At 40.5% G+C, this 144179-nt stretch overlaps 4 protein-coding genes and 1 long non-coding RNA gene across 8 annotated transcripts; 3 read left to right on the forward strand and 2 right to left on the reverse strand.

Moving 5' to 3' along the window:
* Nucleotides 1-1045: 1045 nt before the first annotated feature.
* fzd5 (frizzled class receptor 5) lies at nucleotides 1046-4115 on the reverse strand. Its single transcript, XM_047371622.1, has one exon. It carries the CDS (start codon nucleotides 3428-3430, stop codon nucleotides 1697-1699), a length of 1734 nt encoding a protein of 577 aa, XP_047227578.1. The 5' UTR covers nucleotides 3431-4115; the 3' UTR covers nucleotides 1046-1696.
* Nucleotides 4116-14402: 10287 nt separating this feature from the next.
* Nucleotides 14403-75611, reverse strand: plekhm3 (pleckstrin homology domain containing, family M, member 3). Of its 2 annotated transcripts, none has more exons than XM_047370580.1 (8): nucleotides 75574-75611; nucleotides 69208-70187; nucleotides 61341-62438; nucleotides 50338-50483; nucleotides 49887-50080; nucleotides 38015-38078; nucleotides 22050-22207; nucleotides 14403-19259 (listed from the first exon to the last, which is right to left on the reverse strand). In XM_047370580.1, exons 2-8 carry the CDS (start codon nucleotides 69836-69838, stop codon nucleotides 19097-19099), a joined length of 2454 nt encoding a protein of 817 aa, XP_047226536.1. In that variant the 5' UTR covers nucleotides 69839-70187; nucleotides 75574-75611; the 3' UTR covers nucleotides 14403-19096. The 2 variants fall into 2 exon arrangements, with proteins under 2 accessions (XP_047226536.1, XP_047226535.1); XM_047370579.1 differs by lacking the exon at nucleotides 75574-75611 and adding an exon at nucleotides 70402-71555.
* Nucleotides 42729-49984, forward strand: LOC124871330. 2 transcript variants are annotated; one of them, XR_007038999.1, is made up of 4 exons: nucleotides 42729-42975; nucleotides 46003-46196; nucleotides 46298-46480; nucleotides 49862-49984. It is a non-coding gene; the product is annotated as an uncharacterized LOC124871330 (long non-coding RNA). The 2 variants fall into 2 exon arrangements; XR_007039000.1 differs by having other exon boundaries at nucleotides 46008-46196.
* Nucleotides 75612-85051: 9440 nt separating the features above from the next.
* On the forward strand, nucleotides 85052-91476 carry LOC124871599 (C-type lectin domain family 4 member E-like). Its single transcript, XM_047371038.1, has 6 exons — nucleotides 85052-85239; nucleotides 85333-85434; nucleotides 85914-86066; nucleotides 86371-86510; nucleotides 90359-90462; nucleotides 91182-91476. Exons 1-6 carry the CDS (start codon nucleotides 85170-85172, stop codon nucleotides 91342-91344), a joined length of 732 nt encoding a protein of 243 aa, XP_047226994.1. The 5' UTR covers nucleotides 85052-85169; the 3' UTR covers nucleotides 91345-91476.
* Nucleotides 91477-131844: 40368 nt separating this feature from the next.
* On the forward strand, nucleotides 131845-134003 carry LOC124871811 (C-type lectin domain family 4 member E-like). 2 transcript variants are annotated; one of them, XR_007039120.1, is made up of 6 exons: nucleotides 131845-132005; nucleotides 132094-132195; nucleotides 132286-132466; nucleotides 132640-132782; nucleotides 133212-133315; nucleotides 133572-134003. XR_007039120.1 is itself a non-coding variant. In XM_047371381.1 (6 exons), the coding sequence occupies exons 1-6, from the start codon at nucleotides 131936-131938 to the stop codon at nucleotides 133729-133731; spliced, it is 756 nt and encodes a 251-aa protein (XP_047227337.1). In that variant the 5' UTR covers nucleotides 131859-131935; the 3' UTR covers nucleotides 133732-134003. The 2 variants fall into 2 exon arrangements, 1 of the variants encoding a protein (XP_047227337.1); XM_047371381.1 differs by having other exon boundaries at nucleotides 131859-132005; nucleotides 132286-132462.
* The last annotated feature ends 10176 nt before the right edge of the window (nucleotides 134004-144179 follow it).

The following is a 144179-nucleotide window of genomic DNA, read 5'->3' on the forward strand; positions in this document are numbered from 1 at the left end:
ATTCCGAACAAAATAACATACAAATATTGTTTTAACTGCCAAAGATTCAGTCAATGTTACAACCCTGTGACATTTTTTTACGAATTTTACATTTTCATATAGCATTTTTTCAGTCAGGATTGAATCTCATTTATATATCTTGACCTTGTAAACTGAGCAGTTTTCTCATTTTTTCCTCTATTTCTAAAGTTTTGTATGATATTATCATATTGAAAAGAATTCTCAATGTTAAAGGTTACTGATTTGACAGAATAAAGTCCAAAGACTTCAAATATTCAGGAAAGCCCAAAATTATTCATAGCTCTGTTAGAGTTTACCTACATGTTTCTTGTGACCGGAAGTTATATTAATGTTTTGAAGCAGCCCAGAAATAGTCCTGACTTTAATCTGATAGAGAATCAGTGGAAGGTGTGACAGATTAAGGTGATGATAAGGAGGCCTTCCAACCTCAAAGACTTTGAGTTCATCACCTCAAAAAGACTTGTCAGTGGTGGTGACAGTGGATACTTGCAAAAAAAACTGTTCAAAAGTTATAGAAAGGTTCTCATTGCTAAAGATTTTTCCATTGTTTATTTAAAATGGTGCAAATAACCTTTGACATAAAATATAAGTAAAATATATTTTTCTAAATTGATACACCTGTTACATTCCTTTACTATCTTTTGGGAGATCTCCGTCGTTTTTCCCCTTTAGAAACAAACTTCTTGAATTAAAATAAAGCAAAAACTACATCTAGCAGGTGTATGAATACTTTAGGGCTTCATTTTAAATTGTACATTTTATGCTCAAATTATGAGATAAAAATCTTTAAAATTTACAATGTCTGTTAAATCATTGCAAGCTTTTCCAGGAACAGTAAATGCGGCAGCTTGTGGCTGCTCTGAGGTCTGATGTTGATCTGTTAAGAGTATTCTTCCCCTTGAGAAAACAAAGTGAGCAGTTCTTTTGTGAACCAGTAGGTGGGGCTAAAGACCAAGTTCCTTTTTATCTTGTTGCTTTGATTGTTGTGCGTTTGTTTACACAACAAAGACGAAACTGGCTCTCCTTTCACAAAGTTCACAAAGACACTTTAATGACTTCACATAACTAAAGAGGTCTTGTTAGAACGCACTATACAGACAAAACAAATGAAGTTCCTAGTCACAGTAATGAATTTCCAAGAACACATTCAGTTTAGATTCACACAGAGCACCACAACGCAAACACACAGCTATAACGTCACATTTATAGACCGTTTCTCCAGATCACAAATATTTGTTTCTGTGGTCTCTTAAACATTTTTAATAGAAACTAAACACATTACGTTCTTTTTCTTTACCACAAATATTTGCAATATGTACACAATAAATATATATTGTTATTTTTCCAGTGCTCAGGAATATCAGATTGTTTTTTTTTATTAGGTGAGTCAGATTTGGTCAAGTGTCTCAGCTTGAGTGCAAAAAAAAAAAAAAAAAGAATCACTTATAGGGATTTTCTCAAGATTCAGAGCCTCAAACATATGTTACTTTTTTTAACCAGTATCACCCTAACTGTATGCTTTTTTTTTTTAACGCTCTAAATCTTTTCGTTCTGTACATTTACCGTTTATAGTTTATATTTAAGGTCAAATGACACCAACAAATGGTTCTGATTTTTGTGAACAATCACATCACAAGTGTTCGGTTCTTGAAAATGTTTCGCGGTGACACACGGTTCATAAATGGGACGGAGGGCCTTTTTGATACATCCCTGATGTCAACCCAGTTCGAGTGTGCCCAGTTAAGGCTGTGCTGGCCTCGCTGTACATGGAAGGCGGTGCAGTGGCCTTGTGCGGCCAGCAGGGGCAGCATCTAGCCACAAATCTCCTCCAGGACTCCAGAGTTTTTCCCGACCAAATCCAGACTCCAGATGTGATGCCCACCACCAAGCACATGAAGTACTTGAGCATAAAGACAGCATAGTCTGGGCCCAAGCCCGAGAGCTGGCGCTCCGACAGACAGGAGCAGGCCAAGGCTCGCTCCCAGCCAGGTCGGTAGTACTGCTCATAGACCAGGCAGGCTACCACAATGGTGGCAGGGACCGTGTACAGCACTGTGAACAGCCCAATGCGGATCATCAGTCGCTCCAGTTTATCCGTCTTAGTGCCACCTTGCTTGATGATGCTCCTGATGCGGAACAGAGAGACAAACCCAGCCAGTAAGAAAAGCGAGCCTGTGAAGAGGTAGACCACAAGAGGGGCCAGCACAAATCCCCTCAGATTCTCCAGACTTTGGTTCCCAACGTAGCAGATCCCAGCCACAGGGTCCCCATCCACAGAACTGAGAGCGAGGACCACGATGGACTTGACACTGGGGATGAGCCATGCAGCCAGGTGGAAATACTGTGAGTATCCAGCAATGGCCTCACTGCCCCACTTCATCCCTGCTGCAAGAAACCATGTGAAAGATAACACCACCCACCAGATGGAGCTGGCCATCCCAAAGAAGTACACCAGCAGGAAGACGAGGGTGCAGAGAGCAGGGCCAGAAGCATCATAGAGGATGTGCAGCTGGTTTCCACCAAGGCTGCTTGACCCACAAGCCACTCGCTCATGCCCTGCAACCAGACGTATGATGTAACCCAAGGAGACGAAGAGGTAGCAGGCAGCCAGGAAGATGATGGGCCTCTCCGGGTACTTGAACCGCTCCATGTCAATGAGGAAAGTGGCCACGGTGGTCAAGGTGGAGATGAAGCATAGCACGGACCAGAGTCCTACCCAGAAGCTGGTAAAGGCTCGTTCATCTGCTGAGAAGTAGGGCTGGTGACAGGGCTGGGCGCAGTTGGGCAAAGGCCCTGTCTGGACTCTGCCATGAAGAGCATGGGACTCCCGCTTGATGGCAATCAGGGGGTCTCTGCAGCGGCACTCCCTGTCACACTGTGATGGGCTGGGAGGTCTGGTTCTGACTTTCGGGGTGGACTTTGGGAACGGAGGAGCCAGAGTGGTAGTCTCACTGCTGTTCTGGTCCATGCACAGGGTCTCATCGCCGAGCTGTGGCAGCTGCTCGCAGCTCATCCGTTCAGGCCACTCAAAGCCATACTGGCTCATGAGGGGGGAGCAGCCCCGCTTGGCCCGCTCGCACACAGAGCGACAGGGGGGGAGCGGCTTCCTGTAGTCAGGCAGGCAGATTGGAGTGTACATGCTGCACAGGAAGAACAGCAGGTCCGGGGAGCAGCGGATGCGGACCAGGGGCCAGAACTGGTGCACTTCTAGCCCCACCTCCTCCTGGGTGTCGTGATTGAACTGATTGGGCATGTAGGTCAGGTTGTAGCCGATGCTCTTACACATGGGCACCGTAATAGGCTCACAAGACAGGTCCTTGGAGGCTCCTAATGTTAAATCAGGAGACCAGATAAAAAGATACAGGAACAACATCAGCCTGTACGGTGCGAGTCTCTCTGCTGATGCCATGCTGAAATAAGTCTCAGTTATCAGGGAAAATCTAAAGTCTTTACATCAATTTAAAAAAATCAGGGCTTATTTTACCAAAGTTCATGACTGAAACTTTATCTTCTGGATGAGTCAATAAAAGAATGTTCTGCTCCACCAATCAGCTTGTTGAAGGTTATAATTGATATCTGATGGCACAGCCAGTTGGAAAGAGTCTTCACGCTGTCAATCATTCACCAGCGCTCCTGCAATCATTACGGAGAAAGTTCATATCCGGCAGTCACGTCCCAATAAATCTAACGACCATGGAACATGCATGTCCTCCAAACACGTCTTGTATGCCTGAAAGAGTCGCATCATCAGCTCTGTACAGAGTTTACCACAAAAAGGTGCTCACATGAAATAAAGATACTTTGAACATTTGCTTAATGTGAGCAAAAAATATCCAGAAGCGTCCTCTTTCTGCGCCACAGGGAGCCAGGTGCGTAAAAACCACTTGATGCGTTTTCTCGGTGGGTTTAATCCGCCTGCGACTTGAACAACTTCTTAAAAGTGACTTCTGTGACGTTTCTGCGTGAAAACAGACAGAGTAGAAACGAACAGGAGAAGAAGAAGAGTCCCTCAAGGTAAAAACTCGTGCAGTAAGTTGTGGCCACGCGCGGCTTGCTGCGCTCCCTGCGCCGGAGGACGAACTGGAGCCCGTCTGAAGCTGCGGCACCTTCTCATTAAACACAAACTCTGCTGCGTTCATGGCTATCGGAAATGTCACCACTCAGCCAGGAGCGCGCTCCTGTGTTGGAGTTAGTTGAGCATATATGCGATGCCAGTGTCTGCATGATTGTTACCTTTTTAACTTGCATAGCACTCTGTTGCATTCAAATGTATGAAAAGTGTTGTATAGAACTGAATGACTGACATAAAATGACTTTTTGTCATCATGTCAGATAAGTCAACACTATTCAGACGGCTTATTTGCTTCAAATGAAAAGTAATCAGCATTCTTTGCGGAATTTCCATAGAAATATGTGAATCAGAGCAGAAATATAAAAAACTGTTGGTGTTTTTATGATTTGATCAGTTCCGTGGGATCAGGAGGTGATAGGTTTCCCTTATTTGCAAAACAACATAAATAAATAAGAATTTTAAACTAAATAACCTTATTAAGGATCTACAGACAGTAAGAAAAATATTTTAATTAATACAACTTGGTTAATGACAGAATCAGCTAGATCAACAATAAAGTCTAGAATACTTTATATATAATATATTTTGACAGAAGTATTTCTATATTTAGTGTTTTGTGCTTTTTCTCCTTTAAAAACTCTGGATGGTTGTTTCATTAATGTTAGAACCTGTTGATTTCCGTAACCACTTGCTTTAAGACTCCAGTCTACTATCTAATATCCTGCAGTACATGAACACATCAGTGAGTGATTTTATTTTATATGACTTCCTGCATTAGGAGGTGGGAGTTTCCAGGAGAGCTTAGAAGTACTTGATGAGGGTCTCTGACACTTTCATTAAAGACCACACACACACACACACACACACACACACACACAGGCAAATATATATATATATACACACACACATATATATATATATATATATATATATATATATATATATATATAGACAGAGAGAGAGAGAGAGAGAGATTTGATCGTGACTGACAAAATGCAATATGAAAATGTAAGATTTGTAAAGAAAATGTCACAGGGTTGTAACATTGACAGAATCTGCTCTTTTCTCTCAAAGTCTTATTGTTAAAAAAATCTTATTTGTAGTTTGGTACTGCAGCTTTAATACCATTATACCACTTTTGTACCATTATTTTCAAAGTTTGGAGTTGAGCATTTACAATTTAAACATTTGTAACGATTGTTTAAAGGTAAGCTAAGGTAAGTTTATTTATATAGCGCTTTTCAGCAACGAGAGACTCAAAGTGCTGTACATACAATTACAATACAATCACAAAGCAAATAAACACAGATACCGACACAGAAAAACAAATCAAATGATAAAATCAAACAACAGAGGTAATTTAAAAAAGTAAAATAAAATAAAGGGAATAGAAGAAAGTTGTTTAAAGAAAGTTGTTTCTCTCTGCTCTTCCAAATTTACAAAGTATTCGCTCTGAGACATTTTTGAAATCAAGAAAATGTTCTTAGTTGCAGAATAGGGAAATGTTACCACCCAGTTCACCCCTGTCAATCATTGTTTTGCTAGCTGCATTTGCATGGTGTTTTGAAGTTAGCAAAAGGGAGATGCACTATGTTAGTAAATGTGGTGTATTTTTAAAACCACATTTAATGCATTGTTAGAGCACCATCATGCTCACCATCCTTCATTTGCTCTTTGTAAACTCTGCTTCATTTTTATCCTTCAAATAAAAAAAGGCTTCAAATGACTTTTTAAACTCTACAAATACAATAAATACTTTCTGCAGTTCCTAAATAAGGCCAAACCCGTTTCTTTATAACTTGAAACAAATAAAGTAAAGTAGCCGTACTTGAATTTATTGGTCCTTCAAGGATATTGAACAGTTTATGAGGCGTTATAAAGTTGCATTGATTTAAGATAAGACATAGAACCCAGATTCCTTCTCAGTCAATTAAAACTGGATTATGATTGAAATCTGTAAACTTGTCATTTTTGTTAGAAATAAACAATGACAAATGTACAAAAATCTGTGGAAAAACAAAAAGGAGACAGATGCTCATATAATCCTACATATTTTGACATGGATTACAGGGGATTTAGCTGTAATGTTTTACAAGTCAAAGTAAGAGAAAACCAAATATGTGGTGCTCAGTAACTAAACCTCTCCTCTCTACGTCTCACACAGTCACATGGGACAAAGGTCACAATGCTCTCTTGGGAACAAAGGTCTCCAAAGGTGTGTTTGTAAGTGTGTTTGAGCAGCGAGGGTGTGTGTGCTCACCATATCAGCCTGGATGAAACTCTCTGGTCACTCTGACAGATAAAAGTAAACATTGGAGAGTTTGTGTTTAAAATCCAAATGGAATGATTCGTTTTGTGCAAATACATACGCACAAATGTACATACATACATACATGTAATTATGTGTACTGATTTTCTCAGGGCTTGTTTGACTAAAACTTCAGAGGGAACACAAGGAGATGTGACCTGCATTAACATTTGGTCAGGTAAACAGAGGACACACACACACACACACACACACACACACACACACACACACACACACACACACACACACAGCCAAATACTTGGTATACCTATGAGAAACCCTTCTTTAAATACCCAGCATATTCCTTCACATTTAATTCAAAACATTTAAGCTATACAACAACACGCATCAACACCACATTTGAGCAGGTGGAGGTAGGCTTGGGGTTTTTTCCATCCCTCGTTTGCTGTTTGCTGTCTGGGGTCGGAGACGGCAAACAGCAAACGACCAGAAGGCCCGTTTATCAGCGTTTATCTTTGGCCCCCTCAGGATCGTTTGGATTGCCTTGGATCTCGGCCCCTGACTTCGGAGCCCGGTCCCTCGTTGGGGGAGGCATCGGGCTCCGACAAGGGGGTCTTGGCTGGGCGGTGTGCAGTGTTGATTGAGACGTGGCTTTGCTTTGATGGAGGGGCTGGCCAGCTTGCTTGGTGTAGTGGGGTGTGCCTTACGGGAGGGTGGGTGGCCGGCATCCTGGGGTTCCTCCGGGGTTTGGGTGTGGGGTTAGCGGGGTGCCTGGTCCTTGGCGTGCTGTGGTGGCCTTCCTCCAATGTTTCCTTCTGTGGCTCTTGCCCCTGGCCGGGCGCAGGACTACGGTTGGTGGTCAGGTGGGTGGGGCAGCAGAGCATGTCTTGTGCCAGCACTGGGGAGGCTGATGAGATGTGCTTGGCCTGGAGCGGTTGGCCTGACCGGCCCGGTTACCCGGCCTCGAGTGCTTGCCGTTGGCCAGGGACCTCTTGTCAGGTGAGTTTGTCCCGTCTTGGTGTGGGGTCGGGGGCTCCATTGTGAGCTCGGTGCTCGACGGTGTCTGCCCTGTTGCACCTGTGGGCAGGGGCTGGGACAGCATTGCGTGGGGCCCTTGCCCTGCTGTCGCGGCGCGCTGTGTGGTGGGACGCGGCAGGGGTGCTTGGCTGTGTGTGGCGCTTGCGCTGTGTGGGTGTTGCTTCATTGGCCTTTCGGGGATGAAGCTCTCCTGTGGGAGTGTGCCCATGTGCTGTGGAGGGGTGATTCATGGCATTTTGGGTTCGGGGACTAGCCCAGACCAGGTTCAGGTGCTGGGGCGGTCTGCCTGTCTCCACCCCCCTCGGAGGGACCTGGGAGTATAGCGTATGTATGGGGAGTGTGAGTGAGTGTATGACGTCCATTGTTGTTTGTCTTTACATTGGGTGTGTGGGTGTGAGTGTTTTTATGTGTACGCATGAGGGTGGGAATGTGTGATTGTGATTGTGTGTGTCTGTTTTTTATGTCAGGTTGGGTCTTGGGCTGATCCCTCTTCTGGATCAATTTAGGCCCCCATCGAATGTGGGGCCTATTCCCTCCCCGCCACACTACCTGCCGGTGGTTGGTATCTCTGCCCGCCGGTGTACTTGTGGTTCTCGGTATCCGGCGCTGGGTGCTTTGGTGTGTGCTGGCTCACTCCTGGTGGCTGCTTGCCAGGGCCTGGACCCCTGGGCTCGGTCAGGCCCCTGCTTGGGGAGTGATATGTCCCGGGGTCTCGGGTATCTGGGTCCATGGCTGGATCTGCTCGGGCGTAGACGGCTGCTGGCGGGGCCTGTGGGCTGGTCGCTGCAGCTACCTGGGGCATTTGCACTGTGGCTGCTGGGTGGTTCCCCTGGGATTCTCCCCTGCTCCTCTCTGGGAGGGTTACGGTAGTCCCGGCGGTGGTTATCCTGGGGTTCCTGTGCTCTGAGGGGCTTTTGAATGTCTATGGCTTGGATCTCCTCCGTATCTGTCCCGGGTCCAGGGGTGCAGGTCTGTGGCTCCTCACACTCACTATTGCATATTTTTATGGAGAAACCTTGTATGCACATGCGCGCTCACACGCAGACCCACAGGTGTTTAGATTCAGGTGTTAAGAGATACACAAATGTTCTATATTGAGCCGCATTTACCACTAAATACATCTTGCATTCATAACTAGAGTGCACCTTTTGGTAAAAAGGCTGGTAATACAAAAAGTTCTGCAGGTGTAGAAGCAAGCGGTGTTATCTTGTATTCTCTTCATCCTTCTTTCTTTCCTCCATTCTATTCTCCTTCTCTCTCCTTTTCATTTTTGCCGCCCTTTCTCTCTTTTGTACTTCTTTTTTGTCCTTTCCATTTCTGTCTCCGCATCTGTAACAATTGGAATAATCCCAATGCAGTTTCAAATAAAGTTTCTTTTTATGAATATTAAGCAGAGCTTTAAAGTGTTAGCTGTAATGCTCCACTTGTGAATGTAAATCTGTTGGGCTTTTTCCTGGCACTCAGACAACAATTCTTAGTGCTTCTCTGCCAGAGAGGACATGGTAAAAAACAAAGAGAACTCCTTAATCTATCATCTGAAAATGGAAAGAGTATGGTAAAAGTACAAACCTTCCAGGACATGAACCGACAGGCAAATAGAACACTAATCCTAGAAGCAGCCAAGAGGCCCACAGTAATTCTGGACGACCTGCAGAGATGGACTGCTCAGGTGGGGGAATCTATCGATGGGACAACTACTAGAACCATAAGAAATCACACTTAATGTTGGCCAGAAGCAAAGCAATGGAGGGGACACAGTAAACATGTTGATGAAGGTGCTTTGGCCAGATGGGACCAAAACTGAATGTTTTGGCCAACATGCAAAAAGTGTGACACATGGTGGTGGCCACATCATGATGTGGGGGTGCTGTTCTTTAGCAGGGACAGGAAAGTTTGTCAGAGTTCATGTGAAGAAGGATGGAGTTTAACACAAGATAATCCTGGAAGAAAACCTGTTGGAAGCTGAAAAAGACATGGGAGTGGAGCAGAGATTTACCTTCCAGTAGGACAACAACCCTAAACACACAGCCAGAGCTACAATGCTATGGTTTAAATTAAAACATATTCATTTGTGAGTGGCTCAGTCCAAATCCAGATCTAAATCCTACAGAAAATCTGCGGGAAGACTTTAAATGGATGGGTAAATATGCTCTCTGTTATGTTTACTATTTTGCAAAGAAAGATGGGCCAAAAATATCAGAATTACAAATGTAAAGCTGGTAGCGACTGTCCACCAATAGGCTTGCTGCTTCACCGCAAAGGTGGTTCAACAAAGTCTCAGACTTTGTCTTGGACAAAGCTTTAAATACTCAGGGTGGCTGAATACAAATAAATGACACACTTTTCAGATTGTAATACTGTGTCCTAGCTTGGTTTCATCTTTAATCTGAACAAGTCTTTAGGCGTTTGTTTTTGCCAGTGATCTTAATGTCAGAGCTGAGCTCCGATGTGCCGGTTGTGTTTTCCCCTCCCACATGCAGAGAGCTGGAGCTTGTTTGAAGGAAGCACACAAAACAAACTTCAGGTCTTATTTGTTGATAGCCTAAGACACCCTTCATAAGCAGATTTGCTTTCTTTTTTCAGTTTTTCAAAGTAAATGTAGTTTAAAAAGAGTGGATCTAAACTTTAGTAGTAATAAAATTTTAACACCAGACTGCTCAGCTGCAACTGCACCATGTGCAATGTGGCCAGTCAAGCCTCTGAATAACCAGGTCACTGCGAACTCTGGGGCCCTGGCAGCTTTTGTGTAGAACCTTACTAAATATTGTGGGGGGCGGGGTGCACATGTTGGCCCGGTTCTTACCTTCTCTGTAACCGCTCTCCACATACTACCCCTTCACACCTCCTCTCCCCTGCTTTAATTTTTCTCCATTCGTTTCCCTTTTCCTCCTTAAATTGTCTTTTGTTTTCATTTATGGTGGCATTTCTGGTCCATCGTCATCCGGGCCCCTACAAATGAGTCTTGACTAGCTCGCAGGCCACTGGAGAAGCACAAAGGACTTCGTTCTGCTCACTACAGTTGATCCATTGTGGCCATCCAACAATGCACTAATTGGCAATGACAATTAAGCGCGGTCAACACTCAGCTTCAATTTGGGCTGCTGCTCGACATAGATAAAAGGCGAACAGATCAGACTCTGAGCCCCACACTTTCTCAGAAAATGTCCAGACTCTCTTAGGAAGGTTTACACACATCTCTTATACACACACACATATATCTATATATTTATGTGTGTGTGTGTATATATATATATTCCTCTTAGTTAAGCTGCATGAGTTCATGAGATGACAAGCATGCACTGATGTGTACAAACAGTGAGGTCATGTCCTAATTTTCCATGACCTTGGAGTCTGAATTTATAACACATCCCTTCTTTTATTTTATAGGTGTTGGACTTTTCCCTGAAGTCTTTTCATTCAAGGAAATAACATTTCAACATGAGTAAATGATAAAAAAAAAGAAGCGTAACATTATGACCACCTGTCTAGTAGTATGTTTGTCCCTCATTTGCTGCCAAATCAGTCTTCACTCATTAAGACATGAACTTTTCTAGACCCCTGGAGTTGTGAAGTGGCATCTAGCATCAAGACATTAGCAGCAGATCCTTTAAGTCCTGGATGTAACGATGTAGGGTCTCAATGGATTGGATTTGTTGGTCCTATACATTCCTCAGATGTTTGATTGGATTAAGTTCTGAGACTGATAGGGAAAGTCAACACCTTAAATTTGTTGATCAGCTCCTTACACCATTCCTGAACCATTGTTGCTATGGTGGTAGAATACCTTATTATGCTGAAAAAGGATACAGTTAACAGGCAATAGTGTTCATATGAAAGGGTGTTCGTGATCTGCAGCAATGCTTCGGTAGTTGTCAAAGTAACATGATGGCAGGACTTGGTGCTTTCCAGCAGAAAATTGCCCAAAGCACCACACTGCTTCCACATTCTTTCCCTTCTTCCTATGGTGCATCCTGGTGCTGTGTTCCTCAGGTAAAAGAGACAGACATGCGACCATCCACGTAATGTTAAAGAAAAGCTTATTCATCAGACGAGAACACCTTCTGTTACTCAGTGGTTCAGTCCTGGTGCTCATATGCCCATTTTTGTTCCTTTTGGAAGTTGACAGCGTCACCAAGGACACCCTTACTGTTCTGAAGCTCCAAATGCAACCAACCTCTTCAGCAGTTTGAGCTACAGTTTCTCATCTATTGGATCGGACCATGCAGGTCAGTCCCCACTTGCATCAAAGAGCTTTTGCCATCCATGAACCTGTCACTGGTTCACAAATGTTCTTTCCTTGGACCACCTTTGGTAGATAATACTGACCACTGAAGACTGGGAATGCTTCTAAACAGCTTCAATTTTGGGGATGCTGTGATCTAATCATTCAGCCATCACAATTTGGCTCTTGTCAAGCTGGCCTCAATCCTTACAATTGCATATTTTTTCTACTTCTAAAATCATTTTAAGGAAAAAATGTTCACTTGCTGCCTAATATTCCCCTACTAATAGGTGCAGCAATAAAAAGATAGGCAATCAGTGTAATTCTCCTTGTAGCAGCCATAATGTGATGCCTATTTGGTGTATGCAAGTTCTAAGTTTAGTGTTGACAAACTAAGAGTCAGGTCCCTACAAAGAGTAAGAGTCTTAGTTTTGCTTCACTAGTAAATGAAGCCAAATAAAACATTGTCACTGAAACTTTTTCAGGCAGCATTTGACAGTTTTTCCTAAACTGATGTATTATTCTGGGTAACTATTTCTATGTATATGAGAGATGGCCTCTGTGGCATCCTTCTCCATCTGTTACTTTACACAAATCCCCACCTATTGGCTCCTATTCTAAGTCACAAGGGTAGTTGTTAAAATGGTTCTATATGAAATAGAGTCCTCCTTGCTATCAGTTCTTTTTCTGTTTTGTCTGTGTAAGACACCCTGCCATGTATTTATTTTATGATTTTTTTTCCTCCCTTGCCTTCCTGCTCTGTGTGAAGTGAAAAGATGAACTTGGGTCCTCGTCCAGCCTGGCATGTAACGGTTACAGTTGTTTTAAACTTTTTTAGGATTGCCCTGTGCCCTGAATATATATATGAGTAGCTATTATCTTGGAGGTGTTATTCTGACTCACATCTGCCTTGCTTGAATGACATGTTCTCTTGTCTTATCCACTACAGAACAACTGCTGGGGGGAAACTCGCCACTGTCATATTATATTTACTCCAGATAAACTAAAATATTCTGGGTTAACAATTAAAAATTCCCACACACTGATCAGATGAAAAAAGCAAAGTGTTCATTAAACAAGGCTCAGTTGCTTTTAATCTTTTGCAGGGTGTTTCAGAGGTGCAGCTGAGTTTATTACAATTATTTCTTAACCCTGAATTGTTTTCCCACTGAACAAATGAACACAAAATAAAGGCAATTTTTTTTCATTGTAAGATGATGGAAAAGCTATAAAAGAGGAATTTATTTTAAGGATTTTTACACATCTATATTAAGGGTGCCTAAGATTGTGGACAGCAGGACAATGGACATGGGCATTTCTTTTCATCTGAAGATTTGGGCAATGATGCTAAATATTGGCAGACATCAAAACAGCCATTATGAATATACATATTATTTAGATTTGAAGCTGAATAGTCAATAAGCACTGATCGTTCAGGCCTAATGTATAAGTATTGACTGAACTGATATAAAGACGTTAATTAGGAGCCAGCACCTAGTGGCCACAAGTGGCATTACGTGTTTCAGGACCACAACCCGAAAGCGAGCCGCTGACTCGACTGTCCAAACAAAACACAAAAGGCTGAATTAATATGCATTATGTACTTATTCTTTGTGGTTTAATGTAAACATTATTTGTATGATACATCATAATGCTGTTGATGTCAACGTAACTGGTAAAACATGATCATTTTAGCTGCACCAAGCTTCTTTTGTATTCAAGACTACCTGAGAGAGGCTTCCCCGTCTGCTTTAGGTTTTCAGGAAACAGATTTCATAAGGGGAGAAGCAAACTGGACAAGATGAGAATAAACTGCCTTGTATACAGGTACATCTCAGAAAATTGAAATATCTTGAAAAGGGTCAATATTTTTCTTGCTCACTTTAGAAATTTAAAGTCATGTATTATATAGATTCATTACGAATTGAGTGAAATATTTTCAGCTTTTATTTCTTGCAATTTTGATGATTATAGCCTACAGAAAATGAAAATTCAGTGTTGTACAAGAACTGGAACTCTTGGTGTCAGACCATAATAGGTTAATTAAGTCAAACACCTGCAAAGGTTTCCTGAGCCTCTAAATTGTCTCTTAGTCTGGGTCAGTATCCCACATCATCATGGGGAAGACTGCTGACAGATCATTGACCCTTTCCACAAGGAGGGTAAGCCATAAATGGTAATTGCTAAAGAAACTGATTGTTTACAGAGTGCTGTATCCAAGCATATTTATAGAAAGTTGAGTGGAAGGAACAAAGTCAGGTAGGTAAAGACGCACCAGCAACAGGGATAACGGTTATCCTTGTTGCTGGTGCACCAGGCTGAACCACAGCCTTGAGAGGGTTGTCAAGTAAAAAGTCTGCCAATACCTGAGTGGATGTAGGTTTTCAATTAGAAAAACAAAGTCTGAGAAAGAGAAGTAACAAATCCATTGTTTCGTTTGGTGGTTCTTTTCCTTCTGTGACATTTTAAGATGTACATCGTCATGCAGGTGTTCTCCAAGGATGTACGAAACTCTCCCAAGCAAGATGAAAATCAAAGATATTCTCTCTACACAGAACCTTGGGATCTAAACAATTATTAGTATATAAAATGGGACATTCAGGAATATTTTTGGGGAAAATCCTTAAATATCTGTGGCGTACATGAATACAGTCAGAATATTTGCCTGGTTGTACTGTTAGCTCACTTATTTTCATCTTCTCAGTCGTTTAAAACGAACCAACAAAGACGTGTACTGAAACCGCAGATGCTAAACTGACCAATCAGCATTTCAACATCAATTACTATTAATAAGTTTGTTTTTATTGGCATCAGTGGGTCAATTCCAACAACCAGACATGAGGACGAGTAGACAACTCCATGGGCTTGCATAAGAGTTAGGCTGAAAGAATCAAACAAAACCAAAACAGTGACAGCAAAATCATTTTAAAAGTGCACAGAGCTTCATCCCATTTCCTCTCCTTAAACAGTTTATAATGTATTTGTAAGTAACAACGTGCCTGAAACATCAAGAGCCTCTGCAGCTGCAAACTGAAAACAAAACCAATGCTTATTATTAGCCATGATATGACCAGGATCTCAGGTTCATTTCAGAATTATAACTGAAATAAAACTCAATACAATTGAACAGAACATTAAACAAACACAACATGACATGTTCAAGAACCCTCAAAGTAAATAGTGCAACAACAACAAAAGTTCAACAAATTTGTAAAAAAAATTATAAACAAAAACAAATAATTGAAAGAACTTGTAAAGTGATCTGATGCATCTTTAGTTGCGGAGAGGCAAAGTGTGGAGCCCAGCAGGTATTTCAGGATTATCTGCAAGTACTGGAACTCATGTTCTCCAATACTGGGAAATATACAGTAGTTTTCTATAAAGTGCTACAAAAAACTCTGTCCATGTGAGGTTCCACTAAAATTTATAACCTGGAAAAAATGTATCCTGGTCATTTAAAAAAAGCCTGTCTATCTTGGTTGTAACTGAAATATGGAGTCAAATTATTCCCTCTAAATGTAAAATTTGAAAAAGGAATAATCACTTTAAATAAGTTTAAATAAAATAAGCGCTTTGAGGTCCTCGGATTAACATTCAATTATTTCAAACACACACAAAATCTCCTTAAAACCTGCCAGGCTCCCCAGCACGAATAAATAAAACACTTTAAAAAAACAATGCAGTCAAAAACATTTTCCTTTTTGCAGCATGAACATTCAGCAAGGATCAATGAAACACTTTTTTTTTCAACATCAACTAACGCTGCTTCAAATGGGAAAAACATAAAGCAAAACAATTGCATCAACCTTGAGGAAAAACAAATATTTGTGCCATTTTGCAGCGTTGCTTTGATATTTTGTACCTGGAAACACACCATATCGTACCAATGTCCCAAACCCATGTGGTAGCAGTTCATTGATCTTCGTAGGTAATTCTTGTCATGGATTGCAGTAATAAATCGTCAATAAATCCTTAAATCTGATGTTTACTTTAACTATGTTTAACTTTCATAAAACCTTGCGTTACCCACTATTCCTAGTTTTTTTGGCCCCCGATTCCCATTCAGGCCAACTGACTAATAAAATAAGACTGATTATGACCCCTGATCAAACCAAAATAACTAAGCAAATTCCTGCTGGTAGATGTTTTTTTTTAAATTAGTCATGTAACCACATTTCCTTCCAGCGGATTGCAGAAAATAACTTAACATTGGTTGTTGAAGCGTACACAAATAGAGACTTAGTCGGAACAAAGCAAGTTGGATAAGAAATAAGAAAAAACGTCAAAGGAATGAAGTAACAAAATACACAGCAACCCAAAGAACCCACCATGTGGTTTTCACGTTGTGAGCTTCAAGCTGACAAATTTCAATAACAGGATCAATAGTAAAGTTTCAGTTTATGGGAAAAAAACAAAAACAGTGGAGCCAGCAGCTAACTTTCTATTTGTTCAATAAATTATCCGATTTCAGCTCCAAAGCAGCATCAGTCCATGAACCTCTCTCTCCAGGTTCTTGTGGATTTTTAGGACTTTTTCCAGCCTTCTGAATGGAGGTGTGTTGTATTTAGCATTTAAAATTACCTTTGTTTATTTTATCATCAAGGATTTGATTAACAAAAAAAAAGTGACGAGAAAAGTAAATCTGGACAAAAACTATTCAAGATTTCACCAAAATCTGGGTGAAAACAAGACAGCGTTGCTGTGTTTGTGTACACATAACAGCGAGGGGAGGTGGGGGGTATAGAAGGCCGTCTAGGTTGCATAGCGATACTAAAAGCTAAAGCTGCTATCATATCTGATAGATTATACATGAGTAAAGCACAACAGGAAGCAGAATCACAGGGGAGGTGAAGGAAGCAATGAGAGGAGTATCCATTATTGTCCCTTTTATCTTCCAGTTTGGTCATTTTTGGCCAGTCAGTAAATTTTAGATTAAAGTCTGATTGCACTTCTACATTTACATGAGGAAATTGAGTAAGAAACATGTTTCATTACAAAGTTACATGATAAATCAGTTAGTTTCAAGAAAGGTTGGTTGAAACAAAAGGAATGATTTATGTTTTGCAATCATGGCTATCATTTTTATTATTTATTAATATTGTTTTTTACCATTAAACATCCAAATAAAGTGGCTTCAAATTATTGTCACCTGAAAATTGAAGTAAAGACTCGAATGTGCGTGATTATGACCTTTAAGAGTAGTATATTGAAATTTATAAAAAACACAAAAGTTGAACATTATGGTAGACTTCCCCAACATCACTTTCTCATTTTGACTTCTATGCTCCAAAAATTCCTGTTTTAATAACCCTTAGATTTTAAAATTTAAATATCTAGACTTTTGCCTAGGAAATCTGTCAATTCACCTTTAATGGTTTGAGGATTCTTCAAATTTTGTTTTCCAGGCGATGTCCTGATATCTTTTGGCAGTAAGTGTGCTTTGGAACCTTTTTAGATTTACTTTGGAGAGGGCTATGGTGTGCATTGGTTGCTTTTTTATTGTCCTTTGATTTATCAACAAGTGTAGACATACACCAACAAATTGGCTGGGGAATGGAATTGGACAATATTCAGATCAGTTTGCCTGTTGACAAGCTGAGTAGAAGCAGCTAAAAATCAGATTTTCCCTTTTTTCTAATGACTGGGCCCACCATAGTTAGCAGGTTGCACCTACTCTCAGGGGTGGAAGCTGATAATGTGGATAGAAGACTCACAATCAGCTATTTTCAGTGTCAATGAGTGTTTAAAAACAAAGTCAGAGAAAGCACAGAGATGCAGGAAGCTATTGAAAAGCAAACTGTACTTTCTACAACATTGATACACATCTGCTACGTATTCAGACTGTGACAGAGAGCAAGACTTTTAGCAGATAACAGGAAGGTTGAATATCTTATCACAATGTTTTTCTATCTGTTATAAAACATGAAATTAAAAATATCTTCAGCCTTTTGGCATTCCCAGAGTTAATGTAAGCATCTACATTTACTACGTTATACATACATACATTTTATTGTAAAGCTAGTTGAGCTAACCACGCTAATCAATGGCATATTGATTGAAGGAATATTTTGAATGGCAGGTCAAAGTTTCACGACAACCAGAGGTTGGAAATCAGCCAAAACAGTCTGATCAGTGTACATCTGGATAGGGTAAAATGTTACGTCGAAACAAACTAATAATCAAAGTACCCTCTAACATCTGTGAAGATAAAATATAGACTGTGATCTTATTCTAAATAATTTCCGTAAAAACAAGTTTCGTAAAAATGTTCCAATTTTAAACGTCCATTCTTGTCAAAAGGGACATATTCTACATTTTTATCTGCATTTTTTAGAACACTGTGGACATCTGTGGACAATGCACATATGTTTTCTTATTTAGCATTGGGCTGAAGGCTACTTCACAAATTTTTGGCATCTTGACCAGCTTAAATTAGCTCCATTACAAAATGTACAGGACTTAGACTTGTTAAAGCTGGACTATATTTTCCTACATGATTGACGTGGTTCCTGAACCCGACCTAATTAAAGAACCACAGCACCAGTTTTAAACTTTGATCAGAGTCTAGAGGCCATAAAGACAAATTTTACATTTGTAAACGAGTTGACGTTTATCTGTGGGCTTCTGTTAGTAATAAAAAAAAAAAAAACATTTTAAATTAAAATAAATGTAAAATTTGAAAAAACACCCAGGTTGTGATGTGGCAAATCAAATCTAAATTTAATTTAACTAGAAATCAAGGTAAAAAACCTCGACTTTTCCACACCTGGAGAATGATCCAATCAGTTTCCATATTTCAGATTTCCGGGCGGCCTATGCCAACCTTCATTATTACTAAGAGTACCCGAGTATTGCTTCAAGACAAACACACAACATAACTCACCCAGTATTTGATTTCAAATTGCTTATTCTCTGCGCTACAGTGTGCAAGAATGTTCGTGGAAGGCTTATAAGAGCAGATATATTTAAGATATGTTTTTATTCAATAGATTAACCCATTTTTCTCTGTTGTTTTGCAATTTAGTATGGAAAAAGGTTCACAAAGCTTTTGCAGTGTGCTTTGTTCCAACTTCTTGTTTGCTGAGAAATAATTTAATCTAAGAGGTTACAACAAGCAAGCCAAGGTTGTGCAGTTTGACTTCCTGGTGTTATTAGCTGTGATTTGATGTGTTTAACCTGGAGTAGGAGGTAAGTGACAGTGGGAGAGGATTCATTAAAGGATAAGACGTGACTAAACAGTAACGAGTACTTGGGCCTATACAGCCTTATGCTGCAGTTGGTTCTTTTCTCCTTCCTTACAGTATGACAAAGGAGGCTCAGCTCAGGTGTGGGTTCTGCAGCTGCATCTGTCCTGTGGTCAAAGCTGCAGCGGCTTTCAACCTGCAGATATATAAATAACTAACACAGGCACTTTGTCCTGGTGGTGGCCATATGACGGCCCGTTTGCTCCTGGCCAGTGTGCACATGGAGGACCTCAGGTGTCTTGGTAAGGTAGATGAAAGCATCCAGGGCTGTCATCGTCGGGTGACCAGAAGGACGATGGCCTTTTGTGGTGGAGTTCTCTGCGGACACAGCGGGGACACGGCTGAGCTTTCTGTCGACACTCCGCGTGAAAAACGGCACCGCAGCCGTCACACCTGTCAGTCAGCAAATACTGAAGTTAATACTCAAACATCACATCAACACCAGCCAACTTCCTTCATCGTAACGTCTTGGTACTACTAATATGACGTTCAACAACCAAATACAAACCCTTGCAATAACAGTACTTTGTTACACTTTCTCTAGCCTTACTGAACTTTTTGAGGCATGGCTAAGCACCTGATTGGTCAGTCACTGACAGACTCTGTGTAAGTGGAGGTCCATGATTGATCATGCCACAAGCCGCTCCGCATGGAGATACACCGAGGTTTGCAACATGCCTGTACGGTGTGTTGGAAATTGGGCATACTTCAACTTTTTTAAAGTATGTGGTATTTTAAATGTTTTTTTTGTGGAACTAGTTTTTGACAGTAAGCAGTGGAAAGAATGGGAGAAGGGTGTGTGAAAAACATTGTAGAGGCCGGGATTCGATCCTGCGACAGCCTGTGTCGAGGACGAAGGCCTCCGTACATAGATCGCATGCATAAACCCCGACACCACCAGTGCTGCCACACAACCACAAACATTTATACTGTTTATTGAGATTTTATATGATAGGCCAACACGAAGTGGTGCAATGATTTTATAACTAAGAAACTAAAGCCTGAAAATTGTGCCTTTGCATTTCTTTTCAGTCCCACTGAATAAGTGCTTTGTAGAACCACCTTTAGCTGCAGCTACAGCTGCAAGTCTTTTTGGGGGTATGACTGTCAACTTTTTACCTCTTGAAATTGAAACTTTTTCAATGCTTCGTCAGATTGGATAGGGAGTGTCTGTAAACATCAATTTCCAAGTCTTGCCATAGATTCTCAATTGGATTTAGGGTTTTGAGTTGGACTGAACCATTCTTATACATGATCATGTTTTGATCCATTGTATGTTTGGGGTCGTCCTGCTTGGAGGTGATCCTCAGCTCCACTCCCAAGTCTTTTGCAGTTTCTAACAGGTTTTCAGCCAGAATCACCGTGTATTAAGCTCCATTCATCTTCCCATCAACCCTAATCACCTTCACTATCCCACCTGAAGAAAAGCCTCCTCACAGCATGGTGCTGCCACCACCACGCTTCACAATGAAAATGGGATGTTCGGGGTGATGTGTCTTGCATGTTGGCAAAAAATGTTTAACTCCTTCTTTTACATGTTTGTGTCCCCTAAAGTAGGACTATTAATGGCTTTCTTTTAGCAGCTACTTTTTAGTTGCCACTCTTCCGTATAAGCCAGATTTGTGAAGTACACGACTAAAAGTTTCAATTGACAGCTTCTCCCGCCTAAGCTGTAAATCTCTGCAGCTCCTCCAGAGTCACCATGGGCCCTTTGGCTATCTCTAGTTAAGGCTCTCCTTGCTTGGCTAGTCAGTTTAGATGAACGGCCATGCCTTCTCAGTTGCACCCTCTTTTTTTCAGACGATGGATGATGTATAATTTTTCCTTGAGATTAAAATGGAATAAATTGAGGCAAATGTTCAAGATGTATGAGTACTTTTGCAAGGCGCGATCGAGACCCAAACTGATCAGGTTACGACAAAGCTTTAAGCACAGCTGACTGGGAACAACAAACATCTTTCACCACATTATAAGCTTACCTGTTTGAAGCCTTTTTTTATTCTATCGATTCAACTTACAGCTCTGTTGGCTGGTGTCATGTTTCCTGTCAATCAGCTAGGGCAATTGCTTCGTTAGGTCTGTAAGCGTTCCCTTTTAACTCCAGGCTTATTTGCATAATCAGACTTGTGGATCCACAGCTTCCTGTCAGGTCACAGCCAGAGGGTCAGACTGGGTCAACAAACATCTTTGGCCCTCAGCCTCAGCAGCAGATCTCCATGGTGTTGTGTTTTGAGTCCCCATCTCAACATCCTCTACACCTACGACTGTAGCCCTGCTCACCACAACAACACCATTGTTAAGTTTGCAGATGACACCACTGTGGTGGTGCTCATCTCTAGGGGGTCCACCTATAGGGACGAGGTGGAGCAGCTACAGTGTGGTGCACTTCTCAACAGAAGGTTCAGGAGTTTAAAAAATAGCTGACTGAACACGATGGTAACATTATTATCTGATGTAGATTTGTAGTTTTGTCAGAGGTAGTCAAAACTACCAATGAACTACAAATATTGCTTCCTATTTAAATATGACTGAAGTAAATGGATTAAGTTAGAGTAATTGCATCTAGTTGTTGCTCAGTTCTCTACTGTCTGCAGGACAACAGATCCAGCTGTTATCAGTTCACACTTTAACACTCAGCTCAACAGCTGCGTGTGCCTGTGAATGTGTGAATTCCACGCTACGACTCAGCGTCTTTCAGGAATCGCTTCTGTTTAGCTCTTATCTCTTTGCTGTCTGTCTCTCTGACTCTCGGTGATGAAGATGAGGCTCTGGACTGTGTCGAGGAAAATCCCCTCTCCCTCTGACTCAGCTGGTGTTACAAACAAAAAGCAGGGGCGAAAGCTTAAAGTGACACATCCATATTATCTACTTACTTCGAAGCTGCAAATCATCAGGCCATTAAACTAAACGACCATAGAAAATGTCTTGTTTTAGATTTTTTTTAAATATACAATAGTGGAATCCTAGCTTCATGATGATAAATAATCAGATCTGAGGTCCCTGTTTTTAGCTGACAGTAATGGTGAATGCTAAATGAAACTGTTTATCTGGGATCTATCAAACTGCAGGCATAACGTCTTGCATCTGAATCAAGTTTTATCAGATTGAAGAAAATGTTAATCAGGTCTACAACCAACTTTCTCGGTGAGTTACGGTTTCTAGAGCTTGTGTGAGGATGTCTACCTTCGGGTGACGTTCTCCTGAAAGGGGTAGATGACCTGTCTGTTTTGGCAGAGCTCACAGATGAAGCCCTTTTCTCGACACAAGCTGCAGCTGAACACGTGGGAGCTGGCAAACTTGATCACCTTGGACAGGAAGGGAGCCAGTTTCCCATCAATCACCTTGAGGAGGAGGAAGACGGAGCAAAAATTGAGAGAAGTTAAGACGAAGGTAAGGTGGATATGTACAACTGATGAAATGTCAGAAGTTCCCCTGTCCCTGTCCTCCTACTCATACATCAACTCTATATCATCTATATCATATATCTATATCTTCATGACAACAGCTCTGGGCTTCAAGTCAACAAGCTTGGTTTGAGAAAATCCTTTGAAGAACAACAGCAGAGAGAACAATGGAGTGTAATGGTGGTTTCTTTATAAAAATCTATGACTGTTCTTGTACAATGAGGCAGACAAAACATTGAGATAAGAAGCTGGTGAAAAGGTCTGGAGTACAGAACCAAACCGTATCACTGATCAGACTTAAAAAGACCTGCAGGGTCTATAATTCATACTCTGTATGACTAGCCAGAGAGCAGCTTTGGATTTTAAATCAGTTTTGTGCTGAAAATCCGCTCCAAGTTACATGCTGTAAGTTACCAACTTACAGCATGTTTCATCAGGGCAAACACTTCAAATAGTAAATAAAAAGAGTTGTACTCAAAGGCAGCAAAGCAACAGAATAGTGCTAAATAAGGGTGTAACAAAAACATAAAACCGAATCAGAAGAAATCTGAAAAGTGAACTTTTTCATGGACCTGTACGTCAGCAGCATTTGTCAGGAGACCAAGGCAGTGCATGACATTTAAAGTTTAAAAATAAAAGCAGCTAGAATATGTTTAATACATATATATTTAAATTGAAAATGGTTAAATAAACTAGGACTGAAGCAATTCATTGGATTAATCAATTTTTGAATTAACCCCCAACTAATTTAGTAATTGAATAACAGTTAACTGGAGTATACAGACTCTAAAACATGCCATTTGGTGAAAGAACAACCCACTCAAAGCAGTAATTAGACCAAAATTGTACAAAGTTTGCATTTAAAATTAAAAACTTTTTTTGTCTGTAAATATGCATTATCCAGAACTCCTCAAGTAGCACATAAAAAAAAATAAAAAATAAATATATATATATATATATACAGTACAGACCAAAAGTTTGAACACACCTTCTCATTCAAAGATTTTTCTTTATTTTCATGACTATGAATATTGTAGCTTCACACTGAAGGCATCAAAACTATGAATTAACACGTGTGGAATTATATACTGAACAGAAAAGTGTGAAACAACTGAAAATATGTCTTATATTCTAGGTTCTTCACCTTTTGCTTTGATTCCTGCTCCACACACTCTTGGCATTCTGTTGATGAGCTTCAAGAGGTAGTCACCTGAAATGGTTTTCCAACAGTCTTGAAGGAGTTCCCAGAGATGTTTAGCACTTGTTGGCCCTTTTGCCTTCACTCTGTGGTCCAGCTCACCCCAAACCATCTCGATTGGGTTCAGGTCCTGTGACTGTGGAGGCCAGGTCATCTGGCGCAGCACCCCATCACTCTCCTTCTTGGTCAAATAGCCCTTACACAGCCTGGAGGTGGGTTTGGGGTCATTGTCCTGTTGAAAAATAAATGATGGTCCAACTAAATGCAAACCGGATGGAATAGCATGCCGCTGCAAGATGCTGTGGTAGCCATGCTGGTTCAGTATGCCTTCAATTTTGAATAAATCCCCAACAGTGTCACCAGCAAAGCACCCCCACACCATCACACCTCCTCCTCCATGCTTCACGGTGGGAACCAGGCATGTAGAGTCCATCCGTTCACCTCTTCTGCTCCGCACAAAGACACGGTGGTTGGAACCAAAGATCTCAAACTTGGACTCATCAGACCAAAGCACAGATTTCCACTGGTCTAATGTCCATTCCTCGTGTTCTTTAGCCCAAACAAGTCTCTTCTGCTTGTTGCCTGTCCTCAGCAGTGGTTTCCTAGCAGCTATTTTACCATGAAGGCCTGAGTCACACAGTCTCCTCTTAACATCTAGAGATGTGTCTGCTGCTAGAACTCTGTGTGGCAATGACCTGTTCTCTAATCTGAGCTGCTGTTAACCTGCGATTTCTGAGGCTGGTGACTCGGATGAACTTATCGTCCGCAGCAGAGGTGACTCTTGGTCTTCCTTTCCTGGGGCAGTCCTCATGAGAGCCAGTTTCTTTGTAGCGCTTGATGGTTTATGCAGCTCCACTTGGGAACACTTTCAAAGTTTTCCCAATTGTTCGGACTGACTGACCTTCATTTCGTTTTTCTTTACTTAGCTGCTTTTTTCTTGCCATAATACAAATTCTAACAGTCTATTCAGTAGGATTATCAGCTGTGTACTGTATCCACCTCCTGCACAACACAACTGATGGTCCCAACCCCATTTACAGGTCCTTCTCAAAATATTAGCATATTGTGATAAAGTTAATTATTTTCCATAATGTCATGATGAAAATTTAACATTCATATATTTTAGATTCATTGCACACTAACTGAAATATTTCAGGTCTTTTATTGTCTTAATACGGATGATTTTGGCATACAGCTCATGAAAACCCAAAATTCCTATATCACAAAATTAGCATATTTCATCCGACCAATAAAAGAAAAGTGTTTTTAATACAAAAAACGTCAACCTTCAAATAATCATGTACAGTTATGCACTCAATACTTGGTCGGGAATCCTTTTGCAGAAATTACTGCTTCAATGCGGCGTGGCATGGAGGCAATCAGCCTGTGGCACTGCTGAGGTCCTATGGAGGCCCAGGATGCTTCAATAGCGGCCTTTAGCTCATCCAGAGTGTTGGGTCTTGAGTCTCTCAACGTTCTCTTCACAATATCCCACAGATTCTCTATGGGGTTCAGGTCAGGAGAGTTGGCAGGCCAATTGAGCACAGTGATACCATGGTCAGTAAACCATTTACCAGTGGTTTTGGCACTGTGAGCAGGTGCCAGGTCGTGCTGAAAAATGAAATCTTCATCTCCATAAAGCTTTTCAGCAGATGGAAGCATGAAGTGCTCCAAAATCTCCTGATAGCTAGCTGCATTGACCCTGCCCTTGATAAAACACAGTGGACCAACACCAGCAGCTGACACGGCACCCCGGACCATCACTGACTGTGGGTACTTGACACTGGACTTCTGGCATTTTGGCATTTCCTTCTCCCCAGTCTTCCTCCAGACTCTGGCACCTTGATTTCTGAATGACATGCAGAATTTGCTTTCATCCGAAAAAAGTACTTTGGACCACTGAGCAACAGTCCAGTGCTGCTTCTCTGTAGCCCAGGTCTGGGGAATGCGGCACCTGTAGCCCATTTCCTGCACACGCCTGTGCACGGTGGCTCTGGATGTTTCTACTCCAGACTCAGTCCACTGCTTCCGCAGGTCCCCCAAGGTCTGGAATCGGCCCTTCTCCACAATCTTCCTCAGGGTCCGGTCACCTCTTCTCGTTGTGCAGCGTTTTCTGCCACACTTTTTCCTTCCCGCTAGACTTCCCACTGAGGTGCCTTGATACAGCACTCTGGGAACAGCCTATTCGTTCAGAAATTTCTTTCTGTGTCTTACCCTCTTGCTTGAGGGTGTCAATAGTGGCCTTCTGGACAGCAGTCAGGTCGGCAGTCTTACCCATGATTGGGGTTTTGAGTGATGAACCAGGCTGGGAGTTTTAAAGGCCCCAGGAATCTTTTGCAGGTGTTTAGAGTTAACTCGTTGATTCAGATGATTAGGTTCATAGCTCGTTTAGAGACCCTTTTAATGATATGCTAATTTTGTGAGATAGGAATTTTGGGTTTTCATGAGCTGTATGCCAAAATCATCCGTATTAAGACAATAAAAGACCTGAAATATTTCAGTTAGTGTGCAATGTATCTAAAATATATGAATGTTAAATTTTCATCATGACATTATGGAAAATAATTAACTTTATCACAATATGCTAATATTTTGAGAAGGACCAGTATAAGGCTTGAAATCCCACTTATTAAACCTGACAGGGCACACCTGTGAAGTGAAAACCATTTCAGGTGACTACCTCTTGAAGCTCATCAACAGAATGCTAAGAGTGTGCGGAGCAGTAATCAAAGCAAAAGGTGGCTACTTTGAAGAACCTAGAATATAAGACATATTTTCAGTTGTTTCACACTTTTGTGTTCAGTATATAATTCCATATGTGTTAATTCATAGTTTTGATGCCTTCAGTGTGAAGCTACAATATTCATAGTCATGAAAACAAAGAAAACTCTTTGAATGAGAAGATGTGTCCAAACATTTGGTATATATATATATATATATATATATATATATATATATATGAAAGTAGACATAGAGAACCAAGTAAACACTAAGAGGCTATTGTTGGCTTAGATAAAGGACAAAAACAAGAGGAAAGGAAGCAGAAGGAACAGAGGACGACAGTTAACAGGATGACCATCTTATGTTCGGGACTGTCTTTTAACGGCAACGCTTGGCGAGTTCCTAAAAGGAGCAGGGGGTGGTGGACTGGTAGAGGGGGGAGGAGTTGTATGTTGCGTATCGTCTGTGGATGACTGAGCACAGAGCACAAAAACTCAACATGTTTCCAAAGCTTCAGTGTCGGGCTAGTAAGTCAGACAGATTTATGAGCATAATAAGACCTGCATACGTCCAACAGAGATGGAGGAAGTAGCAGAAAAACAGAGGAGAAAGTAAAAGAGTGGCAGAGGTATAATAAACAAGAGATCTTGAGAGAAAAGCGAGAGCCTGTATTCAGATACAAGTGGCTCCACCTGGCAGAGCTCTGGACCTCCCAATTATAACCTCCTTCATGCTGTTTTTCAGACAACAAGAGGACAATAGGAGGACCTGAGGTAGGGAGTGGAGGAAGAAACCACACGCACACAGATGAAACATAAAACACTAAGATATACTCCATTTGCTCTGAATCAGATAAAACATGGCAAAACAGCTTTTCACATACAGCTTATAACATAACACTTATACTACAGACTAACATGCCAAAAATATGACCTAAATAATAGACAGAAAAACTAGAGGAAAGGAACTTGATCTCCCTAACAATTTCTCCAAACTAAATGTAAATGAAGCACTTTTTCAGAATTCATACTTTTGTTCATACTTTTGTTTTTGAGTTATTTGGAACCATAAATAAGTAAATCAAGAATACCCGTTTTGACTGAAGTATAAATATGATGTTAAAGACAGGTCATTTTTTTCTTAACTGCTCTTTAAAACTGGAAAAAGAAGAGAACATACTATTCAATGTAGACTTATGTTCATTCAAGAAATCGCCATCTGAAAATAGCTGCTTACCTAAAGATGCCTACATCTACCGTGGGAGTAACATTCAAATGAACCAGAACTGTGGCTGACACACAAGGCTGGAAAAGAACTCATACTTACCTCGGACGGTGAGCTAGATGATAAAACAGGTTAAAGAAAAACTCCCTAAAGCTCAATGCGCATCTTGGGGCCACCAAGTCCCCATAACAACCATTAGATGCTATCTACATGTCAGCCGTTTGTTTGGGACTGATGTCTGAACAAAGCCTTTTCTGGTCCAGCATTACAACAACAAGCTTGTGAAGTCTACTGGGACTTCAACTGGAACAGTCTGCTTTGTTCAGATGAGACAATATGATAAAACAAACTAAATCTGACAGCACTATATTATAACTAGGTTCATATTAAACTATATGAAATTGTTTTTGAATCTGTCCATATGACTGAATTAATTTGAGTATATATTTCTGTATAAATACTGGACCGGTTTGTCTTGTAAAGTACCTTGAGGTAACATTTGCTGTAAACTGAATTGACTTAGATATCAAACGGTCCTGCTGGGAGGTTTGAACTTTAAATGAAACATAGAAGTTTCTGAAGATAGGAAATGTTTTTGGCATTTACCCCCAAACAGAAATGTTCAGGACGAACTCAACTTTGCTCTTTTTTTAAAATAAAGGAACGTGCTCAGTTGAGTCCAGACAATAAAGTTCTGATGGCAGCCAGACGAATCTGACAGATACTGCAGGAGGCAGACATACGTGTCCCCCTCCACCCACACCAAACCAAAGTAAAGCAGGCCTGCACTGTCCGGTCCAGCCCAGTCCACATGACGAATGACTCTCCTGATGGAGGCCGACAGGCTCAGTAATTAAGGGCCCCTATAATTGGACTGGGCAGAGTCAAGCGAAAGGCAGCAGTGCTCTGGTAACTGACTGGCTCTCTGAGGGGAGGAGGAGGAAGGCACACAAAGGTAGCGGGGCTGATGGAGAGTGATGGAAGTAAATATGTGAAAGAGGGAAAAGGTGATAAACAGAAAACAAGTAAATCAAATCAAGCTTCCTTCATGTGGCTAAAGCCTGGATGCAAGTCTTTTCATTGAAGTATTCAATTCCAGAACCTATTACTGGCTCGTTTTTTTCACAGCAAGTTCACTAAGGTCAAAACTGGCTTTCATTTTCTTTGAATGCCTATATGTCAGCTGTTACTGCTGCCATAAATAATCACTGACCATTTTATTAGCGATATCAAACTGCCACTGGCCAGTGTGATCACACTGGCCAGTGTGATCACACTGGAATAATAATTCAAACTATGACATTAAATATGAACATATCAAAAACATGTAGTAGCTGTCCTCAGAGATAACAGTAAATCAGTCTGTGCTCCAGTTGCTGATCAGAGTCAACCAGTTCAGACGGTGGACTCTCAAATTTGGGTACATACATTTAAAAAAATATTAGAGATGCATTGATCAGACATTTGTGGCCAATATCGGATCTCCAATTCTTTAAAGTTTTAACCTGCAGATGCAGATTTTAAGCGAATCTTATTTCTCTTCAAGATCAATAATATAACAAACTAAAAAAAAGAGCATTCACTATAAACTAAACTAAGATTTTTAGAAGGCTGCCAAATTAAAAAGATAAAACAGAACAACTGCACTGAACTCCCTATGCCCTTCCTGTTATCTCCTAAAAGTCTTGCTCTCTCTCAGCCTAAAAGCCCTTCAGACATATAATAGCTTCTTACATCTCTGTGCATACAACTTTTTAGTTTTTATCAACTTACTGACACTGAAAATATCCAAATCTTTCCATGTCAACAACTTACAAAGCATACACTGAAGTCGGCATAACCTGGCAGCATTTACCGACTGGAAAAGATTGGATTTTTGAGTTTCTTATTAGACGGCCACTAGCTACGACTGATCAAGCTTAAATCAATAAATTCTGCTAAACATCTGATTTTTCTGTGTATCTCTACAAAAACTGCACAAGACGTGAACATGTCACAGTGCAAGCTCAGTAATGGAAAACCTTGACAGTAATCTGTCACCCTATATTATTAAAGATGCCACACTTTACGATTTCTTACCTCAGTAGAACTGTCAGACAGAAATATCAGTCTTATAATCAAAAAGGAAGTTTCAGTTCGAGTCTGAAAAAGAGGAAGTTGAAGCTGCAGAAGAACTCAAGATTAGGAGAAACATGGCTATAATCAAACATCTGTCAAGACAGTAGATGGAATGCACAATTTTCCAAAGAACTTCAGATACTGACAGATACAGCTATAAACAGATATGTTTGGTAGGTTGGTCCTGGGAGAGCTTAATCAACAGTATTTGCCTGTTGAAAAAACAGATTCAAGTTTAAGACCAAAGATTGAGGCCCCGTTTACACGACAACAATCCATTGAAAACAGGAATTTTTTCCCGTTTCTGTTAACACGTCTACACAACGACGTTTTAATTACAAACTCCGTTCACACAGCAACAGTAGACATGAAGATTGAGTTATCTCCCCACTACTCCACTAATAGACGTTATGCTTTTTGAAACTCAACATCGCAAATACTTCCTACAAAAACGCGGTGGAAAACGAGTACTTTGTTAGATAGAGAACAGTAGAAACGGACCAAAATTTTTCTGTTTTCACCAGTAAACGTGTAAACAGGTTCTTCGTCTACAATGGCAGATAATCGGACGGTGTAAACCCGGCTTTACTTGTCTGAGGAATAAAGCAGGAAAATAAAATAAGTTGTTGGCAACAACATCTATTAACTAGAGTTTTGAAGCTATAATGAAATCTGGACTGCATAGCATAACTATATGCTTAAGTCACTAACATCCTTTTAGGACTACACAAAGTAGCCATTGATGCCTTTGATGGATATTCAGACCATTTTAAACTCATATCCAGTCTGAACATTATCTGTGAGTCTGTAACTGTATTTTTCCAGAGATGCAATGCTAAAAAGCTTTACCTTGTGAAGTGTCTGAAGTGAAGAATAGCAGCGTCAAGTAGTCATGTTGAGTCTACATAGCATCTAATGGAAACATTCCATTACACACTCTCTCATGTAGTAAACTAAACATGCAGTCGATAGCCGGTTTCTGTAGTTACTGCAGGGAAGCTCTTACTGAATTAAGCTTACAAGGGTTGATATGGATGTCTGATGATTCTTAGCCATACAGGTCATGGCCTGAGAGAGCTGAAGACAAATAGGTTTGTTAATCATTTGTCCCTTTGTCTTTTTATCCCTTTGTAGTCAGATTTCATAAGAGTCAACTTGCACAATGTGCAAAATAACCAAAATAAATGGAAATATTTTGTAGTGTAAAGTATTCAGAGAATAATACACAAGTAGGGTAATTTATATGTGAGATTTGAGAATTTTTTGTACCATCTTGAAATTTAGGTGGCGGTTCTGTAAGTGTCAAGGTTTAATTTAATCACTGAATTTTATTTGAAGAATCAATTTTGTGATTCTGAGATTAAACATATGTTTTAACATATACATCTCATTTGATCCTCTTCGGCATATGCAATATGATGGTTAAGTAAAGTAATTTAGCTTCAGTATTTTTGAATTGAATTGATCGACTATGGATTGGAACTGGTAAAAAACATATTAATAATGAGACTGATAAGATTTTTAATGCATAAATATAATTGTTTTTATGTTAAATTCTTAACTAAAAGAAATAAACCGATGCTTTAAGCACACGGCTACAAGATATGTTGTTTATGGGTACAAAATAGAAGTAGTAAGGGACAAAATGCCAACATGTAGGTATGAAAAGGGATAGGAATCGGCACAAAGGTAAACTGACCCAGAACTGCGTCAGTTTATTAAAAACATTTCACCTCATATCCAAAAGTAACAAAATGCATGACAGCTAAAATCAATGTTTAGACAGAAAGCAACACGTTAATTGAATTGTTGAATTCACCTGATTTCACCTGTAAAAACTCTGTACCTAAATTCACATATCTGACCTTTTTCCCTTCTAAAAAAAATAAAAAGTCCTATAAACACCCACTTTTCAGCTATTCACTTTCCATCCCTTCTCCTTCATACTCCTCCCCCTCCAGTTTGAACTCTTTCTCTGCTCCACGCTGAGTCTTTGTGCTCCTAAACCTCCTAATCCCTTAAAACTGCTGTTTAACAGCCGTTAGCGTGCCCTGCTCGCTCCCTCACATACACATATGCACACACAGGCGCACACACCAGCTGGGATAACGAGGCTGGGAAGAACCGGGGCAAACTGTGTTTGGGTAACATGCTCTCCTCCATTAAAGGGAAAATACACAAAGCTTGATGGATGTTGTTGTGTGTGATGTGAAGTTTGATCCTCTGTTTAACCTGGGAGTTTCTAAATTTCAGCCAAGGTTTAGTAAAAAACCAATGGCTTCACAGCATCACTGTATTTATCCTATCTAATTTAAAGTACAGCATATATAATTGATTTTATTTAAAAACAGAAAAGCAACAAATCTTCCTACAGCTGTAAAAATAATTCAACATATGGGGTATTACAGATATTGAATATATTAAAGCTTGTTAAGCAGAATATTATACCTTATTGCCATTCTGCTCTTTAAAGAGTACCCACTGTGAGACATGGCAATGGTAGTATTATGATCTGGGCTTGCCTTTTTTTTTTTTTATGGAACTGGTACTCTTTCAAGGTGAACTAAATAATGAACAATTCAATGTGCCAGCCAGTTTAAACACACAACCTTTAGGTAAGAAGAAGATGAGGAGAGAAATCATTTTTCAGCATTCCAGTGAATCCAAGCCATCATCCGAAGCAACACCACCGGGTTTCACCAGAACAAAATTATGACTTTAGAATGGCCTAGCCAGAGTCCAGAACTAAATCTGAGAGAAACTCTGTGGGGTACCTGGAGAGGATTGGGTGTTTGACAATTGGACAGATTTGGAGAAGTCTGCAAAACAAATTGGGTAAGTATTGGTAGACACTTAGGAAGACCAAATGTTGTTTTTATGGTACTTTAACAATTTTAGGTTTAAGGGCGTGCATGCCTATGCAACAAGGCTATTGTAGTTTTAATTTATTTTTACATTTTCTCCAACTGTCTAAATAGCTGATTTTTAAATTGAAAATGTCACATTAACAAGTATAAACACATCACGTCTTGCTATTAACAGACACTGGAGAGGTTGCGGTGAAGAGTGCCGAGACAGAATTGGATGTTATTCAGAAACAGTGATGCTTGAAAACAGAATGAAACTGATGCTGAAATATTGACTTTATTTTTTTTAATCTATTTTTTACTCTAACATTTAAACCAGCCCAAGAAACCCACCTTGTTTTGTAGTATGCTGTTACCTATACAATGAAATTAGATGAAATTGTTTTATACTTTTGATATTTTACATGCCTGTAAAATATTATACTCCTGATATTTTGTTTTCCATCTATTTTTTTTCCATAGGTTATAACTTTGTTTTATATTTAAGAGGAGGGAGCGCTCCTCCTGCACTTGAACCTATGGGAAGATTGTGGAAATCTTTCTGAGAGCACCTAACATTTACTTAAGAGGCCTGTGTGTGTCTGGTCAAGTGTGAGTGGAGAGGCATGCCAGGCATACAGGGAATGCCAGGGTGTCACTGTGGGAAGCAAGTTGCAAATACACACAAACAATTTTCATGCTACTTTAGTCTTCGCACAAAGCCACAGAAACCGCCCCTAAAGCCAGCTGAGGAATGGCGTAGAGTGTCCTTAGACAAACACATATGGCTTCTAGAAAATTAACTGGCTCCTAATGGGGGTTATGGGTGGAGGCTGTTTGTCAGGAGGTGAAAAGGCTAATGTGGTCCAAGCTTTAGCCGGAGAACCTCAGCCTTCGCTGACCTCTGAGCAGGAACAAAAAAAGCCACATTGATTAAGTGCGTCATTTTATTCAGGAGGAGAATCAAAAGAAACAAGCTTGTTAATATGGAAAACCAATTAGGAGGTAGAGTGCTCGAGAATCTCAGACAGAGAGCGAGAGAGGGGGGAGGAAAAGAGGACAGGGCAGACTCTATCACAGATTCTTGTTGTTGGAATTAGTAGCAAATATCTGCTTTAGGGGGTTTCTGAGTGAGTTGTCGGGTTTAGCAGGGAAGCACACATGTGCGGTGAGCGTGCGTGAAACTGAGGGGATGTTGGGAAGAATGGAGGGATGTCACGCTTTGTTTTTCTGCCTGTTGATTTTGAATGTGACCAATTAGTGAAGCAGAGGGACACAGAGTGTGGGAGTGGAGGAGGAGGGGGAACAATCTCTTTCACCGTGAGAGTCTGAGGCGGATCTCTGAGTCAGAGCGGGATGAAAGAAGAGAAAAAATGGGGGCAAGCTACAACATAATGAACATAATGACAAACAAAGGAACTTTTCAGTCATTTGTGGTCGCTTTCCTCAGACCCCCAACTCAGTTTGGTAGCTGGATGCTGAACTGCAGAGGGGCCAGGGTGTGTTTTCTTTTTGCTTATTTTTGCTACAAAGATGTGTCTTTCTTATGAAACTGAAAACAATTAAATCTAAAAAACAAAAAACAAAAAAAACTTTCATTTAAACAAAGGTGAGCAGACACATAATTAGAGAACCATCAGCTGAGAAAACAAGGGTTAGGTAATAGTATCCTGAGTTGTTCTGACTGGACATGTTTTCTTTCAACAAGCTATTTCTTAAAGAGGATTCTATTTTTGCTTTTTTGGTTTGCTTTTTCAGATTGGGATAATGCAACTGCAATATCAGATTAACCTTGGATTACCTTTCCCATTCTTCTAAGCACTTTACAGGGCTGAATAATATCAAGAAAATATGTAATTGCGATGCTACTGCTGAAAACTGTGATGACGTTATCAATTACATACATTTACTAGTCTTTTCTTTCCTAATCATCAAACAATGTCCCCACCGTTCTCCACATACTTCAGCTATTAAAACATAGGTCAGATCTGGGCTTCAAGGAAGTTAGAGTCCATCCAACTGGCTTTATATGTTACCGATGAACAGCATGAATTCATGACACTGGAGACGTAGTATCCTATTAAATATTGTGCCCACAAAGTCTTTTGTGATGGACCTCTACCTTTTTTTTGTTTTTCATTGGAGAAACCAATCTATTAAACGTGGCGGTCTTTCATAAAATTAAATCCATTGTTTAAACGCTGGGTAAAAAAAACAAACAAAAAAAAAAGCTAGAATGGTGAAATTATCTAAATGATGACCATTATTTGGTAAAAAGTAATCAGCTGAATTAATTACATCCACAGATGTGCTTTCAATTATCTCAAATGTTGTGAAATCTGAAGCCGACAGAGCCATGATCTGGGCTTTCTCAAATTATTTAAAAAGGCACAGTAATCTCTATCTATGTAAACTTCTGATTTTGAAGGAAGTAACAAAATAATCTCTAAAATATTTTCCCTCTTAAAGAGGACATAGTATGCTTTTATATTCTTACTTTTCACATTTAAATAATTAATTTACGGTCTATATAAAGTAGAACTGCAATGCTTTGGTCTGAACTCCTTGTAATTGTTGCTCTACAGGCCCCTCTTTTACCCATGTTCTGATCCCCCTGTTTTGGTACCGTCTCTTTAAATGCTATTGGGGAACTACACATCCCACCCCCCTCCAGGACAAACAGCGTCCCTCTCCACTCTAAAAAAGTGGATGATTTGTCCCCTTCAATATTCTGCTATGTAGCTAATAAAAATGGTAATGCTAACTGATCTTGAACCACTTTTTCCACACAGACCACAAATAACACAAATGGCCAAATTTTAGGATTCTTAGTTAAATCATAAGAAGTTACTGAATTTGTAACTGATTCATATTTCCATTCTTAGTCAGTTCTTGCATTTCTTGAACCGTCTGAAATTCATGGCAAATATTTTTTGTTGTTGAAAATATTGGCGCCGAACTCCCGAAACAAATTTGTACATCATTCTTAGGTATCATAACCGATTCCTAATGGATTTGTAGGCATTCCTGTGTTCTTAACTCAACTGGGGATTCATAAGGCTTTGTCTTGACCACTCAGGGCCATTCAATTTAATTCAATTCAATTCAGTTTATTTATATAGCGCCAATTCACAACACATGTCTCAAGGCACTTCACAACAGTCAGGTACATACATTCCAATTAATCCTAACAATTGAACAGTTCAGTCAGATTCAGTTATTTATTCAAATTGGATAAAAAGTTTTTCTGTCTAAGGAAACCCAGCAGATTGCATCCAGTCAGTGACTTGCAGCATTCCCTCCTCCTGGATGAGCATGTAGAGACAGACAGTCACTGGCGTTGACTTTGCAGCAATCCCTCATACTGAGCATGCATGTAGCGACAGTTGAGAGGAAAAACTCCCTTTTAACAGGAAGAAACCTCCAGCAGAACCAGGCTCAGTGTGAGCGGCCATCTGCCACGACCGACTGGGGGTTTGAGAGAACAGAGCAGAGACACAAAGAGAACAAAGAAGCACTGATCTAGGAGTACTTTCTATGGGAAGGAAAAGTAAATATTAATGGATGTAGCTCCTTTAGTCATTTCACCTAGAAAGAATGAACAGATAAACTCTGAGCCAGTTTTCAAGGTTAGAGTCTGAAAGAGAGCACATATAATTAGTTACAGTAAAGCTCAGTCAATCGCCATGTCTAGAAGAGAAAAAGGGTTAAACACTAAAAGACAGGGCCATGTGGATCATCTGTAGAAGGTGAGCATTAAGTTGTTGCCAGCAGAAGCTTGGACGATGCCCCTCTCCAGAAAGGTGTCACAGGTAGACACAGAGTCAGGCCAGGTGTAGCTTCTAGGAAGAGAAAAGAGAGAGAACATAAAGTTAAAAACTGAAATAACAGGAAATAATACAAAATTGGAGAGTAGTGTGAGAATGTAGCGAAGAGGGTGAAAGTGGTCATCATGTCCTCCAACAGCCTAAGCCTATAGCAGCATAACTACACAGATAGTTTCAGTTCAGATTATTTAGTTAAACGGCGCTTATTTACAACAATGTCGTCTCAAGGAACCCCACAAAGGGTCCCACTGATGGTCATTGTTATTATAAAAACGACAAGGATTGGGATACCTCTCTCTGTCAGACTGATTATAACTATTGGAAAAGAGAAGGGGTCATACAGGTAGCAGAAATGGAGGGTGTGTTTGCACCTCAACCATAACTGAGCCGGTTTAGGCTAAACCTGACTTCCCCTTACTCCATCCAACAGGGAAGGAGGAAGGCGGAGGTAAAAAATAAGGAAGATAGCCTAAGCCACTCTAACTATAAGCTTTATCAAAAAGGAAAGTTTTAAGCCTAGCCTTAAAAGTAGACAGGGTGTCTGCCTCACGGACTAAAACCGAGAGCTGGTTCCACAGGAGAGGAACCTGATAACTAAAAGATCTGCCTCCCATTCTACTTCTAGAGACTCTAGGAACCACCAGTAAACCTGCAGTCTGAGAACGAAGTGCTCTGTTAGGAACATATGGACCAATCAGATCTCTGATGTATGATGGAGCTAGATCATTAAGGGCTTTATATGTGAGGAGGAGAATTTAAAATTCTATTCTGGATTTAACAGGGAGCCAATGAAGGGAAGCTAAAATAGGAGAAATATGATCTATCTTTTTAATTTTCATCAGAACTCTTGCTGCAGCATTTTGAATCAGCTGAAGGCTTTTAACTGCATTTTGTGGACATCCTGATAGTAAAGAATTACAATAGTCCAGCCTTGAATTAACAAATGCATAGACTAGTTTTTCAGCGTCACTCCTAGATAGGATATTTCTAATTTTGGCAATGTTCCAGAGATGAAAGAAGGAAATCCTAGAAACCTGTTTAATATGGGATTTAAATTACATGTCCTGATCAAAAACAACACCAAGGTTTTGTACTTTATTATCAGAGGTCAATTTAATGCCATCCAGGTTAAGTGATTGACTAAGCAGTTTCTTTTTTAAAGACTCCGGTCCAAAGACAACAACCATTGTACCCTAAAACTGCCCAAATCTCTCTTCAGCCCATGGAAAGAAAATAAAAATAAAGAAAATAATAATAAAACAAAACTAAATAATCTATATTTTTAAATAAATAAGAAATATAAAACTAAATAGAATATATATTTTTACATTTCGTGTCTTATCACAATTCATGTCGAAAAACATGCACGGAAAATCCCACAATTTGTCATGAACAATAACAAATTCTGAACTTTTTAACTGATTCCTAATGTTCTTGCAGTATTCTTAATAGATTCTTGTAAATCGGACTGAATTTTTGACAATATTCAATGGAATCAAGCCGAATCTCACGATTTATCTTTATCAATCGTACCTGTTTCATAACTGAATCTTAGGGTGTCACAAATTGGATCCGAATTATTATTTCCAAGAATCCTCACAAATCCCACAATATTACAATTCTTGTTGATTCGTGTTACTCGTGGTCTGTGTGAAAAACTGTCTTTAAACAGGAAGATTTAGTCTGATTTACTGTCAGACAGTGAGAAAAACAGGATATGCATTTTTAATCAGTGTCTGAAGATATCTGGCTTCAGCTGTATAAGACTACAACTCCCATGTACTGTATGTTTGAGTGTGTCCATGTGTACCTGCTGCAGGTCAGCCAGAGAGTACAGGTGAATGTGCTGTAGAAGGTATTCCCTGGGAAAAATCCTGTTGGAGACACAAAAACATTCACTGCATCACTTTCCTTTCCCCAGATCAGGTGATCAGGTTAATATGAAGTAATAGTCTGACGATGACAAACTCTTATCCTTGATTACCATCAGATAAACGGATATTCAGTGTTTCCCCTGGAAATGTCTTGGCAAGATCAGGGCAACCGACACAAACACTTAAAGGAGACATGATAATTTCAATGTGTTTCTTTTAATAACAGCAATATATCAATTGATTTATTTAATCAATTTCTACATATTTCACAGAACATTCTATAAAAGTATTATTATTATCACTAATACTAATCCCTTCTTTATTCTTTACATATTTCTATCAATGTATTTATATCTATCTGTCTCTCCCCATCTTTATTTCTTCATTTAAAATAAGATTCTGAGTTTTCATATTATTATTATGCAGTCTTGGAGATTCTATGCGAAATTTCTATTATGAGTCCATATGAAGTGATTCAAAACATTCACATCAAAACATCCCCTTTAATATGAGCGTCATATTAAAGGGGAAACTATTTTAACAGTGAATCTTTGGGGTTTTTTTCCACCAAGAGGCCAACAGAGTTCAGTAGTTGTTGCACAAGCTCGAGTTACAGTTCAGCCCAAAACATTAAGATTGAAAGCAATATTTTAATTTGACCAACATGTTGTTCCTGAGTGAGTTAAAACTAATTTTGGAGCATCCCACCCAGAGTCCAGAAACTACAGCGAGAGAGAGAATCTGCAAAATGATGGTAAAGAGGCCCTTAAAACTCTAAAGACAAGGCATGTCAGCAATGATGAGAAGTGTTTCATTGCCATAATGCAAATAAAGGTTTTTCCATCTACTATTGTAAGGGGTGTGAATAAATCTCAACAGGCCCTTTTTTGTTGCTGCTCAAAAAATAAAGGGAAGACTCAAACACATCCTAGATCTGAATGAATGAAATATTCTCATTGAATACTTTGTTCTGTACAAAGTTGAATGTGCTGACAACAAAATCACACAAAAATCATCAATGGAAATCAAATTTATTAACCTATGGAGGCCTGGATTTGGAGTCACACACAAAATTAAAGTGGAAAAACACACTACAGGCTGATCCAACTTTGATGTAATGTTCTTAAAACAAGTCAAAATGAGACTCAGTATTGTGTGTGGCCTCCACGTGCCTGAAAGACCTCCCTACAACGCCTGGTCATGCTCCTGATGAGACGGCGGATGGTCTCCTGAGGGATCTCTTCCCAGACCTGGACTAAAGCATCCACCAACTCCTGGACAGTCTGTGGTGGATGGAGCGAGACATGATGTCCCAGATGTGCTCAATCGGATTCAGGTCTGGGGAACGGGCGGGCCAGTCCATAGCTTCAATGTCTTCATCTTGCAGGAACTGCTGACACACTCCAGCCACATGAGGTCTAGCACTGTCCTGCATTAGGAGGAACCCAGGGCCAACCGCACCAGCATATGGTCTCACAAGGGGTCTGAGGATCTCATCTCGGTACCTAATGGTAGTCAGGCTACCTCTGGTGAGCACATGGAGGGCCATGCAGCCCTCCAAAGAAATGCCACCCCACACCTTTACTGACCCACTGCCAAACCGGTCATGCTGAAGGATGTTGCAGGCAGTAGATCTCTCTCCACGGTGTCTCCAGACTCTGTCATGTCTGTCACATGTGCTCAGTGTGAACCTGCTTTCACCTGTGAAGAGCACAGGGCGCCAGTGGTGAATTTGTCAATCCTGGTGTTCTCTGGAAAATGCCAAGCGTCCTGCACGGTGTTGGGCTGTGAGCACAACCCCCATTTGTGGACGTCGGGCCCTCATACCATCCTCATGGAGTCGGTTTCTAACCGTTTGTGTAGACACATGCACATTTGTGGCCTGCTGGAGGTCATTTTGCAGGGCTCTGGCAGTGCTCCTCCTGTTCCTCCTTCCACAAAGGTAGTGGACCTCCTCCACGTCTCCCGGTGTACTGGCCTGTCTCCTGGTAGCGCCTCCAGGCTCTGGACACTACGCTGGCAGACACAGCAAACCTTCTTGCCACAGCTGGCATTGATGTGCCATCCTGGATGAGCTGCACTACCTGAGCCACTTGTGTGGGTTGTAGAGTCCGTCTCATGCTACCACGAGTGTGAAAGGACCCCCAACATTCAAAAGTGACCAAAACATCAGCCAGAAATCATAGGTACTGAAAAGTGGTCTGTGGTCCCCACCTGCAGAACCACTCCTTTATTGAGTGTCTTGCTAATCGCCAAAGATTTCTCCCTGTTGTCTATTTCATTTGAACAACATGTGAAATTAATTGTTAATCAGTGTTGCTTCCTGAGTGGACAGTTTGATTTCACAGAAGTTTGATTTACTTGGAGTTATATTGTGTTGTTTACGTGTTCCCTTTATTTTTTTGAGCAGTGAATAAAAAATGGATGGAAAAGGTGGAATTAGAGAAAAGTAGTCTTCAGATGCCAGAATGTCTATGTGTATTTTTGACTGGGTCTATCTCCAACTATCTACAGTACAATAATGAAACATTTATTCTGGATATAGCGTAGATGTTTTGGTAGAAACCAAAGAGAATTTTGCATCACCTCTCAAGAGGTAGAAGAAATAAAATCCTGAAAATGAGACACAAACATTTTTCACGTCACTTAGCTCAAGAAATGTAAAAATATTACCGACAATGCAAAAAGGCATTTGTATACTTAACTAAATGTTTTTAGGCTACAAAGTTCAAGTATTTATTTTATCATGTTATCTTGGGTTTTTTGTTAAATCCTTCCATTTTATTATGTAATTTCTGACACTTGATGCAGTATTTTGATTTGCTGGTTGTGATTGGTTGTTTGCGAGCACAGAGCAGGCGGAGCAGGAGAGTCAGAGTTGATCACATACCAGAATATGTATTGAGCGAGCGTGTGAGATTTAAATGCACACACCATTAATTATTATTTATTCTCATAGATACATGCACTCACATCCTTCTCACTGCGCTCTCAGATTAGTGGCACAAATATAACAAATATAATTTGTAGGAGTGTGTGTTCATCTCCGCACACGCACGTGTCGCATGTGTCTGCGCGTAGGGGTGGACCACTGCCGCGAATGATACAGAGAGCAGAAAACTGTAGAGGCTGAAATCAAAATAACCTAAATAACAAGATCATTTTGTTTGTTTCAAAAACGACAGAAATTAAATTAAAAGTAGTGGGGCGCCCCTCCAATATAGCGACAGAGGAAACACTGACCTTAGTGTATTTCATCAGGAATTTATGAGAAAGCCCAACACAAAGAGGCACATAATTCTTAAGTGGTAATAAAAACTTTTATTTAGGGGTAATGTTGTCACCCTGCCCCTAAATAAATCCAGAGCAACCAATACCCTTCAGGAGTCATCTAATTAGTATAGCGTCCATCTGTGTGTAATTTAACTGAACATATAAAGAGCATAGTATAAGTTTTAACCTACCAAGACATGACTGTCCACTTAAACGGACAAACCAGGCAAGGAGAGCATTAACCAGAGAATAACCAAGAGCCTCATGGTAGCTCAGGAACAGCTCAGGTGGGAGAATCTGCTGACAAGAGCAAATTACATTCTACAATTCTGGCTTTCATAACAGAAGAGGAAAGCCATTGTTGAAAGAATCTATGAGGAGTTCTGTTTAATATTTGCCACAAGCTATGTAGGGGATGTAGAAAACATGTGGAAGAAGGTGCTCCGAACTGACCAGAAGGTGATCCAAAGACTAAACATTTTGGTCTGAATATAAAATGGAATGCATCTTTCTGAACACACCTTCCCAGCATAAAACGTGGTGGTGGCAGCATCATGCTTTGGGTGTTTTTTTTTTTTTTTAGTAAGGACACAGAAGCTGATTAGAGTTGATAATGTATGGAGCTAAATACAAGGCAGTCTTTAAAGATGACCAGTTATCGGCCACAAAAGTTTCAGACTCAGGCAGCGGTGCAAATTCCACTGGGACAACAATCTGAAACATAGAGCCAGAGCTACAATGAACTGGTTTATATCAAAGCATATTCAAGTGTTAGAATAGCCCAGTTAAAGGCCAAATCTAAATCCAATTCAGAATCTGTAACAAGCCTTGAAAATATACGTACCCATGCAGTTTCTGTTCAATTTGACCGAGCTTGAGATATTTTGCAAATAAAAATGTTATTTTTCTGTATGTGAAGATCTAGTAGAAACATATTTTAAATGACAGTTTTCAGATTTTTTTGTTGTGTGCAATAAAACTGAAAACCAATTTTCCTTCCACCCTTACTTGGTGTTGGCCCATGACATAAAGTCCCAATGGGTTATAAAACATTTTGCATGGTTCTGCAGCAGTAATAGTTTAAGGTTAGAATAATGTTAGGATTAGTTTATGGGTAGTTAGTGAGACACAGAAAACCAACCGGTAAGAGGTTTTCTTCGTTGTGTGGACACTGAGGCCTCCTCTCAGACAGCCAAGATAGACGGCACCACGTTAAATCCCATCTAAAGCTGTGATGAGTGTCGCTAAGGTACATGGACATGTGTATGCATGTGTGATCCAAACACACCATGGTGATAGACACCACCGATAATCTAATGTTTGGCAGGTTACCAACGGTTACCACATCAGCATTCATGACAACAAACACACAAAGACACAAAATCTGAGATTGTGCTGTTTATAAGTGTGTGTTGATCTAGACTAAAAACACTTGAGAGCTAACACATCAGAAGATTAGATTAGAAAGGGCTGACACTGATTTCTGAATGTACACACATTTGTTTTAGGACCTAATAATCATTAACTCTACATTTTACAGCAGTATCCTGCAGGATTTTCACACTGCAGGAGACCCGCTTTTTTAAAACTGTTACCACTCCGGGATCATGATTGTTTACCAAAGGTAGGTTTAATCTGACTGTGTGCACTATGCGTTACGTTGTAAATGTGTAGGTGTGAGTACGCGAGTGCCAGACGCACTAAGATACTTCAATCTGATGCAAACCAAGGTTTTCTATCGTTAAATAATCTCATCCTAGTTGAATTTCTGACAGCTATTTTGCTTAGAAGTGTCAGAGAAGCTGTAAGGCACATGTTTGTCCTCTAATACGCAAATACAACAAACCTGTACCCAAAACTAACTATGATTGCCATCCAGACTCAAATATAGCATGTTGATAAAGTATTCACAACCTTTGGATATTTTCCCATATAGTAATAAGTATTTTATTATGATTTTATGCAACAGACAAACAAAAACTAGTGCATAATTGTGAAGTGGAAGGAAAATGATATATGGCTTCCAAACAACTTGTGTAAATCATCCTTATTAGTAAACAGAGATCACAGCAGACAGGTAGGAGGTGAAGGTTTGTGTTTAAAGCAGGGCTAGGTTATAAACCAACAACCTAAGCGTTGAACATTTCACTGTTCAACTACAAACCTATCAAGACATGGCCGTCCGCCTAGACTCATAGATCAATTAAAAGAAGCATTAATGAGAGAAGTAGTCGAGAGGCCAATGGCAACTCTGGGGGAGCTGCAGAGATTCGCACCCTAAAATGTGCTGACAGAGGAACTCTACAAATCTGGCGGCTTATATGGAAGAGTGGCAAGAAGAAGGTGCAATGCTCAAATTAGACAAAAACTGGTTTTTGGATGCTATGTGTGGTGGCAGACTAACACTAAACATCGACCTGAACACACAATGGCCATAATGAAGCATGGTGGTGGGAACATCATGCTTTGGCGATGCTTTTTTTTAGCAGTGCCAGCAAAGCTGGTCAGGAAAAAGGGAAAAATGTACAGAGCTAGAAAAGAAAACTGGCTGAGGTAGTAAAGTCTTGACTCAGGGGGTTGAGTAGAAACCCAAATCAAACTATGTAGATTTTTTTATTTTAGGGTGGTGTTGAAAACAATCCATGCTTTTTCTTCCACTGCAAAATTATGCCCTACTTTGACTTGGTCCATTATATAAAATCCCACTAAAACACAGATGTCTAAGGTTGTATTGGGACAAGATGTGACAAAGTTCAGCTACAGTTATTTATACTTACGTATAAATAACGACCCAACAGGATCACCCTTTAAGAAAATCAAGACGTGGTAAATTATTAAACATCTGTACTTGTTTACACGTTAACAATTCACCATGGCGGGAAGGGAACTATATTGTTATATAAAACACGGAGAAACCTCAGTGTTCCCCTGGCAGGTTTATTGAAGGGTCGGGGTGAACCCCTCGTCCTCTGACAGTCAAGTACATCTTTTCAAATTTATTTTCTAAATACTGCTGGAGAGTATTGAGTGGAGAGGGAGAGAGAAATCAACCGTGATGGTTTCTACCCTGGTATGGATGCTTAAATTGGCCAAAACTCAAATTTACCTGGCACTTCATGCATTCAGTTTATTCGCACACAAATAAAGCACATTTTTATTTGAATAAAAAGATGTATAAATGAGTCAGTCTTCGGAAAGGTTCTGACAGGGACGGAGGCAGAATCCACTTCATACACGTCTCGGTCTTGTTCACGAATGAGGGAAAAATGGTGCGGAAGATCGAAAGACGGATCGGTGCTGCATCAGCAGTGATGCGGACGCTCTACCGGTCTGTCGTGGTGAAGAAAGGGCTGAGTCAAAAAGCGAAGCTCTTGATTTACCAGTTGATCTATGTTCCTACCCTCTCCTATGGTCATGAGCTTTGGGTCATGACCGAAAGAACGAGATCACGGATACAAGCGGCCGAAATGAGTTTCCTCTGCAGGGTGTCTGGGCACTCCCTTAGAGATAGGGTGAGAAGCTCAGTCATCTGGGAGGGACTCAGAGTAGAGCCACTGCTTCTCCACGTCGAGAGAAGCCAGTTGAGGTGGCTCAGGCTCCTGGACGCCTCCCTGTTGAGGTGTTCCAGGCACGTCCCACCGGGAGGAGGCCAAGAGGAAGACCCAGGACACGCTGGAGGGACTATGTTTCCCGGCTGGCCTGGGAACGCTTTGGGATTCCCCCGGACGAGCTGGTCCAAGTGGCTGGGGAGAGGGAAGACTGGGTGTCTCTGCTTATGCTGCTGCCCCGCGACCCAACCAAAAATTTTCAGACTTTGTCCTTTATTCACTTGCTGTGGTTTCCTATTCAGTTGTTTATGTAAACATCTGATTTACTACTATTTTGTACATAACCGTGAAATTTATCCTGATTAAGAATTTTAATAGTTGCCCAGCACAAATGTATATAGAGACACAAAGACAGATAGATAATACTAGATGGACATAAATAAACAGATGAGAACAGATAGAGAGAAACAAATAAAACCAGAAATATATAGATACATACATGGACAGATACATAAACGAGGGTTTGTTCAGTACCTGTTACGTTATATTGGGTATATATTGATTTTTATGTTATACTCATTGGTTGCTGTTATTGATAGAAACATGAAAACTATGACTTCTTTAAGTTTTCAGCAAAAACTGCCCCAAAATCAAGTAGGTTTCAGCAGCTTTCTGTGTTATAACAAAGGTAAGCTCCTATAGCATCTTAGGGCTTTTCCACCGAAGAGATTCTTGTTCTTATCCTGGTAGGTTGCTAGAACTAGTTCTTAAATGGTTCTGTAAAAGAACCTGTTCGCTTTTCCACTTTTCTGCATTTGTGTCAACGATGTGTCAAACATATGTGCAAAATTAATTTTTTATTAAAATACAGCAAGACCAAGATGTTATGGAAACAGTGTCTTATTTTCAGTGCGAATCCAGTGTTTCATTAATCGTGCAACCACCAGTTCACAATTATATTAACATTAAACACCATCCTAAGCAGCAACATTGAACGGACCCCATTAATTGTAACAGCGGCATCCCTCATGGTGTTGCAGCGCTGGCCATTGCCAAATAGCCAGCCAGTGTGTATAACTGCCAACCCTCCACCCCTCTGCTAGCGCAGGCAGAGACAACGACACACATATTGACCAATCATGTGTGGATGGAAGAGAAACAAAAGTGTGTGAAAGAGAGTGAGAAGCGAGAAAAAAATAGCTCCGTTCACTTCTAAGAGCCGTTTCGTTCTCCACCGACCCATCACTATTAAACAGGGATAAACCGGTTTGGTGGAAAAGGCTGAACTTCTGCACAGGTACCCAAACACTCTTTCATTAAACCTTTAACGCTCCACATTGGGGTGTGTGTTTAGCCTCTAAAGCCAATGGCCAATAAGCCACAGATATCTGTTTCCAGATCCCCCTGATGTAGACTGATGACATCAGGAAGGTTTAAGAGCCACGCATCTCATCAATCCTGCAGTGTTTGGAAGTGGTGGGCCACTGGCCGACATCAGCTAATGGGACAGAAGTAAACACAGAAAGCCACGCTTCTCTGAGCAACAACAGGCTTTATTTTAGGAGATCTTAGAATCTGATGGTAGGTCATAGTCGAGCGAAGTCACATGAAAATATTTAAAAGAAGCTTCAGATACTCCACATATATGGCAGGATGTTTTCACAATGTTGCAATACTCAGATGGCCAAACTAGTGGAATATAGTAAAAAACAAAACGCTAATAATGTGTGTGAATTCACAAGAATTTGTTTTTTTAAAAGATCAGATGCCTCTTGGTTCATTCAGTGAGCTAATAACATCTAAGATACTTTTATATAATGTGAAAATGTAAACTTCAGTCTAATGCCAAAAAGCATGATAGTCCGTCGATAAACCAATCACAAATGGTTCAGTATTTTGTATTTTGATATTACTGTCAAATATGGTGATGACAGTTGTAATTTACCCACATATACCTTCTTTTTTCTTTTCTCCCCCATAGTCAAAGTGCCCCCACCTCTCCCTGTGAATGTAAGCATATTAGATGCCTTAAGCACGGGCATCAAAGCAGTCCATCCAATGGGCTAAATACATTTCTGGCATACAGAGTGTGAAAACATGGCAATTTAATGGCCTACAAAATTTTGAATTCAAGCAGTAAATTTAAATTTCATTAATATAAACAATGATATTGCGATAGCGAGAGTGATTCGATACACTCTATAGGTCGAGAATTTTAGCTACATTAAACAATTCTCAATTTTATTTGTGTATTTACTCACATATTCAGACTAAGTCTTAAGTCTGGATGCCCCTTCACCTTATTCTCTTTAAGAAATGCTCTGTCACATCTGAATGTATTAGTGACCCGGACTGAGGCACAGGCATCCATCAGAGCACAGACGAGGCTTTCAGTGTGGGACCTCACATAGATAAAGTCATTGCCCTCATCCAATCATCTTGCACAGGAATGCGTCAAGATAAAAGGCAATATATACAAATATGAACTCACACACACAGATCTTCTCAGGAGATGTTAGAGGTTTGTATTATTACAAACATTTAAATCCATGAGACGCAGTACATGAAAACTGAAGCGTTTTTAAGAAAGATTTAGCTAATTTAGCTGACGCAGTAAGAAAAAACAAAGAACAAACCAAATTCAAATCAGAAGGGCTCAGAGTGAGGAATCTTGCTGGGTACTGTTGGTGGAGGTCATGACACTGTTTTTTTGCCTTTTCTTCACAAAGAAAAGACCAGTTCAACCAAATTACAAGTGAACTATATTTCATTGATTTCTTTATATTGTCACCTTCCTAAAACAATGGCCCAAGTCATTTTTTTGTCAAAAATTATTTTTCACTAAATCATCTCTTCATGATACTCGCCACCCTGTAAAATTGTCTGAATCCTCAGTTGAGGAAGTCATACAGTTTTATGCCTGTTGTATAATGGCCTATGTCAAGAGTGTGACTTAAACAGTTTTACAGGCTTTTCAAAATGGCGACCACTAAAAACCCAAATCTACTCAGCCACTGAAGCTATTTCCATAGGCGTAAAATACTGCATAGAAATTTTGTGTTTTAATTCTATCCTTCAGTCAGCATTTTGTCCACCAAGTAGCTACATTCATGAAGCTAGCATTTAGCAAAGAGTGGAAGAGCTCCACAATCTGTTGCTGTAACATGTCATTGTTTTTTGTCAACTCTTTTCTTCCTTTTTAAAGATGGCTTAATCAACTGTTTTTCTTTGAATTTTCCACATTATATGATATGATTGTTATTACCTTTTTGATTGAAATTGTTAATAAATATTATATATATATATATATATATATATATATATATTGGGAAGTTTTCTTGTGTGATTCCTGATAAACTTACAAAAAAACGACTTAGGCCATTATTTTAGGAAGGTGACAACATGTCTTCCTTTCTCCATACATACCTTCAAATGCACCTCCTAATGGCCTAAAAAGAAATAATCTCACTTGCTGTTTTTGGTATGAATGCTTTCTTTAAAATATATTTTTTGAAGATTGTATTGATGATTTAAATCATGTATGAAATGTAATGTAACTTATTTTTCATGTTTTTAAGGTTTTATTTAAGATTATTTAAGTAAGGGGATCTCACAACTTATAACAAACTGTATTTTCTCCAAAGAGTATTTTCTGCCAAATTTACTGCCAAAAAGCAATTTCATACACCTCATTTGTTTGGAACACAAAGGTCGCAGAATATGGACCTGATAGACCCAGAAAGTGCACACACAGCATAAGCATCTGGAACACACATCAATGTTACAGTCATATTGGGCGTGGGATTTTATGCCAAACTTGTGCCAAAAATTGTACGAGGAAGTTCAGTTGCAATGGTGTCCTATTATTAACACAAGATAACTCTGAAACATTCTCGAGTCACCCCTTATTCCAGATAAACATGGTTTGAATTAACAAGAAAACGTATTATTATTATTATTATTATTATTTACTATTCAAGGGGTTTACATCCATTTAGTATAGCAATGAGGATTTTATCAAATCACAATTGCTAAATAGTGAGTATACAAATCACTAAATAAACAATAAATCTTGTTTAGTTGTTATAACAAAAACTAAATTAATTTATTTAGTAGTTTTGTATATTTTTCCATAAGCCAAGCGTTCAGTTTTGTTTTATTCAGAAAACCTAGTTTTCAATATCCCATCATATGCCAGGCGGGTTGACATTATTTCTATGCGACATCGAAGCCAATGTGTCCTCTCCGGTAGGCTTGACCATCCCAAATCATAATACTACCACCAAAGCCCGATCTGAGCATGATGGGTGCATCGCTTCATCTAACCAGATGCTCTCTTAACTCTGGAATCGGAGACATATAAACTCTGCAGACCACCTGACTGTTTCAACTGCTTTATGTCCAATCTTTAACTTTACAGTGAAGCTTCTTTAGAGGTTTTCCATAAGACAGCTGTCTAGTGTGAGAACCTTGAGGATTCCTCTCAGCGCACACATTAAAAGGCTTCTTAGATTCAACAATTATAACAAATTGATTTCTGACCATATTTCATTTAAGATGACAACTATTCATTATTATCTTCCATATTAACATTTTTTCTTAACCAGATTAAGTAGACTCAACCATCTTGTTTTTTTTCTTCTATATTATAGTTCATTTTGCTTTGATGTAGCTTGTTCTGAAATAGAGCTGTATCGTTTCCACAGCCACAGGATGTTTATTTCAGGTTGTTTAGGGAAGGAGCAGCTGCTCACTGCATCATTAAGGATTAAGTAACCTTTTACCAGCTGACACGTATTAATCAGTGCAGCACTTTTCCAGCTGGAGCCTCCTACCTGACCGCTTACTCAAATCCAGGTGGTGACTTTGTTTTAAAGCAGTGTATATGCACAGAGCAGTTAATTATAACACCTAACTGCTTTTCAAATGAGTGAGTGATGTGATAATTCTTAGTCTTTTGAGGGCTCAAAAACAGGACGGAACCCACCTTCGCCTGAGGTCTTCAGCAATGGTTGCCCTGCAGCTGAACAAGTAGGCCCTCAGCGACTGGAGCTGCTGACGGAGGCGCAGCACTGTGCTCAACGCTTCGCAGTGTTCGTACAGGCAGGGGTTGAGCTGCTGGATATCCAGCAAAGGCTCCTCGTACACAAACTCCAGAAACTCCTTGGCCTGTTTAGACACCTGGAGGAGCAAATATGCAAGAGTTTATATCTGGATCTGTGCACCAAGCACTGCCAATACACTGTACTTAATCCCAAACAAGCTGTACTTTCCATTCATGTATGGGATGAAGTAGGCTTAAAAAGCCCAACATAAAGGCTATGCTTTGTAAAGATTAAAAAGACAGGATGTAACATGTTGCCTTGTGAGTTTTAGACATGCCTTCTGATTTTCTTTACCTCAGGACAAGGCCAGGCTAGCTGTGTGTGTTTTCCCACCTTGTGCTTACTGGTGTCCCAGTTGTGCAGCAGCCGTGCAGGGATGAGGAAAGAGTTATCCTGATGGCAGCTCTGGCAGTAGTACCAGCCGCTGTAGCAGCAAACTTTTGCCTTTCCTTTGGACAGGCCGACCGGACGCTGACAACCTGTAGAGAAAGATACTCACTAAGTCTGTGCGTGGTTACTGCCTATATACATGGTTCCCACATATTGTTAAGCCAAATTGCACAGATTTTCAAGATTTACACTTCCAGACTTCTCAGAAGTCTTTTGCAACCATTTTTTAAAACATAAATGCAAGGCCCACTGTAATCAGACTTCATATATGAACACTGCAAAAACTAGTCACTACAACGACTGTAAGGAAGAGAATGGATGCATTAACAGACAAACGAATGGATGAATACTACTTTTATCATAAATAGGTTAGGGAATGAACAATAGCATTTTTTCATACTCTAATCAAATTCTGTACTTGTCTAAATCAGTAAACATACTAATATTTTATTCAAAAATCCTGAATTTACAGCCTCAAATTCCCAGAGTTCACAGACCTATTAGGGCAATTTTTGTGAGTATGATCAAGAAAGAAGGATAGATGAGCAGTTTGATAAATAGTGGGTGGATAGATATTTGAACTGACGATAGACTGATAACTCACTGGATGGACTGACAGATGGATGGATGGATGAGAAATTATTTTTACATACCCCCTGTCAACCCCATAGCACACAATAAATGCTACACCCTTATTCCAAGTACACGCAGGATGTAGGCCTGACACAGCACAGTATTTCAGGCTAGAGATACACCATATATTTAAAATCACGATCATTGTTGCAATTTCAATGTGTGCAGTTTTGTAATTGGAAATGACTGCTTCTGGATGCTGTATTTAGTAGACTATACTGTTTTAGTTGCCACACATTTAAACTCTCCTTGAAAATAATACATTTGGTCAGTTGGATAAAGGTTCCCTTTTTGCCCCTGATATACAGTCATATTCAAGACACTGGAACACGCAATCTGATGGAGCGCGTTTAACAGATTAAAGGTACCTTTGGAAAATAACAACCTTTAAGCAGTTATTAAACATACTTTTCATTAAACCCAAAATTCTGTGATAAATGTTTTTCATCAGCTTGTAAGCAGAAACTGTCATTATTAACAGATATAAACTCCTAAAAACATCAGTCTGCGTGTAATTAATCTACATGATGTGTTTCACTTAGTGAATCAAGTTACTGATATTAATGTACTTATCAATAATATTGTGATTTATGGAATATGACTGTAGAGCTGGGGACTAAAATCCTGAAGCTCAGGGAGAATGGGGAGGGCGTTGTGATGCTTAAAAAGAAAGACGTGAGTTAAATGCAAACATTATTACTGTTTCTAATGTTCAATGATCTCTCACTTTTAATATTTCCACCTACCCTTACCCATATTATGCAATTCTACTTAAAACAACTTAAAAAACCTTTCAGCTCCTCCGAGGCAAAACATAAAAGGAATAAAGAATAATTCTAGACATAGTTTTAAGATACTTGAAATTCTTTGGCTTTGGATTTCAAAGGACCTATTCAAGCTATAAAGTTCATAAAACCAAACGTGCATCCCTCAACATAATCACATCCAAACTAAGAGCAGAATATTTAAAAGTTTATGCTTAAAGCTTCTACATCTGTAAAAAGAATAAATCTTCCTGCTTATTTCTTTTAAAGGAATCCCTAGATAACAGAGGCTGTGCTTTTCTTGTAGCCACAACATAAGACCCTAAACTAAGAAAGAGGTTTTGGACACCAACAAGTCCAGCTGATCCTTTTACTATTTCGCCTGACAGTTTTTCTGGTCTGCTTTGTCTTCTCCACCCTTTAAAGTTTGTTCCTCACCCAAACACCCAGGCCTGCTCTGTGATCAGGCACACCTAAACATCTGAGTGCTGAAGGGCTACAACAACAGGTGTCCCTTATCCACAACATCTTGGAGGATATGAAGCCTGGAGGAAAACAGCAAATGAAAGCAAAAGAAAGATCCGGAAGAAAAGAAATGGGAGATTGTTATCGGTTATTTTTCCACAAAACAGAACTTTGCTTTAAAAAGAAAAAGACGGAAGTAGCTGGACATGTGTCAGCATGTCCATGGTGCTCCAACAGAGAACAGAGGGAAGGAGATGGAATAAAAAGAAGGAACGGGCTATTGAGAGATGAGAGGAAAGAATGAACAATGCAGAAGAGAACAGAGATGAAGGGAGGTGATAGAGGAGTTAGCTCAGGTAGTTTCCTATTATCTTGTGTCATCTAAACAGTGCAAACAATACTGTAATCAGCATTTAAAGCTGAATTCACTCTTCATCTGATAAAAGAACAAAAACACTCCTGTAGGATCTCAACTTACAGTGGCACATTGAAACTATGAAATCTTACCCTCACATTGTTTTATTAATGCAGTAATTTTCCTTAATACTAAATCAGTTGCATCATCTGATCCCACATGAATACTCCAATAAGCCAAACCATTAAAACCACCTTGCCATAATAACACCAGCACAATTATTAGACTTCTGGTGTTGCCTAAATCATCTCCTCTGGTGTTTGACCACCAGCATGTCAGCTGTTGGTTCCTTGGAGTCGTTTGGTTTGTGGGATGATGTCTTTGTGAATACGAGCAGTCCGAAGATTTATTTGATGATTTAGTCTAAAATAGAGAGATTGTGTCTGCTTACCTATCAAAACTATCCCTATTTGTAAACTGAGGTGCTGTGAAGTCATTATCAGTTTTAGTTCATTTACCTGTAATAAATGGCCGTCATATTGCTTGAGTTTGTAGAAAAGTAAATAAATCCTAAGAGACGTGGAAGGTTAACAGCTACTCAGATCGACCTCTCATTTCAGATGGCTTCAGGCATTTAAAACAACTCAAACTGAAACAGTTATTTCAGTGGGATACAATGCTACATTTATGCATATTTAAGATATACATTTTCTCAAGAGGCCATTATTACGTTTGTAGTCGTTTCCTCACCCAAACCTCTATAAAACTACGCTAAAGTTATGTTGGCAAAGGCTGCCGTAGACCAAGCTAAATAGTGTAGAAACATGTAGTGCGGATGAGAAAACAGTGACAAACGTAACACACAATGATGTATTTCATGGAAATAAATATTGCTAAGATGGATGGCCTTCTCACTAGCCTTCCACCACTCAGGGTTTATTTACTAAATTAGCTACAGTAATTTATTTGTCTACTATAGGTAGGGAACACTTACCTATTATACCTTCACAGAACTTCACCTTCTTTATCTTTTAAGTTTAATATAAAATTATGTTGCATTTACTGTACTTTGGATGTGAAAAGCTGAAAATGCCTGATATTGGTTTTTCATGTACTCTAACCCATTAAATGTTATACATTTCACCAAATTTAAGCAAGAAATGAGCTAAGAAAGCTTCAAATCTATGTATTCGTTACATATTCCCAACCAAACTGGAAACCGTAATGTTTTTATTGGTAATGGAAACCACCATTTATAGAGTCGGCACAGCAAAAATGAACAGTTATGACTCAAAACTAGCTCTTAAAACTGACACGAGGCTTATAAAGGAAAAGGGCAACACCAAATGAATGTTGACATTGATGTTTTATAGCCTGGAGAAAAGATGACACACTGTTGGTTGTTACATCACTGTGTTTGCATCTGCAGAAAGGCGTTTCAATAACCAGGGTGAGTAAAGCAAAACCTTTAATAAAATCAATTCAAGGCTATTATATAGTTTATTTCTTACAACACTACAAAGAAATACACTATCGGTCAAAAGTTTTAGAAACACTTTCTCATTTAACGGTTTTCTTTATGTTTATGACTACTTACATTGTACATAGATTCTCACTGAAGACATCAAAACTGTGAATGAACACATATGGAATTATGTCGCAAACAAAGAATTTGCAATGATTTGGATAGATTTCATATAAAAATCTTCAACAACACACTTTAATAATCCCATAAGAGAAAACGCCTTTTTACCGTCATTGTTTTTCACATTTTGACAAAAGTGTACAACCAAAATTGGCCAAGTTGAAAATAAGTTGTGTAAAAAAAAATCTCATTTGATTATAATTTGTTTTAATGCCAGAGTAATTATTTATTTAGAAACATCTGCCTGTTTCATATGAGGGACCAAAAATGACAAAATGAAAAATAAATATGTAAATAAATACACATATAAATAAATACACATTTATTTATACGTTTATATGTGTATTTATTTATTTACATATTTATTTTTCATTTTGTCATTTTTGGTCCCTCATAGTTTCAATGCATGCAAGTCTATTTAGAGTAAGAGAACTGCCAAACCTATTTTGCAATTGTAAAAACCGTTTTGCTTTGACATGGGAGCAAAGGTCATTGCACTTCCAGTTATGATCCCAACACTCAGACTCAGCAGTGCTGTCTTGTAAAGGTTTAGTACGGATGATTCACATCCGTGACCGTGGCTCAGTAACACGTCAGTCACACGATGTTGGCTGCATCCCATCGAGACTCTCAGTCTCCTCAGAACCTGTACTGTTTCTACTCATTTGTCTATTAAAGAAGTAACATACTGTTAGTATATGAGAAATAGGTATTAAACATGCTTTTTCCCCATTTTGTCCTATCTAATATTCAAATTTTCTGAGACTGTATTTTGTTCTTTTTTTAGCTTTAAATCAAAATTAACTGAATTAAAAACAGGAAAAATGAAACACCTGTAAAAGTTTTCTTGTTGATATCATAAATAAAACAACAAAAACAAAGTCCAGAATGCATATTTTTAACTTCAGTAAAGTTAAAGTTAAAGTTAAAGGGCTAAAGTTAAAGGGCTAATTAAAGCGGTGAGCTCAAGCTGGTGTTCGGGGTGGATGCTTTTACAGGAAACCACAGTCCACCAGTTGCAAGCCAGCATGCTGAGGCCATGGTGAACAGTCAGGGAAACACTGTGTCACTTCGAGGAAGTAGGAAACCAGCAGAGCAGGTTTCTGGCCATATGTGGCCTCAGATTTGACCGCAGGAACAAAGGCGCACACATAAAAAGCCTAAAAACCTTTGCAAACCAGAAACCCTTAACCTCAAATTCTATATCATGAGGACAAGAGAACACACCCACACAAACAAACAGATGATGCCAAAAGTATTTCAGCCACAGCAAAGACACTCTATAAGGTCTCTTTAAGAGAGAATAATTTGACAGAAAGTACAAGTTATCTAAAAGAAGGCTGAAAAGAACAAATAGCACCAAAGGCTTGGATCACTAGGATGTTATTACGAAATAAGCAGTCGGAACATAATCAAGAAAGATGGTCGTGAGTCAAAATGTTAATTTATTTTGTCTCATTATGCTAATAGTAAATTAAAATGTAAAATACATTATGGGCTATTTAAACTAAACATACTTCTTGACTGAAGTAGCCATTTTAACTGACTAACTGAATTAAATTGGTCACCCAGCTATGGCCTGCCAATTTAGAAATGCATCAGTACTACAAACCACAGCTTATTATGCTGAAAAAGATGATATACTAAAATAAAAACACAGCAAGCTCCTGTCCTGGCTTGATTGAGTCCAAGGCCCTGTTCAGACCCGGCATTAACATGGTTCCTACTTTAGTGACTGACTTGACCGATGCTTGATCTTCATCCTCAAAACTTCACCGCAGCTGTTGTCCAACACAACCTCGATACAATCATCCCCAAATACATCACATTGCAGACAATATCTAGTAACAGATAAGCATCTTGTAACCCACCTATTATTAGAATACCAACAGAACACATTTTGTTTTTATTGCTAAGAATTACTACATGAACCTTCAGCCACACAAAATCCTGTCCTCCAAACATGTCCACAGATAAATGCTTAATTGTTTTAAATGAGCTGCCAGCAGTGCTGCTGTCTACCAACTGTGTCTAAAGAGTTTAACTGTCTTCTTCTAAACCAGAGACATCCTGGGTCTTACATCTGCTGTTTGAGGTGAGTCCCAGGACAGATTGTGTTCAAGCTGCTAAACCAATGCAGATAAATTGCCCCTGAACACCTTCAGAGGGGGTCTGAGGGAAACTGTCCTCAATTGGTTTTAATCGTTTTTATACATGTGCAGGCTGATCAGGAGCCCAAGAACAAACACTAGTAACAGGTCTGAATTAGGCTGATATGTAAGGGAGAAAATGACTTCATTCAAAGGCCAGAGCTCTATACTCCTAAAACAAACAACTCAACAGAATGTATGGACAAGAATGGAACAAGAACAATTAATTCAACTAAAGACCGATGCTACAGTATGTTTCTCCTTAACACAGAGGATAAGTATTGATTCTTTTAGACAGCAGCACCTAAAACCTTTTTTTTTTTAGAGTTTCAGACATGGTCTTATCCAATGAACATTTAATTTTTTGTTTTTGTTTGTTTTAAACCAGCCAACTTGTCTCATTATCTATTTTTACTTTTGCAAGACACTGAAGTTCTTTTAACTACTCCTTATGCAAGAGTTTCAGCTCTTGTGAACCTCAGGCGCCTTTAAAATGGTTTGGTCAGCAGACACCTTAAACCGGAGAAAAGGATTACTCAGTACTGGGGATTTAAGTGTCTCTTCTGACTTTTGGGTATTTTACAGATAAAGAATACAATATTGTCAGTGAAATTCACGAGTTTTCTCCGAAAACAACAGTATGCTTGGTGATGCAGACGTAAGATGGTTAATAATGCAGAAGGAGATAATCACCGAGAACCAAGATGGCCATCATATTTCTAACACACAAAAACATCAACTGCAATTTAGATTTTTAAGTTGTACAATGCCCCATTTGTACCCTTATTTTCCTGAATGTTCACGTAACAAATAACAGTTCCACCAGCAGAGCAACATCTGGATTTTCTGCTCGTCTCTGATCTTTTATGCATCTTTCTGGGATGAAGAGGAAGAGAAACAGAGGGAAAGATGAATGGGAATTCAAACGTAGCTCAAAGGTCCACCGATTGTACTGTGGCTCTCTGTAGTGAGAGGGGGTCACTTTGACCTGTTCGCACTGGGAGAGAGAACCAAGGATACATACAGAGAGAGAGATGACATCAGGGAAAGAAGAGGACTCGTGCTTTCATCTGCCCGCCGCTGGTTCAAACCACCACACCCCTGAAAGGACACTGCTGTGAGTGTGTGTGAGTGTGTGTGTGTTGGGTCTGTACACGTGTGAATTAAAACTGAAAAGACAAGAAGCGTCAGCTTTGATGTCCCTCATTCACCAAACATACAAATGGAAACGTGAACAAATGAAGAGTCTAAGATTGTGTGTGTCCCCCAGAGACTGTCAATCTTTTGAAGTGAACCTCTAACTTCCACAGTTCCCTTGAATTCACCGATTCCCACTTCACTCAAAACAACCCGCCACACCCCCTTCCAAAACTAATGGACTGACATGGTCCATCGGGGGCCTGAGAACGTACTCCAATGCAACAACAGGGGCCACCAATCAGGAGGACTCACTGCGCAAGATGTGTGTGCGTTATTGCACATGTGGGAAGAGGTTAAGGGGGCGACGGGGAGTCACAGTCTTCAAACGTAAAGTATTTCCTTCAAAAGGAATCTAAAAAGCAGCAGATCCCATATGTAATCAGCTGAATGCATTTTGATGCTAAACAACTACTCGTTCACCACATACGTGGCTGGAAGAAGAATATGCATATGCAAATGGCAGACTAAAACATGTTCAAAGCAGTAAGAGTGGAAACTGAAGATGGATACTGAAACGTTAGGTGGGCACAAACATCAAGGAATCACCATGTTTGATGATGAATAGATCTTAAAGTAGCATTTCCTTTATAGAAACCAATTAAAAAAATTTTTTTTTAAGATATTTTTTCGGCACTAGTGGCCTTTATTTTTGACAGTAGGTAGACAGGAAAGGGGGTAGAGAGAGGGGGAGACATTCGGTAAATGTCGCCGTGTCCGGGACTCGAACCCGGGACAGCCACTTCGAGAACTGTAGCCTCTGCTGATGGTGCGCTTAACCCCTACACCATCAGCGCCGCACCCGAAACCAATTTTCTTTTAAACTAAAAATGCTTTTGATAAATATTTGATTGCTAATGTCAGTGTCTACTGGTTATAAAGCGCTGCTCAATAGCTGACATACACTTACCATGTGCATGAATGTTGTAGGATGACAGGCCATTAATACCTAAGCTAACTTCGCCCACAAAGTTGTTTAATTTTAGCTACAAACTGTGACAGAGACAAAGAGATAAAACATTTTATAATTTACCCCTCCCCAAATCAGGATGCATAAACAGAGGATTTATGAAGATGAAAAATGAATGGCATTCATAGTAATGGACTGTATCTGTACTTTTTCGCCAGCACTGCAGCGTCATTTGGCTGATGACTTTATACAAAGTGGACTTTTTTTAAATCTATGTTGATTTCTGCCTCAGTCTGACCTGAAGCCCCCTGGGAATGGTTTGACATCACTGTGTGTGACTGCAGGCATGGGAAAAGGAAAGTGGAGCTACGTTCAGGTTTCCTCCTGGTGCTGTGATTCAAAAGGCTCACTGACATACACAGGATGCATAAGGGCTTTTACTGATGCACTGTTTCTGTAAGGGCTTTTACAGTATATAGGCTTTTAAAGTTGCAAAAGTAAAAAAAAAAAAAACCTAAGTTCGAAAAGTTTTTATCATAATTTGACGTTCTGTCATAATATTAAAAGTCGCACACAGTAGAGGAGTGAGGGGAGGAAATCAGAAGGAAAAGCAGTAAAAAAAAAGAAACCGCCTAAAAATGTCAGGTAGATTTAAAAATAAATGTTTTATCTAAATGTTTAAACAGAGTTTCTGGTTCTGCTAATTAACACAGCAGGAGAGTAAGAAGGGATACTGTCATTTGAATGGGCAAACAGCAGGAGAAATGGAGACAAAAACAGGACATGGCAATGAACATGAATGAACTGGTGAAAGCAAACAGAATGAAAACGACGAAGGAGAGTAATAAATGGACTGAAGGAGCCGAGGTGTGCTTTCTATAGAAAACAGACGTATCCAGCTGTCCCGTCCATCCAGCTCTGACCTGAAACCCCTCCAACAAACAGCTCCGCTCACAGCTGTCCACTGTAGCAACCCCAGGCAGCTTTCATTTGCTCTCATTCACTCACAGTTTCATCAATTCATCCATTTTTCCTCTTCACCAATGCTTTAAGCCCACAATTATCATCAGTTGGCCCCTGACGGCCCCCATCCTTGTTCCCGTTTCAGCTGGCCTTTCAAAAAGCCCTGCATTAATAAAGCCAGTGGTTACAGATAAAAAGGGAGGTGAGCGGCGATTATTCAAAGCCCTCCAAAGAGAGAGTGAGAGGAAGCCCAGGTTTCACACCCAGGGGGAGTAAAAGCACCGCCTGCCATTTGCGGGGCTGTCCAAGGGCCTGGTATAAAGACTAACTGGAATATTAATAGAGCAGGCAGGGACTTTAAAAGCCCTAATCTGAAAAACAGGTTTAGAGTAGATTAAAAAAAAACATCCAATAAAACTAACGTTAAACACGATCATGGTGTGGTTTAGGAAGATAGGAGGAGCTTGTTGGAAAAAGCATGTTTTACTCCAAAACCAGAACATGCAGAAAAACTACCATTTCCTTTAATGTACCAATAAAAAATAATCATGGGACTGAGTGGGCTTCAATACTATGATATATTATTTTTTTTTAAATTAACAATTTAGGTTCAAATTGAATTTGGTGTGATTTGTTTTTTCCTTCTGTACACTGATTTCTTGAACTTAACGGAGAAAAACATAAGGCAACAATTCATTACATGACCTAATTGCTGTTATTTAAAACAGGAAAGTAACAATTATTCTTACCATTGCTAGAATAATATAACAAACTGATTGTTACACTGTTATACAAATTAAATGTATATTAAATGCTAAGTTTAACAGTAGATTTTAAATAACATGTCTTACAGCGAGCAACATTACTGTCTTACTACTTATAGATCACCTTTAAAACTGCCTTACATTAACAATGGATGGAGCTCCTTCAGTTTCCAAAAGACAACGGTCTGCATTTTTCCGTAAGAGGACATATTTTCAAGCAGCTGAGTTTGTCTTTCCTGCATGCAAGGAAAAATCGTGGTAGACTATTGTTTTTCCAGCTAGCTGCCCAGCAGTGTACAGCAACAGGTGGGGTGGGGGGAGCATTGCACCATTCTTTGCTCCATACAGCCCATCTCTTTAAAAGGAATTCAGACCATAGGAACAGTATGAGGGGATATTTTACTGGTTTTGAAAGCTTAACCCCAAAACCTTGCTATACCTTGATACAATCTATAGGAGATTTAGTTTGGGTCCAGAATAGTTTCCTTGAGAAGTGGATGAAGCCGTCTTATGTTGATGGTAAAGAAACTACAAAAGCAGAGGATAAACCCACCAGCAGGATTAGAAGGTCAACGTCGAAGTACTTGTTTCAAACAATCAGACTATGTGAGGAGTTTTTTTGTATACCCACATTAGTTTACTAAAAGATCGTCAAGGCGCTCAAAACATCGAGAGTCCAATGGAATAATTTTAAGTTCAGGTCAGCCAGTCCTCGTTTTTAATTCAGCCCTGAAAAGAAGCAGCCATGTGGACATTTAAACTAGACAAAGACATTAAAAGCCAGGCTTGATTGGCCCCTGCTGATGTCAATAAGCGTCTCTACGAGGCCAGCTTTATACTTCTCACTTATGAGCCACATTTTGATGCAGCTGGAGTGATGTTGTCCTTTAAACGAAATGTTGTGGGGGATTAGTTGTGATTGTACTCAACATGATACAGTCTCTAATTATTGTATATAGCTATAAGGTGTTCATGAAAAAATTTGCATACAGAGTTTTTTTAGAGAAAAGGAAAAGCAAAAAGACTATTACACTGCTACAGTCTCTGATGTAAAGTGATCTCACCTGAGAATTTGACATGTGTTTGTAAATGCCACTTACCTGCACACCTAAAGCTCTGAGCGGTGAGCCCCTTCTCCACAGCCAGGCAGGTGAGAATACTGAGGAAACTGGTGGTGACTGACTGCCGCTTGGCTCTCTGGGCCTCCCTCTGCCTCCTATCCCTTGATGGTTTGGATCTAAACAACACTCCTTGGAGATCTGGAGGTCCTTCGCCTGATTCTCTCTTGTCCTCTCGTGCAGGCTGCTGTGCATCCACTGCCTGTTGCAGTGCCTCCACCCATTCCTGGGCTTTTATGTGATCGTCTGCCTGGAGTTTGAGGACCTCATTGGGAAAAGCAGCCTGGAAATACTGCTCTTTATCCGCCCATGACTCTCCAGTCTCTGGTACAAGATCTTGCTGTACTGACAAGCAGGAAGCTAGGGAGTGCTGGAGGACCGGCTGGGACACAGACTCCCTGCCTTCAATAGAGAAGGCTTGGAGAGCAGATCTTGTTAAGACAAAAGTGAAGGCCCGCCAGTTGTTCTGATCCATCAGCAGGCAAAGAGGCCCTGCTTTCAGCACATCCTGGAAGCACTGGTTAAACAGAAGGAGGGTGGTTGGTCTACTCAGAACTCCAGAATTAATAGAAAGGGATACCTCAGTTGAGGTTGGAGTGTCGCTATCCCCATCAGGTCGGGTGTCGAGCCCAGAAGGAGAGGGCGATGAGGAAGGTGACATTGGCACAGGAAATTCAGCACTCTGCTGAACCCCGTTCTTATGCTTGCAGTTTTCCTGCCTTACGGGTCTAGCTGCCTGAACCTTCTCCCACATCAGCTGTCTCCACTGCATTGCTTCCCACTGGTTGGCTGCCCTTAGCTGGAGACGCGTGCTGTTGAAGAACAAGGCCTGGAGTGTGCGTTTGTCGCCAGGCTGGCTCATCTGACTGGACTGGCTGCAGGGTGCCGGTGCGATGACGCTCTGGCAATGTGACAGAGAGTAGGCAGTGCCCAGTTGGCGATTGGCACTGCTGTCCAGAGTGTAGAGGCGTAGCTCGCAGGAAGTCAGCTCAACAAAGCAGGGTGTCCACCGGCCCCGTGGGCCTTCACGTTGCTCCATCTCACCCTGCTTCACCACACTGCTAGTGCTGCTTTTGTCAACTGGGCACAGAAAAGGAGAAATGAGATAAATGATTCATATTTGAATGTTCAGTATCAGTTTAGTCAACAACCCACTGATCAGCCAATTACTGCTTCTGTGGACACAAACGAGATGTTAAAAATGGCTTCTTTTTCATAACACTGTCTCACAAGAGCTGCTTTTCAAAATTTTCCAAAGTGATAAGAAAGTTCACTCATTTGTTTCTCTTTGTTTTGTGCCTCCTCCTCTCCATCCAGGACTTATATATCAAGTTTCCATAAATTTCACTTGGAACCATTTTCATAGTGCTGTCAATAGACAGACATACAAAAGGGGCGTGAAGCAGCAAATGTCAAATGACCTACAAAATACTGGAGAAAACCTTAATACAAGAAAGAGATTGGAGCAGTTTCTACATAAAAAGAGGAACAGAAAGAACCACCTGCAGAACACAATAATAAATGCCCCACAGCATTCACACAAATAGAAAAAGTATGTAAAGCTAAAAAAAGTCAGAACAATATTCAACACTTAAAACAGGGAAGAAAAGACAAGGAACTCTTTACATTGGAAAACAAATGTTTGCTCATTTATTACTTATGTTTTTACTTGTTTATTAATTTGGAGGTGAGCAAAGCAAAGCAGCCTTTATAATATCTAAATTAGAATCATGAGCCATGTTCTGATTTAATCCTAAGTATCAAGTCTTGAAACCTCTACCTGCTGTACATTATACTATGTCAGCTGCACCCCCTATAGATTTTGTGGCCATGTTGTTTTAAATCTGGGCCTAATTACTAAAAACTGTATTACAGGCTGTGCATATTATTTCGTTAATGGAGCAGAAATTTGTTTTCCCAAACAATCTCTTTTTTCAATCTTTACTATGATGTTGACAATCATAAAAGGTTTACTGGCAGCTGGAGTTCCCCGTCTGTGTGTCATGTGTCCTGCTCTGGCTGCTATGCTGGACAGCTGTCCAAGAGAGTCAAATACTACTAATTAAATAGCGCCAGGTTTACAAAGCAGGAAAACAACTTTTTCTCAAAGTTTTGTCCTGTGTTTGAAATATGTTACGAATTAAATCAAAGAGACATATCAAAACAGGGAATAAGAAGGTGTGTTGACAGAACACAATAGTTGCTTTCCTAAATGTGTTCACCCTTGTTGGAGCAGCATATCAAGGCTGACCTCCAGAAACTCAGGTTGGGACAATATATATAGAGCTGTCAGGAAAAGAAACACACTCTTCAGTGTCTGGAACATCAGCGGTGAATAAGTTGGACACAATCCCGATGCTAATGCAGAAGCATGAAATACTGATAAAATGCTTTGTTACGGCATTTTAGAGCTGCTGAGCTGTCAACCATACAGGTAGCATTGGTTTTATGAATTTTAAAGTAGTATCGAACGGCTTTGTAAAAGTAAATCACTAATCTTAACCTTGATAACTAGTTTAAATTTCTATCGTTCAACATGTAGATACACTAAACTAAATCTCACAATAACTATATATACTCTATACCGCCTTCCAAAAACATCTCTAGCTTTTCAAATGTATCTTTAAAAGATTATTAAAGTGTTAAAACCAGTGTTTTTTTCACTTGAAAAGCTGTTCTTACTGGGTGGAGAGCTTTAATTAAAATATCAGCAATCACTTCTAATCAATTTATAAACCAGTCCGACAACCTAATTTTGCTGCAATACATAGACCAAATGGACAAAAATGCATATTTTTTTCTTTAATGCACTGGATCACTCATCTAGAAAACGGTAAAATGGAAAGCTCTGGTTAACTTAAGTGTGGGGAGTGCAGACTCTCATCAATCTTATCAAACCAGTAGCAGACACGGAGTCACTCAAGATCACGGACTATGCATGTTAACAAAGCTTTTGCTAAAGGGATAAATAAATATGCAAATAGGTTTAACTGGAATCGGGCCTAACTGATTGGCAGACTTTATGCTTGGGAGAGTCCAGATGAGAATTAGGAATTGTGGAGAGTAAAACTGCTTTATTAAATTAGCCTCCGCATTTATCTGCTGGATTTTCACATCACACACTAATAGTCCAACATATATATGCACCAGCTTTCAGTCCTAACTGATACTTCACACTCAATACCACTAAATAACTTCCTAGTGTTTCACTCAATCATGCTGCAGACCTCTAATTTATAAAACTGGCTAACTTTCAATTTGACACAGTTTTCCTTGCTGGAACACGTTCATATATCAATCTGTTGTCCAAATAATAGTCCCTTCGTGTCACTCAACTCTTTGCATGCCTATGTAGATTGATAACAAGAAAGAAACAGAACAAATTTTTCATAAAAGCAGATATTTAGTGGAGACACCAGTGTTACGATAGTCACATTGCTGCTTTTCTTGGTATGTATGCAAAAACACGTTACATGCGTCTAAATATGGTGAAATAAAGGGGATTTTGAACTCCTGCTGTGTCTCTGAAGTATGTGTTTTATTGTTGATACTAAACTTAAGCTGAATAATGTGTGGATACTGGGATTAAGGGTGTAAAATCCAGTGTTCCGCTGCCTTCAAGACTTGGTACATTACGGATTTTTTTCGATAATAGAAGATCGACTGGCCATCTGGAAATTGCATTTTATTGCTATATAAGCACACACAAGTTTTCAGATAATTATTAGCTGAATGATTCAGACATATAATGTTTCACTTTAATTTTTAAGCATCCAGCATGCTAAGGTGAGTAAAGCACCTGGATAGTCTAGCACGAGATGCAATAATATTACTGGGACATTGCTACGATATGAGTAACAGTTGCTGTTATTCTGTAGCAGTGGAAAACGTGCAGTATACATGGCCAATGAGAGCTGTGGCACCCATACCGGGGAATTTCATGTCAAAAAAATCTACCGTACCGTGGCTTAGCTGGTGATCAAATTGGATATGCTACTGTGTCAAATGCCTCCTACATCATTAAAACGAAAGGCAGATATGAAATAGTGAAGATGCACAATGTAGCGAATTGGAATTGTTACGGCAATATCAGTGTGTGACTTCTTCCCTCGGTCTCACTATGGATAGGTTTCAATTACATAACATGCCGTAAATGAGCTCACTACACAAACTAAGTTATAACAGGTTTGTTTTTAAAATATATTGAGAAAACAAGGCCAAATTTTAAGAACCAACAAATATCTTCTGTAATCAAGCCCAAAGGAACCCAAAATAAACTTTACATTGACTTTGTCCAAATACATATACAGTGTGCATATTGTTTACATAAAATTGTGTTAATCATTTCTATTTACTGCTAAACATCCCCAACAATCACTAATGGAAAACCAAACAAGCCCCCTTTTTGTTATTTATGTGAATAAAGAGGCACACCAAGGCACAGCTAAATCATTTTGCCTTCTGCTTATTACCATCTTTTTCCTACTTCTCCTCTTTCAGTGCACATCTCGCCAGCCTAAACAGCCTGATACCTTTTCACACATATGCTAATACTAAATAATCCTGCCAGTATCAGCGGCCACGTAATTGGATTGCCTCTTCTCTCGCCTCATTTGAGTCCATTTGCTGACAGGATTACGGGCTATTATCCCCCACGATCCCTGCGGATCTCCTCAGGTCTTCGGATAGTCAAAACACACAAACAAATGGGCTCTCTACGTGTGTGTGTGTGTGTGTGTGTGTGTGTGTGTGTGTGTGTGTGTGTGTTGGGCTCTCAGTCTGAATATGGACGGTCAAGCCACAGCTGTGTCATTTTAAGTTATCATCATCTTCTATCATTATTGCTTTCTCTGGGGATGCTTCAACCTAAGTACAGCACACGCCTCAATCTGCAGTACAAATAGTGGGGGACTTCTGTCCTCCATAAGCCTCTCAAAAGCATTCACTGAATGGACTGCCGATCAGAGTGGAGGAGGAGGTGGTGAGGATGCCTCTCGCAGGTAAGGGCCAGCCTTCTGGTGAGAATCAAGAATACTTCAGGTTCAATAATTTGGTCAACAGAGGGCATGACATCACCTTCAAAGAGTCAAAGCAACAATTTGCACCATAAATGTCCAATTAGGTAAATGCTATGCCAAGGGGGTGATTTACTTAAATAAGAAAAATTAAACCAGGGGTAAACTGTAACAGCACAGACAAATGGATTAAGAAACAATGATTACCTCAAACGTCTGCCAGGTCACAAGTTCATGTGTTGGGTGAGGAATACAATAGTTAACAGTTTACTTTGAAAAAACAGCAGGTGTCAAACCCAGAGCAACTTAAATCTGTTTTGTGTCTGTTTATTGCAACAGGCTGTCTTACAGACCTCGCTCTGTATCTTACTATGGCAAGCACAAGGTTCCTAAACTACTTTTATGTCAAAATGTGATATTTTACCAGAGCTCCCAGTCCTTGTTGGCCCATATAGATAATACTACAGCAGTAGGTTTAAATATGGAAGCCACAAATATGGACAGATGGAAAATATAATCAATTATTTTAATTAATTAATTAAACATATAATTAATCTATCTTTTCATGTTATCCAGACCTGTAGAGATCCTTAAATCAAAATCTAAACATTTCCAGACTGTGTAGAATCCTGGAAGCATCTTCTGGTGCGAACAATCATAGAAGCTCCAGTACAACAAAATACATCAGGGACTGAGTTGGTGAAAGTGCCCCTAGATATGGCATTCCTGCTTTCTTCCCCATGAAGATTATCAAAGCTCCTTTTATTTACTCTGGATTAGCCAAGTGTACCAGATGCACTCATCAAAGTTATACTGGAATGTGGGTATTCTTGGTGTATTAGCTTTCACAATTTTTGAGGAAAATAGTGATTCAATGTGGTGATATTTTTTTTTTGTCATGGACACATGCTTTATTTTGGTTTCTTATTGCAAGCTTGCATGGTAGCTACATTGCTGCCAGGTTCTTCTCCTGGAAACACAGGTTAGGGGAAAACAAAGGTCCAGTGCGCCATTGTCTTGCAACTTTTGGATGCATTTCTGTTCCAACATCCCTGTCCAGCTTGCAAAGCATGGGCCAATGTGAACATGGTGCTATTTATAAAATTGAGGCAGCAGTTTATTCATTCAGATGTCAGGAGAACAAAGTCTCTTAACACCCAAACAGCAGCGGGACTTATTCAAGAAATGAGCGCAGCTCTTCAGCAAACAAGAAACCCCTTTCACATCATAGCTCCAGAAAAAAAAACGCAACCAAAAAACCCCCATTACAGATTATTCTGTGCTTTAACATTATATAGGGTATTCCTCTGAGATCACTGGCTCTGTGTGCTTTCCTGCAATTACAGAATCAAATGGGAATGGCTCACAACTTGACACCTTTAAGGGGATTTTTTCACGGTGCGGAGCTCTGTATTGCAATCCTCATGCACGCTGTCCAAATGCGATATAAGCCCTTAGATATGTACCACCGCATTAGGATAAAGGTTTCGTAGTAGATTTACGTGCAGGTAGGGGTGTTAGCTGCCAGCCTGCTAGTGAAGAGTGCTAAAAGAAAAGTTGCTATGGAGTCGGTCAAAAACAAAAACACAGCAGCGGCTTATTTGCAGATAATTCTGCTGTGTGTGTTTTCGCAGCTGTAAATAATGCTGAAAACTATCCTTCGTATTGACAAAAAACCTGAAAAAAAACCCAAAGATGTTATGAATGGAGAAAAAAAAAAAAAATTGTTTTTCCTGAATCACTTTTCAAACACCAAGTGTGATCAACAGAACTTAGTAGGTTGCAAAACTGACGTTTTTTCTTTAAGTCATTGTGAAACCAGAAATAATTTACACAAAACCCCAACAGTGAACCAAAAAATTTCCATTTTCCAATAAAGGAGCCAAAATCATGCTTAATATAGGCTAAAATGTTTTAAAGAAAAAGCTTTAGATTGTGTCTCTTTAAAACATTTCCCTCAATTTGTGAATACATGTCTTATAAACAACAAATCAATAAATGAAGTTTTGAACAGAAAAAATATAATACAGGACACATACATATAATAATATAATACAGGACACATTGTGTCTCTGCTCTGTTCTCTCAAACCCCCAGTCGGTCGTGGCAGATGGCCGCTCACACTGAGCCTGGTTCTGCTGGAGGTTTCTTCCTGTTAAAAGGGAGTTTTTCCTCTCCACTGTCGCTACATGCATGCTCAGTATGAGGGATTGCTTCAAAGTCAACGCCAGTGACTGTCCACTGTCTCTACATGCTCATCCGGGAGGAGTGAATGCTGCAAGTCATTGACTGGATGCAATCTGCTGGGTTTCCTTAGACAGAAAAACTTTTTATCCAATTTGAATAAATAACTGAATCTGACTGCACTGTTCAATTGTTAGTTATTAATTGGAATGCATGTACCTGACTTCTGTGAAGTACCTTGAGACAACATCTGTTGTGAGTTGGCACTATATAAATAAACTGAATTGAAATACACATAATCTGGTAAATACGTCAGTTATCATGAAAAGGACAGTGTATATATTATAAAATATAATTGTACAACGTCTGATAAATACTCTGGTTTCAAAACCAGGGGCTGGAAGTGGTTAACTGAAAGATACAGTGGAGAGAACAAGTATTTCATACACTGCCAATCTCATTTTAAGCAACCAAAAAAAAACACAGAACAAATCTAGTATACCATTTTAAAAATGTAATCATAAATATTAAGAGTTGGAGCTAAACACTCCATGATCTCTAAAGTAGGAATCACCGTCAAGTAATTTTGGGATTTATTTTTTTACTTTATAAATATCATTAAATGAAAGACATCTTCTATATGCACTCACCGTCCTGCTGCTGGTTGAGAATCACGTTCTTCAACATGTTGCAGTCCACTCTGGGCAGTCCATTGTCTGTGTATGCAGACGGTCGGTAGTTGACATCTGACCTGGACCGATTGTGTCCTTTTTTAAAAACTGACTTAGAAGAGGAGTTTCCAGTGTTGTTGGTGCACTCCTGTATATGGGCCAACAGGTCATTGGTGGAGCGGGCTCGGCTTCTCTTGCCGTGCCTCAAACCTATCCCCAGACCCAGCACGCTGAAGTTGTCAGCCCAGGCCAGGCCAAGGGGCCCCACCTCTGGCTGCTCTCTAGCCAAAATATTCCACACACCGCTGGAGCTCAGCTTCCCCAGAGCAGCACTGGACACATCCTGCAGCTGCTTAGGCTGCCTTGCAGGCTGGCGGTTGCTTGTTTGAGCGAGGCTTGGGCCTTGACCCTGGATCCTATCCATGCAGTGGATGAAGTCCTCTGTTGCCTCCAGAGCTGGGCTAATATCACCCACTACATCAAGTTGCTCAAGACCCTCCATGGCTGTGAAAGGATGGGCTTCTCCTTGAGTAACAAATCTTATAACAAGACAGTCTTCCAGAGCAGGTACAAAAGCCTGGCGATCATGACCACTAAGCAAAACTAACATTTACATGGACATATGTGAGTATTCTGGGCATGCAAACCAGGTATGAAGAGAACTATATTCAGGATGTCTGAAAATTTCTCAAATTTTGGTTTAAACTCTATCCCTGCCCTGCAACTGAAGGCGTCTTCCACTTTTAAAGTCTTACAATGTCCCTTTTACAGCTCTAAAACTCTGCTTTTTTCTTCAGTGAACATGGAGCTTCTGTAAAATAATGCCAAAGCCTAGGAGGATTGATGTCCTTTAAAAAAAGAAAATAAAGTTTTCAGATTCAGAAATCCACTGTCCTGACACTGAAATCACTGCTCTAGGTGGTTATGAGGTCAACTGACAGAGGCTGTCTGGGTCTTTGCTGTAACAAAAGAGAAAAGAGAAAGAGGAAGTTAAAACGAGATGTGCAGAGCAAACACCAAGAACAGAAACACCATTGGCAATAAGAAAACTGTGATTCGTTTTCTAAAAGAAAGAAAAGCACTTGTGTTTAAGTTGATGTTGCTCATTTAAACCGAGACTTTGTTAAGCCAAACATCAGGTAAGAAATAAAGAAGATTTAACTTCAAACATACCAACAGTATCTTGATTAGCTGAATAAAGTTGATCATCCTGTCTTGTATGTCCCAGTGAAATAATGCTTGACTTCCTCCTCAGCTGCTTATCAGAGAACTGAGCAGCGAGGAATCAGGCCTGGGTGGGGTTTCCATTCGTCTGGCCGACGTGCTCATCCTTTCTCATCCTCCTCCTTCCATACACTGTTTATATACAGTGTTCCTATTGATTTTTCTCCTCCTATATAAATTAATTATTTAATGAACATTACATCACTAGAATGCACTGGTAGTGGTTCAAATATGCAATCGTTCAAGATAATTGGTTAAAACTACATAAAGGGACTCTGTAATGGGGTTTTGAGGATGAAGTAATACTTTAAATTTGGTTATTTAGAAATTTGAAGCCTTAATTATTCAGATGTTTCTTATTATATATATATTATTATCCTCTCAACAATAAACTAAACATGCAATGTTTTAATGTAACAGCCAAAGTAGTGTAACGTTCTCGATCTTCAAATCATTTTAGATTTAAAAGAGTCACATATGTTTTCAAAAGAAAGGCATACTTTCCCAAATTTTGGGGGGTTGATTATTTTTTTACTACGCTCCAGAAAAGATTTTTAGTGTATGCTTAGAAAAAAAGAACTGGACATGAGTCAATCATTCCTATAATATGCGTGATGTTCTTAGCCATGTTTAATGAACAGGTGCAATGAAGCTTCCTTCTGATCAGAAGTCACTGAATGTTTATTGCCCTATTTAGTATAAAATTTGAATGAAAGCCAAAAAAAACTTGTTTATTAAAAGACAAAAACTTTGTGCTGTACCTAACATTTTCCAATCTGTGAAGATCTTAATTTCTCAATAAAATCCTACCCTAAATGATTAAATGTGTACCATTCTTGAACTGCGGGCAGGGGCTGTACAAAATCATTCAGAGGGACACAAATGGTCCTGGGCCATACTTTTGACACCCCTGCGTTTGAATTCTTAAAAAGCATTTGGAAGCAGTGTAATTGTGGTTGTAGAGGATAAAATGATTGTAAAATAATACAAATCGAAATTATTCTTTTATTTGAATTGGCTGAATTCAGATGATTTGTAGCTTAATCACTTCTTTTCTTTTTTAGCAAATGATTAGTATTGTCCGGTTTGTATTAATTAACATTAACCACATACACCCATCATATTGTGAATGACATCACGTGCCTACAGACTCAGCTCTGAGTTCATTGTCATGAGTTACTCATTGAAAGTCCTCCAGAGCTATAGATAAATCACAAGAAACCATATCGATCATCCAATCAACTCACTGCAACAGTGTAGCTGTAAAATATTATTTCTGTTCATATAAATATTACAAGTGCATCACATACTAAATTAACTGATTGTTTCCAGGGACTACTTAGCTATTTTCTCGTACTCGTCGTCTTCCACTTTTCCGGGACCGGGTCGCGGGGGCAGCAGATTCAGCAGAGACGCCCAGACGTCCCTCTCCCCAGACACCTCCTCCAGCTCCTCCGGGGGGAACCCAAGGCGTTCCCAGGCCAGCCGAGAGACATAGTCCCTCCAGCGTGTCCTGGGCCGTCCCCTGGGCCTCCTCCCGGTGGGACGTGCCTGGAACACCTCCCGAGGAAGGCGTCCAGGAGACATCCGGTATAGATGCCTGAGACACCACAACTGGCTCCTCTCAATGTGGAGGAGCAGCGGCTCTACTCCGAGCCCCTCCCTACTTAGCTATTTTAACCAATCAAATGTTTAGAGACAACAACTAGGTGAGTTTTTGCTTTTTCCATGTTAAATTTCTCAGTGACTACTTTCTGATGACATATGCGGTGCTGTCAGTATCCACACCATCGTCAACTGACCGGAAATTATTAACAAATCACATTTGTCACCAATGGTTGGAGTAGTGTAAGGAAATGAAAGGACAGCATTTAACCAGCATGGTTTCAATGTGCTACGGCCACATACCAGGGATCTGCGGACAAGCATCAAGCTCACAAGACAATACATGATGTGCGGTTCACGAGAACGAGACACAATTTTAACAACATTTTGGAGAAAATTAAGAATCTTTTTTTTCCACAAGTGAAGGTTTCAGAAATCCAAAGCTGTGCAATCCACAATCTCTATGCTTTACATTTGGTATGAGGTTATTTTTCTGAATTTGGTTCATGCAAAACATGTCCTCTGTTCTTGTTTCCAAAATATTCAAGTTTAGATCAATCTGTCAATAGAAATTTTTTTCACAACTCCAGGTTTTTGTCTACATTCTCTCTGGCAAATGTCACCTGCCTTACCTGCTGATGGTGGTCAGGGGGCTCAGTGGCACAGACTGTATGGCAGCCTCACTTCTATCAGTGTGCCCCAGGGCAGCTGTGGCTACAATGTACCTGACTACTGTCCGTGTGTAAATGTGTGGATGACTGATTGTAGTGTAAAGGGCTTTGGGTTCTCTGGGGACTTGATAAGGTGCTATACAAGTGCAGGCCATTTACCATTTAGAGATCAAATGTTTCCTCCGTACATGCCTCCAATGAAAGTTAAAGATGTGCAGTCCATTTCTGATTGTGGATGCATGAACTTTCATACCAACAGTTGTAAGAACCTGCTGTAGATCCAGTGTTTTTGAGACTTCTTTTACCATCATGTGGTCTACTTTCAGGGTGAACCATCTTGTACGACCAAACCTTTCAGCAGTTGCTTTGAATGTCCTTCACTTTTAGCCTGCAGACACCAGAGAGCCTGATTTGATATGTCTGTGTGTGATTTTAGCCAAATATTTAGCCAAGTGTGAGTGCATGTGGGTGTGTTCTCACCTGAGGTTGCACTTTTGTAAATTACAGTTTAAATAAAGCTTTTTTTTCTTAAATTGAAAGTCTTTGATTGTATCACTTGAATGCCTCAGTATTGTCTAAATCTACTAAAGAAAACTGTCTGTCAAAGGGTGTTTTAATTCTTTCACATGACAGTTAGCACCATCTATATAGCATGCATGTCTCAATTTATTTATTTTGTTTTGTTTTCACAAATAAAATCAAGGTTTCCCAAATCACAAACTATTTTAATGAATATTTGTTCAGTTACCATCAAGTTCAGGGTTGACCAAAGTATTTAAAATTTAAACTAGAGATGGTGAAATGCAGTCTCCATTCTTTAAAAACTTTAAAATAGTCATTTAATTCAGTCCTGTTAGGAAGCTACAAATAAGTTGCCAACTTTAGCATTGTAAGTCAGTGTACATCCATATTTTCTCATTATGCTTAGAAATATTTTGTATCTTCACTGTAATATTGACACTGTTTTTATTTTTGTAAATTGACAAGATAAGTAAAATCCAACCATACACACAATTTAAAACTGGTGGATCCGTCACGTTAGTGTTTTCAGTCAGCTAAACAGAAGTCCTTATTGGTCCACTGCATCCTAGTTGTCCAGACTTTTCACTCATAAATTAAATCGAAATTCAATTCATGGAGTACATTCCTAAGTTATCCAAACGTTACACAGCAGCATTACAAATCCAGACAGAAATATCTGAATGAGTTCAAACAGACTCCCCACTGACCTCTCCCAGCTTGCTGTTGAAGGGCGCTAAGTCGGATTCGGTGAAGATTTCCGCAGATTACATTGGCTGGATTCTGCTTTTCATTCCACAATAAATATTGAAAATACATTCAATGTATTAATCCTAATGGGAAGAAAGGTTATTACACATATCTGTGTATCCTCAGCCGACATCCTTAATTGTGATGGAAACCACACACAGCAAATTTTGGAGGGTACTTTCTACACAGCATCTTACAATCGGTTAGGTTTTCCCAGGGGCCAGTCTGAGGGGATCAACCTGCTAATTTATATTAGTCCAATAAAACGCCCCAACAAATTCTGGACTCAACAGAACTAGGGCTACCCACCATTAGAAATGCATGAGATTGCTAAATTATTTTTATTTATGTTGTGCGTTGTCATAAAGATGCTTCTAGCATGCTCTGTGAATTTAGCATCCTGGACCTCATCATATGTGTCAAGTGAGGTCATCTACTGCAGTCAGACTCCATCCAACAGGCAGAACAGATTACTGACATGCAGAGCTGGAATTCATGACGCAACAAATACTGCATTCTCAACAGCACTTAAGTAATATTAATATTATTAATGTAATATTAATTTGCAATGATTATATATCTTTAATCACACTATATTACACTTTCACTAAACATTTACTAGGTTATCTGTTTGTGGGGTTTTTTTCAAATAATGTTTGATCAGAATAAAGTCTAATTTAATTCATATATTTGCAAAAAAAAATGTTTATATGTAAAAACATTGCAAATACATGTCAGATGCACACTCTCTTCTATTTATAATGAATATCTTTACAAATTGTTTACATGTTCTAAGAAAAATTTAATATATATTAGGTGTATTTTTTTAAACGTCTGATCGTGCGGATCTTGCATTTTAAAACTAATTTTTTATTCTTCTGAGGCTGCAGATCATAGATTTACTATCTAACAATAACAGGTGACGTGTGTAAATAGACATGGTGTTATCTGAGAACATTCACACATACTGTGATTTATTTTTACTTTCCCCACTAAAAATAGTGGGGAATAGTTCTTCAGATGTTAAGCGATAAATTCATGTCAAACTGAACCCAATTACTAAAACACCAGAATTCAAAAGCACTGGTTTTGTTGAAGGAAATCTTTGGAGAAGGACTCTCCATCACTGTAATGATGCCAGTGGCCGTCAGAGACCTATAATCAGCAGCTTCAACCAACTAGTCCTACTCTAGTGTTTGCCTCCGGTTCCATTAAGACTCAACATCTTTGTATAGGACGAATTGAAGCCACAGTCGGCTTTCTGTACAGTTTTAGTAATTTACAATGTACCTTAGACCGGTGTTTCTACAGCTACCACTCGTAAGCAAAATAAGTAAATTAAATAATCTCATATTTGACAAGCGAACCTGGCCGAACTAGGCCTGTTTATCGTTTGCTAATGTGCGCTAACAGCTAACGTTAGCCGCTCTCCATCATGGATCAATGTGACTTCAGCATCACAGATAATATTCCACCAACTCTCAATACAACCACAGTGTTTTGCTGAACCGATACTGCAGTTCCTGGTAGGGAAACTGCCGCCATGCTCCAACCGGTAAAGATAAATCAGACTCACCTTACTCTGTTTACCATTATGTCATTCCAGTCCGTCAGCCTGAAAGTCCCCGGTGTGCAACTCAGGCTGGAGAATGGGGTTCCACATAACGTCCCTAACGTCTGCATAATCACTTATCGTCCACGGAAATTAAAAAAAGTCAGATGCACAGAAAAAGGCTATAACTAAAATCCGACTTTGTGATCACAGGTATTCAACGTATGCAAGTTGTGCAAATGCACCGGTGTAAACTAACGTTTTAAAAATAAAAACTCTGTAAATTACTTATTTACACCTTCTTTTACCTGGAAAAATAATGGGACACTAAATTAATCCCTATTAAACCTTTGACAGATTAAGAGGGGAAAAAACATCTTAATCCAATGTATTTCAATATATATCAAATATATTTAGTTTATTGTTTACCGGACCTTTTATTTAAAACGTGATTTTTTTTTTTTTTAAATATGCAGTCATTTTATGTCAGTCATGACTATTAAGTAGTGAGTTTAATTTATTTTATTCAAGTCATTTCATTTCAATATACCAATACTTACTCCTCAAACTCAAACTCAAGTTCATGTGGGCCTCTGAATGAAAAATGGATTGGAAGGTGCTATGCAAATATTTAAACCTTGGGAAAGCTTGTTTTTTAACCTAACCCTGCTTCTATTTTTTTCACAACTTTCTCCCTGACCTGCTTAGTATCTTGGTCTTCACAATGCTATTTGTTCACTAATGTCCTCTAACAAACTTCATAAGGTTCATACTTGGAAAAATGAGCTACTCCTCTGCAGCGCAATTTTCTATGCCTTCCAGCGTTTTTATGATATTGGATTTCTTTAACTGTGAGAACATACAACTCTCTCATTTATATGACTATTAAATCAAATGTAACAATCTGTTAGCAGCTCACCAAACCAGTAGAGCTTAAGATACAATTTGTGTTAGCTGTTCATCTCTAGCTTTTTTTGGAACCTTACACTGCGAAATCTTCTATGGGCCCGATACATTTTCCACATTCTTGTTCACCACATCACCAGATATGGAATTCTGCTGCGATCATCAAGAACTTTTGCCATTCCATAGAACATATGATGTTTTACCTTAATTTTTGTCAAGCATTTGTGCTTTGTTTTTGAGGAGGTAGATGCAAAAAAAATAAAAACAAATGGCCCTATCCCGGAATGGTGAAGAATCTTTTTTTTAAAATGCTGCATCTGGATTGTGATCAGGATCACCACCAAAATTTTATGGATTCTTCCATGGGCTAAGGCACACCTCTGGTAAAATATTCATAAGAATTCGTCTGTAACCTTTTTCGCAACTGAAAACATTACCTCCTTGGCAGATAGGTGACCTCTGAAAATAGTCGGCTGCACTGTATTGTATGTTGAGGTATCAGTAAAGAGGGCTGAATGCATTAGCTCACCACCATTTACAGATTATGTTTGTGAGTGTTTGGAACTTGTATCTTTTTCCTTCAGCTTCAAAATTTCCAGTAGTTTGTGTTGGTCTAGCTAATAAAATCATAATGAATGCACTGAAATGTTTGATTATGGTGTGAAAATGTTCCAGGGATAAGAATATTTTGCAAGTATGAACTTAAGGTAAATATAGTGATTTTTCCTTCTCAAAACAAGGTAACTTGATATGACATATTTTGACTGCACCTTTAATATTTTTTGCTTTAATACGCACGATAGATTAGAGAACAGACAATCATATTATTTGGTTTTTTGGTAAATTCAGTCAAAGACAAAATAAAGCAAGTGTTTGAGGAAAGAAAACTACTTAAAATGACATAAAAATTAATAAATAGTAAGTGCAAAATGTCCACCTGAAATAAGAGAAAGCAGCCAACATCATCACTATTGTCTCATTCACCTTGTAGTTTATATAGTTTTATTGTTTACACCAATTTTGATTTTAAATTATTCTAGTTTAAGTCTTTGATGGCATTTTCCCTGTTGAAATAAAATAAGTTGAAAACATATCACACCATGGCACTTTTGTCTGTTTCCATTCTTCATTTTATGAGCAAGGATCAAAGATGTTTTCCAAAATCTTATGAACCTTTTAGATTTTTCAAGAACCGTGCTCTGATGTGTTTTGCATCAAACCAATTCTGAAACACAGTGCATTTCCATTATCATCATTACCATGAAATGGGATGAAAATCTCTAAAAAGCATGATCAATACCAAGGATAGCAGCAGGATGTTGTACATTTACTTTGTCTCACAAAGAAAGGTCACGAAATACATCTGCACTGACAAATCTGACCAAAATGAAAAAAGGGCAGAAGAAAGGAGGACACAGCAGAGGTGAAGAATGGGATTCTGCTAATGGTCTGCTTGAAGCTGACCTGCCACCCAAAGTATCTGTCGAACGTGGTAAAACACATAATTCTCATCCAGAGTTCTCCCAAGGGCTGAAACAATGTAAGGCGCCCATTGAGTACCTCTTAATGTTAAAAATATTTGAAGACTCTGTGAGTTGGACATGCTCAAATGTTTCGTGTATCCTAAAAAAACACTGCTCTGGTGTCTTTTGTTCTGGTTAATATAGTCATTTTACTGCATTATGAACCCATTCTTATGTTTTACTGGTGTGGCAATAAAAAAGCTTCAAATGTTCCACAAAAAACAACTACAAGTGTCAGCAATACAATCTCAAACATTGGGTTCCTTTTAAAGATTTTAAATATCCATTTTATTCTGTTAAAAGCAACTGATTGAAACTAAAACAATCAAACAAACAAACCTTGTTTCAAACAAGCCCTTTATGAGCACATCATTATCTGCGTTCATTGAACACAAAAACAGCTTTGTAAATTGTTGAAAGCTTTGAAACAGTTTTTGGCTAGCATTTTCCATTCAGCTTTTGTCGTGTCATCTGTCATAATTTTACATCGTCTGAAAGAATGTCCAGACATCTGTAGAGTACTGCTCTGTCTGAGCTTTAGAAATCCTTTTAGGGTAAGTGCCTGCGTCTGGAAATCAAGACTGATGCAACAAATAAGCATCAGCTTTAGGATTTAGACCGTCTCTGATCTATCATTCCCCATCTGAGAGCGATCTCACATGCCCTGTCCCTTGACTAGTGCACTTGGGTCTCTCTCTGTCCTCAGTCTTGCCTGTTTCCATCTTTATTTTGATCAAACCATCTTCTGCTGCTGAGGACTAAATTATGATTAGATTTAAGGATATGCAGTGCTTTCATCTGTCTGCTGTGAGTTCAATGCTGCTCCCCTCTAACCCTCCTCAAGCCAGCTCCCTGACCCCCCAAACACACACAATGGACGTCTACATCAACTCACTCACAGGCAATTGAAAAGCAGAGTGGCCGCTTGGTCCCCATGGAAACGCATATATATTTGTGTGTTTGGTAAATGTTTGCCTTTCACTGATATGAAACAGAAGTTTATGTGAGACACCTAGACTGATGTTTTATATGTAAATGATCTGCTTGTCTATCATGCAACCAGTCTCCAGTTACAGTGTGATCTTTATCTAAAGTGAGCAGCTTAATAAGCTGCACAACTGAGGCCTACGCTATAGAGGTGTTAATGCTGGAGAAAGAGAGCTGCTTCATGCTGCTTAAAGAAAAACAAAAATTTTGAGGCTTACATTTATGACAAAGTAGTTCATAACATTGAAGTGGAAGGAAAATACATTATTCTTTGTATTTTTTCAACAAAATCTGAAATGTTTGCTTTTGTATTCATCTTCCTTTATTTTCATTCCCCTATATGAAATTCATTGTGACTAATTACCCCCCAGAAGTCCTATAGTTAGTTAAAAGAGTCCAGTGTGGGTTTTTAAATCTTATTATGAAAGCAACTGTACTATGAAGGCCTCAGAGGTTTGTTAGAGAACGTTAGTGAACAAATTGTGAAGATCAAGGAACACAGCGGAGAGGTCAAGGACAATGTTGTTCAGAAGTTTACAGCAGGAGTATGTTTTATAATAATATCCTAGCTTTGAACAACTCACAGAGCTCTGTTTAATCTATCATCTGAAAATGGAAGGAGTATGGCACAAAAGCCCATCATGACACAACGAAGCACCACAACTGACAGCCCTGGCAAGGACCGCATCATCCACAGAACCTGCTTCAAGTTTTATCCTGTTGGATGGTTTTCTTTAACAAGTTGCTCAGCGTTGATCAGAAGCTTGATGGAGCTAAATTCAAGACAATTTTCAAAATACCTCAGATGGCAATTCAGATTTACCTTAAAACATATGGCAAGAGCTACAATTTAAAGGTTTAGATTAAAGAATATTTATGTGTTAGAATGGCCCTGTCAAAGTCCAGATGTAAATCCAGCTGAGAGTTAATAGTGAGACAATGACTTTCACAAATGCTTTTGAAAACCATGTATCACTTTTCTTTCTCTTCATGTTAATGCACAATTTTGGTGTTAGTCTATCACAGGGCTTATCATCTTTACCACCATTTTAGCCCTTGGTTCACCTAATTAACACTTGTTCACAGCCACATATGGTACGTGACCCTATGACAAACAGAACATGATTTTTTTTTAAATATCTACCTTCTGATATTAAATTTGTCCAAAGTTTGTGTCCATGACAGTCTGTTTTATAGTTTAAAGTAAAGTTTTGAGGTTACGAGAAAGCTCTAAGCTGACTTTACAACAAGACACGTTTTAGTTGCTCAGTCACTTGATTTTGTTATTAAGGAAATACTCCTGGGGACAAAACATGGATTTGAGATTTTTTCTTTGTGTTGTCCTTCTGCTGTTCTTTCCTGAACTTTTATTTGCTGTTGCCACAATTTAAATTAGTTTGTCTTTATTCCCATAGTTAGGTTACAGAGCGAAGAGCAGATAAAAGTAAAGAAAAAAAACAGGCATTTTTAATAACTGAAAACTGATAGTTTAGGTAGCTTTCTCAATGTGAAACCAAGGGCACATTTAATTAACCAGCTCAGCTGATACCCTGTAACGCATCTGTTCCACACATTAAAAACAGGAGACAGAGATGAGACAAATCAGTTTTTTAGACTAAGCTTAGCGTTATGTTTACTGGAAAACCCATTTATTATTTAGGCTACTTACTTCCTGAAATCTATTTCCAATCACAGCTATCCTGAAATGCAATCCCAGTCTACAAACATATATTATTATTCACATTTGTAATAAACTCTGTTATTAGATTATCTATATGATAACTGATTTATTTATTTAATCGAAGATTTCCTTTCGAATGCAATGTTCTGCCTTGTGAGAATTCATTCTTTACTCTTGAGGGCCCCCTGCTGGCCTATGGACCTGATACAGGATATTATCTTGCCTATGCCAGAAACTGGCTCTTATTAAAAGTTGTTAATTTTCAGGCAATAATTTCACCATTTTGCTCATGTTATTTTAATCACTTTTTTCTAAGATTAAAATATATTTTTTATCTGCTTTATCTGCTAGTTGACACTTGCACAGCATATCCATTTGACTCTTATCTCATGCTACTCACTGCACATCCAGTCTCTGATGGAAAAAAAAAAAAAGAAACCCTGATGAAAGGGGTAGCTGCTGTATGTGCTGTGAAAGTATTTATATCCTAACCAACTTCCTCTGTTCTTGCTTTTATTCAGTCAAGCAAATTTTAGTATACGACAAAGACAACCTGATTTGTCTCAGGGGAAAAGAGCAATCCAAACACCTGATCTTAAGTAATTGCCCCATAAACCTAATAAAGATTGTTCCACCCTTGCACAAAATTTAGCAATGAGTCTTTTATGTTGCTGTAGAGGAATGTTGGTTCAGTCTTTCTTGCTGAATTTTACATTTCAAAATTTTCAAGCATGAATGGCCTATTTAAGGTCATTTCACAGCATCATAAATGAAATTAAATCTGTTTTTCAAGTCATTTGAGTGGCACAAAGTATGGCTTTGGATCATTATTCGGCTGAATAACCCATTCATAACCCAAACATTCACCTTCAGGATGTTCTGTATTAATTAACCATCAATCATCAATTATTATCATCAATAATTAATATCAATCACAGAAAGTTGTCCAGGATGTGAAGTAGCTTCAGACCACCACGTTTCTCTTTCTGAAATGCTGTGCTTCACAACAAATGTAACAGGGTGCAAACTTTTCAAAAAGTTTCACTTCTGTCTCGTCACCCCACTCTCATTTGGATGCAATTTTTCTTCCTCATTGTTAAACATGACTGGCCCACTGAGTGCGATGGAAGGATAAATATGGGTCCTCATTCAGGTTAAGTGGCAAGATGCTAAAAGTAATGGACCTCTGTATAATGTCATGTGTATACCCCAGCAGAGGCGGTTCTACATTGAATTACTCCCCGAGCGTACATCCTCCCCCCCTTCCCTCGGCCACCACCACTATAAAAAACATCTTATCAGAACCTAAAAATACATTATACAAAAATGTGGCAAATGTACAGCCTAAACACTAAAGAAAATCATGCTATATTAATTCAGGGAGGGAGAATTTAATTCATTTAATTTAATCAATTTGTTTGGTTACATTTTGCCCTGAATTCTAAGCTTGGCACACTTTTAGTGATGACTGGTTAAACTAGCTTTGTTACGAAATGGAGTTATAGCAAATGGCAAATGTTCGTCTTTGAAATTAATGTTAGAGATATGATTCATTAGCTAATTGCAGGGCCCAGCATTAACCCTAATGATATAAATAAATAATACCTGAACTTGTAACAGTTTTGTTGCAAAGCATGATCTTATGGTGAAATTAGATCTAGTGTTTGTTGAGTTAAGACCTAATTTATTAACATTAGACCACTAACATTAGCCCTTCATTCATGACATGGACGTCGTAATCATACAGAGGGAACATAGTTGCATACCTTTCTCCTTTGCTCATTTCTCCTCTTCTTCTTCTTTTTTTTTTTTTTTTTAATTGAGCACCTGATGGCCGTTTTCGGTCCATCTCTGCATTTATTTGACACTCAACAATCAACAGATTCCCCATCCCCGAACACATCACTCACAACCAGAAGTAAAGACTAAACCAATTCATCTGTGACCTCATAATCGTTTTGTATCACTTATTTTTATAAGGCCTTCACACAATTCAGAAAAATGTGTAGGAATTATTGGCATGTATAGTATTATGAATAAGATGTGCCTTTTTTAAAGAAAGCGAAGGTGTGACTGACTTTAGCCCACTTATTCCTTAGACCATTGCTGTAGAGTGAATCCCCCCGCCCTGCACCCCCCTAATCCGTTCCATTTGAGAGACCCAGAGGTGAACTGGCTCCTCCCTGTGGTCTTTCCTCGTATCATAAGCCTTGTATCATAAGCAAGCAGGGGCACCCGCAGCTGCAAGGGCCAACTCCTAGCCCACACAGTGATCTGATAGATAATGGAAAACCGCTTTTGCGTCGCAGATGATTTTTCTTTTTTTGAAGAGCTTGTGCTACCCTCCTGTGTCAAGGAAAAAAAGACGTCCCGGTTGTCTGCCCTGTTCGCCTGTGCCAGAAACTGCCACTGTACCCCAGGGACATATAAATTAATGCTAATTTTGTTAAAAACAAAATGTAACATTGGGTTTTTTCACCACTGAATAAATGTACCCAGAATAAAGATCAGATTTTTTTGTCTGATTAACACTCAATGATTGAGAGCTCTCACTGGTGACAATTACTCCTTCCAGGCCAGATCCAAGAACGCACACCACTTATTCGACTGCAAAATGCAACTGTTTCCTTGTCCCAGACAACTAATCATGTACAAGGCCCCTAAAAAGCATATGTAAAGAAAAAAACAATCAGGTTGGCCGAAGGAAAAAAAAACAATAACACACAAAATTAAAAAGAATAAGGCAGGTGGTATATAGCTCATTAAGAAAATCAGAAAATGCTTGAAAGACGTGTAACAAAACAAACTGAACACCACAAGCACAGAAATCAAATAATGTTTGCAGAGGAAGCACATACAGAAAGGAGTTGTGGACTTACCATAAAGCAATGCGGTAGTGGAGGTCTCAACACCTTGCAGCAAGAAGGTTCTGGTTTTGAAGCCTGGGTCTGGGTCTTTCTGGCTGGAGTTTGTATGTTCCTATGTACGTGTACTCCGGCCTTATTGCCCACAGTCCCTAAACATGGAGTTTGGGTTAAAAATTTCCTCTAGGAGCAAGAGCGATAGAGCCAGCTTGAATTGTCATAAAAAAAACATATCACAGGAAATCATGCAAAGCTGTATGTGCAACCTTTCTCCTGCAGATCTATAAAGAGTCAGAAAATATATTTAAAAAAGTAAATGCTTTCCAATGATAGGCCTTGTTTTGCAACAACTGCAAATAAAAACTCTGAAAGGCAACAAGGGCAAAAGATACAGGTGCTTTTTAACACTTTTTGGTTGACTTCAGGTGAATTGTTTTAAAAGCACAAATAACCCTTTAATTATTTAGGCATCTGACACACAGCTAGCTCATAAAACTAGTTTGGAGAACAAAAACTGCCTCTGCTCAGGCCTTATGAAAACCATTTCACAAAACATTCAGGTGAAACCTGATGAATCTAACATGGGGGAAATTAGTCAAGATGCTAAAGAGAAAATGTCCATCATAGTCATTAGAGTGTCCAGATTCCAATTCTGCGATGCACTGAAAATAAATTAATTAAGGAATTAAGCAAACAGAATAAAAATAGAGATAAGAACTAGAAAATGATTAATTACATAACTAGAAGCAGCAAAAAGAAACCACCGTAATGAATCAAAAACCAGGTTAATTTTTAAAGGACTGGTTCCATATATAGCACTGTAAGGTCAAGTTTCTCGCATAAAAACATCCAAACACATCCTTTAAAGCTAATCTAATGTTTTCTTTTTTAACAAAACATAACTTTCTGCACTCACCTTCACCCAGCTGGCTGTGCCCCCTTTTGTGGCCAAAAGAGATATTACAAAAATACACACTTAGAAAAATAAGACCACTAAAAAATCTTTTCACTTGCCTTTCCTGGCTTGAGACAAGAAAAAAAAAGAAAGTCTTAGAAAATAAATAATTTTCCACTTGTCCTAAGCATGTACTGACAACACGTTTTAAGGCCATTTGCAAGATACAGCCTTGGACCCAAGAAAGAGCAGTCATGGTGGGCGATTGTCCTTTGTCCTACAGATATATGTGATCAATAGTGTAGTTAATTCTATACCGTACATGAATACACAAGCTTGGTATGATAACAACATAGCATGGCCAACAAGCAAACTATCTGTGTGCTTTTACTGTTTAGAAAATGAGAGATTGGTTCCTGGAAACCGTCCATTTGACCAACACAGTTGTTAGTGAAGGCTGGTGGTTTTATTCCAGTGACTGTAGTGGCAGAGAAAGTATTACAAGGATAAACACTTGGAAAACTAAGCCTCTCAAAATTGTTTTTTTCTCACTGCCTTCTAGGGCAGAACAGAAAAAAAAACAATTTCGAAATATTCTAATCAAGATTTTTGTTCTTCACTTGTGTTTCAGGGCTTCCGTAAAAAAGTGTTAGTTCCTGTTTTGAACAGGACACGGCCGCTGTCCAACAGTGTTCACTTATTTTATCTACTGCAGGGGATTTTATACTTAATATTCAAAATAACAGCCAGTTTCAGCATCAGCGATGGAGGAAATTTACGTCAATGTGAAATCTGCCAAGCCTGCGTGCCAAATTCCTGCATCCGAGAATAGAGGTAAGAATGATCTGACAGAGGAATGTATGATGTATTTTGTCATTATTTTTTAAAATAGAATATGTTCAGATAATATTCGTTTTGTTTGTTAAGGTTTGAGCAACTACAAGAAGAGGGCCTCTGTAGGTATTATTATATTTTTGGGAATCCTGAATGTTTTACTGCTGGCTGGACTCATCACCCTTCATGTCTATTGTGAGTGTTGTTCAAGTTATCCTAAATTTGGAACGAGTAAACCCTCGGTAGATGTAATATAAATGGTATTAGCCCTCTTTGAAATCAAACAGAATGACTTACTGTGTTTAAAATAACAAAAGTTGGTGAGCTGTAGGTTTGCAGTGGCCTGCAAAAGTCTGAGGTGAAATATATAGTATGTTACATAATTTTGTTTGATTTTCAGTCTTAGCCTGTTGGGTTTGTTGAAGAAAATAACAATACTTCCATATTCACAAGCCAATGGAAAATTTCCACCATTTCATATAACATCATGTTGATCTCCTAACTTTTTCAAACTATTTATACATGTATTGTTGGAAATACAGTCGAGTTATTCTTTTCAGTGTAACTACATTTTAAACTCTACAGGCATGAACATGACAAGAGTTATTAACACATTTTAAAGTATAAATGAGATGCTTTTTCTTTTCGCAAACATGTTTGTTGGTTTATTTCAGCTTCTAAACTGGCAGCAGATCTTTCCAACATCAATGAAAATCTGACTGAGCAGCTACAGGACAGCAACAACAAGCTTTCATTTATGATTGAAGAGAGAGACCTGCTGACTGCTAACCTCACTGAAATGACTAAAAAGCTAAACGGGCCTCGAGGTTTGTTAAAAAGCACTTCCGTAGATTATTGAAATTAAAAGATATTTTGGGTTGCTGGTTAGCTTGGTTTTTGTTTCTGTGGGTCCCCAATAAAGAAAAAAAAAATATTTGCTGCAACCCCAGGTTTCCTAATCCTTGATCTATCTCTGTGTCTGTGTTCTCCTGAGTTTTAGATAAAGGCTTGTGACTAAATGACTAAAATGTAAATGACATTGCACAACTTTAATCTACATTTATTAAACATGTTATTGTTTTTGTTTTTTGCAATAAGAACAACAAAAATGTATAAAATGTTTTCCTTTAGGAACATGTCCTACAGGATGGAGAATGTTCAATTGTTCCTGTTACTTCCTGTCTACAACAAAGGGCTCCTGGGATGAAGGCAGAAAGGATTGCAGAACAAGAGGAGCAGATCTGGTGGTGATAAACAATAAAAATGAACAGGTACTGTGTTCAGTGTGACATTTTTTTATCAACAATAATTTGCAACTTATGTACCTTATTAGCAATGCATTACACAGGCCCAACATAATGAAACTGAAAATATATCTACAATTGCTTTGACCTACACCTGCTAAAACAACACTTTGACTACCACCTGTGGTGACTGAAGCTTTCCAGATCCTGGTGGTTAGCACTGTGGCGTGGGCCCAGGACCTTTTTGCCTAGCAGCAAAACCGTCTTGCTGCAACCTGCTTGACCTTGTTTCTTCTCCTATATCAACATCTGCCAGTAGTATCTTTTAAGTTGATTGTTTATTTCTTTTATATTATAACTAATTAGGTTGAGTAATGTAGTTATTGTATTTATATTGTTTCTTGTAACATATCCCTGTCCATTCTTAAAATTCTGTTAGATATACTAAATATAAATAATAAGTAATTTAATCTGTATCACATATTGAGACTATTGAGCATTATCTATTCATACATATCTGCAGTCCAGGCTTAATTGGCTGAAAACATGAAAGTTACATTCATGGCTTGTATAACATAGGTGACACAGAAAATCATTCAAAGGCATCTGTACGTCGAGCTGTCAGGAATGTTGTCGTTGCATTTACTGTTACTGTACAGCAGAGGTGGCCAACATTCAGTGGAGTCAGGTTGTCCTCCTTAGCGAAGTGATTCCTGTCTTTACCTGTCACTCTGGACGGTGTAGTACGATCCCTAATGGAGGTTGTACTGAAATTCTGTTGTATGTTATTATAATCAGACACAAATAGCTTAGGTTTAGTTACATTTTAGATTAAACATGAGCCCCTTGCAGCCCCTAAGTAGCTTTGCAATCTGAAAAACTGTAATAAAAGTAATAAAAAGTAATAAAAGAAGACGAATTGCAGATATCAGTGAAAGAAATAATTTCATCTGTACCACACAGAAGTCTATATAGTCTGTCACACAGTCATGGCATTGATGTCTTCTCCATGTGGCTGGCACAGTGCGTCCCAGTGTGTACCCTCAAAGCAGCCTCGCAGGGCCTCTTCAGCTTCCTGTGACCATTTCTCACATTCCTCTTTATTACGTGTTGTCTCTGATCAAGGGGGTTATATTTCGAGCAGAGAAAAACAAGATTGTGATCTGATTTTCCTAGAGGAGGTCTTGCTTTAGAGATGCATTTGCGTAAAACAAATGCAATGTTTTGTTTTCTCTGGTAGAGCAGCTGACAAACTGTTGAAACGTTGGAAGTGTAGCAGAGAGGGAAGCATGGTTAAAATCACCAGATATTGCCACAATGGCATTGGGATGTTGTTTCTGTAACTTACCAACAACTGAGCTGTTGACATCGCATGCAATGTTGGGAACAGCTAAAGGTGGAATATAAACTGTTTCCAACATAACACTGGTGAACTCCCTGCGTAAATAATATGGACGAAAACATATTGCTAACAGTTCTTTATCTGGACTGCAGAGACGACACTTCGACAGTAACGTGTCCTGGATTACACCATTTGTTTTTCACAAGTACTGCCAGTCCACATCCTATGCGTTTGCCACTCTTCTTTAAATCCCTGTCTGGGGCGCGGTGCTGGTGGTGTAGGGGTTACCACGCGACCACATATAGAGGCTATAGTCCTCGAAGCGGCCGTCCCAGGTTCGGGACCCGGCGACCTTTGCCGAATGTCTCCCCCTCTCTTTGCCCCTCCTTCCTGTCTGCCTACTGTCAAAAATAAAAGCCTCTAGAGCCAAAAAAATTCTTTAAAAAAAAAATCCCTGTCTGCTCGTATGGTCAGAAAGCCTGGCAGAGAGACGTTGGAGTCGGGGATATGATCCTGCAGCCAGTAAAACACATAATACTGCATTCCCGGTACTTTGGCTGGGTCCTTTGTAGGGCTTGGAGTTCTTCCAACATATTTCCCAACGATCTCACATTGCCCATCATAATTGATGGAAGAGACAGCTTGATCTTCCTCCTCTCTCTTCTTCTTACTCCTGCTCTGCATCCACGGTGCCTCCTTTTCAACTCATCAGTGATTTTAGTTGAAGTATTATTTCAGCTTTTGAATTATTAATTGCTGCTTCCGGTTGATAAAACCACCTTGTTGCTATGGTTATGCACCATAACAAATGTACAAATGTAAAAATGTATCAGCAGAAATCCTTCCAGCTGCACATTATCCAATACCGTAGGGGATACATGTCTAAAAAAATAAAGTTATATCCACCACAAGATGAATTAGAGTTCTTAAAAAGACAATATCAAAGTGAAGGTAACTGAGCTACTCCAACATGCTGCCACCTTAAGCGGCACAATTACTATAAATATAAATATAAATATGAATATAAATATTAAACCCATGCAAACCCAAATAAACATATGTCTTCATCAATACAAGGTATAGTAATAGCATGTCATTTATAGTAATAACTGTGTCACTCTTATCGACAATATACTCATTAATCAATTAATGTGGACGACATTAAATTGAATTCTGGTAATAAAGTAAAGAACCTTAGTGTTATTTTTGACCAGGGCATGTCATTTAAATCCCATATTAAACAAGTTTCTAGGATTTCCTCCTTTCACCTCTGGAATATTGCCAAAAATAGAAAAAAAAAATAGAAATATCCTGTCCAGGAGTGACACTGAAAAACTAGTCCAGGCATTTGTTACTTCAAGGCTGGACTATTGTAATTCTTTACTATCAGGATGTCCACAAAATGCAGTTAAAAGCCTTCAGCTGATTCAAAATGCTGCCGTTAGTGTTTTGATTAAATTAAAAAAGAGATCATATTTCTCCTATTTTATCTTCTCTTTATTGGCTCCCTGTTAAATCCAGAATCAAATTTAAAATTCTCCTCCTCACATATAAAGCCCTTAATGATCTAACTCCATCATACATCAGAGATCTGATTGTTCCATATATTCCCAACAGAGTTAAGTCAAGTCAAGTCAAATTTATTTATATAGCAACAAGGCACTCAAGGCGCTGTACATAAGGAAAAACATTACAATGATACAGAAAATCAAACAACAGAAAAACAAATCAAATGACATTAATAATCCTTGGGGGTTTACTGGTAAGAGCTGGTTCTAATCCAATCTTTCTAATAATGTAAAAATCTATTAATCCTTCTAAGCTGGATCACTGGTATAAACAGTTCTAGTCCAAACTTTCAAATACAAATAATGTTTGACCTTTACTGGTAATGAAACAGTTGTAATACAATCCTTCTAAGAAATCTAAAAATCTATGAATCCTAAGCAATCTAAAAGTTTAGTAGGTAAAAAGAGGATAAGAAGAAAGACCACATTAGGTAAGGGGAGGGAAAAAAGGTCATATTTCACACTTTATCCTTAGCAGGATACAGTTTGAGATATCACAAAAAACCTCAGCACAAATAAGCAACATATAAACGAGACAACATATTGCAGAGATACGGTGAAGGATGTATTTCAGGGGTGCGTATGTTTATATTTTTATATTTAGTAGAATGATTACTTGTCTGTCACTGCCCTCCTGACCTCAGAGCTCACAACACGTCACTGCAGACAGTTGCTGGACTTTGTCCATGGCATGCAGCTGGTTCTTTGGGACCTGCCTTACTCTCTAGGTACTTGGCTAGGGCTGAATTCCTTGTGGCCTATCTGTGGCTTCCAATTGCCTACGGGATCCTAAAGTCCTAAGATACTGTTTATTGTTGATATATTCTGTGGGACGGTTCAGTTGGTGTGATAACTTTCCAGAAAATAGATAAAACCAGTGAGCTGTGCATTCAGCAGTATACTCTTCATACATATTAACATGGTACTACTTACTAACACAATTTTTGTATGTTAATATTTGACAGACATTTCTTTCCACCTTTGCTGAGACACAAACTTGGATTGGTTTGAATGACAAGGAAACTGAGGGATCCTGGAAGTGGGTAGATGCAACTCCTATTACTCTTGCGTAAGTGTTAACATCAGGTACAACTGGTTACAGTGACACAGATAAAATATGTTTTTTCAGTTCTGTCAAAGTGTGTTACTGTGTAAAGTTACTTCATGGAAACTGATGAAAAAAAGGATTTATATTTACTTTAGTTTAGTAAGACGTGGGTATTTATTTCTTGCCCACTTCTAAAACTAAATGCAAGGTCTTTCAGTTCTGTACTGTAGAGTAGTCATTTCCACTAACAGAGTGAAACATCAAAGGCTGCATTACCATTAACCAACATGTTATTAACTGCTAATGTAAAGAAGCTCTAGAGTTGAACTGTGACCAAACAGTGAAGATGAACGTGAGAGTAATATGCACATTAGGAGATCTCCAAATGGACCATCAGATAAAAGTAGATTTACTGAGCCATTTAAAGAATTGTTTTGGAGATGTAAATAATTTTTCAAGTGTACATTTGGATTAACATAAGGTTTTTTGGGGTGTGCACTTCCTAAAGAGCAGCTGGTTTCATAAACTTGTTTATTTGCCAAGTTAAAAGTAGTCAGGAAATAAAATTATGATATACACATTTTAGTTGTATTTTACTGTTCATTTACTTCAATTATTCACCAACAATTCAGGGCAATAAAATCATATTAGGGGTTTTAGTTTTGACTGTTTTTAGGTAAATAATTTTTTTAAATGTTAGATAATTTGTGGAATGACACTCTTCTTCACAAATATGGCAGGTTCTGGGAAAACAATCAGCCTGATAATGGTCTTGGAGACCCAAAGTGGGGTGAGGAGGACTGTGCACATCTTAAAACTGAAGAAAGCTCATTGTGGAACGACATTTCATGTTCAACTTCTCTCCTGTGGATCTGTGAGAAACTACCGCTGTTCACTGCTTGACAAATATCTATATGTCAAAGTATTTTAACCAAAGCATATCTTTAAAGTTTCACTTTAATGCTGTATTTAAATATGTGTTATTGTAGAACACATTTCGGAGCTCGTAATAAAGGTTTTTTGTTTCATTCCTTCCTTCCTTCTACATTGTGTACTTCCATCTTTCTTTCCATCCTATTGTCCTTCTTCATTCCTCCCTTGTATCATTCCTTCCTTCTAGTATAAGTATTCTTTTTAAAGGATATTTATACCATTTTCTACTGCTGAAAAATATACCATAAATGTAGTGTACACATTAGAATTTTTTACATCTCATGCCACATCCATCCCCTTAACTTGTAGGGTAACTGAAAGCTCTATGTTTGGACATCTTCTGTTGATTATCTACCTGCTCTCTCTTGGCAATATTTTTTGCAAATACGATATTCATTTCCCATTGTTACATGGATGACACCCAGTTCTACCTGTTCACCCAACCCATTGCCTCCCTCTCAAATTGCTAATAGGAAATCAGATCCTGGTTCTCAAACATTGTCTCAACAGTGACAATACAGTGGTCCTTGTCACAGGTACCAAATCCAAACTCTCTCAGATAAACAACTTCTCCATTGTTGTGAATAACTCATTAGTTATCCCTTCTCTCAAGGTTAGAGTCTGGTTGTCATCCTTGACAGCACTCTGTCATTACAGTCTTGGATAAAGTAATGTACATATTAACTGATGTAAATGTAAGCTATAGACTTTTATATGTGTGGTCAGACATAGTTGATAGCTCTATAAGCTTCCAACATGACAGAGAACAAAGAGTTTCATTTACTGGAATCTCTGCTCACTGCAGCTCATTAAAGAGTTTCAGCATCTCACTGCAAACATTTAGGGACCTAATCTTCAAGAAGTACAGTCTTCTGTGTCTCTTCTTGTAGACAGCTTCACTGTTTTCTCTCCAGTCCACACTGTTGTCCAGGTGAGCATTTATCCACTGCCTCCCCTTTCTGACACACGCAACAACCGTAGAATCATCTTAGTATTTCTACACATAACAGGACTTGTACTGGAAATCTGAGGTGTACATATTCAAAATGAAGTAGTACAGTCCAGCCCTTAGGATCTTTACAAGAAATTAGATATATGTATAAACCGCATGGGAATGTCCAGCCATTACACAAAAATTATAAATCGTGTATCCCAGAAATTATTGTGCTTTGGCCAGGGAGTTTTCTTTTGCTGAACAAGGTCACAGCCATCAAGGATCACCATTCCTGTCAAAAGATGTGCAGGGTCTGCAGTAGTGCTTAGAGAGGGTGCACAACTCAAGGTAACATTTGCATGGATGGCATTACCAATGATTTCCAAGCAGAACATTACCCAAAACATCACGTCATCCACTGACTTTGCTTCCCCCCATAGTTCATACTGGTGCCAAATGTTCACCGGGTAAGTGACACATATGCATCCAGCCATGTAGGATGTACAAGAAAATGTCATTCATCAGGACAGAATAAACTTTACTGGCTTCTTTCATTGGTCTGTGGTCCGTCAAACCCGCTAAAATGCTTCTAACACGTCAACTTTAAGAACACTGTTTTTGTGCTGCCAAACATATGCCACCCACCATGGGGGCCATAATGAATTGTGTTATTTATTATCTGTGTTATGCTCTTCACCTGTCACCAGTCTTAACATGCCTAATTGGGTGTGTTATAATGGTAAAATGGGTCATCTACATTTATAATCAATCAGATGTCTTGTAAACAAGTAAAACGCTGAATGGATAATAAGATTTCAGTTTTACAGAGCAATTATTTGGCCTTTTGACTAAAATGAGCCAACATATGGTTAAACGAAACTAAAGCAGTTATGTTTAGATTACGGGGAAAATAACTTCTCAAAGTTCTTCCAGAACCTAAGATAAATGTTCACACATAAACATAGGGTGTTGTTGGTTTCACTTCTCTTTATTATAATCTATATGTTTGTGCCTATGTGCTTATGCTGAAGTGTAATATCTTTATGTCGTTACAGAAAGTGAAAATTATACAGTATAGAGATTAATTACACAGGAAGTGAAAACAAAATCACAAAAGCTAAGTGAATGTGTCAGAAAATGGAAACCGAAGGAAAAGTAGTTTGAGGAACCATCATGGGAGGGAAACCCCTTCCAAAAGATGTACCACCGACAGATAGCTGAAGTGGCTAATATGACCAAATCCTACCAATGGCTAGAGTGGGCTGGTCTGAAGGACATAACAGAAGTACTGATCATGGCAGCGCAGGAGCAGATGTTTAGCAACAGAGCAATAGAGGCCCAGATCTACCGCACTAGGCAAGATCCCAGGTGCAGGCTGTGCAAAGATGCCACAGAAACAATCCAGCATCTTACTGCAAGACACTGGCAGGAAAAGAATATATAGAATGCCATAACAAAGTAGCCAGTATAGTGTACAGAAACATCTGTGTTAAATATAAACTAATGAATGAAAAGGAGGGCTTAAGTGCCAGAAGCAGGTATAACCTTTGAAAGTGTATTTATGCCTCTTTCACAACAGCTGTGAAACCCAATATAAAACAAAAATAAGTTTCTGTATGAAAAAAACATTCATCGAATTGTGCAGTAATGCAAGAATGAAAGTTCAGAGTATGCTTCACTTCCTCTTTCATGAACTACAGTTAGAGGGCCAAAACTAAGCATACAAAAGCTGCAAACGTTTCCCCAATTCAACAGAAAAGCAGAAAGTTCTGAGGAATAAAGCACTTACAGAATATTGGCCTGATGGTTCCAAGAATTATTAAAATGACTAATATGACACTTGTGTCATATTAATAAACCAGCCAAAGGGGGGTGGGAGTGTGTGTGTGGTGTGGGTGTGTTTGTATTTTTTTATCAATCATTTTATCATTCATTTTTCATTTTATATCATTTGTATTTCCATCTTATCATTTTAATCATTCATTTTTATTCTCTTTATTTGTGTTTGTTAATTATTTAATTACCTCCATACCACTGCAATGTTGCTTATCCTTTTGTCTTTCTCTTCTTTTTATGTACAGAACTTTGAATTGTCTTGCTACTGAAATGTGCTATATAAATAATTGCCTTGCCTTGCCTCTGTGGCCATTAATATTTGCTGACAACATAGTAATCTGTGCTGAAAGTAGGAGAATTTTGTGGAGGAGAATTTAGAGAGATGAAGGTTTGCCTTAGAGAGAAGAAAGGTCAACAGAGACAAGACAATTGTCATTGTTTTCTTTACTGATTTGACCCACATGCAGAATGACACTCAGGAGGCAGGAGAAAGGTTTAAGACATTTATTTTGACAGGTAGTGATGTGGGACTGGAACCGGGACTGGAGGCTCAGCACTGTATGGGAAAGGAGGACAGGTAAGTACTCAGAAGATAAATGGGGATAACTGGGAACTGGATCAAGATTGTTGTTTACTGTTTGATTAATGGTGGTTAGAGTGGAAGAATGATGCGGAGCCTGGGAGGACTGAATACTGATACTTCAAACCTATGTTCAGAACTAAAGAAGCCTTTTGGGTGAAATGCAAACGAGTCTGTTGAAAGATTTTACATAAATTATCATTGCTTAGTTTAAAAAGGTTTTTTAGATTTATCATAAAAATACATTTTCATTTATTTAGTTTTGTGAACTTTGATAGAAGTGGTTGAATACTTTTCACATTTATCTTAAGTGTTTTATGAACTATTAACAGAGTTGTTATCTTGGGTGGTTGCTATGCAGGCTGAGCAGGAACTTGTGTGCATGTGGGGGTGTCCTGGGAAGAATACTGTTTGCACTCCAGCCAATCTTCGTGTCCTTAAGTGCCAGTGTGTGGACGTGTGTGCTGTATCAGTATCTGGATAGAACTTGTATTTGTAAAACTGTGCGTGGTCACACCCACAATGTTATAACATGAGCATTTTTCCTTTCTTCAATTAAAGGCTGGTTCAGAGAGCAGCCCCTCTGAGAGAGCAGAAAATCACTGATTAGCAGCGGACTGTCTTTCCCTGGCCAGCCAAAGATAACTTTGACTCGTTTGTGTCTTCATTCATACCTTTTCTGAGTTTATCAGTGTGTCTAACTCTGACAGAGTCCATTTGCCATCTGTGCACTTAGGAGTATCATGTTCCGGATGACTGGGAATCCATGTCTCCTCATTTCAGTGTACTGGTAGACTTTGTTCAGTCACATAGAAAAAGTGTCAGTGCCAACCAGAATTTAATAAAAGAGAAAGAGGTTGGCTATGACACTAGATATATTGAAATTATATGTCATTACATTTTATGCATTTATAGCTGTATTTGCTATATTATTTCATGAACACAATCCCAACATAAACATTTTACATAGTATCAACTGATGAACTTGTGTAGATTTATGCTGAAAGAAAATCAAAGATAAGTAATAGGTCCACAAAAAAAATTATTCAGTAAATTCTGTTTAGGTTTAAGTTTTTTTCTTATGTTCACGGCACTAATCAGGATTCATGGAAGGCAATTGTGAAAATATTTAATCAGAATCAACTGAATAAAAAGTGGATTTAGATGTGTAGGTATCCTTTTTAGTCATTTTCAATCACCATTTCCATGTATCTCTACGGTAAAAGCAATATCATTTTAATTTAATGCATCTTCTTTAAGGAAACATTAAGGAAACATTATTACTATTCAAGAACTGTGCCTTGTTCTAGAAAAAAGGCTTTTTCACCACTCATATGTGTGACTTCCTCAAACAATACCTGATCGAATGAGACATCTTTTGCTCAAAGCTGTTGTTGCAGATCTGACAATCAAGCAAAGGAGCAGCAACCGATGGAGCAAATTTATATCAATGCTAAACCTTCTAAACCTGTCTCCAAAGCTCCAGCAAAAATCCTAGGCGGTAAGAATGAGAGGGGAAAAGACTAAGGTTTTTTTCTTACTATTGCTATACAGCTCATTGGGTTTGATTTGCATGTCTTCTTTGTTAAGGTTCAGACAACTCTAAAAAGAGCCTCTATTTGAGTGCTATCATCTTTTTGGCTCTCCTGGGGACTCTCCTGTTGGCTGGACTAATCTTTTTTGGCATCCATGGTGAGTCTGGTTGTCCTAAATTATTGCTCATGTTCTTCACTGTCTGAATACAAACAGAATTAAAGCTGCAAGCTGCATTGAAGGCCCTCGCACCTCAGTGCAACTCGGCCTGTGCAGCGACCGCGGGATCCTGGCATCGCCAGCTGCACGCCACCAATGAGGCCGCCGTTCAATTCCAAATGTCGCCTCTAGGTGGCGCTGTGAGCGTCATGTCATGATCTTCACTCATGCAGAATTCTGGTCTGGCGAGAAGTATTCAAAATTTGGGGGAAATCCGACCTTCCAGATGGAAGCTGCACTCACTTGTTTATTAGTGGGTGGGGCTGAAATGATGTCCCTGATGATGTACACTACATTTGAAGTGGATATGATGATGTATGAGGGAGATGGAGGACTTGAAATGTCCTAGGGGGCGCTGTTGATCCAAATTCCAATGTAATCCAATAGAGCTGTTTGGGGGCTGACAAAGATCAACCATAATCAGTTTGGAGTAAATCGGACATTCCTAATGTAATCTGCACTCACTTGTTTGTTTGTTTGTGGGGCTAAAATGATGTAATCAGTTCACTGTGTCAACATGTCCATCATTAACTCATGATCATGTATATTACATTTCAAGTGGATCGGATGATGTATGAGGGAGATATAGCGTTTGAAGTGTCCTAGGGGGCGCTGTTGATCCAAATTCCAATGTAATCCAATACAGGTGTTTGGGGCCATATTCAGTTTGGAGTAAATGGGGCCATGCATGTGAAATTTAGAGCCAAACGTACGGCCATGGTGTGACATCAGAGTTTGCCACGCCGCAACGGCCACACCCTCCAGCCAAACCAGTCAGTACTAGACACAAACTTAGACCGTCACGTTATCTGTCACTTGGGACAGTTTCATGTTGATTAGGTAAAGGGGATCAAACATGGACCACACTAAGTGAAACATTACACTTCCTGTTCTCAGGGGGCGGGGCTTCGATGATGTCAGCATTTGACCATTGAATATTGATCAGGGTGTCATATGGATCAATCCCAGAAGGTTTCATGTGTCTGTGATTTTCCTTGTAGGAACTATAACAGTTTCGGGTTTTATGGCGAGACGTCAAATTTTGAGGCTTGGCCACACCCATATACTTTCATGTAGCAAAAAGCTTTTGATAACTTTGATCCTCAATGCCTTAAGACTATAATCATTGATTTTTAAGTACTCATACTCGTACTTGTACTCGTCGTCTTCCGCTTATCTGGGACTGGGTCGCAGGGACGGCAGATTCAGCAGAGACACCCAGACGTCCCTCTCCCCAGACACCTCTTCCAGCTCCTCCGGGTGGAGCCCAAGGCGTTCCCAGGCCAGCCGGATGCTTAGGCTGGCTCTAGGGATGTGGAATGTCACCTCGCTGGGGGGAAGGAGCCTGAGCTTGTGCGGGAGGTCGAGAGATATCGACTAGAAATAGTCGGGCTCGCCTCCACGCACAGCGTGGGCTCTGGGACCCATCTCCTTGAGAGGGGTTGGACTCTCTTCTACTCTGGAGTGGCCCACGGGGAGAGGCGGTGGGCTGGGGTGGGTTTGCTTGTTGCCCCCCAGCTCAGCCGTCTCGTGTTGGGGTTTACCCCAGTGGATGAGAGGGTCGCATCCCTGCGCCTTCGGGTTGGGGATAGGTACTCCTCACTACCACTCGGCCCGTAGGCCGAGACGGTAGTGCGGAGTACCCGGCCTTCTTGGTGTCCCTGTCGGGGGTGCTGGATAGTGCCCCTCCCGGGGACTCCATTATTCTGCTGGGGGACTTCAACACCCACGTGGGAAACGACAGTGACACCTGGAGAGGCGTGATTGGGAGGAATGGCCTCAAAGATCTGAATCCGAGTGGTGTTTTGTTATTGGACTTCTGTGCTAGTCACGGATTGTCCATAATGAACACCATGTTCAAACATAAGAGTGTCCATCAGTGCACTTGGCACCAGGACACCCTAGGCAGGAGGTCAATGATTGACTTTGTTGTCGTATCATCAGACCTTCAGCCGCATGTTTTGGACACTCGGGTGAAGAGAGGTGCTGAGCTGTCCACTGATCACCACCTGGTGGTGAGTTGGATCCGCTGGAGGAGGAGAAAGCTGGACAGACTTGGCAGGCCCAAGCTCATAGTGAGGGTCTGCCAGGAACGCCTGACGGAGCCCTCGGCCAGGGATGTATTCAACTCCCACCTCCGGGAGAGCTTTGACCAGATCCCGGGGGATGTTGGAGACATAGAGTCCGAGTGGACCATGTTCTCCGCATCTATTGTCGATGCTGCTGCCCGTAGCTGCGGCCGTAAGGTCTGCGGTGCCTGTCGCGGTGGCAATCCCAGAACCCGGTGGTGGACACCGGCAGTAAGAGATGCTGTCAAGCTGAAGAAGGAGTCCTATCGGCTGTGGTTGGCTTGTGGGACTCCTGAGGCTGCTGACGGGTACCGTGAGGCCAAGCGTGTTGCGGCCCGGGCTGTGGCCGAGGCAAAAACTTGGGCCTGGGAGGAGTTCGGTGAGGCCATGGAGAAGGACTACCGATTGGCATCGAAGCGATTCTGGCAAACCGTCCGGCGCCTCAGGAGGGGGAAGCAGTACTTCGCCAACACTGTTTATAGTGGGGGTGGGAGGCTGCTGACCTCGACTGAGGACATTATTGGGCAGTGGAAGGAGTACTTTGAGGATCTCCTTAATCCTGCCATCACGCATTCCCTGGTGTAAACAGAGGCTGGGGACTGGGGGTTGGACTCCTTCATCACCCAGGCTGAAGTCACCGAGGTGGTTAAAAAGCTCCGCGGTGGCAAGGCTTCAGGGGTGGATGAGATCCGCCTTGAGTACCTCAAGTCTTTGGATGTTGTGGGGCTGTCATGGTTGACACGCCTCTTCAACATTGCGTGGCGGTCGGGGACAGTGCCTCTGGACTGGCAGACTGGGGTGATGGTCCCCCTTCATAAGAAGGGGGATCGGAGGGTGTGTTCCAACTACAGGAGGATCACACTCCTCAGCCTACCTGGTAAGGCCTACGCCAGGGTATTGGAGAGGAGAGTCCGGCCGATAGTCAAACCTCGGCTTCAGGAGGAGCAGTATGGTTTTTGTCCCGGCTGTGGAACACTGGACCAGCTCTATACCCTCTACAGGGTGCTCGAGGGTTCATGGGAGTTTGCCCAACCGGTTCACATGATTTTTAAGTGTCTAAGTTAAAAGCTGTAGGAGGAGTTTGCTCAGATATGACGTGTGTAAATGAGAGAAAATGGCGGCTTTGATCCAAAATGGCCGACTTCCTGTGGGGTTTGCACAATGGGTCCAAGAGACTTTTTTTGTTAGTCCTGAGAAGTTACATATGTGTACCAAATTTCATAAACCTCGGACAAAGCATGCCTTGGGGCTGGTTGTTTTAGTGCTTCTAGAGAGCGCTGTGGAGCAATTAGGCCACGCCTACCAATTATTTCACTGGATATCTGTAAGGGGCTGGACCAATATCAATCCTATTGAATTTGGTGCCTATCCAAAATGTGGAAATCAGAAGCAAACGTAAGGCCATAGCGTAACGTCGGGCTTCGCTGCACTGCCACGGCCACACCCTTCAGCCAAAACTCTTAGTACTGGAGACCAACTTAGACCATCTTGTTATCTGTCACTGGAGACAGTTTCGTGTTGATTAGGTGACGGGGATCAAATATGGACCTTTCACAGTAAAACATGACACTTCCTGTTCTCAGGGGGCGGGGCTTAGATGATGTCAGGATTTGACCATTGAATATTGTTTGGGGCCAGATGTGGATCAATACCAGAAGGTTTGGTGTCTCTGCGACTTTCTTTGTAAGAACTATAATAATTAAAATTTTGGCGAGTCATCAAACTTTGAGGCCTGACTCCGCCCCCTCAACATACTCAAAAAGTCACAATTTTTATAACTTTAGATCCCCCATCCTTTCTGAGCAAACTGACCAAATTTCAAGCTGATCAATCAAAATCTCAGGAGGAGTTCAATCAAATACGGAGGCTATAAACGGCAAAAATGGGGTCAAAATCAAAACTTCAATCCAAGATTGAAGTGTTTGGTTTAGGATGTGGGTGCAAGAGAGTTTTAGGTAGATCTCGGGGAGTTCTAAAAGTGTACCAAATTTCATAACTCTACGATAAAGTAAGGTCAATGCGGAAGCTTTTTTCAAGATTTCAGGGCCATTTTTATGGCGACTTTGGAGAAACCCTTAAAATACGTAAATTTCACACACAACTGATGGCTCTGCCAAATTTTATGAGTTTTTGAACATGTTAAAGCTGCAAAAAAGGCAATTCATTTGTCGCCTGAATTATAATAAACGGAGCGATTACAATAGGCCCTTGCAGGCTTCTTGCAGGCTTGCAGGCTTCCTGTTCGGGCCTAATAAACTCTGCTGCTTCACTTTCTTTGGTTTTAAACCCTTCTGCAACAAACATCACAATTTAAACACATTTTTAAAGTACAAAGCTTGCTCATTACAGGCTGCAGTACACAACAAATGTTCACAATGCTGAGACAGCCTGCTCTAGGCATGGACCAGTATAAGGTTCTCATACTGATACCAAGGGGCAGATATCCAATTTAATTTTTTGTTGCAGGGCAGGGGAATAAACAGAGAGATTTCTCAAGAGCAATTATTTGGGTGGACGCCAAAGGTAAAGTGACATATAATGTTGTACAAAATCCAGATGAAACTCTTTCAGTACTGTATACAGATTACTGAATAATTGGTACTTAACCTGATTGAAATGCCATGTATTTAATAATCAGATTAATAGTAATTAAAATTCAACACTTGGAAAAACCACACGTCAGCTGAGGACAATTGTTAGCACCTGAATCAGAATTGGCAAATTTCACATCAAGTAACTCAGCCATATTCAAAAATAGTTTTGGCATTTCGTGTGCTATTGCTGTTTTAGTTCAATTTGTTTCTCTATCATATCTGCTGTAATTTGCTCTCTCTCTCTCTCTGACTTCTCTCCTCTGTCTCTACTCTGTTCATTCGGCCTTCAGCCAGCCGCAACATTCACCTCCTTCCTTCCGCATTGCAAAACAGTGTGTCACAAGATTCAATCGAAGTAACGAGCTGAATAAAATATGGTCTGATTCCAAATATTGTGTTTAATTTTATTGAGAATTGGAAGTAATTAAAATGTGTGACATGTCTTTTGTTTTAAGATCACAGCTCCTCTCCTTTGGTACATGGACCAATCTAATGTACCAATAATTTTTTTTGGTGGGGGGTAAGGTATAAATGCATATTTTTCTTTTCCAAGATAAATGGCAGATTTCCTTTTTGTATTTTCACTTCAATATTTTTTTTAAATATAGGTTCCTCTAATAATTAATGGGGGGGGCAAATTTACTTTTCTTTCAGACCCCTCGTAATTTCCGCCTGTCCGAGCTACAGCACCCAGTTGGCGGTTAGATGCCTCAGAGTTGTTTTTTGGCTATTCATACTTTAGAAATCCTTCTTCCCAATGTGATGGACCACCAGGTTCCAAAGCAAAGAGCTTCCTTCAAATTTACTGATACACACTCCTTCAAACTTTAAATTCAGCAAATAGAATTCTTCTTATTTTTTTATCATGTTCTCTCTTTTGAAGCAACCAAACCGCTAGGTCCAAAGATATCCAATTGAACCTATTTGCATGTACTCCCTCAGGTGCTTTCTGATTTCTCTGAGGTTTCTTTTAGATGATGGCTCTCCCTTAGTTTGTCCCTCAACCAACCAAACATTCACACTGTATGTGGTGGAGCTTCCTTAAAAGGTCCAATCCACTTGGGGTCCATCCAAGATCTGTAGGACACCTATCTGTATATCCAGTCCCCAGGTGCAATCTGTTACAGAGTCTCTCCCGTTGGTTCTTCGGTTAGAGCCTCCTGTATGTTATGAGACAAAAACATCACAGCAGATTGCAATTGTTGAACTTAAAGAATTAATTCCTCTCTTTGAGAATCCAGACTGGGTGCACACCCCCATTTGGAAAGATTCTATTTTCAGATTATTTTAACAACTGAAACAGCAGTGGGTTCATGTTGGATTACCAGTTATATTTGTTCATTTTAGCTCATCACTGTGGCAATTTGGCAGAAGCTTTCTCAACCAAGCTTTTCTCCATGACTGAAGAGAGAGACTGTCTGAATGCCAGTCTCACTGACATGGTTGAAGAGCTGTCAAGGCTCAGAAAAAGTAATGTCCTCAGCTACTTGTGAGAAAACCTGTTTTATGGAGACAGAATCTTTTTGTTTTGGGTTTCTGTATGAAAATCAATTTTTTTTTTAACTTTAAATCTTAAATATTTGAAAAAAATATATTTTACATTTGTGACTTAATATGAAATTTGTTACTAAATAAAGAATAAATAGTAAATAAATAAATAAATTTAAGATTAGGTCTTCATTACTGTAAAAAGATTTATTTAGTTTCTTTCAATGTCTGGAAGAGAAGTCGGGGAAACAGTTTCAATGTATATTTTTGGATGGTTATTTTAGAAGAAGCATGTCCTGCAGGATGGGCAATGTTTGGTGGTTCTTGTTATCTTGTGTCTGGATGTGGTTCCTGAGACAGCGGCAGAGATGACTGCATAAAAAAAGACGCCCATCTGGTGGTGATAAACAACCCCGATGAACAAGTACTGTGTTCTGTTAACAGGTAACTTTTCTTTATGTGTATTACACTTGTATACGTTTTATGAGCTGTTGTACAGAGTTCTTCCATGTTCTTAAGTGCTTTTATATATTTCTATTTTGTTTGATTCTTTTTTTGTTGCTCCAAGCGTTTTTATTGATTATATATATGCAGTAGTAGAACAAACATGGACAAGAACATGGAAACTATACCAACCCCCCAACCAAATCTCATCCCTCAAAAAAAAAAAAAAGCCTCATCGTACTACTTGACAGCTTGACCTACTTGGTCTTGCATACATCAACAATCTTACACACATTACACGAAACATCACATATAAATCAAGTAATATATATGTTGCAGAGTCATTCATACAAACAGCCAACCTTAGTGATGTCCAGTTTCTCTATATGCTTTAAGAAAGGTTTCCATATGGCATAGACTATTTGAATGCACCCTCTTGTAGAGGAGGGAATCTTCTCTAATACCAAATGGTGAAGAAGGTTATTGATCCACATCTTAAAGGTTGGGGTGAGTCTTTCTTTCCCCTTGAGAAGTATGTGTCGCCTGGTTTACAGAAGCTATCATACTGTTCGCCTGCTGACTAAAATGAGTGCTCTGTGGAGTAATTCCAAATAAGGCAGTGATGGCAGAGGGCTACATAGGTACATGTATATCTGAAAAAGTTTTTAACATTAATTGCTAAAAATTGCTTGGCATCGAAAAAGACCAAAACATATGTGTAAGGGTGGCTGGTGCTTGCCTACGTCGGTCGCAGCTGAGATCAATACTAGGCATGAACTTTGCAAGTCTAACTTCAGACCAGTAAAGGAGATGTACAACCTTGAATTGAATGCCTACCTGCCTCAAACAGATTGAAGAAAAATGTATTTTATCTAGAGCATTCTCCCAGGTCTCCTTAGTAAGCTCTAGCACCAAATCATCCTGCCATTGGTTTCTTGATGTCAAGTCTTCCAAATTATACGTACTTAAGGAGTATACTTTCCTAATAACCCCCTTGGAGCCTGGATTAAGTTTTAAAATGAAGTTTAAGAGAAAATTGGGTGGCTGAGATGGCAAAAGAAGCTGTTACAAAACTGTGAAGCTGCAAGAATCTGGAAAAAAAAAAAGAAGAAAAAAGAGAGTTAGGAATGTTAAAAGTATTAACTGATTGAAGGATGCAAAGATATTGTCAATGAATAGGTTCTATATTGTGATTGAGATTACTCGTCTATTCTTCATTAAAAGCTCTGTCTATACTTGATGCGTAAATTGGTGTTTTTTTATTATGGGAGCACAAGTGAGCAGGTCCTTGAGAGAGAAAACTCATCTAAACTGTGTCATTATATGAAAAGAGTGTAACACTATCAGACTTGACATGAATTTAAATATAGATTCCAAGAGAGGAAACTTTGAGCAGAAAAGTGATTGTAAAGAGGAACAGTAATGTGTGGGAAAACGAGTTTCACAACGTTGCCAGACACCTGAATAGTTCTAAACAGCAGGAGAGGATTAGGTTAGTGGCTGGATTGAACTGAGAAGCAGAATTAACTTTGAATGAAGGCACTAACCTTTTCAGAGAGCGCTTGGTCTGCTGTAGCCAAATGACCCACAGCGCTCTCTGAGGTCAGCAGATTAGATGCTTTTACTGATCTCACGCACACAATATAAGCTAAGAGGTGACAGAGCCTTATCTGTTGCAGGTCAAAAACTGTGGAATGATTTACCACTACATGCTAGGCAGGCTCCCTCTCTCACTGTTTTTAAATCTTGTTTAAAAAAACATATTCGTATTCCCTGGCCTTCGACCCATTGTGAGTTTTTCTTAACCTCATTGTATCTTTATTATTCTAGGTATTGTGATTCTTTCACTTTTTTACCTCTGCTGTTTTATGTATTTTATACTGCATCCCATGCTTCTTTTTTTATTGTACAGCACTTTGGTTGGCCCTGTTGCTCTTTTAATGTGCTTTAATTCAAAATGGTATTGTATCATATGCTACAGTGTGACGAATAATATTTGTATAAAAAAGTGGACAAAGGTGCCATTCATGCAAAAAATGCACGGCACTAAAGTGCACACATTGTATTGTGGTCGAAACAGAATTTTTGCTTTACATTTGACAGACTTTTGTGGCTAAATACACTGAGGATTCAGTTTCGATCAGCTTGAATGGCAAACAAACTGAAGGTTCATGGAACTTTTCCAAATTTCACGTACGTTTTCCCTTTATCCTTTTTGTGATTCAGCACAACCTTGTGGAAAATGTGGATTCTTTTAGTATACTCATTTGGTTCTCTTTCTCAGGAAAGTTTAAGGTGTGAGAAAGAAAAATAGAATATACCTTCCTATAAAAGAATATACCTTTAAATCTTACCCCTGAGCAAATGTTTTAGCAAAGTCAAGGACTAGCACCAGCAGTTAGTCAAATAATCAACCTAAATGAGTTTAAATTCCAGCCTTCAAACTTGACTCGCAGTACGGTCCTCTATGATCCCTCACCTCCGCCAAGGCGACAGGAAAGCCGCCCCTGGGATTCAGGTGGTTCCTACCGCCCTCAACCGCTGCCCAGGACCCGAGTCCGGGAAGCACAGGGCCCACCGTTGTACCGGGAGCAGCCTCCACTGCCTCCTCCGAGGATGAGGCGTGATGCACTGATACCCCCTGAGTGCAGCCGGAATGAACTCTCCGATGATGACTCAGATGGGCCGGGACCAATCCCTGAGAGTGGATTGTGCACCCGCCAGCTTGAGTCTCTTGCCAAAGACATAGAGCGTTTCGACCCTAATAATGCAGAATCAAACATTGATGATTATCTTAGGGAAGTTGAACGCTGTCTTCTAGATTTGTACAGCACGGGAAAAACTGAAGCTCATCTGGAAGACAACATCTAGGAGCGACCATGTTTTCATGGAGAGCCTGACACCCGCAGTCCGAGACCGTTATTCAACCCTTTGCGAAGCTTTAAGGGAAGAATATTCTGTGTACACGGACCGGGCCTCCGCCACACTTGGTGCTTTCACTATCCAGCAGAAGAAAAGCGAAGCACCCAGGGAGTATTACCAGCGCTTGAGAGCTGTTTACTTCCAAGGACGCAATGCGCCCGGCATTGAGGAGGAACATGCTTTTAAATCCCTGTTCCTCCACAACCTTCATGAAAGTGTGCGATACGATGTTACTATGTATTGCAGAACCAAGGCCATGAGCATGCAAGAGATCTGCAAATATGCTCAGATGGCGTGGGAAACACGTGCTCGCCCAACCAAGGGACCAGAGGGCGAGGCTAGGGTTTTACGGATACATGCAGAAAGGAACAGTCTTGCGTTGGAAGATCAGGAAATGCCTTCAACCAGAACCCATGTGAAGAACAGGTTCAGGGAACAACGTAGTCAGCTGGACTGGGGGGTTGGTACTGAATACCAACCACAGTCAAAGTTGCCGGACCACTTCCGGTCGAACAGACGACCTGACCATCACGTGAAGCCTAAAGGTAAACCTGATGGAAAAGGGTGGAACCGACACGCAGAAGGGATTATGGGGAAAGAGATGGAGGAGGCCTTACGTAAGATGGTGACAGAAGCGGTGCGTCAGGCCACCACACCCCCACAACCCTTGAAACAGGAAGCCGACCCTCCAGTTAAACCAGACCCAAACTTCCCGTCAGCATGATTAGGCGTGGACCCAGTCTCCACAGCCATCAGAGTCTACCTGATCGGATGGGGAGACAAACCTGGGAAACTCCAAGTACCCCTTGGGACCTCCCCAGGAGAAACACCACAAGCCATCTTTCCAAGGTTCTCAGGTAAACTGAACCAAAATGGACATGCACGTCATCTATACTGTGTGATCATGATAGGAGGACGTTTCCAACTGAGTTTCTATTCTAAAATAGGATCAGCGATCAACCTGATGTGCTCAATCACGTTTGAGGAGTTGAGTAGAGCCATGCTCTCCTTCAATGAACCATTTCAGGCCGACGCTTGTGATATAAGCATCACCAGCCACACACAAAACCGATCATGCATCACTAGCTGGGTGGAGCTGGACATCACACTCGAAGACATGGCTCTGGTGCACCCCATCTATATGTGCACATTAAACAAAGAGCTTTTTCTTGGTGGCCAGGACCTGCTGGACAGGCTGGCCCCACTCATTGACTGCCACCAGGACCAACTCTGGGTCCAGGCGGAGGTGCAAACACCACTGGGTGCAAGCAGCAAACCATCCTTGGTGACAAACCAGGTTGCCGGCTTAGAGGAGCCCAAAGAACCTGTCAGGCCCTTGTTGGTGCCAGACATGGGCACCTCTGTGACACAGCTGCACCCAGCCACCCAGAAAACTCATCCCTGCACTCATGCATCATTTATTTGCTCTTTAAAGAACCCAAGTGTGAAACCTTGCAACCCCAAAGTGGTGGAAGGTGTACACCTGGAAACCATGATCATACCAGAAGTGCTTCTAAGGAAATTATCAACTGGTAGAGAGCTGTATGACCGTTTGTGCCAAAAAGACCCCTTTTAACTGAGGCACAACACAGCCACACACTCCTTTTAGCAGACGGGCTCCGCCCTCTCCTCAAGACAGCCAGAGTGTGCACCTCCAGTGTGCAGATTGGCATCAAACAGCTCTCCCATGCTGTGGACATTGTTCCAACAGACCAAAGGGGGGGTCACATTATCCTAAGCCCATTACTCTCCTGTAGGGTGCCATAGGAGCTATAAAGCCACACTCCACACCCTCCAACAGATGGCGCACTGGCCTCCAACGTCTCACGACACCCAGGTCTACATCAAAGGATGTTTAACCTGCCGCCAGTTTCAGCCATCCCAGCCAACCAGTCAACCTCCGCTTCAGCGAAGGGGGGTTACATTACCTTGGTTCCACATTCAGACTAACTGGGTCAAACCAGCTCCAAAATTAACAGGAGGTAACAAATTCCTCCTAACTGCGACATGCAGCTTCATTAAGTCGGTTGGATGCTTGTCAGAAAAGGTTGACACCATCATCCCAGCTGCTGCTGTTTTGCAGAACCAGATGAAGTTCTACGTCCAACTCTCCTCCCCAAGAACAGAGCTTGTCTCCATGTCCGGGAAAGGAGAGACCAGTGCGTAGGACTAGTTAAATAGGTGCATGTTTCAATAAATTCACACTAACATGCACTAATCACTAACAACTTTCTTCAACAGAAACAGTTAAACATATAACTACCTTCTAGGACACAGTCTTAAACTGTAAGTTGGCATGCTAATTTTCCATAACACTCTGCATGCACAGCAGACCTCACAAAAGTGATTAAGAATGATGTAATGGACACACCCATTGCCAGAGATTTCATGCAAAATCTTATTAAAGGAGGTTGGTTCATCTGTAGACAGTCCCACCGTGGCACAGATACCGACTGGCCTAGTTCTGCTGAACTTAGTAGAGAAATCCTAAGTCCACCACAGCAGACACCTTGCAACCTCCACAAACACACCTGGCTTATAGCCTAGGTACTGCAATTCATTTATTCTTTTTCTCCCTCTTTTCACATCTAGATAGTTTAGAGACAGGAGTCATATTAAAACCCATCATCATTTGGAAGAGCTAATGGTTTAACCCTAAACCTGTTTTAAACATTCGTTTTTTTTTAGATTATACACCGCAAACCGGCAGGTTAAGCGTTTACAGGCCAGGATTGATTCCCTCACATTAATTCCCCCACGGTTCATAGCACCACCTTTGCCAATGACACAGCCAGGTTCCAGCGCCTAATGGAAGTTGTTGGACGAATAAGCTATGAACCATGATTTTGTTTATGTTTGTTTTGTTTTGTTTTGCTTTATATATATATATATATATATATATATGTGTGTGATGGATTGAAATGTGGTTATTATAAGCCAGAGGTATAGTCTCTCTGTTCATACATGAATGTTGTATTGACTTAATTGAAATGTGCTTATTGTAAGCCAGAAATGTATAGTTTCTCGGTTCATATCTGAATATTGTATTGATTTCAGTAGATGTAGTAACCAAAGGCGACCACAGAGGGGGTTGAGCGATAACAAAGAGCACGGCACTTCTTCTTCAGTCAATATACGCCTGAGCAGAGGAAAGACGTGTCCGTGACTCATTTATTTAATATTCCCCTTTTCAGGGCGATTACATTTGGAGGCACCGCTGGGATAGTGATTGTGAGGCTGGGATCCTACTCCAGAGGAAAACACCCCACATCAACTATCTCATTATCGTAACCCAGGTTGTGGAGAGTGCAGTTAGAAACAAAGGTGATGCCTGTCCAAGAGGACTCTGTATTCTGAGGTGGAGAAAAGCCATTAGGGAACATCAGTCCTGCGGTAACTGGCAAAACACTATTATTCAGCGCACTTTTACACTTAAAAAAAAAAATAAAAAAAAAATGGATTCAAAAGTTGACAAGTTACAGTTTGAAATTAAAGGAGCCCTTTTCCAACTTACCAGTGACCAGCTGATACAAATATGTGACTTCCTTGCAATTTCTGGAGCAAACACACAAAATATCACAGGCAAAACCCGCAATGCTCTTGTTACACTAATCAGCAAGCATATTGAATGTGATGAGCTAAGGCAACTGGAGGATGAAGGAATATCAGCATTGCTGAGTTTAATGGACATGATAAAAGAAGTGCAGAAAGCTATCAAGAACACCACATCAGAAAAGGAAGATGAGGAACCGGAGAAACTTGGCAGAGAACTAGAGCAACTAAAACTCATAATTCAACAGAAAGAAGCTCAAATGCAAATTCTGGCTAACAAAAATGTAAAGAAAATTGAGACTGTAATGTGCCAAGCTGGCCCTGCCCATATAAACAGTCCCTCATGGAGAAAAAACTTTAATATCTCAGGTCAAATTGGCGACCCTGGACAAAAGGACAGACTAACCTTTTCCAGTCTGGCCCGCCAAATAGAGAATGGCCTCAGCATAGGTTACCCTGAATCAGAGATAGTGGATGCTGTTATTAGGGCAATAGTACCTGGTCTACAGCTGCGGAGCTACTTAGAAGGAAACGATGACCTGTCTCTTCCCACTCTTAGGAGAACCCTTCGTTCACATTATCCAGAGAGAAGTGCAACTGAGTTGTATAAATGGCTTACCACAGAACTGCAGAGCAGTAGAGAGACTCCACAGAATTTTGTAATACGAGCAACGGATTTGCACCAAAAAATATTGTTTGCTTCACGAGAGTCTGAGTCGGGACTTAAGTATGATCCTGGATTAGTGCAAAGCATGTTCCTGCACACAGTTCTCAAAAGTGACAGCATAAAGACTGATCTCCAGCCTCACTTGTCAAAACCAAACACTTCAGATGAACAGCTTTTAGAAGCTCTAAATATTGCCTGTGCGAACGATAATGAAAGGCAGGATAAGAAGAGGAACACAACACAGCGGTCCACTGGGGTTCATGCCGTCCAGTCCAGTGACACAAGTAATGAAAAGAGATTTGGGGCATGCCAAAATGTTACCACACTTCCTTCGGATGTACTGTCAGACCTGAAAGAAATCAAAGCAGATCTGGTCTTGCTCAAAGACCTCAAAACCGAGGTTGCACAAATCAGGGAATCCATCCACAAAAACGAAAGTAAAACCAGTTTGCGCCCTGCAATGTGTCAAGAAGTACAGTATAGTTTCCCCCATCAGATGGCTTATACTCCTCCACATATTTCTCCTTGGAGCACAGAGGATGCTGCTGTTTGTCACATTAATAGGGGACCTCTGCAGGAGTATCAAGGTGCTGGTGATCCAAGGTTAACGAGGGAAACTGCTCAGTTTCAGCAGAGGTTTCCACCACAGAGATACCCAGTGCCACGCCCCCGACCGAGGTGCCCTGCATGCCAGCAGCAGGGAGAAAACTTCTGCCAGCACTGCTACAGGTGTGGTAGTAGTGAACATTTCCAGACTGGATGTAGAGGGAACAGCTGTATTCCCACCAAAGCAAGAGATTATCCTTTAAACATGGAAGGTTGCCCCCGGGGGACAGGGAGTGACCATGCCCACCAAAGCGTCCCAAAAATGTGCCAGTTGTGGTGGAATGGAAGGATACCAAAACTTTGGACAGTGCTCAGTGTGCAAAAGAGTGCTCTATTGTTCTAAGGATTGCCAGGAGAGTCATTGGCTAGAACATAAGGAGGCCTGTAAGCCCCCCACAAATATTGAAAAACCCTTTGAACACATACAACTATGCAAGACTATGAAAGGTAAAAAGAAAAATACTCTATCAAAGAAAGACTTTACATTAGCTGACCTGGTTGGAAAGAAATGTCTTGTTAGCTGCTACCTACAGCGAAAGAAAACACATGCACTCTGGAATACAGGGTCACAAATTTCGGCAGTTGATGAAGCATGGAAAGCTGAGAACATTCCAGATGTGCAGCTCAGGGACATTACAGAAATGTTTTACTTAGGAGACCCCCTACAGATTGAGGCTGCTAATGGTACAGAAATACAATATGTGGAATGGGTAGAAGTAATGTTCAAACTAGCAGCTGGCCCTGAAGAATTCCATGTACCCATGCTTGTTATGAAAGGCAGTCAACTTCCCCGCCCTATTATTGGCTTTAATGTTATTGAACACATCATTATTAACAGTCAAAAACAAATGAATAGATATGAAAAAAAGAGGGAATTTTAAAAACAGTGAAAATGGCTTTCCCAAATTTAAGAAATGGGACCGAGAAGGCTTTCATTGAAGCAGTGAGTGTAGAGAGAACGAGTGAATATCTTGTAAAAACAGCATGTCAGAGAATGAGTGTACCAAGCCATAGTACTGTCCAAGTAAAATGCCGGATACATGTCAGGCCCTTCAAAGAAGACGTCACATTAGTGTTTGAACCAGATGGAAACCCACTGTGGCCAGAGGGGCTCCAGTTTTGTGACACAGTATTTCAGGTACAGAGAGGTGCACAGCCTAATGTTATCCTTAGTGTACAAAATCCCACTGATCATGACATCACACTAACAAAAAGAGCAGCCATTGGCACAGCACAGCTAGTCACATCTGTGTACCCATTAAATATAGATGATTGTTCAAAGTTGTCTGCTGCTGTGAATAATATTAAGACCCATCACATCAAAGATCAGAATGTTTCCGCAGACCCCTGGGATCCTCCTATTGATCTCAGTCACCTGAATGAGAGTCAAAGACAGGTGGTACTTGAAATGTTGAGGGAGGAGTCAGATTCTTTCTCTCGAACAAACGGTGATATTGGATGAATTGAGAAGCTTCAACTGAAGATTGATCTGAAAGACTTTGAACCTGTTGCCCGTACCTACCTGTCTGTTCCTAAACCGTTGTATGATGAAATGAAGGACTACCTAACTGATTTGATTGCACATGGATGGATTGAAAAATCTCACTCATCCTATGCTTCACCTGTCGTTTGTGTAAGGAAAAAATGTGGCGATAAATTATCTCATTCACCCACCCATATTGGCATTTCCAGATTTCTCTCTCCCATTTGTTCTTCATACAGACGCATCCAGTAAGGGCCTGGGAGCCGCACTGTACCAAAAACAAAATGGAAAGTTACGTGTCATTGCATATGGATCCCGAACGCTGTCAGCGGCAGAAAAAAACTACAACCTCCATTCAGGAAAATTAGAATTCCTGGCTCTTAAATGGGCTATCACAGAAAAATTCTGAGATTATTTGTACTACGGTCCCCTTTTCACAGTTTACAGTGACAACAATCCATTAACCTATGTGTTGTCAACAGCAAAGCTAAATGCTACAGGGAGTAGGTGGGTTGCTGAGCTTGCCGATTTGAATTTCACTGTAAAATACCGCCCAGGCAAAGAAAACATTGATGCTGATAGTTTGTCTCAGATGCCATTGGATGTGGAGAACATGATTGCTGAGTGCACAGAAGAGATGTCATATGATGCTGTAGGAGCAACTGTTCTAGCTGTAGAGACACAATCTGAGTCAAACCTCTCTTGGTCAATGCCCATCTGTGTTAACAGTTTGTTTGATACTCAGGAGAATTATGCTTCAATAGCACCAGCTCAGATACAAGAAGATCAAAAAGATGACTCTCATATTGGGATTGTGTTGCAGTATAAATTGTCTGCAGTGAAACCTTCACGATATGAACTAAACAAACTTGATTCACAGAGTCGGTGTTTATTCAGGGAATGGGATAAGTTGGAGCTGGATGAATATGGGGTGCTTTGGAGAAAGACTGCACATAGGAAGCAGTTGGTCCTTCCAGAAAAACATAAAGCAATTGTTCTAAATGAACTACACAACCAGATGGGTCATCAGGGCACTGATAGGACAGTATTTTTGATTAGAGATCGTTTTTTCTGGCCCTATATGCAACGTGAAATAGAACAGTATGTGATGAAATGTACCTGTCTGAAACAGAAAAAACCCAGCCAAGAGACGAGAGCTCTTCTTTTAAACATAGTTACCACACAGCCATTTGAACTTGTGTCAGTGGACTTTCTTCATCTAGAGCGTTGTGAAGGTGGCTATGAATACATATTGGTGATTGTGGATCATTTTACACGATTCGCACAGGCTTATCCCACAACATCAAAATCTGGGAAAACGGTAGCTGACAAAATTTTCAATGACTATGCACTGAGATTTGGGTTCCCAACACGTATCCACCACGATCAGGGTGGTGAGTTTGAGAATCAGCTCTTCTCACAGCTCTCCAAATATTGCAGCATGGCAGGATCAAAGACATCCCCATACCACCCTCAGGGGAATGATCAGGTGGAACGGTTCAATCGGACATTGATTCAAATGCTTAAAACACTCAAAGACAGGGACAAGACAAACTGGAAAGACTCTTTGAATAAGCTTGTCTTTGCTTACAATTGTACACGCAAGGAGGTGACAGGATTTCCCCCCTTTTATTTGTTATACGGCCGCTCTCCAAGACTGCCTATTGACATGTTGTTCAGTTTACCGACAGAAACAGGAAACTGTGACCATCATGCCTATGTTGAACAGTGGAAGCAAGGAATGCAGCAGGCACATAATATTGCATAACAAAACGCACAGAAATCTGCCCAAAGAAACAAAAGAATATACAACGCCAAAGTAAGGAGCTCAGCGTTGTTTCCAGGTGACTGGGTGCTAGTAAGAAATTTGATTCCTCGTGGTGGTCCTGGTAAGCTGAGGAATTAATGAGAGGACACCATACACACTGTGGTTCGACAAGTGGGAAAAGATGTCCCCGTGTATGAGCTAAGACCTGAACATGGGAAAGGAAGATCTAGGGTACTCCACAGAAACCACATCTTGCCTTGTGATCAGTTACCGCTGGAAATTAGGACAAATGCACCTGTATAGCCTGTAAGAAAAAACACAGTAAATAAGGAAACCAGGGAAGAATCAGAGGTTGAGGATGATGATGATTATCGTTTCATGGACTCATCATTTCATTCATCAACTCAGCCAATGACATCAACGAATGAGGTGCCTGCAACCACACCAGATGCAGTTGAATCTGGACCAATGGAGCATTTATTAGAAGTTCATCAGCTTGAGTGTGATAACGATCAGCAGTTAGGAATTCAAGACACTCAGAAGGAGAATTCAATTCAATTCAGTTTTATTTATATAGCGCCAATTCACAACACATGTTGTCTCAAGGCACTTCACAACAGTCAGGTACATACATTTCAATTAATCCTAACCATTGAACAGTGCAGTCAGATTCAGTTATTTATTCAAATTGGATAAAACGTTTTTCTATCTAAGGAAACCCAGCAGATTGCATCCAGTCAGTGACTTGCAGCATTCCCTCCTCCTGGATGAACATGTAGAGACAGACAGTCACTGGCGTTGACTTTGCAGCAATCCCTCATACTGAGCATGCATGTAGCGACAGTGGAGAGGAAAAACTCCCTTTTAACAGGAAGAAACCTCCAGCAGAACCAGGCTCAGTGTGAGCGGCCATCTGCCATGACCGACTGGGGGTTTGAGAGAACAGAGCAGAGACACAAAAAGAACAAAGAAGCACTGATCCAGGAGTACTTTCTATGGGAAGGAAAAGTAAATGTTAATTGATGTAGCTCCTTTAGTCATTTCACCTAGAAAGAAAGAACAGATCAAATCTGAGCCAGTTTTCAAGGTTAGAGTCTGAAAGAGAGCACATATAATTAGTTACAGTAAAAGCTCAGTCAATCGCCATGTCTAGGGGAGAGAAATGGTTATACACTAAAAGACAGAGCTATGTGGATCATCGGTAGAGGGTGAGCATTAAGTTGTTCCCAGCAGAAGCTTGGACAATGCCCGCCCCCCCAGAAAGGTGTCCCAGGTAGACACAGAGCCAGGCCAGGTGTAGCTTCTAGGAAGAGAAAAGAGAGAACAAGGTTGAAAGCTGAAATAACAGCAAACAATGCAAAATTGGAGAGTAGTGTGAGAATGTAGCGAAGAGGGTGAAAGTGGTCGTTATGTCCTCCAGCAGCCTAAGCCTATAGCAGCATAACTACACAGATAGTTTCAGTTCAGATTATTTAGTTAAACGGCGCTTATTTACAACATTGTCGTCTCAAGGCACCTCACAAAGGGTCCCTTGATGGTCATTGTTATACTAAAAACCACAATGATTGGGATACATCCCTCTGTCAGACTGATTATAACCATTGGAAAAGAGAAGGGGTCATACAGGTAGCAGAAATGGAGGGTGTGTTTGCACCTCAACCATAACTGAGCCGGTTTAGGCTAAACCCGACTCCCCCTTACTCCAACCAACAGGGAGGGAAGAAGACGAAGGTAAAAAATAAGGAAGATAGCTCAGGATAAACTAAGCCACTCTAACTATAAGCTTTATCAAAAAGGAAAGTTTTAAGCCTAGCCTTAAAAGTAGACAGGGTGTCTGCCTCACGGACTAAAACCGGGAGCTGGTTCCATAGGAGAGGAGTCTGATAACTAAAGGATCTGCCTCCCATTCTACTTCTAGAGACTCTAGGAACCACCAGTAAACCTGCAGTCTGAGAACGAAGTGCTCTGTTAGGAACATATGAAACAATCAGATTTCTGATGTATGATGGAGCTAGATCATTAAGGGCTTTATATGTGAGAAGGAGAATTTTAAATTCTATTCTGGATTTAACAGGGAGCCAATGAAGGGAAGCTAAAGTAGGAGAAATATGATCTGTCTTTTTAATTTTCATCAGAACTCTTGCTGCAGCATTTTGAATCAGCTGAAGGCTTTTAGCTGCATTTTGTGGACATCCTGATAGTAACGAATTACAATAGTCCAGCCTTGAAGTAACAAATGCATGGACTAGTTTTTCAGCGTCACTCCTAGATAGGATATTTCTAATTTTGGCAATGTTCCAGAGATGAAAGAAGGAAATCCTAGAAACCTGTTTAATATGGGATTTAAATGACATGTCCTGGTCAAAAATAACAACAAGGTTTTTTACTTTATTATCAGAGGTCAACTCACCCGATATTGGAGCAAACACATCCCCGGTCCCAACTCATCACACTTTTGAGTGTGAAATGGAAATCAGACCACAGAGACTGCGTTGGCCCCCAAAGACATTAAGATATGACAAAGTTGGTTCTCCATCGTGTTACAACCTTGCTGCATTGCCCTCTTATGCAAGGCCTCCAACCTGGATTCACCCTGGGCAGCTATACAACAACCAGCATCTTTATTTGTATGGACTGTAAAAGGACATTTGTATAGACTAAAAAAAAAAAAAAGCCTGTTTTGATTGTGTCTGAGGCACCTGAACTGAAGACGTGTCTGCTTGATCTGTAAGACGTAATGTGAGCAGTTCAGATATGTGGAGGTTACAGTTTTCTTTAGTTGTTTCAGAGACGTTTCTCCATGGTATTTCAAGTGATTGGAATGTAATCGGAATGACTGCATGATTACCACAAGCTGTAGCCTGTAAGAAATGTGTGGGAGCCGTTTCTCCATAAAGGTAGTATATGATGTTGGGGACAACATCTAACTTTGAGGGGGAGTATGTGATGGATTGAAATGTGGTTATTATAAGCCAGAAGTATAGTCTCTCTGTTCATACCTGAATGTTGTATTGACTTAATTGAAATGTGCTTATTGTAAGCCAGAGGTATAGTTTCTCGGTTCATATCTGAATATTGTATTGATTTCAGTAGATGTAGTAACCAAAGGCGACCAGCAGAGGGGGTTGAGCGCTATTGAGCGATCACAAAGAGCACGGCACTTCTTCTTCAGTCAATATACGCCTGAGCAGAGGAAATACGTGTCCGTGACTCATTTATTTAATATTCCCCTTTTCAGGGCGATTATATTTACACATATATATGGTATCTTTTATTGTTGTTTCAGTTTGTCTCAGGGTTACCAAGCTGATGACCAAAGAATGTAATGATGATATGAATGTATTGTCCTGTATTTTCTCATTGAACAACGTAGAAAGGTATGAGTTAGTCAGAGTTTAGTCATGCCCAGGCTAACCTCTATCCTGCCCATTCATAGGTTTTGAGGAACACAGAGACAGTTTTGTTTGTTCTGCTTCGCCTCGGATCACTGATTGGTCAGCAAAGGACAGAAAGGGCCCAGTAGCTTCAAAGACTGCGATTCATCTCACCCTTTGAACCTAGGGGGGAATGTTGGACCACTTGTTTGCTGAATATTGGACCTTTTGCATGTTGCTGGACGCCTCCAGGCGTTTTCGGCCATTTTGTATCCAGGACATTGCGACTGATATGACAGGGCGCCCCAGTCTGATGTCACAGGACGCTATATAGGAAGGCACCCATTTTGACCATTCGCTTTTCAGCTGGAGACTGTGTCCGGTTACCAACATCTGAAGCATCACCTGGAGAAGAGTCCCGAGTGGATCTCATTTATTCTCTCATTGGCCAACGAAGAATTCATAACTGAGGTTTCTGGACTAAGAAGGCCAGAAATTTCACTGTGCCGATCGAAGACGTGAGTTTAACACGTAACTAAAAAAAAACACGGAGTTTCGAGGAGACGAACCGCCACCGTGTTTTGGTCCTAGTCGACTTTGATGGTCAGATCATATTTCCCCTTTCGCCAAGGAGGCCAGAGGACGAAGATTGACCGCTTTTCCTGAAGTTAACTGTAGACGCACAGTAACTTCCAACTCCCCCCTCCATTCGCTCTCAACTCCGCTGAGAAAGAAGGCTTCAACAAAGTAAAACCCATACTTTATTTTTCTTTCTTTCTTAGAAAGCCTGGGCAGGGTACAGGAGGTTTTAGTGCGATGAGATTCGCTATTTAGTCTAATGTGTTCTGAATGATATGTGCAGGTAACCTTGTTGTTGAAACTTTGATGTGCCGTGCCCGATGTCGGGAAGCCGCTGCGCTAACCATCTTTGTGTGTGTTTTGCAGGGTTACTGAACACCTGAGAGCAAGCGCAGGTGCGCTGTGAGACTGGACTGTTAAAATAACCTCATGGTGAAATTCCCAATTTCCTTTGTCTTCAACCTTACTGCTTGCTCTCTTGCCGCCAAAAGTTTTATAACCCTTTGTCTGCTCACCTCGCAGAGTTGGGGGACGTTTGATGACTGAGTATAACTGAGTTACAGTGGAACTGCGCCCCAACATCCTCACCACCACATCCCTTTTGTCATATTATCAATTTTGCCATAACTGCTGGTTTGATCCCATACACTGCTGTTTTGCTTTATTTTTGTTTAGTTAGATATTTTACTCCTTTTGTGTAGAACTTTGCATGTTTGAGTAGGTGAATATTATTAAATCGGAAGAACGGATTGTATCAGGCTGTGATTTAATAAATATTCACATAGATAAACTGAAGGTGTTTCTGGGTTTATTTTGTGTAAGAGTGATTCGTCAGTCAAGATAAGGTTAAAAGTTCCACACGTTTCGGTAGAAACGGTCGATTAAACAGTGACATCTCTGGTAATAGTTATTAATTATTACTGAGTATTTAACGGTTGTAATTATCAAAGGCGTTGAGCCACTATTACAACACCAGAAGACATCTCTGGTCTTGATTCAGAAATGAGGATTTTGGTTAAGAAATTAATTTTGTCAAATTATGATTTTTAATTATACTTATTGATAAAGATTAATTAATCAATAATCATAATTCCAACACTGTGGTTCTCCCACAGTCCACATTTATGCAGATATCATTTAACACCTTGACAAGGGCAGTCTTGGTACTATGGTGACCACGGAAACCTAACTGGAAGACATCAAAGCAGCTGGTCATTGTTGAGAAGTTATTTAACTGTATTTCACAGCATTTTTAATAATCTTACTGATGAATGGGAGATTTGTGATGGGCCTGTAATTCTGCAGTAGCGGCTTGTCCAAATTGTTGTTTTTCAACAGCAGTTTGATAATTGCTGTTTTAAAGGCCTGGGGGAAAACACCTGACAAAAAGGACAACAAAAACCTCCAGCCCCGACAGTTGATTTGGTAGAATTGTGTCATTTTGTCCAAATTTGTTCAGATAGGATACAAAATTGGTACTGGACATGGTACTGATGTGCAGACTGCTCTTCTAATCTTCTAAATTTTATCAGTAAAGAAGTTAGCAAATTAATTGCAGGCCCTGGTAGAGCAGAGGTAAAATGCTACAGACACAGGAGGGCTTGTTAACCTGTGGCAAATAAGGTGCAAGCATTATTAATGTTTTTTTTTTTTTTTTTTTTTTAAAGAAAGAAAGATTCCTTTTCATTTTACGTTTTAGGTTACATCTGTAAAGTCACTTTTTATGAATGTCATGAAATTTAACAATGGAAGTTATCTACCAGCCCTCCTACTGAACCACAGGGCAAAGTAGAAGTGGAAGAGTGTTACAGTCACTGACCTCTAGGGCCTCTTTTCATGAGAGAGCGCTTTCTCCTCCTTTTGTATCATCCCACAACTGGGATGTGTTGCAGCTCATCAGCCAGTGCATAACAACTGCCATCTGAAAGTGTCATGCCCCTTTTCCCTGGGTCTTGATCTGAAGTGATCTTGTCTGATCTTGTTATAGTTTAGTTAGAAGGGGTGTTTTGTTTGTTGTTTTGACCTTGGAGGCACTGAAGCTTAAAGCTTCCCTGTGTTGGTTCTGGTTGTTGGTTCTGTCCAGTAAGTAATTGGCTTTGCCTTATTTGTTTAATAAATGGTACTTTTTTCCACTGACATCATCTATTCAGTGTTTAATAGTTTTTTTGTGTGTTACACCCGGTGCCTCCCTGTTTCGGAAGTTGTAACTATCCAGGGTCATTTTGAACATGCAACATAGTTTAGTTTTGTAGAGTTCGTAAATAATCCTACCTTACAATAATATGATGTTTGTAGAAAAGATGATTTATATGCAAATTTGTATGTCTCATTGTCGTATTTCTGTGTCTAAATCTATGATCAAAAAGTAAGTTAAAACCTCCTGTCTTCAGTAGTTTGGTCGAAAATGGGGGTTTCTTTTTTCATTTGAACCTGCTGATCAGCCTGAGAGCCTTCTTTCTCTCAGTCAGGCTATAAATATAATCGTTCAAAATGTTTTGGGCATTTGTGTATATGATCGCCAGTTGTTATTTAACATCAAAGGATCTTATGAGCAAGCTCTGAATAAACCTACGACAGGACTAAGTTGTAACAACATGGTCACGTGACCTACCGGTGGCTCATGTGAGCCTATATAGTCACATGACACCAGGAGCTCAAGCTTCTTGCGAGCACGTGGAGTCCTAGCGACCGAGCGCTCTGGCGGTCATCCAGGATTCATAGAACCGTAGTTACAGTCGTAACTTTCGTTCTATTTCATCCCTACTGACCACCAGAGGCAGGGCTTCAAGCACTGGATGAAGCATATCAACAGGTTCCCGAGGGATCCTACAGAAACCCAAAGGGACACAGCAACACCACCAACCTCAGCCAGATGCAGAAGGTGGTTGCTCCAGTATGCCCTGCAAGGGATGTGGTGTGGTGACGTTCACCCTGTAAAACCTGGCAAAGGTACTTGGTGGCACCCCGGTCATGGCAGTCCATGAGGTGGACAGGCTCTTAGTGGAGTGACATTGCAAGCCGCCCGGCAGGGGCCGATCCTGCAAGGAGTAAGCCACAGAGATCATCTCCACAATCCAACGTGCCAACTGCTGTCTAGAAAGGGCCTGACCCTTCCGAGAGCCAGCATAACAGACAAAGAGACAGTCAGAGTGCTCAGACAGGGCGAAGTGGCTCAGAGGGAGTACCTGGATTAAAACCGGAAAGCCGGAGCGGCAGAACACTGCCAGCCACCGCAGGCACCTTTGGAACAAAGGAAGCATTAGTCCATAGCGTAACACCGGAGCCATCCGGGTTCCTTTGACAACATGGCTCAGACAGAGACAGAGCATACAATTCCCCCACCCGTTTGGCAGAAGCCATGGCCAACAGGAAGGCGTTTTTCAGGGAGAACCACTTGTGATCCTTGTATCGGGCTCAAAAGCGGGAGACTGAAGGGCCGCAAGCACCAGCGACAATTTCCACGCAGGGGCCACAGGGCGCCTGTGTGGACACAAGCGCCTGGCACCCTTTAGGAACAGCATGACATCCCCTTGCCGCCCAACAGAGCAACCACCAAACCCGACATGCCAACGGGAAATGGCTGCCACATACACCTTCAAAGTGGAACGGAATCGCCCTAGATCCAGCCACTCCTGAAGGAAGGACAGCAAATGGGAAACAGGACAGCGAACAGGGTCCAGTCCCTCACCATGGCACCAGTCAGCAAAGACCGCCCACTTAGCAACATAAATGGCCCACGTGGACGGTGCCATGCGCCAGACATGGTCTGTCCCACCCTGCCCCCATAGTGGGAGAAGGCAGAGCCTGCACCTGTAGAGGCCAGTGCCAGAGCTGCAAATGGCCCGGATCAAAGTGGAGAATCCAGCCCCCATCTGGGAGAGGAGGTCCCTCCTGGAGGGGATGTGCATTGGCGAGCCAGAGCAGAGCCTGCGCAACAGAGGAAACCAGGTCCTCCTCGGCCAAAACAGGGCTACCAACAGAAGCTCGTGCCCGTCCTGGAGAACCCTCAGGAGCGTCTGGGGGATCAGGGGGAATGGGGGAAAGGGATAAAGAAGGGTCCAGGGCAACTCGTGTGCCAGTGTGTCGCACCCCAGAGGACTGGCACTGTCCATCAGGGAGAACCAGAGGGGACAGTGAACTGCATCTTTGGAGGCAAACCAGTCCACCTCCGCCCTGCTGAAGGTTGCCCAAATGCGATCCACCACCTCTGGGTGAAGCCACCATTCACCCGGAAGCAACACCTGCAGAGACAGAAAGTCAGCAAACACGTTCTGTGGACCCGGAATATAGGCCACCCTGAGGCTGGCAAGGCGTGGCGCCGCCCAGACCAGGGGCCGGCGGGTCAGGGACAGTAGTCTCAGAGACCTGGACCCCCATTTGTTATTTATGTGAAAGACAACCGTGGTGTTGTCTGACCGAACCAACACATGTCTCCCCAGAACGTTGATATGGACCCCAGCCACTTCTGCAGGGGTCGCAATGAAAGAAGCCCCGGAGGCACCACGCTGGACACAGCAGTGAGCAAGCTGAGCCAAAGAGCTCCCCCGGAACCACAGGAAGAGCCCTCAGTGTTCTCCTGCAGGGCTCAGTCAAGAAAGATTGCGCCAGAAGGGGAAGTCTCGCCGTGACCACCATCCGCCCAGAGAGACTGAAGGAGGGCCTTCATCTGGGCCAGCTCCGTCAAAAGCTGATCCACCCTAGTGGACAGTCACGGGGGCCCGCACTGGCCCTCCTCCCAGATGCCAAAGGCACGTGCGCAGCCTGTCCAGGCGGAAACGGATCCTGCTGGACATAGACTGCCCAGATTGTCCGTGACCTGGGGACAGGCAGGAACAGATGGGGTTGAACTCGCAGAAAAAAACACCGCCAAGACCCTGTTACGGCAATAACAGCAGCAAGTCATAGGACTCAGCACGAGCAGAAAACGCCACTGGCGAGTCAGACAAACAGGAATAAACAAAAGCAAGCAGTAAACCACTGCCAAAAAAATTACACGGACTCAGCACAGCAGAAAACGCTACTGGCGACCCAATAAACAGGGAACAAATCAAAGCGAGCAGAAACCACTGCCGAAGAACGTAAATAGACTCAGCACGAGCACAAAAACGCCACTGGAGAGTCAGTGAGCAATGTATAAATGAAAACAAACAGCATCACTGTCAAAGGAATCAGACTCAGCACGAGCAGAAAACGCTACTGGCGAGTCAATGCTACTGACGAGTCAAGCAATCAAAACAGAGCGGAATGCAACTACTGCCGAAAAAAAAAATGAACGGACTCAGCATGAGCAGAAAACGCCACTGGCGAGCTGAACAAACTTACCAGAAAACCTGGAGGAAAAACCAGCTTCCGCAGCCTCTGGTGGGCAGAACCATCCGCAGCTCCAACCACAATTGATCACGAGGCTTCCAGCAGCAAGAGAAACAACGAACACAGGCCAACACCTGCATACATCAACCTGCACGTGAGAAGAAAGAAGGGACTGAGCTCCCGGTGTCATGTGACTATATAGACTCACGCGAGCCACCGGTAGATCACATGTGACAATATTGTTATTAAATTCTCGACCTGCGCATGTGCAAGAATGATCATTTAGTCCTTGAAGCACCGCCTCTGGCGGTCAGTAGGGATGAAATAGAACCTTGTTTATTAAAGATCGTATAAGCATCCATTTATGTTTATTTTGTAGTTTTCATGTGGCTCAAAAGTCACCAGACAGGCAAGTGAGTGTTTTCCAGAAGTAAGTTGAGCTCCAGCAGACAGAATCTGAGGAGGTGCTCGGAGAGGCAGTGAGGATTAAGAACCAGGAGATTGGCATGGAAGTCAGCGAGAAACGAGGAAGGGACCAGAGGACCAACTAAAGGGAAAAAAAAACCCCAGAAAGATCTAGGATCACAGGGAAAAAAATCAACAGGTAAAGACTAAGAGTGAGAACAAAATAGTCTCATCAATTAGTATACATGTTTACCAGAGGAAAAAGGAGAACAAACTGGTAACTTTCTCCTCCATCAGCCAGCCTTTTGAGCAGTCTCCTGATCCCTGATAAGTTGCAGTTGTGGGTAATCACACCTGCCCACCGTATCTGCAGAGGAGTGACAACAGTAACATGTACATACACAGCATAACTGTACTCAACCCCACACATATGACAGCATCCCTCTCAATGTACCCCTCCGTGAGGCCGACCAGAGCCAGAGGAGTAAACCTCCTTGAAGTCAGAGGTGAGAGAAGGTTCTAAAACTAAGCATCGAGTAACCTAAAAATTGTCCTCATGACCATAATCCTCCCAGTCAACCAGGTACTGGTAACAAAGACCTTGAGTGCAAACATCCACAAAGTGACATGCGATAAAAGTTGGATGTAAGTTTTTGTATTTTTATCATCAACTTATTTCAACTCACCATGCTGCTTCCACAGTCCTGTATATATTGATCCAGCACCTACTTCACAGTTCATGGGAAAGTGGAACTTAGTTTGGGGAATGTGGGGTAGGCCACTCCACCACAGCTCCAAGCTTTTCCAGGTCGGTCTTCACCTGTCCACCCTCGAAGACATGGAATTGGATGTTGTGGTATTTCTGGAGAGCATGTTGAGATCTAGTACTGGGTTTACATCCCGTGAGACGGAGTAGCTGAAGGAGCTGCTGACTAAACAAAGAGAAAGACTAAATGAACTCCAGGATCAGTGCATTGTTGGGATCAATTAATGTGAGAGTGTGTTTCTGGAGCCAGAGATTAACTAAAACTATGAATTTCTAGCGGGAAAAGCAAAAGAGGCAATGATCCCATGGGGATTTGCTGGCACTATCAGCTATAAGGGCTGTCTGGTGGATTAGTGTCTCAAGGGCCTTTCCATCAAGAGATTGAACGGAAGTGTCTCAGTGGAGAAGGACCACTGATGAACTAAGTTCTGGATGAAATCTTTCTCTTGCTTTCTCTCTTCTTCTCTCTCCCTCTGTCTCCTTGTGAGTGAATGTAGATGGAGACAAGAGTGTCAGAGTGAGGGGTTTTTTCAAATTCTTTTCTACCTTTGCTGTAAGGTCTAATCAATATACTTTTTAGCACACAGTTGTTTGGTCCTAGCTTAATTTGGTTGCTGCAGCTTGGCCTGGTAGTTTTTGCTATCTGTTTAGTTTGGCACTATGCCCATTATAGAAGGTGGTGCAGAATTTGAGAAGCTGACATGTTGTCAAACTCATATCAATAGTGAACTGTTTAGTGTAGGAGGCCAATTTAGTTGTAGGAGGAGTGGCCGGTCATGAAAGTGTGAAATCGGCCTCCCCTATGAATAGAATAGTTGTTAACTTTCTTGATCATACATCTAAAATGAATGATTTGGAAGAAAGAGGCATTTTCATTCATGACACTTTAACATTGGTTCTCCTTTTGGTTAGTCCAGCTAAAAAGAACAAGTCAAATGCGAACCTTTAACCGGAAACAAAACCAAACGACCCCATCAAGAAACAAAAACACAAAATGCACCAAACCAAGGTATAGGTATAGATAAGAAGGGGAAAGTTTATAAGTATAACATCAGCAAGAGCTGAAACACATCCATGCAGTTGGTGAGTAACATTTACGCTTTTAAACTGTTTTGGAGTGTTGAAAATTAACACCAGCCAAATTGTGGGATTGCTAATGATTAGTAGATTGCTGGTGGAGATCATGGATTTTGCATCCTGACTGGAATTTGCAATTGCACTGTCTCTATGTCTGATAAATGTTATCCATTTCTTTAAGGAGTACTACATGCCACCAAGACTACTTTGGGAAGCTGGGAGCAGAGGACAGTGGATGGATGGACCGGCTGGTTGGCTTTGGAGCAGATGGTGCAGCAGTAAACATGGGATGTCGTGAAGGTGTCATTGCTCTGCTCAAGGAAGAGGTTGGGGAGCATGTAATTCCTTTACACTGCATGCCACACAGGTACATCCTAATACAACGTTTAAGAACAAACTAAGATTTAATATACTACATAAAAGCTAGAAGTGCTGTTTATTTAAAAATATAAAGCCACTGTCATGTATTTAGGTTGGAACTGGCAATGCTGATTGTCCAAAAGAAGGAGCTCTTGGCTGCTAAAGTTTATGATCTCCTCCACCTACAAAATCTCAGAGAGAGCTCCATGCAGTGGGCCAAATGCTGGGAGTCACCCTCAGCAACCCTTCGAGTATTAATGGTTAATTAATCACTGAGTAGCGGAGATTAAATATGTTCACAAACATTTCTAATTCTTTTTTAGTAAGTATTTATTTGATTTCGCTACTTTGGCTTGTTGCAGCTTTTATGTCTTCATAATAAATCATAATAATAATGTTTTTTATTAAAGGCACACGCTGGATTCCACATGTCGAGCGAGCATTACATGTTCTTCTCAAACAAGGTAGAGACGATGAACAGGAAAGTGACCAATATGCTGCAACTCTCCAGCACGTGAGCCACCTGGCTGCTTCTTCTCCCTGTCCTGATGTGAAAGGAACAGCAAAAAAGGTATACAATTTTAAAGGAAATGCTTGATTCAAGTTGCTCATTCCTTTGCTAACCACACTGTTCCATAAAAATATGTAATCTGCTGCAACCTCTGAAATTGTTCAACAGATAAAGTTTGAGATGGAGCGTGCAGATTTCTGTGCCTTCAGCCATTTTATGGCTGATGTTTTAAAAGAACTTGGGAGTCTCAGCAGAACCCTACAAGGATATGATTTAATCCTACCAAAGGCTAGTGCTGAGCTACAGAGGAAGAAGAACTGGAAGGGATGAAGTTGAGATGTAAGCCAGGAGAAATGTTAGAGAAGTTGTTGAGCATGAAGTTTGAGGGGGGATGAGTTATCTTTCAGGTATGGCATCATAATTAGAGAAAATACTTCCCAAATGCATTCTCCAATTCCAAGTGTTTGTGTTTATCTTGTTGTTTACATGCTTTTCAGGGAGTGGACCTTAAAGGGCAAGTTTCTGTGAATGACAATGTTTTCAGAAACCCGCATGTGGCTGCTGTTGACATTGCAGTACAAGAGATGAGATCTCGCTTCATGTGCTTTCTGAGTCAGTCAGGGGACGGTGCAGTCTACGGCTTCAGAATATTCAACCATGATGCATGGCCAGAGAGACAGGATGCACTACTGGACAATGGCAGGGCAGAGATTCAGGTTCTAATCCAACATTTTGGCAACCTTAGAAAGTGAGCATATGTTGCAAATGATCTTGTTAGTTTGTATTAAGAATGGAGATTCCAAGACTGTTCCCATACCCCTAATGTTTCTCCTTATTACTCTATTGACAAAGTGGTGGATGCCATGTCGACCAGGTCCCTCAGGAATGGCAGCTGCTGAAAACCATTGTCAGGACCACCTTTAAGGACAAATCCTACCTTGGGCTGTGGCAGACACTCCTCACCAAGGAGCCATATTGTTCAGACTCAGAGGTATTTGGCCAGCTAATGACATTTTTCAAGTCGCAAACTCATGTCTACACTTGTAAGAATAATTTCCTCCTTAGATTTCAGAATATCCTACACCTGCCTGAAATGCTTCTTGTACTGCCCATCTCTGCTGCTCAGTGTGAGCGAGGATTTTCTGCACTAAACACTGCATCAAGAACAGCACTCGCAGCAGCCTTCATGTGTCCACTACAGAAGATTTAATCCGAATCCGCACAGAAGGCTGCTCATTGGAAGAATTCGACCCCAGCCAGGCAGCAGCAAAATGGTTTTCCTCTTCTAAGAGAACCCGGAGACCAGTATTAAAACAGTGGCCAGCAGACATGCTGGAAGTGTAACATTACACACACAGAGACACACATAATTATGGCTGTATTATATGCATACTAAAATATTGCACATGCATTTCTCTTAAGTCATACAGTATACACAATGCAGCCCGACACAAATTGCACACATTTTTCAACGCACACTCACACACTAATGTATTAAACATCTACACTAATATGAATAAATAAAAATGTTATTCTGTTTGCATTTCCACTGACAAATATAAACGTTTCAAGATATTTATTTTTATTGTGTTTTCATTGTATGCATTACTGTTTGTCAGTGTGTTTAAGTAATGATATGCACTACTTTTGTTTTTTATAGATTTTGGAGACGATTTGTGCTGGTGCTACAACTTTTTGTTCTGTGCTAAAAAAGCAGCAACCTCTGTAGCACCAGTGCTATATGTTGAAAAAGTTAGCGTACAGCCCTGTAGTTGGGGGGCAAGTGCGAACTGATGCACCTGGTGGATGGGCATCGGTTGTCCCTGCGGAAGCTGGTGGGGCCGTCAATGGAGCCACTGCTACTGATTTGAGCTTGGGTGCGGCTGGGGGCTCCACTGCCGCTGGTGCGATCTTTTACAAACTGTGGTTGTTCTAATGAAAATTATATCTTAAGTTGACATTACAGACAGTGGTAATAATAATAATGACCAGTCTGTAATTTGGTTTGACACAAATTCAGAACAAAAACCCTAATAAGTTTGTCTAAGTTAATGAACCTATGAAAGACAAAGACAAAAGACAAAATGAGTGGAGTTGTCCAGCATCCTCTGTTTGGTGCCATGCCTAGTTGAGTTTAGTCAGAGAGAAAATAACTCGACAGTGATTGTTGCAAATTTCAAATCAAGCAGTTGTGTCAGCAGTTCGCTCATAAAGTCAATAGAGACATAACCAAATCTGTTCACTTGGAGCAGCCAAACGAGCCCTGGTCTAATCATGTTTCCTCAGCATCATAGAGATGGATGCCCCGTCTCACATTCTTAGAAAAAGAATGGGCAAAGAAATATGACAGAAATATGGCAATACCTGTTACAGGTCATGTAACATATTCTGCTGTTTTTTTTCCATGTTTGCAGAATGTACAAATCACTAAATCCTGAAAAACATGAACACAAATGAAAACCACAACCCAACAACTTAGGATCCTGACATAACTGCCCTTCTATAAACATGAGAAAAACTTTTCATGGACACACTTAATCTTGTGGAAAGCGTCTCAGAAGAGGTACAGTTGTTACAGCTGCAATCGGTGGGCTGACACAATATTAAACTCAAGTTCATATGAATGTGAAAGCAGACAAGCAAATACATTTGGCATGTTAATGTATGTTCAAAAACATAAAACTTTTTCCTTTGGCAGATAGTTACGGATCTACCCAAAAAGAAATGGTTAGTTGTACCAGTCAATGAAGCTGTAAAAACTACCTAAACCATTAACCTCTATATAGGCTTAACTGTTGTTCTTGAAATCTCTGATTACCAGGTGTGTTTGTAGTTTTCTGTGCTTTTGCCATTACCATTTGACAGATTTACTTAAGTCTCCTGGACGTTTCAGACTTAAGGTAATCTTTAATTTGACCAACAGCAGACCAGCTTCTTCCACATGTATGGAGGTACTAGTAGGTACTCGATAGTGGAGTGCACGGACACAGTTGCCTCGATGGTTCAAGATGGGGCTCGACGGTTGTACAGCGATAAAGAGCGCGACGCATTCAAAGGCTTCAGTCCTCAACACAGCCGTCGCGGGTTCGACTCCTTTGCTGCATGTCTTCCCCCTGTCCCCCCTCTGTCCTTGTCTGCTTACTGTTGTAAAAAAGTAAAGGCCACTAGTGCTGAAAAAAAAAAACATTTAAATTGATGTTGCACTGAGTCACTTTATGTATGTGATGAATGACAATGAAGCCTCCTTATCTTTATCTGTTTGCATGTTGAAACACGCAAAAAGCTGCTTAGCAGTCATATAAGGGTTTAAATGGAATGCTAATTGAGACGTTTCAATTGATACTTTTAAATCCTAAAACATATTTTGATAGAAACGAACTTCTCTGTATATTGAAAATAATTTTACATCTAAATCTGCCAGGGGAATCATTTTGGGCTGAACTGCAAATGCCACCATACTGTCTCATGTCGTGTCTGTCTGTTATGTCTTCGTTTTAAAAAATGGGAAGTGGGATAGAGAATGTACACTTAGCTAATTAATATTTCAACATGTCAATGTTCCAAAAGTCAGAGTGGGTGAAACTGATAACACTGTTAACCATGATAGAATGATGAGAGAGAGGAAGTAGGCTGCCTTAAGGCTGCCTTGCGGTTTTGATGGATTCGGCTGATAAAGAGTTGACCTGACCGAACTTTAGTATGAAAACATTTAAGATGGTACAACTAGTTGGGTTTAGGAGGCAATTAGTTTTGCCCATATAGATATAGATATAGAGTGCAGTGTTTGTGTGCAGTGTGCGTGGGTCTGTATTTCTTTCTTTAAAGCCACCATGTCCTATGTCTGTCTGTCTGTCTGTCTGTCTGTCTGTCTAAGACAGCACAACATTTTCTGTGGTATTCATCACTGAGGATCTCTCCTGTAGCCTTAACACCACACCTGGTCAAAAAAGCTCTGCAGAGGATGCATGTCCTCAACAAGCAGGAGCGAGTAAACGCCCCTTCCTCCATCCTTAGTATGGTTCACTGTGTGACTGTAGAAAGCCTCCTACCAAGCTGCATCACATCTTAGTAAAAAAGCTAGTGCAACTGACAGGTAGACACTGTAATCTACAGAGAGAAAAGGTGCAAGTCAACCAAGTCTTACTTCCCTCCTCTGTTCTAATTTTCAAGTTGAGATGTCAGAAATAAGTTGCATGCGAACCTTTTTAGATCACATCTGTCATTTAGCAAAAGGAGTAGCCTGGATAATGTTGAAGCCGTCTCTGCTTCCCCGGGTCCGTTGATTTGGGTACAGGTTTCAAAGAGTGAAATAAACACAAGTACAATCTACTTATGTTCGCCTCTGCAGAGTGAGAGATGGAGTGCCAAGCAGCTGCAAACCCAACTCTGATCAACTCTTGCTTTCAGCTCGTTTTATTCAGTCTCAAGGGTGTGTTCAACATATACATATATCATGTCACACATGTATAACATAACATTTCCTTATGTCCAAATATGGAGTATTTCTAGTTGTTTTCTAATAACAAGCTTGCCTTGTCTTGTCTCGGCCTTCCTTATCCTCCACTTGTTTACGACCTTGGACTCTCTCTATCCTGTACTCCCTTGTCATTCACCAATTTATGCCCTTGCGCTCTCTGTGGTTCTCACTCCCTATGTTTTCACTCCCCTAGGACCCTTCTATGCTTCACTCCCTAAGCTTGACCCCCTATTTCCACACATTCCAGTTACACACATAGATAGTTTATATTCTTCAATAAAAATATTGCTTTAGAGCTGTGGCCCCAGACAGTAAAATGTGTTGCCTGCGTTCTGTTGATTGTTTTAAGAAGCAGCTGAAGACTCATTTATTCAGACTGAATTTTAACTAGTTTTATGCTGTATGATGTTATGTCTTTTTTTATGTTTTTATCTCATTTTTTATGCTTGTTATATGCTTGTTATTTTAAAGGTTCAAGTTGGTTCAAGAAATGTCAAATATGCATTTTCTCTGTGCAGTCATATAGACTGTTTCCCTTCTATATATTTTTATAACAAGAACAACAACCTTTAACTTTTAGATATGAACTGAACATATTTTAAAAAACAAAAGTAAGCTTAATTTCCTGTTTACTGAATTCTTATTTAACAACAGATTTCGTGTCTTTACATTTTTATTTGTGTTATATGGATGGAAATAAAAGATGTTTGTATCATGTGAACATTAAATAGGAATATAGTCTTTGGTTCCTATGGCTAATTTTATGGCATCATTCCAACTGAAATCTAAATGATTATTAATAAATAAAGCATTATGGTATAACAAAAAAACATTTTAAATTTATTTCACTCACTAAAACAGCAACATTTTGTTTTTGTGTGAACTATATTTATCATTCCTAAAACTTGCTGCGTCCGCCTGTGACAAACTCAGTTTCACAGTGCTCATATACTTCTGTTTTTGCTGCAGACAGGAAGTCAATAAACTAATCAGTATTTGTCAAAGCAATGGAGGAAATTTATGCGAATGTTGATCCTGTTAAACCTGTCAGCCAAATTCTTACTCCAAGCAACAGAGGTAAGAATGACCTGGGAAAGAAAAGTATTAATGGATATTATTATTATGCAGTAAAAATGTATGGTTGAAATGTATTTCCTTTGTTAAGATTCTAGCAGCTCCAAGAAGAAGATCTATTTGGTTGTTCTTATCTCTCTGGGACTCCTGAATGTTCTCCTGCTGACTGGACTCATCAGCCTTGGTGTCCATTGTGAGTCTCTAAAGTTAAATTTACATATTTGATTAGGCTTAAAGAAATGTTTTTTGCTTTTGTGAAATAAAATACCTTGATTTTTTTTAGCTCGTGATGTAGGCAGTTTGGCTGCAGGTCTCTCCAACATCAAAGACAATCTGACTGATCGTCTACAGGCCAGCAATGACCAGCTGAGTTTCATGACTGAACAAAGAGACCTGCTGAAAGCAAACCTTACAGAAATGTCCAAAGAACTGATCAGACTTCAGAGTTTGTCCAAGAAAAGTAAGTCCTCAGATAGTTATGAGAACACCTCTTAGTAATTTCTTATGCTGCACGCTTTGGTTATAGTACTATTCTGCATCTCGTCTCGTTTAATCTGCAGGTTTTAAAACAATTTGTTTCTTTCTGCATTGACACAGCGATAAAATTATAATTTCTCTTTTTGGGTGTTACTTTTAGAAAAAACATGTTCTGCAGGATGGAGTATGTTCGGCTGTTCCTGTTACTATCTCTCTACAAGCTCTGGCTCCTGGGATGAAGGCAGAAAGGACTGCGGGAACAGAGGAGGAGATCTGTTGGTGATAGACAGCGCCGACGAACAGGTGATGTGGTCTACTGGGGTAAAACTACTGATTTGTATTTGCAACTCAAATGTACTTTTTTCATGTTTTTATCAAAAAATATATATTACAACAGTGCTTCGATTATGCTTTCACTTTTTTATGCAATACACAGACTTAGCATACTTTGTAGGTGTCCTGATATTTAGCCTTCATGCTAAAACAAAAGAAAACCTGCAGCAATTGAAATAAAATTTATTTGCTCATAAAAAGTGAATCTGGCTGGAATGTTTCCCTTATTTCAACCAGTCATTTGGATTTTTATCTAAGATTTTCAGAACACTAATACAATCATTCCTGTAGGGGGCAATCAAACCTTTGAGAATATATCTAGATAAAACTGATAAACTGCACATCCTGTGTTGTGATTAAAAACTAAAAACAATGTTTTTATACGTTAACATTTGACAGAAATATGTGTCTGCATTGACTAAAAAATCCGTTTGGATTGGTTTGAACGACAAAGACACTGAGGGTTCCTGGAAGTGGGTTGATGGAAGTTCTCCAAGTTTCACGTAAGTGTCGTCCCTTCAGAGAGGTTGGTTTACTTCTGTCCACACCATCTCTGCAACATTCAAACTAATTGTGCAAATGTATAACATTTAAAAGAAATATATAGAAATCTTTTAGCAAGACACAACTTGAAAAAGTTTTGTCTCTCAGGGGCCCACCCCAACAAAGTCCATTGGCAGTATGGGACATTGCAAACTATAATTGTTTCAGTTGTAAACGATAAAGTCTGGAATGACACCCTCATTTACAATGTTCCAGGTACTGGTCAACAGCTCAACCTGATAATGGTGGTGAAGACTCACAGTGGGGAGAGGAGGACTGTGCAAATATCCTAAGCAGTGATCCAAGGCTCTGGAATGATCTTTCATGTTCTGTCTCTATGCAGTGGATCTGTGAAAAAGTACCAACTAAAGTGTAGTAAAAATATGAATAACTTTTATAGAACTGTTGTTGGGTTTGAGTTTTGATTCTAGTTTCCACTGTTCTCTTTTTATTTTACAGTGTCTTACTGGCAGCTCTGTTGATAGTAAAGTTACTGTAGCCACCAGTGCTCTAGTTAAATACTCACAACAGGACTACCTGTAAACTACTGCCACGTGGTTAACAGTGGTACCATACTGGCCACAGTGCTGCCAGTAAGGCACTGGAGATACTAGAATTCAAGAAAAAATAAAATAGAAATCATTGCTACTTTGCTGTATTTGTGTCTTGTGTCAGGAATGAACAGCACCACAAAATAGTAATTCCCAAGATACTACTTTGGAAAGCTTTCATGACTAACTAACTAATTAACTAAACAAATGAATAACTAAATAATAAAAACGAGATCCCATTCCAACTTGAATAATTTCGAAATATTGCAGTAAATCAGCTTCTGTTCAGTTTGTACTATGTTATCATGCATGTGTACTATAATCTTATATCAATTCCATAATACTTGTATAAATAGTGTAACGTTCTGTTAGTGTGTCTCAGTTTCCTCGTCAAAAAGGAGGAGAAAATGAGTCAAATCAAACTTAGAAAGTTTCACAAAATGAACTTACCCCAGCTTGTTGCACCATAATTAACTGCAGAGACAAAAAACCATGAGAAAACCGGACCTCTCACTGTGATTGGTTGAGTCTGTTGCCCTGACAACCCAAGAGACCAATCATTCTCCTTCCTCCTTCCATGACCCCTGGTCACCCCTCCCCTCCTCTCTCACTCTGCTCTCACGTGTAAGAATTATGATTATTGATTAATTAGTTGTTAGGTATTATTTAGTCCACTCAGAGGCAAGAACGATACAGTCAATTTTACTTGCAAGGGTAGCTCTGCAGTACAGACTACAAAGTGTTGGCACCCCTCTCTCTTCATTTATACATGCTGGTTCACACACAGTTCAACAAACATTCAGGGTGTGTGTGTGTGTGTGTGTGTGTGTGTGTGTGTGTGTGTGTGTGTGTGTGTGTGTGTGTGTGAGGTCAGAAAGGTTAGGGTTCATGTGTCTTGATTTTAAACAGAGAGGGAGTGAGGACTTGGTAATCATAACTCATTCATCCCCCACATATTCCTTTCTGTGGCATGTAGGAGGGAAAAGCACTTAGAGCAGACATGAGTGATAAACAATACAAACGTTTTCAAACCCTAACATTAGTATTTATCAAAAATTATAATTAGAAATCATAATTCAGGAAAATAATTTTTAACCAAAATCATTACTTAAAAATAGAAATCAGAGATGGTGTTGTGGTTATGGGCTCAAAGTTCTTAATAATTACAATTAGATATTCATCACTAATAATTGATAAATTATTAACCAAAACCACTAAATGTCACTGTTTATTCAACCACTTCACCAAAGGTGGGGGAACTTTGACCTTGTTTTGACAGATAAATTACTCTTGCAGGAAATAAACATGAACGTTTCTCTTAATTATATATATGAAGATTTATTGAAGCCATATAATTCTGATATACCATTATTCTGGTCCAAAAACCTTCACCTAACTAACAGGCACAAAGGGGATAAAAATGACTACGTAACAATAATAATAAAAGAAAAATATATGCGCATTAAGTGTCTATGAAGGTCAAACCAGCAGTTTTATCAACAAAATGTGTAATTTGTGTTTAATGGAAAGAGAAACCCTCCTGGTGCTGATGTCTTGATTGCAACAATCAGCTGATAAAACGGTGGGCCACGCCCCTTTAGCCACAACCAGCTGATCGCCCCAAATCTCGAACAAAGAGTCATAAAACTCTGAGGCAGAACTCACTGGAAAGACTCCAGTAATAAAACTGGAACCAAGGAGTGGTCAGGCGAGGCCCAGACCGCAGTTGCTTTGAATGAAAACTTTAAAAGTCCAACTTCTAATTCCTGGATGATTTGGGATCAGCCGGACAAAACATGAACCACGCACGATTCAGCAATGCTTACGCAGCAAATAAAAACACAGCTCAGCATAAAACACTTCAATCAGTATTGCATGCAACAAGTTGAGACCTTGGATTAACTTCTGGTGATTCTAAATTATCTTAACTGCCTCATCCTGCCCAGACTTCTGAATGCACCTATCCGAATTTAATATAAAAAAAAGAATGAAATTACTTTGACGTTGATTTCTTCTCTCCTCGGGTTGAGGATGGGTCAGGTCTCAAGAAAAACGAGGGGGGGATAACGCGTCCGTGATCAGCTTAAAAGAAAAACGGTAAACTTCTCATCCGTCCAGGAGGGGAAAATATGAAGAACTGTTTAGTCGACTGAATCACAAGGAGGAAACTCATCTCCTTGGAAATAAAACCTCTGTGGGTTTCCACCTGCGCCTTGTGTCGGCGTGGTCTTCGATCAGTATATGAGCCTTCTGACCTTGTATCAGACAGATTTCCAGCTTTCAAGCTCTTCTGGGAACGGCCTTGTGGAGAAAAAGTTCGCCTGCGAGCTTTTGTCTCTCTAGATATGCGCCTCTGTTGCGTCGTCCCATGAGACACGCTGGAAATGGCAACGAAAGTTTGTGACGTCAGAGCTGCAACATCTGTTGACCTGCACATGTCAAACTGCCCGACCAAAATGGATGACTCCAACATCCCCCTGGGTTCGAAGGGTGTGATTAATCGCAGTCTTTGAAGCTACCAGGTCCATCCATCATAGGAGCTGAAACTCAATGATCTATGATCTGTGAAGAAGCAAACATAAAAAAACAGTGTTCCTCTTGGCAGGAACGGTAGTTCACAGTTTAGTTCGCTTCTCAAAGGACTGTGACTGGGCAGGATAAGGTTAGCCTGGGCAGGGCTGACTAATTCATACCTGTCTAGGTCGTTCAATGAGAAAAATACAAAAACAATAGATTCACATCATCATCACATTCTTTTGGTAATCAGCTTTGGTAACCCTGAGACAAAGTGAAACAACAATAAAAGAAAAATAAAATAACAAGATAACCAAATAATGGGGTCATAGCTTAGTCATCCAGTTCCAGTCAGGCACGGGAATCAACCTGTGTCATTGGCATAGGTGGCGCTATGAACACTGGGAAAATAAATGTGAAGGAATCAATCCTGGTTTGTAACCGACTATGCAGTTTGTTATCTTAACAAAAACCAACAATTAACACGGGTTTAGGTTTAAATACATTAGCCCCTTCAAATGATGATGGGATTTAACATAACTCCTGTCTCTAAACCTTTTAGATCGGAAAAGGAAGAGAAAAAAGAAGCAATGGAACTGCACTACTTGGGCTATCAGCCAGGTGTGTGTGTGGAGGTTGCAAGGTGTCTGCTGTGGTGGACTTTAGGATTTGCTTCTACTAAATCCAGCAGAACTAGACAAGTAGGTATCCGTACCTCGCTGTGACTGTCTACAGATGAACCAACCTCTCTAATAAGATTTTGCATGAAATCTCTGGCAGCGTGTGTGTCCATTAAATCATCCTTAATCACTTCTGTGAGGATCTGCAGTGCACGCACAGTGTTAATGGAAAAATAGCGTGCAACTTACGGTTTAACACTGTGTCCTAGAAGGTAGTTATATTTTTAACATTTCCTGTTGAAGAAAGTTGTTAGTGGTTAGTGCATGTTAGTGTGAGTTTTGAAACATGCACCTCTTTAAACTGGTCCTACGCACTGGTCTCTCCTTTCCCGGACATAGAGACAAGCTCTGTTCTTGGGGAAAATAGTTTGATGTAGAACTTCATCTGGTTTAGGAAAAGAGCAGCAGCTGGGATGACGGTGTCATTTGGTGCTGACTTAATGAAGCTGCATGTCACAGTTAGGAGGAATTTGTTACCTCCTGCTAATTTTGGAGCTGGTTGAACCTAATTGGTCTGAAGGTGGAATCAAAGTAACATAACCCCCCTTTGCTGAAGCGGAGGTTGACTGAGGGCTGGGATGGTTGAAACTGGCAGCAGGTTAAGCATCCTTGGATGTAGACCTGGGCGTCATGAGACGTGGGAGGCCAATACACCACCTGTTGGAGGGTGTGGAGTGTGGTTTTGTTGCTTCTATGGCTCCCTACAGGAGAGTAATGGGCGTAGGATAATGTGACCCCCCTTTGGTCTGTTGGAACAATGCTGAAAGCATGGAAGAGCTGTTTTAAGCTAATCTGCACACTGGAGGTGCACACTCTGGCTGTCTTAAGGAGAGGGCAGAGCACGTCTGCTAAGAGGAATGTGTGCCTGTGTTGTGCCTCAGTTAAAAGGGGATCTTCAAGGCACAAGCGATCATACAGCTCTCTACTGATTACTGTTTTTCCCAGCCAGAATGCAAGAAGCACTTCTGGTATAAACATGGTTTCCAGGTGCACACATTTCACCACTTTGAGGTCATAAGGTTTCACACATGGGTTCTTTAAAGAGCAAAGAAATGAGGCATGACTGCAGGGAGGAGTTTTCTGGGTGGCTGGGTGCAGCTGTGTACCAGAGGTGCCCATGTCTGGCTTCGCCAAATGGCCTAAGAGGTTGTTTGGGCTCCTCTAAGGTGGCAACCTGGTTGGTCACAAAGGATCGTTTGCTGCTTGCACCCAGTGATTTTGGCACGTCCACCTGGACCCAGAGTTGGTCTTGAAGGCAGTCAATGAGCGGGGCCTGCCTGCCCAGCAGGTCCTGGCAACCAAGAAAAGGCTCTGTGTTCAATGTGCACATATAGATGGGGTGCACCAGAGTCATGTCTTTGAGTGTGATGTCCAACTCCACCCACCTAGTGATGCACGATCGGTCTTGGGTGTGGCTGGTGATGCTTACATCAAAAGCTTCGGCCTGAAATGGTTTACTGAGGGAGAGCATGGCTCTACTCACCTCCTCAAACAAGATTGAGCACATCAGGGTGATCTCTGATCCTGTTTTAAAATTGAAACTCAGTTTGACATGTCCTCCTATAATGATGAGATAGTATAGGCGATGTGCATGTTCATTTTGGTTCATTTTACCTAAGAACCTTGGAAAAATGGTTTGGTTGGGTTCTTGGAGTTTCCCAGGTGTGTCTCCCAAACCGTTTAGGTAGACTCTGATGGCTGTGGAGACTGGGTCCATGCCTAGTCGTGCTGGCGGGGGTTTTGGATCTGGTTTGGATGGTCGGCTGCCTCTAATGATGGTGGAGGTTGGGCGCATGCCTGGCGCACTGCTTCTGTCAGAATCTTGCTGAAGGCATCCTCCATCTCCCTCTTCAGGTTCCATCCTGCATGTTGACTCCAATCTTCACCATCAGGCTTACCTTTCGGCCTTAAGTGATGGTCAGGTCGTCTGTTCATCCGGAAGTGGTCCAGCAACTTTAACTGTGGTTGGTACTCAGTACCACCCCCTCGGTCCAACTGACCAAACCTACGTTGTTCCCTTAAAGTGTTCTTAACATGTGTTCTGTTTGAAGACATTTCTCGGCCTTCTAACTCAAGACTGTATTATTCTGTGTGCACCTGTAAAACTCTAACCTCACCTTCTGATCCATTAGTAGGGCGTGCACGTGTTTCCCATGCCATCTGAGCATATTCGCGAATCTCTTGCATGGTGAGGGTTTTTGTTCTACAGTACATAGTAACATCATATTGTACGCTTTCATGAAGGTTGTGTAGGAATAATGATTTAAAAGCATGTTACTCCTCTATGCTGGGAGCATTACATCCTTGGAAGTAAGCGGCTCTCAGGTGCCGGTAATACTAAATATATATATATATATGCATATAAATCCACTCGCCTTGCATCTGGTTTCATTGATTTCTAAGGCAGACTTCCAATATGGCGGACTAGCCAACATATTGCAGTGACGTGGTCCATGTCATGCTGTTTCTGTAAACTGCTCAGGTATCAACAATGAATGTGTCTGTTTTCTCTCTCTCTCTCTCTCTCTCTCTCTCTCTCCCCCCCCCCCCCCCCCCCCCCCCCCCCCCCCCCCCCCCCCCCCCCCCCCCCCCCCCCTCTCTCTCTCTCTCTCTCTCTCTCTCTCTCTCTCTATATATATATATATATATATATATATGTGTGTGTGTGTATATGTATATATATATGTACATATCATTCCTGTAAAGACTCCCAATGAGAAAACACATAGATTAGAGAAGTTTATTTGCAGATATTTATTTATTTGGTGCTCAGACCCCGGAGGAAGACACGAATGCTGAGAATTACTTGAGCTTGAATAAACATTTGAGGATTAGAATTAGAGATGTCTTGAGTTAGAATAACCCAGAACGGCAGAAATAATGAAGTTATATGTGACTGCTTGCCAGGTTATGCATTGGAGGTAGGGCATGATAGACTTAGAGAAGGAACGGCTTTTATTTATAGCTTCCACCATGGCTGCGTTGTCGCATAAAGCAACGATATGTTTTCTTTTTTTATAGCAGCCCCAGACGCAACAGGCTGAGGTGATGGGAATGGCTTCATAGAATGCTGAAGATTCTGACTGAGGAAAGGGGGAGGGCCACACGCCGGCGAACCATTTTCCCTGAAAACACCCCCCAAAACCCACAGACGGGGCTATGTCCGTGAAGAATTGAAGTGAGTCAGCTGAATGAACAATGCCACCATAAAAAAAAGAGATTCCTTAAGAAGACTGGACCAGAAAGCTAAGTCAGAAAGACAGCCGTCGTCCAGAGAAATTAGATCATGCAAAGAAGAGATGGAGTTAGCGAGGTCCAGCAAACGGGAGATAAATGAGCAGCCTTGAGGGATGATGCACATAAGGAAGTTAAGATGGCCCAGGAGAGACAACAGTTGTGGTTTGGAGATGACTGTGGAAGAGACAAAGGACTGGGAAACCTTACAAATACGTGTTACTTTATCCTCGGGTAGAGGAGCAACCATGGCTTCTGAGTCTAGAGAAATTGAGAGGAACTTGAGTTTTTTGGCCTGGACTGGCGCTTTCTCCTAAGACGGGAACGGTGACTTGTTCAAACAGCTGAATGAGCTTCGGGAGGGAGGGGAGGGGGAAAGGGGATCGATGAGGAGAAAGTCATCAAGGAGGTTGAGGACAGAGGGAAGCTTAACAACATTAAGAAGTATCCAGCAAAGAGCTTCAGAAAGCTTGTTAAAAAGGCAGGGGCTACTTCTGCAGTCGAAAGTGAGCATTACTGCGAAGTAAAAACAGCGGTCCCATTTGATGCCTAAGAAGTGCCACTGAGAGGGGTGGACTGGCATGACCTAAAAGGCATCGGTGATCTGCCTTAGTGAGCCAAGTGCCACGCCCTGCTGATTTTATGAGTTTGATGGTGTGATCCACTGTAGCATAACACAGGGAAAAGGGGGGTTTGGGAATAATGGAATTAATGCTGGGATGGGAATCTGAGTGAGGAGCAGAGAGATCAATAATGAGGCGTTTTTTGCCTGAATATTTCCTAGTGGCGATTCCCAGGGGGCTAACTCAGAAAGAAGGAAAAGGGGGAGCTTCAAATGGTCCTGCCATGTAGCCCTTGGAAACTTCTTTAAGAAGAATCTGGGCCACGATCACTGGTTCATGGAGCGCTAATTGGAGGTTGGCGCAAACGAGATTATGAGTAAGTGAAAAGGAGTGCCTATGAAAAACCCTTAAAGGCTAGTAATAAGAAAATCTGTGAATGATCGGTCTGGGTGAAATTGAAGGAGGAGTGCCAATTCTGGGATGTTTATTGGGGTTGCAAGAAAACGGAAAACAAATTTTTGGATCCATGAGGGGGTTTGAAGAGGGATGAGCGGCGGGGACAGACGGACTTCGGATGGGCATCCCTGCAAAAGCTGCAAACAGGAAGGAAAGAACAGGTAGGAATGTAGCAAATACCTTCATTGTAATTATCACAAAAAGGTTTATGATTATGCACCTCGACTTTCCTCGCTCAACAGTCGTAAGACTGGGCATTTGAAAGGCGGGGAGGTTGAGGGCGGATGGAAATGCCAGAGGAAAAGGGGATGGAAGGGCAAAGGGAACTCTGGTGGCCGACTGAACCGCAAGTAAAACAGGAGGTAGCTTGGATGAGCATGATTAATATTTCTGTGTCGAGGACAGACCAATCTAGACAGATGCCCTTTTGGGTGAGGTTAGATGCAGATTTGGTGGAAAAATGTTTGTGATAATGGAAGAGATATTTGAGATGAAGGTCCGTTATAAGGGATGGATAAATGTCGAGTTCTACCCTACGCTCTGGATAAACTGAACATATGATATCTCTGAAGACACTGAAAGCTGCAACAAACTCGCCAAAAGATGCTGAGTTTGTTGCGAGGGATGAATGCAGGTGGGAGGAGCCGGGGAGTGGCTTGAGCGTCTGGCAGAGCAGTGGGAGATGGAACAGCTGACGTGGCTAAGTTGGCGGCAAACTCCTGGAGACGGAGGGTAAGTGAAGTTATGGAACGTTGAAGGGACTCCATGGATGCAACGAACGAAGCTGGTATGACTGGGGCCGACAAAGACGTACAAGCCTGGGCTGCTGGAGGATCGCTGGGAGGAGAGACAGAAGCATAAGACGGGCCGGGTGGAGCGTTAGCAGAAACTGGTGTTGAAGCATGCGACCTCAACGACATTTGGCTGGAACTTTAGCTGATTTCTTGAGGCATTTCCCAGAGGAGGCAGAAGGTGGAGGAGGCGGAGAGGGGGAAGAGCCATGGTGAGGCAGGAGCTCGGCAAGTTGAGCTTGGTGAGAAGGTTCCACGTCCGAACCCAGAGATATGGCACTTGCTCTAAGTTGAGATGTGGGAGAAAGAAGGGTTGCTACGGTAGGAGGCTAGGCGAGCACTCCTGCGGTTAGCAGAAGAAGAAGGAGGACCAAGATCCGCCATGAAGTATGGAGTGGAGCGGATCAAATCATCAGGCTTGTAGTCGAAAATCCTCAGTGGTTCGAAGTTTGGCTTAAAGAGCGAGGAAGTCCGTGAGTGAAGGTCTTTAAAGCGGAGCCTTCGAGGGGGATTGACTCGATGCTGATTGGTGGGAGCGGGGACCATGGTGGAGTCATTGGACAGAGCAGAGGAGGGGGTGAGTCTTACAGATGGTATTTTCGTCAAAACTCCATATATATATATATATATACACACATACATATATATATGTTTCCCTGTGCAATAAAATGACAACCAGCCTTTTTATTATTTCCTGATTACTGCTAGCGCACACAGATGAAAACAAGAAGAGCTCCGGTCGAATACTCCCACCGCTCAATCTGGCGGATCTTCTGCAAATCTGTCATCATATTTTCTCCTCTTGAGATGCACGTCGTGTATTCACATAAACTGCTTCTATCTGTGAAGCATGTTGTCTTTCAAAACCAATCACATATATATAGAATATTGATGATGTGTTACAGATAATTCCAGTTCCCACAGTACCTGAATGCTACAGCTGGGAATATGTTGTTCAGCCTGTGTGTTAAACTGTCAGTCATGATTCCACACCCCCGTGATCTGAGGCCCTGCCACACACGCCACAACAGGGTCAGAAGTCTGAAGCTGAAAAAAAAAAATCTGCAAGTGCAAAAAAAAAACATGAATCTGAAAAGTAGTTTTGAATTTTTTTTCCAGTTTCACATCTGTTTTTTTTTTTTCAGTTGCAAAACGTTTTTGGGTAAAAAATTTTTTCTTTTGAACAAACCTTTATTTTTTAGGTAAATTTTTTTTTCTGAACAAACTTTATGGCCTCAATTTAGCTCAACAGCTGTCCACCTAAAAGGGAGAAGCTGCGCATGCTCGGGAGGCAGATTCGAGAGGTTGTGTTCACTGACTGAGTTTTTTGTACAGGTAAATATTTAGTTGTACAAGTAAATTTTTTTTGCCATGCGACTTCTCACAGTGTAATTTACAGACATTCACATCCAAAATACAAGCTCGGATGTTTTGAAACATATCTACCTTCTTTCTTTTTTTTTTAACAATATATTTATTGACTTTTTGCATATATAAAACATATAAAACATACATTCTAACAATGAACACCCTCCCACCCACAATCAACACTCAGGGTTTACAATTAAATAAAATTCAGCTTAAAAAAAAAATAAACAAAAAAACACACAAATGCATAAAAGTAAATACTTGTATACAGATACATATAAAACTAAAAGTTTCAATCATCCAACTCTAATGCTAAAGTATCACTCTCGTATTAATAAATATGAGCCACAGGGATAACCATTAATCTTATTAGGTGCTGTTCTTTAATTTTGTTCCACTTCATTTGTCATTTCAGCTTGGTTACTTTCCAAAAATTGCATGAAGGTGTCCCATATTTCTTTAAATTTACTGGTCTTTCCTCGAACCATGTATGTTAGTTTCCCCAGCGCAAGGCAGGAAGCCATTTATCGTAGCCACATTGCAGTTGTAGGACGGTCCATACTTTTCCATTTCAAAGTGATTACTCTCCTGGCTTGCAGCGTACACAAGTCGATCAAAGGTGCTGTTTTGTGGCTTGGTACAAAGTTATCAGAATAGATTGCTAATT

Source organism: Girardinichthys multiradiatus, chromosome 7 (genome assembly GCF_021462225.1).
Source record: "Girardinichthys multiradiatus isolate DD_20200921_A chromosome 7, DD_fGirMul_XY1, whole genome shotgun sequence".
In the NCBI taxonomy this organism is placed as follows: domain Eukaryota; kingdom Metazoa; phylum Chordata; class Actinopteri; order Cyprinodontiformes; family Goodeidae; genus Girardinichthys; species Girardinichthys multiradiatus.

Excerpts from the sequence above, each read along its gene's own strand:
- fzd5 (XM_047371622.1), bottom strand. The coding sequence starts at position 3,430 with ATGGCATCAGCAGAGAGACTCGCACCGTACAGGCTGATGTTGTTCCTG.
- plekhm3 (XM_047370580.1), bottom strand. The coding sequence starts at position 69,838 with ATGTTAGTTTTGCTTAGTGGTCATGATCGCCAGGCTTTTGTACCTGCT. Across the intron at positions 50,484-61,340 it reads TCAGAGCTTTAGGTGTGCAG|GTTGTCAGCGTCCGGTCGGC; the intron begins GTAAGTGGCATT and ends CTTTCTCTACAG. Across the intron at positions 22,208-38,014 it reads CTCTGGCTGACCTGCAGCAG|GTGATTGATGGGAAACTGGC; the intron begins GTACACATGGAC and ends CTCCTCCTCAAG.
- LOC124871599 (XM_047371038.1), top strand. The coding sequence starts at position 85,170 with ATGGAGGAAATTTACGTCAATGTGAAATCTGCCAAGCCTGCGTGCCAA. Across the intron at positions 86,511-90,358 it reads TAAACAATAAAAATGAACAG|ACATTTCTTTCCACCTTTGC; the intron begins GTACTGTGTTCA and ends AATATTTGACAG. Across the intron at positions 90,463-91,181 it reads GCAACTCCTATTACTCTTGC|GTTCTGGGAAAACAATCAGC; the intron begins GTAAGTGTTAAC and ends CAAATATGGCAG.
- LOC124871811 (XM_047371381.1), top strand. The coding sequence starts at position 131,936 with ATGGAGGAAATTTATGCGAATGTTGATCCTGTTAAACCTGTCAGCCAA. Across the intron at positions 132,196-132,285 it reads CATCAGCCTTGGTGTCCATT|CTCGTGATGTAGGCAGTTTG; the intron begins GTGAGTCTCTAA and ends GATTTTTTTTAG. Across the intron at positions 132,463-132,639 it reads TCAGAGTTTGTCCAAGAAAA|AAAAAACATGTTCTGCAGGA; the intron begins GTAAGTCCTCAG and ends TGTTACTTTTAG.